Here is a 144,179-nt window from a genome sequence, read left to right as displayed (position 1 = left end):
AGAATGCCCCTCTTCCTAGGCCCTGGCAACACATGGTAGCCAACAGCCTGCTATACCATCCCATAGGGAGTTTTGCCCAACCTGCTCTAGGTTGTCTCCCCAGTGCAACACCCGGGAGCATCTGCCCTGCGAATTACAAGTCTCAGGCTTCTGTGGCACCAGAAAGGAAAGCTTCTCCACAAGTTCATGAGGGCAGCATCTTCCCATGGGCAGCTTCCCCAAACCCCAGAAAAGTGGCTTCTCAGTGATTACTGTGGTATGGTTACCCACTGTGGACAGTTCTTCCCAGTATCCCAGAAGAAGATTTCCAGTGAGCCCCACCAGCATGACAGCTGAAATTTTCTGTCATTGGGTGGACTTTGGCTGCATCCTTTCCAATGAGGTCAAGGTCTAAGCCCCAGTCAGGGAATGGGGTTCTTACAGATTTGTACCTCCCCTGGGTGCTCTGCCTCAGCCTTAGTGCTGCTGTCTGCTTTACATATCTTCCATCGCTGTATTCTTTTTTCTATTTGTTTTTGCCCCCTGTGGCTAATCCCCTATTATGGTTAATAATTATTTACATTAAACTTTGCACTTTCAAGATACTGTGTGGTTTCTGTCTCTTGTTTGGGCCCTAACTGATAAAAATTGCCATTGGTTTAAGGCATATACTTTATTTTGTGGTACAGCACCCCAATCTCACAGGATGCTACCTCAAAACTGTGCTCTGAATCTCAGAACCCCATTCCCTCTTTTCATCAAGCCAGTATTTTTGTTTTGAGGCACATGGAAAAAATAAATTAACTTGTACATTTTAGCTCATTACAAGTTATCCTCTACAGCAAATTGATGTCCTTGGCTAATGTCATTGCAAACTGGGATACCATGGTGAAAGACCAAGGAACTTCTTAAGTCACTTAATGATAGTTCTATTCAAAATATTTTCTCCAGGGTAAACAAATCAGTATCTAGAATATGTATCCATTTCCATGAAAATAAATTGTTGCCCACTCCACTGTAGAAAGAAAAGATATCCTTTACCTACTATTTGGTGACAGGATGATTCCACATGGAAGCAGTGCAATATCTATAGAGTGATCATGATTTATAATCCAAAGTAGGGAATTTTTTGAGAATAAAGGAAGTGTCTAATGGGTCAAAAGGTCAAGAAGTATAAACCACCAATCTTGGGTAAAATTTGAATGCATCGTTACCCTAGAAACTGAGTGCTTAGCATTAGACTCTAAGAAAGGCATTATTAATATTTGTTGGTAGCAGTGTCCTGTTCAGGTTGGTGAAGCATCTCCAAGTTGTAGAGTCCATGCACAATCTCCATTATTGATGCTATAGATCCTATGTGCACAGATGTATGAAGCAAGAGCCAGCCGTGCCAAGGAAATACGCTGACCGAAATCCACATTCTCATCTTGTCCATCTGCTTATTGAGTTTACCCCATATGTTATTCCCTTTCATGATTATTTAGTTTTTTCATAAATGTCTTCATTCACTGTGCCCTTTTGAAGATGCTCATCCACATGACTTTTTTAAATATGCCACCTAACTTCCAGGACTTTTTTTCCCCCATAGTCTCCAAGAGGCCAATTTGTAATCACTATAGGCTATGTCTTTTCCATTGCAAAATGGACATATGAAAATAGTATCCCAATTCTTCCCACTTCAGATCACTCCACCTTATGAAGTAGTCCTACAGGGCCTCCCCTGCATGGGACTGTCTTGCAGTAGCCCTTCTCTTCTTGTGACAGCAACACGCTTCTAGGAGAAAGAATTTAATGGGGGTAGAGGTGCTGCAGATTCAAAATGTTTTTTTTTTTTTTTTTTTTTGAGACGGAGTCTTGCTCTGTGCCCCAGGCTGGAGTGCAGTGGCACGATCTTGGCTCACTGCAAGCTCCGCCCCCACGGGTTCACGCCATTCTCCTGCCTCAGCCTCCCGAGTAGCTGGGACTACAGGCGCCCGCTACCTCGCCCGGCTAATTTTCTTGTATTTTTAGTAGAGACGGGGTTTCACTGTGTTAGCCAGGATGGTCTCGATCTCCTGACCTCGTGATCCGCCCGTCTCGGCCTCCCAAAGTGCTGGGATTACAGTCTTGAGCCACCGAGCCCGGCCTCAAAATGTTATAGGAGTGCAGAGGAGAGAAAGACCAAATAAGGCCAAGATAACCTGCTAAGGTCCCAAGACTTCATCTAGATGTTATAAACAGGAAGGATTTCTTTTTTTCACACCCATCTTTGAAGCAGACCCTTGATTCTTTTTCAGTTATGTTCACTGACATCACGGAGCTGCACATGAGGCTACAGGTGTGAGTTGTTGGGAAAGCGGTGAAGTACAGGGGAGGGAACGTGAACCACCTTCTCATGCAGGTTAACCATCCCTCATGGACTGGCTTTGGCCTGATCTCACAGATCATTGTTGTTTAACCAAAAGGCTGTTTTTCAGGTAACACTCAGCTGGTGATAGTAGATTGAGGTTGCAGAGTCACTTGTCCTAGATTGGACATTCAACATGGATCAGGACCCCGTCAACCAGAAGGTGCTAGTCAAAAGGAGAATCACTGTCCAAAAGAAGTCATGGCTTTACTCAAAAACCCTGAAAGTCTCTCCTGAGATTCACCAATGGGGGCTTCCTAGACACATTGCTGTGCCCTAGACGCTTCCAGTACTGTTAGATTTACTGGCACGAAGGGCTGAAGCAGCAGCAAAGTTTGCACCATGTACGGATCTGCTGAGAGCCCTTTCTGGCTACGGGCCCTGGACAAAACTTAAAATCTTATGAGTTACCTATATTTACGTATGAGTAAGTGTATTACAACATCAAATGTGGTATATGTTACCGTCAAAATCCAGAGATTTATCAAGCATTGTGTCTCTTTCTTGGTTGCATGGTACAAACTGCAGCAAGCTGTATCTCTCTGTAAAGGAATATCCTTACATGCTCCCAGAACATCAGGCCATTAGAACTTTGCCCATGTGGCAGACAATTGGATTTCTGTGGGTTTTATCAGCAATCCTTTAACACAAACATGTCTCACTAAATCCTCTAGGGTGCTGGCTACAAACTGCTCAGCAGGGATGTTTAGAATAACATCACCCCCTGGAAGGACCAGTGAGATCTTCTTCAGAATATCAAAATGAAAGTCTTAAAAGAAAGTCATCTGAAACAAATCTAAGATAGAAAATCACAGGCAGGATGTTTATTAGGAATTACGCACAGTATGTACAACCGTAAGAAATGTGATGATAAGATATGGAGAGAAAGCTCACTGGCAGTGTAGTTGCAGCTGAGGTTTCAGTCAATTATGGAGAGCTCTGGCTCTGGGATGGCCCCTCAGTGGAGGCATTTGTATCCATGTATAGTCAGACATTAGCCTCAGTCACCTCCTGGATGGGTGTGACCCCTTAGGGTGGGGCAGTTCTCTGCTGTTAAGCAGCAGCCCCAGTGAGGGGCATGTCAACGAGTCTTCAGCAACCAATATTGCTAGCTGCTGTGGGATGGGTGCATTAGCCTTGAGGAAAGAATCTGGATGAAGTATCATTTTATCCACTACAAGGAGAATACTGGAGAATTGTATTGTTAGATAATATCATTCAAATATACTGACATTGGAATAATGACTGCTGTATAGATATCAGGGTGCTGATTTTAAAAACAAAAGCATCACCAATCATAAAGCCAAATTTTAGGTATTTGGCTTGTCAATTTCTGCATCTATACCCAGGCATATTATCCCATTGAAATATTGCACCAGTACCACATTACAGTGAAGCCCCTGTAAGTGAGATCAACAAATATAATTACAAAAAAAATAAGATAGCTTTATTCGAGAGTTAGTGAAATGACAAGGATGAGACTGCTATGGAAGATAGAGGCCTATTGCCGATTTCATTATATCCTGATTTGTGTATCATGGGGTTCCACCATATCAATGAAAGCGTTCATTCATTATGCACTCACTGTGGGGCAGGTCTTGGGTCAGTGCTTTTCATGAATTATCTTACTTAATTATCTTATCAAATTTATCGGCCCCATTTCACACCAAAGGAGCCTGATTCAGAGAAAGATTAATTAACATGCCCAAGGTTATACAACTTGTCAACAGAGATGTAGATTTTGTACCAGGAACTCCTATACTGAGACCAGGATTGAAATCTCTAATTTGTCCAGTAAAGATACGGAGAAGACAGATGGCCCTACAATAAAGAAAAATAAGTGAAATGTTTATTACAGATGGGATTATTGATGGAGAAATTATCTGAAACCTATTAAGTGTTTGGCAACAGCATCATCAGCATGCAAAGCCAGCTCTTGCTGCCAGTGGCAAAAACGACGTGCCCGTGCCAACGTCTCTTCAGCAGGAATCCAGCCAACTGCAGCCCTCCGGGTGCATCTGCAGCCGGCTAATTTGCTGGATGAATTCTGCCCCAAAAGTCAGAAAATCATCTTCAGAAATGACCTAGAAGACCTTTTACGAAGTTCTGTGGAACTGACCAGGTGGCAGAGTTTTTCCGGTGTCCATCTGCTCCTGTGTTTCAAGGATAGTCAGGATTCCAAAAATGTCTCTTGTTTAATGCATGCTGTATTCTTCCCATGGAGTGCTTCAGTAATTAGTTTTTAACCCACTTATTACTACAAAATGCAGAAGTGTATTGTGCCCTGTAAAGCGTCCATCTAGGCTTGGGTTCTGAAAAATGTTTGAAATAAAATCTTTTAGGATTGTAATGCAATAAATTAAGCAAATGGTGCAAGCAGTGGAACCCCTTTCAACAGCTTGGGGTAAAAAAATTCACTCCTTTTCTAGCCTAGGTATACCCAGATCCCAGAGAAATTCCATATGTCATGCTTAACCGTGAACCTCAAAGGCATTGCGAATCTAAATGTATAGCGCCTCCTTCTAAATACAACATGAAGAGAACTAGGAGTAATCCAGGCACCCCACAGGGAAATTTCATCTTCCGGTTCATCATTTTTGTTGCTGACCAGCGGGGTGACCTGTGACAATGTGTTCTTATCGTCACATTTTGGATGCCGTTTTGGGTTGCATGTGTCCTTCAGGAAGGTATGTTGAAGTCTTCACCCCCACATCTGTGAGTGTGACCTTATTTGAGAAAGAGGTCTTAGTAGACATGATCAAGTTGAGATGAGGTCATATTGAATTAGGGTGAGCCTTCATCCAATATGATGGGTGTCCTTGGGAGAAGAAGAAAGAAGACACAGAGACGCAGTAAGGAAAGCATCATGTGATGACAGAGGCAGAAACTGGAACTACATCTTCATGTACAAGCCAGGGAGCTCCAGCGATTGAGCTAAGACAAAACATGGAACAGAGTCTCCCTTACAGCCTTCAGAGGAAGCATGCCCTGCAAATGCCTTGATTTCAGATCCTGGTTTCCAGACCTGTGGGTCAATAAGTTTCTGTGATTTTAAGCCACCCAGTTTGTGGAACTTAGTTAAGGGAGCCTCAGATGCCTTACGGCTCTGATCCAGCACAGAAGGAGGAGGAGGGGTGAAGATAATCCCACTCTCTCCAGTGTTAGACAGGGCACAGCACTGCATCGTGGAGCTACTGGACTACTTCATTTATACTCATATTCTCCATACACCTTCCCCCCAACCCCACAAAACAGCCCTTCCTGTGCTAGGAGCTGGGTTAGTGTGGGGGAAAGGTGGAGAAAGGGATTTCCTACCATGGCAAGGGAGCCTGTTATATGCCGGGTCAGAACAGCCTCCCCATACAATCTGTGACAGAGTGGTTGGTCTCATACGTCATGTGTGTATTGTAACTGAGTGCTTGACAGGCATGCTGATTCCCGGGCCTTGTCTCAGACCTCCTGATACCAGCCTTTGGGGATAGACCTCCTACTGCCGCTGAACTCTACGGGGTGATTGTACTAGTCTGTCCTCATGCTGCTATAAGGACATACCTGAGACTATGTAATTTATAAAGGAAAGAAGTTTAATGGACTCACCATTCCACATGGCTGGGGAGGTCTCACAATCATGGCTGAAGGCAAATGAGGAGCAAAGTCACATCTTACATGGCAGCAGGCAAGAGAGCTTATGCAGAAGAACTCCCATTTATAAAACCATCAGATCTCACGTCACTTACTCACTACCATAAGAACAGAATGCAGGAAACCACCCCTGTGATTCAGTTACCTCCACCTGGTCTCACCCTTGACATGTAGGGATTATTACAATTCAAGGTGAAATTTGGGCGAAATTATATCAGTGATTCTCATGCATAGTGTCCATGGAACGCACTCGGAATAGCAATCCTCTTGGCTTTGTTAATGAGCTACGTTTGTACACCCAGAAAGCCTCTTGCCACCAGTCTGTCTACTGCTGGCAGAGCTCCACCAGCCCTCTGCACCACTGCCTGCTGACCAATGGGGTGTTTGCCTTAGTCCCCCTGGTGAGTCAGAACAGAAAGCACATGACAGCATGGGCACAGGTATTTGGCCATATTTAGGGAGAATGCACACCCTTCTCTAATCCATGGACACGGCAGCAAAGAGGTGAAGGCAGTGTCTTTAGTTTTAAAATCTGTATAATTTGAACTTACGGTGCAATGGTGCATACTCCATGTATTCACTAGTTTGCCTGTATTTTTTACCATTTAAAACTGGGAATGCTGATTTCTAGCCAGCACCACATGTCCAGTGTGCAGCAAGATATGCCACTTTACAAAGGGCTGAGATCATGGCCCCAGGAACCCTCCAGCTTTGTTAACTACTGGATGCAGAACACTCACATAAATGTCTATTTTCGTTACATTTCTTCATTCATTATGTTCTCCAATGTGGGCTAATCATTATAACCAGCTGATTTTCTTCATGACTGGAAATGATTGTCTAAACATGTTCGTGCTCACTGTCCAATCTTTGACTGGGCATTGGTGACAGTTCTGGGCTTCAGTTCTTGATGGGAATAGCTGAAAAATATCATGGCTGTTTCTTCAATATATTTCACAGAACAAAATGTTATAAAAAGCAGGCTAAAACACTTATGAATGGAAATAACTATACTATGATGCAAAAACAAAATGCATCATTAAGAAGTACTAAAAGGTATGAGAGCAGGGCATTTGGAGTCTTACAGAATGGGGGTCTTTTCAAGCTGGCTCCTTTCACTTACCCATAAGTATTTAAGGTTGCTTCATGTTGTCTTGAGGCCTGATAGCTCGTTCCTATTATTTCCATATAATACTCCATTTTAGGGATGTACCACAGTTTGCCTATCTATTTGCCTATGAAAAGATATCTTAATTGTCTCCAGTATTTGGCAATTTATGAATAAATCTGCCATAAACCTCTGTGTGTAAGTTTTTGTGTGGATGTAAGTGTTGAACTCATGTGGGAAAATAACTAGGAGCACAACTGCTGGATTATATGGTAACATTATATTTACCACAATGGCTTCCAAAATGGCTGCACCATTTTGCATTTCTAGCAACCAAGAATAAGAGGTCTTTCTGTTCTGATTCCTTGTCAACATTTGATATTGTAATTTTTTTGGATTTTAGCCATTAAAATATGTATGTAGTGACATCTCATTATTGTTTCACTTTGCAATTCTCTGACTACAAATAATATTTGACATCTTTTTCATATGCTTATTTGTCACCTGTATTTTATCTTTGGAAAAGTGTCTGTTCAGGTCTTTTGCCAGTTTTTTAAAACTGGGTGTCTGTTTGCCTATTTTTTTTAGTTTTAAGAGTTCTCTGCGGCCGGGCGCGGTGGCTCAAGCCTGTAATCCCAGCACTTTGGGAGGCCGAGACGGGCGGATCACGAGGTCAGGAGATCGAGACCATCCTGGCTAACACCGTGAAACCCCGTCTCTACTAAAAATACAAAAAACTAGCCGGGCGAGGTGGCGGGCGCCTGTAGTCCCAGCTACTCCGGAGGCTGAGGCAGGAGAATGGCCTAAACCCGGGAGGCGGAGCTTGCAGTGAGCTGAGATCTGGCCACTGCACTCCAGCCCGGGCTACAGAGCAAGACTCCATCTCAAAAAAAAAAAAAAAAAAGAGTTCTCTGCATATTTTAGATAAAAGTCTTTATCAAGTACAAGTTTTGCAAATACTTTATTTCAACCTGTGACTTGTTTTTTAATTTTCTTAATGACTCTTCCTTTTTTAAGTTTGACAATTTTCATATATAAAATTAAAATATGTTTCTAAAGGAAGTAAGCAGAAGTACTGTGCTCACTCTGAAATCTGATTTCTCTTCCTTATTCCCTCATTCCCCACAGGGCTATTGCCATGAATCTCTTCCTCCTCCTGCTGTAAGGTTCATTCAGCTCAGTGTCTTTTCCTCCCTGAAGCCACCACAGCTCCTCTTATTTCTCCCCAGCAGTAAGATGGCAATAGATTTCCTTTCCTGTGTTCTTCTAACACCCTGTGTCTCCCCTCCTCCTCTATCTGTCTGAAATCACAATTATATTATGATTTTCTGTTAGTGAACTGATTTTCCCTCCTTTTTGAGTGCTGATGTGATGCTCAAAGGAAAGGCTCGTTAGTCTAGACATTTTGGATTTTGGGTTTCCAGATTTGGAATTCTCAACTGTTAAGTATATTGCACATATTTCAAAATCTGAAAACCTCCAAAATCCAAAACTTTGTCTTACCCCAAGCATTTATAATAAGGGTTACTCACCCTGCACTGAGTGAGCAATTGCTGGGTAGGTTACCTACAAATGAACTGTAAGTGCATGAGTTACTAAGGTGCAGGCACACGTATCCACATAAGGTTTCATTCGGGGGAACAAAGTTATATTTTTAAAAAGTAAGTTGGAAAACGACTATAGTTAACTATCGAAATATCACTCTCAATTATCAGTCTGCAATGCATGACTATATCCCAGGGTTGTGTGAGATGACATATTTAAAGCTGTATCTAAGGGCTAAAACCCAGCAGGCACTAGAAAATAGTGGTGTGTTCTAACTTGGTTTCTAGGTTCCCATTGGCTCAACTGGAGCTTTACCTATGCCCCGTGCCATTATTTATGGGGTTTTGGCAAGATCCTCTCCACAAAAAATGTTGCAACCAATAGGACAAAGGGTATAACTGAGGCAGCAAGAGTAAGAAGTGCAGAGCACAGGTTGACCCAGGTGCAAGAAGTATCAAAAGATTAAGTATCAAGAAGTACCAAAGTATCAAGGAGTATCAAAGGAGTAACAAAGGGGTATCACAGCAAGAATTGGGGGAAGGGTGGAGTTAGGATGGACCTGACAGTCACGTTTGGGATTCTAGCCCAGGCAAGGCTGTAAATCATGTTCATGCCTCGAGCAAGTTATTCATCTGTGTTTCTAACTTTCTCCTTTCAAAAATAAACATAGAATTTTATGAAGCATATTGCCTACAACCCCAGCAGCCAAGGCTATTGTTCATCTGGGTAATCCCTCTTTCCTCCAAACTACTCATTTTCCAAATAATAAGCAAGAAATATTCATCATCACTTTCTATTTTTTAAATTTGTTTTTAGAAAGGAGCCTAATCATGTGTGGTTATGCAATTTCAAGTACTCATGGACTCCCACAGCTGGGATTAGAAAACCTTAGAAATCATACAGCCCAGATACTCCTATTACACATAAGGAATCTGAGGATCAGAGTTTACACAATTTATCAAAAATGCAATGCTGCTGACTTGGGGAGCCAAGGGGAGAATCTGCGACCCCTGATTCTCGGGCCACAAACTTTCTAGCTTATTGTACATTGCTTTGGATTCACGTGGCAACCAGAGGAGGCTGCAACATTTTAGCTTCTACGTGGGCATTCCAAGTCACTTCTGAACACAGGAGTCACCATAGGGTCATCCTGAGATTCCAGCCTGGATGCTGGAAGCATGGGAAGGCTGTCAAAAGAAGTAAAGGCTCTAAATATGTGTGTCAGTAGATTTAGAAAGAAGGAATATCCCACTCAGAATAAGCAGTCTCGATCAAATACTCACAAGGAAAAGACTTTTGTGAAAATTTAGCACTTTGATGTGAAGAAAGTGTTGAGCAAAAGAGAAGGGTGGTAGGATGGATACATTCCTAAATGACCAGTTTTAGTCAAAATGTACAACATTACATTCAAGCTAAATTGTCCCTAAGGCTTCATTACTCAATCATTTTTGCCAAGTGTAGAGTGACCTTTAAAAATTCTGAATGAGTCATTTTCAAGTTCTGGGGACACCAAACAGGTAAACTTAATCAAAAGTTTGTACTATGAAGACCTGCAAAGTTCTATTGTATTTATCACCCTCCACAGACAGGTAGTCACAAAACTCAAAGTGATCCTTGACAAGTAATATTAATAAGAATATATTTCTGAGTTGGAACAAATATAAAACACCCAAAAGGACCAGGAGAATGCAAGATGCCAAGTAACAAAGAAACCATCAAAAACTCTGCAAGTAATCATGGAAAACTGCATTGCACTTCTCACTCATGCTCCCTCAAAATTCTGGGAGGAGAAAGAAACAAAGACAGATGGAAAGGAAGGGAAGGGAAGGGAAGGGAATGGAAGGGGAGGGGAGGGGAGGGGAGGGGAGGGGAGGGGAGGGGAGGGGAGGGATTTGCAGGGGTTGGGGAGTGCACTGGGGGCATTCCCTGAATTACTCCTCACCTGTCACCTGAATGAACTGATGTGCTTTGCAGTTTTACTTCACCCCTTCCTAAAGCTGCCTGAAAGTAGCAATAGATTCATCTCCATGGCCGCATCCTGTTTTTTTATGGTTACAGTATTTTAATAAAAAAGTTTTTGTATTGATACATATTTGTACTTTTTTATTGATACATAATATTTGTACTTACATAGGTGTGTACACGTGACATTTTGTTACATGTCTGGAATGTGTAATGACCAAGTCAGAGCATTTAGGGTATTCATCACCTCCAGTATTTATCATTTCTATGTGTGTATAACATTTTAAGTCCTCACTTCTGCCTATTTTGAAATGTACAAGACATTTGTTGTTAACTATACTTACTCTACTCTGCTATTGGACAAAAGAACTTAGTCTTTCTATCTAATGGTAACATTTTACCCATTGGCCAAACTCTCCTTATCCCCACAGCTAACACACACACCCTTCTCAGCTTCTGCTATCTATCATTCTACTGTCTACCTCCATAAAATCAACTTTTTAGCTCTCACATCTGAGTGAGAACATAGGATATTTGTCTTTCTGTGCCTATCTTATTTCATTTAACATAATGACCTCCAGTTCCATCCATAGTGCTGAAAATGACATGATTTTATTATTTCTATAATAAATATATTATAAAATTATCATAGTCAAATAGTATTCCATTGAATACATATACCAGATTTTTCTTTTATCCATTCAGCCATTGATGGACACTTAGGCTGATTCCATATCTTTGCTATTGTGAATAGTGCTGCCATAAACATGAGGGTTCAGGTATCCCTTTAATATACTGATTTCTTTTCCTTTTGGATAAATACCCAGTAGTAGGATTACTAGATTGCATGGTATTTCTATTTTTAATTTTTTGAGACATCTCTATACTGTTTTCTATATAGGCTGTACTAATTTGCATTCCCATCAGTAGTGTATAAGAGCTCCCTTTTCCACGTCTCACCAGCATCTGTTGTTTTGTTTCATTTTGTTTTGAGACTCTCACTCTGTCACCCATGCTGGAGTGCAGTGGTGCAATCTCAGTTCACCACAACCTCCGCCTCCCAGGTTCAAGTGATTCTCCTGCCTCAGCCTCCTGAGTAGCTGAGATTACAGGCGTGCCCCACCATGCTCAGCTAATTTTTTGTATTTTTAGTAGAGATGGATTTTTGCCATGTTGGCCAAGCTGGTCAAGAAGTCTTGACTTCAAATGATCCACCTGCCTTGGCCTCCCAAAGTGCTGGGATTACAGGCATGAGCCACTGTGCTGGCCATGGTGTTTTTTGTTGTTGTTGTTTTGGTCTATTTTTTCTCTGGACACTGGGTCTCACTGTGTTGGTCAGGTTGGCCTTGAACTTCTGGGCAAAAGCAATAACTCTCCAGTCTTGTCTTCCCAAATAGCTGAGACTACAGGTATATACCACTGTACTCTGCCTTTAATATTAGCCATTCTAACTGGAGTAAGATGATATCTCATTGTTGCTTTGAGTTGCATTTTCCTGATTATTAATGATGCTGAACATTTTTTCATAGAACTGTGGCCCTATATATGTATTTTGAGAAATGTCTATTCATGTCCTTTGCCCACTTTTTAGTAGGATTATTCGTGTTTTTTTGCTGTTGAGTTCCTTGTATATTCTGGATATTGGTTCTTTGTTAGATGAATAGTTTAAAAATATTTTCTCCTATTCAAAAGATTGTCTTTTCACCCTGTTGATTTTTTATTTTGCTGTGCAGGAGCTTTTTAGTCTCATATAATCCCATTGATCTATTTTTGTTTTGGTTTTCTGTGTTTTTGAGGTGTTAGCCATAAATTCTTTTCCCTGACCAATGCCCTGAAGTGTTTCCCCTATGTTTCTTCTAGTAGTTTTATAGGTTTGGGTCTTGAGGGTCAGTCTTTAATCCATTCTAAGTTGATTTTTATATATAGTGAGAGATAGGGGTCCAGTTTCATTCTTCTACATATGAACATCTGATTTCCCCAGTACCATTTGTTGAATAGAGTGTCCTTTCCCCAATGTATGTTCTTGGCACCTTTGTCAAAAATTAATCGGCTCTAAATACATGGATTTATTTCTGGGTTCTCTATTCTGTTCTATGGGTCTTTGTTTTTACACCAATAACATGCTGTTTAACTTACCCTAGCCTTGTAATATATTTTGAAGTCAGGTAGTATGATGCCTCTGGCTTCGTTTTGTTTTGTTTGTTGTTGTTGTTTGCTGATAATTGGCTATTTAGGCTCTTTTTTGTTTCATATAAATTTTGCTATTTTTTTCTATTTCTTTGAAAACCGACATCAGTATTTTGATAGGGATTGTATTGAATCTACAGGTTGCTTTGGGTAGGATAGTCATTTTAATGATATGAGTTTGTGTGATCCACACCATGGATGTCTTTTCATTTGTTTGTGTCTTTTTCAATTTTGTTCATCAGTGTTTTGTCGTATTATGTCCAGAATTCAGGATGCATATTTAGGAAATGTCCTTACAATTTTGAGTCCTTTACTGTGGATGTAAGAGCAGGAAGCAACATTTCTTGGAGATTTATTATAATCCTCTTCCCTGCATTCTACATTCTTAAACATATATTGGACATGCCCTAGTAATGCCAGTGCCTTTGCCATTCTCAGTCTTAGAATACTGTAGATCTGGTGTCCTAAGTTTAATGATGGGCTAATAAGGACTAGTAACCATCAATCTACAACAACTGAGCTGACCCCAATAGACTTGCAGGTGCCTGCCTGCCAGCCATCACTGGTGGGCAGCACAGGGAAGGGGATGCAAATGGCTCTCCCAGCAAGTATATAATGTGAGTCCTTAGCCATGTCTTGCAAATCTCCCAATGACTGACAATACCATGCTTGTTGCCTAGAAAGGTACTATCAGAACCCGTCCTGTGAGATGTGATATTCAGGTAAGGAAAGATGGAAGTAATCTAGAGGCCAGAAATGAGCAAAATTGGTGAGATAATTTATCTCCCTTCTACATAACAATCATATGAATCCCTTCAAGTTCTAGGTTGTCAGTGGGAGCCCCTCCTTAGGGTCTCAGATAGAGGAACAAATTCCAAGGTAATTAGATTTATGTTTATGCGGAGCTCAGTGATCATAGCGATTTTCCAGATGGCCTATTCCCTGGTTAATTAACTCCTATGGATTAGCAAAAGCATATGGCTATACAAAACTATTTGGAATGCACATTTGTCACCTGGTTGATATTACATGATGGTTATATCTATTAGAAATGAAAAAGTAGATTAATTTTAACACCTCAGTGAGAATTTAAAAATAAAATCCATGTTAAACTGTTGAATAAGATTTGCCACTAATATATCCTGCTGTCTACTCAAGAGAATTTATAAAATAAAAATTTCATGGGTACATTGCCTTGACAGCTTGAATTGAAAGGTGTGGGAATTGTCAACAATTTTGAAGAGGCATTGCATATTTAAAGGTAATTTTCAAATAGCAATATATATCTTAGCAAAGTTTCTGAGAACTTAATGGAGTGCGGCCATATAACACCATCAAATGCAGTCATCTTAGTCCAAGTTCATGTACCAATCCCACATATGAAAGGTTTTCCCTTGAAATAAAGTGATGTTGTTTGTTCTGTCAACCCCCATCCAACATGAAAAGAATGAACCACTTTTTAAATCTGTTCTATAAGGGAACACATTTCCCTAATGAATGATTTGGTCATTGAAAAAAGCTGCTAAGCTGTTAACTGGTTCCCTTTCCTCTCCACGTGAACCAAAGTCAATATCCTTCTGATGACCCAGAAGGCACCAGCTGCCCCACCAGAGGGAGATTAAGACTACATTCTAGGCCAGGTGGGCACTGTTCCTGTTAAGTGTGGGGGAGGAGCAAGCAGGTCGATAAAAAGCCTGAGGCAGCCCCTCTCATCTGGGTGAGTCACGCCTTACGAGGAAGCCTGCGTGGGTGACACCCCCCCCCCCACTTTTCCTGCCAGGGTTTGGGAGCTCTGGAGCGTGCCTGGCTCTGCAGGAGTTGGGTGGCCTTCCAGGGAGATTGGGAATGGTGGGTTTTCATGATTCTCTATTAAGGCAAAGTTGCTTCCTTCTTCCTAATGCTCGCTCTCTGCCCATCCTCTCCTCAGGGCCTTCTCTCTGTGGCTATTCTCGCCTGCTCCCATGTCTGTGACCCTCAAGGGACAACATGGAAGCCTCTTGCCAGCCTCTTTTGGAAGTGCACTGGCTCCATATGATCTACTGCTGGAATCTTCAAAGACACCCTTCTTTCCTCAGAAGTCCCCTTTTTCCCTTTAGGAAAAGGACCTTGAGAACTGCCTATGGGAAGTTTGGGTCACCTTCTTAAAAAGGCAATGAAGATCTAGTCTCTAATCACCCTTTAGGGAGAGGTGGACCAAGGTCTCAGGAAGCCTCAATTCCTAAAAAGGATTGGGTTGGGGCCCCCATGGTTGCTGGAGAAGGAACAGGATTTGGGAAGCAGAATGGAAGGCAGTTTTTTCAGAGCTGTAAGTTCCTAATAGGGAAGATCTTCTCTGAAGTTCTGTGTTTAGTGTAGAAGCATGCAGGGTTGGGTTGTCTCTGAAAGAACTACTGAGTTAAATGAAAATGAGTCAATAATGACTGTCTTCATCTGGAACACTGGGCAATACTGAACTTCATGCTGTCTTCTGCAAGGTAGGATGGTAACTGCCATCCCTATGCCCAACAGGCAGCAGGTGTTATCTTCTGAGCCTTATTTTGTATGACACCTGTTGTCATTAAGGACTAAATGATTAGGTATTGGAGCCTTCTGAAACTAAACCTTTACATAAACTTGTGCTAAGGAAGTCAAGTGACCTTTAAGTGCAGCCACCAAAGTAGCAGCAATCAGCCACAGAAGCTAAATGCCTTCTCCTGTGGCAGATGCCCCTGGAACTGAGAAGAGCAGGCCCCTTGGAGTATTTCAGTCCTTAAGACATGCGTTACTCTGTGGCCTCATCTGTAAGGAGGCATTTAACTATAGATTTATATTAAGCTTACCAGGGACACCTGTGGATGTGCAGGGTGCTGCTTAAGGACTCTGCTGGTCCCTTAAACTCTCGCAACTAAAACCTTCAGATTCCTTAACGGAAGGCATTTGCTACTCCATTCAATATCAGCCTGGGAGCCAAGGTGCTTTGGTCGTGTTGCCTGGTTCTACACTAATGCCAGATCTGGCAAACATTACTTCACATGACTCCAGTAATGTTCACCGGCCCTGTGGGACAGTATGCCATGAGCGACATTTTGGAATCCAGAATCGTGATGCAGCAATAGCGGGTAGTGGGAGACAAGTCTCCATTTCTAGTTACTTCCAATATACTATAGCATAATCTCCACTAGGCAGGTGCTGTGACCCCCATAACTGAGGACTTTGTTAACAAAATACTATTATGCTTTGTTGCTCCTTTAAGCACAGTAGGCTGTTTAAGAAAGGTGGAATCTGGGTTTTGCCAGTTTGGATTTACTCAAAGCAACACAAGTAATTTTGGGGGGTAGAGGGATTCTTCCCTGGTCTTTCTGACTGAATCCAATTCCTTTAATGACCTGCCTGTAAACAGAGCAATTCTTCACTCCAGCATCACCGTCAATCTTATTCATAGAATCAGGTTTCTAACTGCTCTCCTGCTAATCCAGGCAGGCTGAGTGTGGAGGCTTGAGACAACTCAAGTTGAGCCTGTGTTAGGACTTTCCAGGTAACTGCTGCTTCCTCTCCTTTTGGGATAGGTAGTATGAAACCAGGTGAAATGCTACCCCAAGAACAGCCAGCAGTTTCCACAGATCATATCTAACCAGTGGTCATAGTGGGAAACCACAAGGCAGAGAAGCTGAATGTGGCCCTCTGTGTTTTAGGGAACTGTTGTGGAAGGTTTTTCTAGGCTCTCCCAAGCCTGCATCTTATGTAGAGAAGATCCTATCATAACTACACCTATCACCTGATGTCATGTCATGCTCAGGGGACCTAATCCACTCTACTTCCTTTCCCTTGTGCTAAATTGGAAGCCTCTCCAAGTCTGACTTCAACATTCTTGTCTACATGAACTTGTGTGCTCCTCATCGTCCTGTCTGGGACACCAGCACTTCTAGATAATTTTTATGGACTTGGAGGGCATATCCACAGATCTGTCATGTGGATACATCATGCAGTAGTGAGATCTAGGCTTCTGGCATGCCCATCACCCAAATAGTGAACAGTGTACCCCATTGGTAACTTCTCAGTCCTCACCCCCTCTCAAAATCCCCATTGTCTGTTTCCCTGTTTATGTGTACCTGTTTAGCTCCCACTATAATGAGGCATTTTATTGGAAAATCAAACAAATTTCACTTAGGATAAGTCTTCAGTTCCACATTACTGGGAAAGACATGATTTCATTCTTCATTAAAGCTGCACAGTATTCCATGGTCTTTGGAACACTTCCTAATCCAAACGGGGATTCCCAAACCAGTGAGGGACTTAAGCTGGTACATCATAAATACTTAGTGCACAGTGAAACTTAAAACTATGAGCTGCCCATTTAGTTCCTTGCTAATGTTCTCTTATGAAATGTTTCTAATTAAAACGTGTATACGTCTGCTCATCAAAGTCAAATCCAAAATTGTTCTTCCTGCGCACAGTTTTATGAATCCCTAAAGCCCTGAGAGGCTCTCCTTTATTGGATTTGGGCTGCAGAAAGTTAAGCACAGATGTTCTCTACCTGAGAAGGTATAATCAGAGGAGGGGGGAGGTCTGGGGAGGCAGAGGCATTTCCCGTGCACTCATTGGGCATCAGGGGCAAGGCCTCACCTGAAAGCAAAGGTGGTGCACTCTCCCTCTGCCGGCTGTCAGACCTTGCCGCTTCCACTTGCCAGCCCTGGTTCCTCTTCCTTCCTCTACACCTCAAAGGTGTCAGAACTCATGAAGGATATGCTGCCAGCTACTGAAGCCAAACTGCAGTGCGTCCTCTTCCTTGAGTGCATAGATACCTTGGCTCACCTAGAGCCTCTCGGGGCTTTAGGGATTCAGTTTTAAAACTTAAGGCCTGTTCTTGGAGACTTGGGTGGGTAATGTAGGAACTCAAGTTGCAGCTTCAGCACAGGTGTAGCTCGGGTGATGGAACCGCAACACCCTGCGCTATTTGGAACAACGGGGGTGGTCTAGGCAAACATCCGCTATGCCCTGGTGGCACCCCAGGAGGTGTATGCTCTGTCCATGGAGGACCAGAAGTGCCACCTCCTAAAGGGGAGTGTAGAGGTGCCAGTGTGTCTTCAGGATCTGCCCCTGAGGGCTTGTTGGGAGGTCAGGACTCTATACCCAGGAAGGAGCTGCTCTGCTTATTGCAATAAGATGTGAGCTGTTGACCTGTCCCCTCATCTTTCCTCTCCACATGGAGAGGTGGTTGTCAATATCTTTGTGAGGACCCAAAAGGCACCAGCTGCTCCAGCAGAGGGGAGGTCAAGAACATACTCGGGCCAGGTGGGCACTGTTCCTGTTAAGTATGGGGGAGGAGCAAGCGGGTCGATAAGCCTGAGGCAGCCCTTCTCATCTGGGTGAGTCATGGTTTACAAGGGACCCTGGGTGGGTGGCCCCTTTTCTCACCAGGGTCTGGGAGCTCTGGAGCATGCCTGGCTCTGCAGTGGCTGAGTGGACTTTCATGATTCTCTATTAAGGCAAAATTGCCTCTTCCTAATGGTCTCCCTTGAACCATTTCCTCCTCAGGCCTTCTCGAGCTGTTCCCACCTGCTCCCTGTGTCACCATGACGGTGAAGTGGCAGATATGAAAACCTCTGGCCTCAGAAGTGTGCTTGGCACCACAGGATATATCTCTGGAATCATCAGAGGGACCTCCTTTCCTTGGAAGCCCCTTTTTCCCTTTAGGAAAAGTACCCTGAGAACTATATATGGGAGGTTCAGGCTACCTCTTAAGAGGCAGTGAAGACCTGGTGTCTTCTAGCAGTTTAGAGATAAACCAAAATCTTGAAGCTTCAACTCGCCATGAAAATGCTGGGGAGTGGGTCCCCGAGGCTGCTGTGGGGAGCTTGGGAAACATGATTTGGGGAAGCAAGGAAGGACAGTTTGTGCAAAACTGAAGGTTCCCCACAGGAAAGATCTTTCTAGCTTTCTTTACCTTTGTTTAGTGAAGTAAGCAAGAATGGACTGCTCCAAGTGTTCGGTTAAAAGGAACAGTAATGACTCCATTGGGGGAAGGGGAAATCGGGGAAATTGAATTTTATCTCTTCTCCTGCATATTGGATGGCAGCTGACATCCCTGTGCCCAATCAGTACCAGGTACCTTGACACCTGTTATAGTTGAAATGACTGGGGCCTGGGGCCTGTTCAAACTAAAACCTCTGCGTGGATTATACAAGAGCTAAAATGAGCTTGTTAAACTGGAAAAGTGGTAGCCAAATCAGCTGTGGAAGCCAAATGACCTTTAATGTAGCAAGTGCCCCTAGAACTTGAGAGGTTCAGGCCCCTTAGAGAACTTTGGTCTTTAAAGCAAGGTTGTTTCTTGCAAGCATCTCCTTACAAGTTAGACCACACTAACTGGATGGGACATGAAGATTACAAGGGACGCCTGTGGGCATGAAGGGTAGTCGTGAACTTTGCTATCCATTCAAACTCTTGCAGCTAAAATCCTCTAATTCATTAAATAGTATGGCACATACCTTCTGTCACTGGACCCCAAAGTGTTCAGGTCCTGTTGCCTAAACCTATACTGACGTTGGATTTGACAAGCCTTCCTGTATGTGCAGTATTGTAAGGCTTCCTGCGTCCTTCAGTAATGCTCATTACCTATAAAACTATGACAGAAACTACATTCTGGACAGCTAGAATCTTGACCTAGCAAAAAAGGTAATCTTACTTCCAATATTCTGTAATGAGTCTCCATCAGGCAGGTGGCCATAATCCCAGTACTTCCGAGGAGTCTACTAATGAAATGCTACCATACACTTCCACCTTCTGTATTCAGCACAGTGTATTTCTGTCTTAGAAAAAAGGTGACTGGATTTTGTTGGATTTTACTCACACAACCAAAGTAGTTTTGGTGTAGAGGATTCAACCCTGTATTTCTGATCCAGTCTAGTGCCTCTGGTGATTGGCTACCTGTAAAGTCTTATTTCCTGCTTCGGTTTAACCTTTATCCTTAGCTCAGGCTCCTAATTGTCCTGTAAATCCAGCAAGGCAGCTGAATTGGAGGCTCCTCTGAGACGGCGTGAGTGAATGCACTAAGACATGTTCTCACGTTAAATTGCTTTTGGGAAAAGCAGCCTAAGTGGCCTTGTATCCCTTCAGTCTGCTCCACAGAGAAAAGCTTACCAGCTCATGTAGACGTTAAGGTCCTAGAAACAGTTCTGAGGCTCTTCTGGACTTCCATGGCCAGCATCCAGGTTCCTGCAGCTACACTGCAGTGGAGACCTGCCTGTCCTCAAACTGAGCCCTCCCCATTCTCCTCAATGTTATAGCTGCAAACACCCGTGGCCCCTCCTGGGAAGTGTGTTGCCACAGGGCCTGCTTTTTCTCCCCTTCCTCTAATCCAAAAGGCAGGTGTCTTATGTGGGGGTGAACTGATGGCTAGAATGTAGAGTTTAAGGCTTGTAAGCCCTGTTCTCGCATCCTGAAACAAGTCAGACCCACGTGGGAAATGCGTAGCTTGGCCTATAACACTCGGCCTCTCGGTCCAGCCACCTGTTTCTTGGACAGCACATTGTGGGCTCTTCCCTCTAACTCTAGTGCCTAGGAGAGACAGGCACTGTTCAAGGCCTGGGGCACAGAGCCATCAAGACAGTCTTACGATAAATCAAGATAAGACACATGCAGGAAGAATGAGTGTCTTACCGCTCCTTTTCTTGGCCCTTTTGGGTGCTTCTCCTAAATTTGGAGCCTTTTTATCTCCTTGGTGCACATTGTAGTCTCATTTGTTTCATCAGCCCCATCCTCCCAAATTGGCTCCCTCATGCCGGTGGCTACCATAACACCTCCCATTCGAGTGGTGTCCTACTCCAAAGCACTGCCTTGGGATTTCTGTGTATGTGCACGTTGTTATCCTACAGCACCTGTTCTCAGAAAAATAGCACAAAGGAGCAGCAACCAGTGTGGAAGTGACTTGCATTTCTGTGGTATGGGTAGCACTTTCCCACTCCTAATAGAATGTTGATTATTCTTCCTGCCACCATCCTTGATGCAGAGTAGGAGACAACGAGATGCAAAAGATAAAAGGAGAATGAGGAACAGGTGGATGAGGTTAGTAAGGCCATCTACCAGGATGATGCAATTGGGAAGTCCTGAAGAAGTCTAGATCCCAAGCTCTGAGTTGGGAGCTTATGTGCTCCTAACTCTATAGAGCTTGCCACCTAGGGAAGGAAGGAATGCAGAGAAGAACTCAACTCACATTTTAATCCAGGTTTCCCTACTGTACAAAAATCCTTAGCTAATTGGCTGAGCTGCTTTAAGATAGTCAAAGATCATACACATTATAAAAAAAAATTCCAAAGTTATCCCTAAAACTATGTCTATTTCTCCTACCCTGTTTTTCTATTTTTCCACTACCACCTAGGTGGTGGCAAGACGTGCCTCCTTGAGGGACATGCAAGCCTCTCTCCTGTCTCAGAATCCCAAATCCTAAGAATTATTCCTGAAATTCATAGTCTTTTAGTGGTACCTTGAGGTTCCTCTGAGGAGACTGAGCACCATGTACCTGGAAATGAACCTCACAATTGATCTTCAGTTTTGAGTGGCTTAGTCTTCAGATCCTAAAGTAGATTTGGGGTGACCAATGTTTGTGCAATTCTTAAAAACCATTTCCCCTACTAAAAAGGTGGGAAGGATTCAAATCCCTGGAAACATTGCTGAAATTGAATGCCAGGATGCTCAGCTAACCTGGAGCTTGTTCCTATTTCGAGCAGGTGCTCATGGCACAAATATGAATTGGTGTTCTCCAGCTGTGTAGCTTATGTCATTCTAGTGCCAGAATCAGAGCGAAGTAGAGCCCTGAAACTCCCCTGGCTGCATCCCAGTTGAATTGTGGGAGGAGCTAAACTCTTCTAATCTGAAGACAAGTCCTAGCTTCTGATATGTCCAGGTATACTTTTTAGGATCTAACTGATTTGGGTTGAATAGATTGGGTATGATGAACCTGCTCGAGTAAGGCTTGTGTTCTAATCTTTGGTTACACTGAAATGGAAATACTCTTGTTTGAAGGTAGCAGTTAGCATCCTATCTTTTAGAGGAAGTGCTACTGTTATCTTGACTATGCTTCACCCCTAACTTCCTTCTGAAACCACATATCGGGCCTCTTTGCATGCCATACCATGCTGTTTCTGTATCTTTTCACTTTTTACTTCTACGTCACCAATTTCATCTCCTAAGATACCTCTTCTGCTTTGATCTCATTCATTGAGTTAATCTTCATAGAGGGTAGGATGATCTTTGGATACTGGCTAACATTTTAGCCTGTCTGAGGACGGTGTTGCCAGGCTAGAAGATAACTTCTGGAGCCCAAGCAATTGGACTGAATCTACATACAAATCCTCAACCACGTACAGTTGCTAGTGGAGCAGATGCAAGTCTAAGTGCTGCTAAATACGTGAAGCTAGAGAGACAAGCCTGACAGCCCGAAGGCACAGCATGCTTGCAGAGTGTAGAATAAGGGGTGAGGCTCAGGAGTCCTCCTGTGAGTTCAGGGTAGGGTAAGAAAGTTTTTTATACCCAAAGAAATTCTGCAGGTCTGACAGTCTTAAAGATTCCCCATAAGCAGGGTAAGGGGCAAGGAACTGGACTTGTGCCAGTAACAAAGACATAACAAAAGCTCAGAAGCAAAGGACTCAGGGGCGCCCTGACCTGAGTCTCCACTTGTAGAACTAGGAGTGTTTGTCTCGGGACAAATACATCCGAAACACCTAGTAGGTGGCCAGTTCTTGGGATGGGGGCAGTAGAGATATTGAATCTAGGGGTTTGACTTTGGAAATACCGTATAGTCAAGATTTAAATGTCACTTTTACCCTTACACGAGAACAGGCTGAACGTGGCATCTAGTGGCACATAGGGAGCCTGATTTGCAGGATTCCCAGAATTAAGAGGAACCTCCAGGATCTGTCATTTCTGCTTCCAGGTCTTGAAAAGGGTACCCATGAAACTGCTTCAGGAGAAACTAGATAGCTTTTGATACAAAATGTAGATTAGTCTCCTTGTAGAATGATCTTGAATATGTGTAACTCCGGCAATTCGTATGAGTAAGTAAAAGACAAAACTAATTGCTGGCCTTAATTCCAGCATTCCTGATCTCCATGCATGTGTCCCACTGAGACATCAGCATTACAGAGTAATTGCTATCATCCAATAGACCGTACCCTATTGGGTAGGAGAAATAGACAAATAGCTTTAGGGATAACTTTGGAGTAACTTTTATTTGAATGTGTATAATCTTTGACTCCAGCTTAAAGCAGCTCAGCCAATTAGCTAAGGATTTGTGTATAGTAGGGAAACCTGGATTATAATCCCAGAGTCCTCTGGGGATCTTACAGAAGTTCTTGTAGACCGTCCTGTGAGCTGAGAAGCTTTACACAAAACAGAACCCATATACCATCACTGTCCTGGACTGTTGCATATTCTAAAGTCTGAGAACATTGATAACTCAAGCCTGTTGGAGTACATTTCTGAAGATAATCTCGTTAATATTCATATTTTTATTGCTAGCCCCACCCCCTTGTCACCATGACTTAAAAGGGATGATGCTCTCCTGAGCCTCAGATCTCTTAAATCCATAGTTGGTGGGAACTATTGTTGGCGTTGCTAATATTGACTGTTCTAGCTGTGGGAACACAACTGCTAGAACTCAGAGGTGTGAGAGAGCTAACCCTAATCTCAAAGCGCAGGGGTGCATCACCCAAAGCAGACATGCTCAGCTTGCATATTCTCAGGAACTTCTGGCAGGACCAGAGATCTAAATGCCTCTAGACACAGAACAAGTAAGACCTTGCCATAAGGAAGATCTTGTATATTCACGGCAACACGGGAAGAGACCATGAAGCACTTGCTTTTTACTTGCTTTTTACTTCTACATCACCAATTTCATCTCCTAAGATACCTCTTCTACTTTGATCTCATTGATTGAGTTAATCTTCAAGAGGGGTAGGATGATCTTTGGATACTGGGTAACAACATTTTAGCCTGTCTGTGAGGACGGTGGTGTTGCCAGGCCAAAAGATAACTTCTGGAGCCCAAGCAATTGGATCTGGATATACATACAAATCCTCAACCACGTACTATTTCCACACGGTACAAAGTGGAAAATAGTAGTATGAACTTCATAAAATGAGTTGGTATAATTACGTGGGCACAGTTATATGACTTATTTGGAAGATGAGAGGAATCTAGGGTAATGAGTTAAACTAAGTCCAAATCTGGAGTACACAAATAGCAGGCCAACATCTGGAGTACAAAAATTTGGAGCACAAAAGTACCAGCCAACATTTAGACAAGAGACCTAAAAGCAGAAATCACAGGGGAAGCTGTGCTGAGTGGGGCTCAGGTGGAGCTCAGACCTCTAGAACAGTCAGCAGGTCAACTTCAGATGTCTCTTGACCCACCTTGAATACAGGCCCATTGAATTTCATGCCCAGAGTGAGACAGGCAATAGTTATGACTCCCACAAAGCCAAGACTTCCTAGGTTAATCTGGATAACTTTTCCTATTGATATAACTTAAGGCCACTCTGAATGAGAAGGTATAAATGGATGGTGAAAGAAGGAACAATGTAGCCTTAGGAAGAGGCAGGACTAGTGAAGTTGGTATGAGAGAGACTTGCCATGGTAACCATTACCCTCTTGTCCGAAGGTGTGAATCTGAAGGAACTGGAAGTTCTCCAACTGTCTTCTCCAGGTAAATCTGCAGAGATCTGTAGTACCATTGAAAGGCTATTAAATCACTTGAAAATATGTGGCAGTTGCATTTTGAATGTCCAAAAATCTCTTCAAACATCTGTAATTAATACACATGTGAAGTAGTAAAGCTAGAGTGAAGTGAATGCCTGATTCATTCCTTGATAATGAATCTTAAAAGCTAGATAACTCTCAGAAGGTTAAGCATTTACTTTACCATAAATTATAATAGACCCTGTATTAGTCTATTTTCATGCTGCAGATAAAGACATAACCTGAGACTGGGCAATTTACAAAAGAAAGGTTTAATCGGACTTAGTTCCACATGGCTGGGGATGCCTCACAATCATGGCAGAAGGCAAGAAGATGGAGCAAGTTACATCTTATATGGATGGCAGGAGGCAAAGAGCCTGTGCAGGGAGACTCCTGTTCTTAAAACCATCAGATCCTGAGACCTGTTCACTATCATAACAGCATGAGAAAGACCTGCCCCTATGATTCAATCATCTCCCATGGGGTCCCTCCCATGACATGTGGGAATTATGGGACCTACAAGATGAGATCTGGGTGGGGACACCGAGCCAAACCATCTCAGACCCCAAAGGTTGAGACTGAGGGACTTTGAGATGTCTACCTGCCACCAAGCTGGTGACTGCCTTAATGAGTCAGGGGGAGGAGAAAAATGGGAGAGCTTCTTTACCAAAAAAAGCAATAACTGTTCTAATTCTTATCTGGATCTCTGGAAGTAAACTCAAAGGTTGTTGTAAGACTTCTCAGGCCACCCTGGAATGAAGGTAATGCCCTGGCTCCAGGAGCTCGCTTGTTTTTGTGTAAATCTTAAAACCCTTTTGAGTGGACTAGGGTCTTTCTACGCAATCGGCCTTTATCACTCTCCAAGTATCTTACCTTTTTTAAAAAAAAAGACCAGCTAATCCGGATGTCTGTTACAAAGTTGTTATGCTGGTCCAGTGTCTTTGAGGTGTTTACAGAATTAACTGGCACTAGATCATTAGGGAATTGTGGGTTTACTATGACCTGCCTAGATACTAGTATCTCAAATGTGCAGATCCAAGTTCAAGAGAATGTTCTCTAGGTCCCAGAATTAAATGCATTATCAAACCATGGAGATGGATAGCTGAAGAATAGTGGTAAGGGTGGCTGAAACAATCAAGATTGTGACCAGAGGAGGAAGAAAACAGGGTGACTGGGAAAAATGGTTAAACAGAAGCTAGAACTTTACATGGCCTCCAAACAGAAGCTTTGGGCAGGTCAAATTGGACACAGGATGAGAGGCTTTATTAGGATTCTCTACAAGGAGATAACTAATAGAATATATGTATATGAGAGAGTTCATTAAAGGGAACTAATTCACATGATCACAAGGTAAAGTTCACAATAGGCTCTCTGCAAGTTGAACAAGGAAGCCAATGACGGATCAGTCCGAGTCCCAAAACCTCAAAAGTAGGGAAACCAATAGTGCAACATTCAGTGTGTGGCTGAAGGCTCTAAGGAGCCCCTGACAAAACCACGGGTGTTAGGTCCAAGGGTCCAAAGCTGAAGAACTTTGGAGTCTGATGTTGGGGGTAGGAAGCCATCCAGCAAGGGAGAAAGATGAAGGCCAGAAAACTCAGCAAGTCTGTTCTTCCATCTTCTGCCAACTTTAGCTGTGAGAGCAGCTGATCAAACGGTACCCAGGTTGAGGGTGGGTCTGCTTCTCCCAGTCCACTGACTGAAATGTTAATCTCCTTTGGCAACACCCTCAGACACACCCAGAAACACTACTTTGCATCCCTCAATCCAATCACGTTGACACTCAATATTAACCATCACACAGCCCGAGAATCTACATCAAATGGTGGGGATCATGGCCCATGGTATGAGAGGTAGGAGATAAGCCTTTCCAGTGGTTGGACCAACCCTATCTCTCAGGTTTCTGAGATGCTGAGGCAGGGAGGTCCGTGAGCCTTTCCCAAGGTATCACTGGATAAAGTTCACTTCTGAAGCCATTGGGAGGGAAAACAACCTAGATCTTATCAGACCCTTTGAACAGACTAGCAATGTTCTGCCATCTCGTGGTGCACACAGAAAACTAAGGATTCCATTTTTAAAGCCTTATGACACAAGGCTGACACATGGTGAGTTTCACTGTTAACTATTCTCAGCATATAGGGACACTGGCAGAGGCAATGCCCATGCCAAGTTTGAGGAGTTGATAGGTTGATCAGGGATAAAGTCAGTGAATGGGAGGAGAAAGCAGGATTGGTTACGGGATGTTGAACTGTGGTGCAAGTTCAGCTAAAGCATCCATCAACATATCACAGAGTTCCAGAATAAGTACGGTGCATCTGAAACACCCTGCAACACCTCCCTCTGTCTTGCTGCTGGAAATACCATGCAACACACACGGTGTCTGAACCCTTATATAAACCAGCATATTGCCTGGCCTGTACTATGTCCCCGTCCCCCTCCCCCTCCCTAGAGGGTCTTGGGAATTGTGATGTCAGAGCAAAAGGGGTGGCAGGGGTATTGCTACTGCACTCACCAACCAGCAATTAGGACCTTGTAGCCAATTCTTGAATCCCATCTTGCTCTTGAGTTCCAGGTCAAGTTATGTTGTCATCTGTCAAGCTGACGAATAAAAGCGGAACCTGAGGTGAGGATAGGTGGTATGTAAGTTGATACGGGAGATGATCCTACGAGCATCTGCAGGGCAGTGAGAAAGTGAGACTTGGAGGTAAACGAGTTACCATTCAACGCACCCAGAGGTCCATCTCACTTAAAGTTAGGCCTTGTGAATTCACCATAACTTTGGCCTGCACTTCATATTGCTGAAGCCCTAGGATCTTTAAAAAGCCACTGATCACAGTATCGGATGTTGGCATGTACAGGGACTTCATGTGCTGAGTGAACAGGAGCCAGATGCTACCAGATTCTACTTTCCTAGGGCCAAGTACATCAGTGTCTGGCAGGGGAGGAGAGAAGATCTGTCAAGATCACATCCAGCCATGAGTGCAGGATCCACGAGTGACCAGCTAGAGATGAGATGTCTTGTCTTACCCAAAACAGTTCCACATTCTCAGTTATGGTGAGACTGCTACCAGAAACTGCTAATGGGGCAAGGGGAGGATAAAAGTGTGCCCTACTCCCTGCACTTTGTCCTCCAACACAAGTGCTAATTTACTTGTAGCTCCTGGTCATCATGTGACCTGAATTTGCCATGTGATATCAAATCTGAACTGAGCAAGATCCACCACTCAGAACAAGGACTCGGGGTAAACAAAAGGTAGACCACCCTCCCTTTTCCCAGACAGTCTACATCTCATAATCTGCTACCAGACAATGGAGTTTTCTCAAAGTATTTGAGATAATCTTAGGTTGAGTCTTGTTGCTGAGTTGGTCCTAGCCTAGGCAGTGACTACTGTCACTGGGGAGCTGTGAAAGAGGCTGTTAGTCAAGGTCTCAGAGCTCCATCCACAGTGGCCATTAGAGGGGGACAGCTAAGGGCTCTCCCTTGAAGTCAATGTCATGCCAACATTTCTGAGCTGTGCAGTTCTGTATCCTGAACTTTTGCCATGACTCCCCATCCCAGCAGCAGTGAGTGGCCTCTCTCCATTCTATTCCTGCTGTGGAACATATGTGGTGTGCTGGAGAAAGTCTGATTCAGTCACCTTTAGAGACCTGTGACTAGCCAGGAGTCAATCATACGTCTGACTTGCTATGGTAAATAGTCTTCTTCCTATTTCTCCATTCAGGTTAAATTCTGCCTTTTCTTGAGCCTGTGGGAAATTGTCTTCATATAAACATGACCATCTTTCCTCTCCTGTTTTTAAGATGTGTGATCTTAAAGTTGCCAGCTTGCTAACTCTGTAGAAATTACAGGGTTTTTGTGGGTATCCAAGTCTTCTAAGACAGATTGTCTTGGAATCGGGTTTTCTTTTGTTCTCTATGCAGGATCCAGATGTTTAGACAATAACTTTTGATATACTGAAATAGTTTGGAAAGAGAATAGTCTCCTGAGACATCCACCCACAACTGTGTCTTCACTACTGAAGGGAAGAAAAAGTCCTATGAGTGCCTTGAATGATCACTTGAACTGAAAGTGAGCAGATATAGTCACAAAATGCTCACTATTTTAACTTATTTATACCTTGCCTTCTAACAGTGTTTGCATATCTCCCAAAACCATCAAATGTCCCTTATGTAACATATGGTCAGAAGCTCATGGGACTCCTGTTCTGGTCAAGCCTTGATGATCCTAGGTTTTTGAGGATTGTGCTGCTTTTTTTTTTTTTTTTTTTTTTTGAGACGGAGTCTCGCTCTGCCGCCCAGGCTGGAGTGCAGTGGCCGGATCTCAGCTCACTGCAAGCTCCGCCTCCCGGGTTCACGCCATTCTCCTGCCTCAGTCTCCTGAGTAGCTGGGACTACAGGCGCCTGCCACCTCGCCCGGCTAGTTTTTTGTATTTTTTAGTAGAGATGGGGTTTCACCGTGTTAGCCAGGATGGTCTCGATCTCCTGACCTCGTGATCCGCCCGTCTCGGCCTCCCAAAGTGCTGGGATTACAGGCTTGAGCCACCGCGCCCGGCCGAGGATTGTGCTGCTTAAGGCAGGATATCTTCAAGAATATTTTGTGCCTTAATGGCAGGATAGGTAGTCCTTGAATCAGGAACCTGGGAAGCATGATGTCTCTCTGCTCCTGAACTATCCTTACTCCTTGTGGCGAAGACTTGTTTCCCTGAGGCAGCTGTGTGGATAGTGGGCTGAAGTTTCCAGCCAAGCAAGTGACTGTATAAAACAACCCCATATTGTAACTCATTTCAACCGAGAGGCGCTAGTAAGATCTCCAGCCAACAGATTCTATTATCAAGGTGATCATGAAACTGAACATCATGGTGTGAAGGTTAGAGTAGAAAGAAGTTATTCTCCCCTGGAAAAACTTGCCTTCCGTGGGAAGCTCATAAACCGGCGGTGCTCATAGGTGGTTGTGGTTATCCTTGCTCCTCACCTAAGAAATAGGATCCTCTTACTGGTTTTTAATCACTTAAAATATCACCTGCCATAAGAATCAATTACACTGAAGGGCATTTTCTGACAGTAGCTATCAAAGACTCTAAAATGAGCCTGCTAAATCTTATGATTCACTTCATTGATTCAGTTAACTTGAGCTTGTATCTTGTACACCTTGGATTTGATTCCATGTCTCAGAGTTGTCCCAAAATATAAAAATATTGCCCATTATTTCCTCAGAATTATGTCTTAATTCAGGTCACCACTTACACATCTACTAGGCCACTGAGTTTGCCCATAACTCACCTATGTATAGTATACCTAATTTTTCTCATCTGGATATTTTCTATTCTATCCTTAATTTCAATAAATTCCTCTGCAATATCCAACTGACTGCTATTCCCAACCACTGTGATTGTCATCCTAGATGCTGAAACTTCCTAAGTTTGACTTAGACATCTTCTACATTGTATGTTTTATTGAGCATAAGATAGTGATAATGAAACATTCCTGTAAACATATGCCCATAAGTCATTTCACAGGGCTTGTGGGGCTGTGAAACCAAGCGTTCTTAATGCTATGACCAAATATTTGAAGTCCTCCATAAGATAGCCACCAGGAAACACAAGACTTAGCCACTTACACTCATGACATGTCTCATATCCTGTAGAAAAGTTGCCTCAAAGTTTTAAACAGTGTAAAGTTATAACTAAGGTAATCGATTAAATGTTCCTTGTACCTGTATCTGTTAATCAACTTTTATTCCTTCTCCTGGTGCATGTGGAGTACCAGTTCCCATTGCATTCTCCTGGTTGAGTGTTGGGTTTGCCTCTTCCTCATCTCGTGTAGAGTCAAACTAAAACAGTCCAAAGAAATAAGGATGCTTTCTCCTCACAAGCCTCATTTGGAACTACATTTTTATGGGTAAATGTCTACTTAAATGGCGTTGCAGTAGAACTTTGGAGTCTGAGCAGCTTGCCTCTGTTTATTGATGATGCAGCTGTCTTGTCTGACTTCAATTCCTTTCCTTTTATGCCAATCATGGGGCGCACTTACCTTTCAGCATATTGTTTCCCAGGTACAGTACCAGCTTGCTTTCATCTGGGCCTAGCCAGTGGGAGAAGCTTGCAGGAGATGGAGGGAGGGAAGTAATCTGCCTCAGACCTCATTCTGAGTCTGCTCCATGGGCCCAGCTTTATCAGACCGGGCAACCGCAGTGTCACTCTCCAATGGGAGACTATCCAGGTGTTTCAAAGACACCAGCTAACGTAATTTTCCGGTCAGCATGGGAATGGCCACAAGTGTCTTCCCTCTTGGAAACCAAGGATGCTACTTTACATTTCCATGGACTCTGCTGTCAGGTTGTTACATCTTTCCTCAGGGATGGGTGAGGGCGTGTTCAGCTTCCCATTACTTGTTTACATGAAATTCTTCTTGACACTTAGAATTCACATAGCTTTTCCATCTTCATAGCCAACTCATATCCCCTGAGTATAATTACAGGACAATGGTTTTTAGTTTACAAGCACAACTCATTGTCAATACTCAATATCCTTAAGTTCACAGAACAGGCAGTGTTCTATCAGTTTCAGAGAGACTGCTTTTACCTATGGAACTATAAAAATATAGGGTTCTAGGTCTGAACTTCTCCCCAGAAACATTAGGCAACTTCCTAACCCTGGAAGACTCTAGTTGACATTTGGTGCCATTAACACTGAACCATATAAAATATCCTATTCAAATGAACTTGGGCTGCACTGGGTTTCTCAAAAGCCTGTTCTAGATTGCTGCTGTTCACTCAGAAGATTCTGCAGACCAGGTAGTGTCCCCCTCCCAAAGTAAACTCCAGGTTTAGTTTCAATCATTAATAGAAAAAGATTATTTATCCTTGTTCTTGAGCCTGAATTTGTTGGTTAGGACAAACTACAATGGGTGGCAATGAGAATGGGGTAGGAAGAAACCTTCAAACAGAATGGGGACAGTGCTTAGTCTTGTGTCCATGTCTCTAGAGTAGACAAGCTGGCTCAAAAGGTGCTTAATAAAACCGTAGCACATAACCTGTCTGACCATGTGGGACACCGTGTTTAATTAAGTGATGTCTTCTGCTGTCCTGGTCTTGCAGCGTTGTTACCTGGGCTCATAGGAAATAACCCAATAGATAAATTGGTGTGGAGGTCTAGACTCAGAAATCTAAGGTCTTGCAATAACTTTGCCTTCAACAGTTATGGGCAAACTTCAGTGTAGAAAGTAGCACTTCTTACACTCATGGGTACAGGCTGGCATATGGTAGGAATAGTTGCAAAAATGTATGTAGATTTAAAACTCGCTTCCTAACTGACAAAAATTAAATTTCTAATACATTCTGTACTAGGGTTCTCCAGAGGGACAGAAATAATAGGGTATGTCTATAATGAAGCTTATTAAGGAGAATTGACTCACGATCACAAGGCAAAATCCTATGATGGACTGTCTGCCAGCTGAAGGACTGAGCCCACTACTGGTTTCCAAGTCCAAAAGCCTCAAAAGTAGGGAAGCCAACAGTGCAGCATTCACTGTTACTGAAGGTCTGAGAGCCCCCGGCAAACCACTGGTGTAAGTCCAAGAGTGTAAAAGCTTAAGAACCTGGAGTCTGATGTCCAAGAGCAGGAAACATCCAGCACGGGAAGACAACAAAAGCTGGAAGACTCAGCAAGACAGCTTATCCCACCTTCTTCCACCTGCTTTGTTTTAGCCATGCTGGCAGCTGATTGGATGGTGCCCACCCACATTGAGGGTGGATCTTCCTCTCCCAGTCCACTGACTCAAACGATAATTTCCTCTGGAAACATCCTGAGGCACACCCAGAAAAAATACTTTACCAGGATAAGGGCAATGTGTAGTCACCTGTCAAATGAGAAGACGGTAACACTGCCTGAGAATGAGGGTTCTTTCTGCTACTGAGCTCTTCGTGACTCTAGGCAATGATGGGCACCCCCAAGATGAAATTGACATACTTGGCTCTGAAAGCACTAGATCTGCTAAATTGCCCACTAAGGGCATACTCAGAATGAAAATTTCGGCTGATTTGAATTCTTGCTAAGAACAAGGATCATCACACAGATGGGACCCTGGAAGTTAAAGCTGGCCTTAACTACAGGGTGAAACTGAGGACTTAACTCAAAGCCACATTCATGCTCTTTTACTATCTTCAAAATTGAGAAACTCTTGTCCATACCCATGGCTCGGTGTGCTCTGCACCTACTGATTTCCTCTGTGCCTGAATATTGTCAATCTCTTCACTGATTTGGGGGTTGCTGGACATACTTTCTCCAGCCACCTAGATATGAAGATGTTCTGCTCAAATCAATGGACTAAAGCTGAAATCCAAGCCTGGTCCTCAGAATTGACTATTTTGGAGCTATTTTGTACAACGGAGAGCAAGAATTGATGTCATTATCTAGGATGAGTCCACTATTCCAATATCCACTGACATCTATAAATGGAAAGGCCTATAGATAATTAGTACTGAAGGGGCTTTCATTTGAGATACTTCATATCCTGAAACTGCTTCGGATCCCCTAAACTTTGGGGGCATCCTCAGTGAAGTTAAAATATCACTGGTTCACATTTTACCTGTTCCTTATAATTAAACATGGAATGACTCCAGCAAAAAGACCTAATGGTGTCTTGTTTATAATGAACTGTTTAAGCCAGATTGTGATAGGCTTGAATAGTACCTCTTCTGGTTCAAGTTGGTGTTGAATATGGGGAATATGGGATAAGCTGTTATAGATGCCCTGTACTAACTGCAAGGCCAAGAGATTTCCAATGGCTCTACAGGGACAGGGTATCTCTGATCATATACACACACACGTGTACAAGTAGAAGATCTTAGGATGAACACATACCTGTAATGGTAGTCCCTGATCTAGAAGAGTTTGTTCCTTCCTAGAAATGAAACCATTTCTGTATCAAATTCCTGTCATTCTAGAAACAGCAGGTGATGCACTTGTTTCATCAAGCTGTATAAAGGTTATTTTTCTGGTTCTTGGTCTCATGTGAATTGAACTCTGCAGAGTTCAGACTTCAGAAACTGTCAACTTCTATTTGTGACCTCTTCTCCACTGGCATGCCTGATTCCTTTGAACTTGCTCCCAATTAGGGGGGGATGTCTAAACATATGAAACAAGATGACACAGAAGTGGTTATAGGAAAGCCTCACTTATATACCGTCTGATCCTTCTGACTCCAATGTCACAGGAGCCTGGGTGCTATGGAAGGCAAAACTCATGCCCTCAATGAATTCTTGTGCTCAGAATCTGAATGTTGGCTCTTTTGTTCTCAGGGTGATTGTACAAATAACTTTCTCGAAGTTCACAACTGGAGTTTTATGGTTCAGAACACCCCACCCCCAAAAAAATCCAGCTTCTGTTATGACATTCTTCTGTGTGCATTTGTATAACTGAGTTGTATCACCATATTAAGTCTCTGATGGAATATTCAAGGAGCCTGCAGGCTGGAAGGCAAAAGAAAGTTCTTAAACCTTTATCTCCTGAAATCTGAGTTTTAAGGAAATGGGCATGTTAAAGAGGATTTGTGATATCCATGAGACAAGTGTGTGTGTGTTTAATTAGATGGAGTCTTGCTCTGTTGTCCAGGCTGGAGTTCAGTGGTGCAATCTCAGCTTACAGCAACTTCCACCTCCTGGGTTCAAATGATTCTCCTCGAGTAGCTGGGATTACAGGTGTGCACCAACACACCTGGCTAACTTTTCTGTTTTGAGTAGAGATGGGGTTTCACCATGTTGGCCAGGCTGGTCTTCAACTCCTGACCTCAGGTGATCCACCCGCCTCAGCCTCCCAAAGTACTGGGATTATAGGCGTGGGCCACCATGCCTGGCCCCATGAGTCAAACTGGAAGACAAGCCAGACACTACTGAGGTTTTCCTGAATGTCGAACACTTACAGATATACAAAATTATTCCAGCCATTGAAACTATGAAGGTTTATTGAGTTTCACTGTTGGGTGCTAAGTTCGTTCTATGGGCTCGGTAGGCAGCAGGTGGTATGCATGAGCAACGTCACATATTACCTAAAGCCTTCCATTCGTGTGCATCTACTTGTTCCCTACTAAGTATCAACGGATACTCTCTGGCTAAGTACAGGTGGCCAGCATTAATGGTGAGGTCTAAACTACTGCTTTTCTCTTCTCAGCTTAGATCTGAGTGCTGTGACCTCTGTGGAGAAGCCTGAGGTTTTGCTCCATGTTTTCAAAAGCTATTGCATATGGTAGAACATCCTATTTACCTGAGCTCTCCTGTCATTGCGAATTGAGAAAAATGATTTGTTCTCACCTAGGTCTTAACTACGAAGGAGTGCTAGGAAATTCAGGATCTGACTTTAAACAGAAGTGGAAGGTTTTAGGTGTCACCCATGTAATATCTGCTCTGGAGATGAATTTTAAGTTTAAGCAGGGACACTCAAGATGGATATAAATGTCATAAGCATCCATCACATATATGAAAGTCTTGGCCAGTAGTAGTCTCCCATCCGGGAGTTGTCAGAGCCAGTTGTAGGTCCCCATGTGGTTCAGAAAGGGCAACCAGGTCTGATCTTGAGGCTGCCTCATATTACTTGGATTTTTCAACACTAAACTCACAGGACAAGATCTGTGGTAGAGAAGGAGCAGGACTGAAGTTCTGGAGAAGGCTTCATAGATATAGAAAGGGCCTTAACTAGTTGTATGTTGAGTTTATGTAAAGACAGACTACCAATACCAGTTTATAGAACCTGCTTTCTCTCTCGAACTAACTCAGAGGAGCAGAGATCCTGAAGAGGGACTGTCAAAGACTAAGTTGTGGTTTCAGAAGGAGCTTCAATTTTCTCTCTCCCAATTCTTACATGACAAAATTCTGACAAACTGCGAGAGAATCTGGTACACTTAAACTATTTTAAAAGTAACTTATCCACATAATCGTCTTCTGTGGCAACACTCACAGTGCTGGGTGGAATCTTCTGTGGGTTGACTTTTCACTGATCTGTGCAGAAGCTTTAGGATGCTATAATCCTGTTTGCTTTTATTGCCTGTGCCTCTGAGGTTTTACCCAAAGAGTCTGCCCAAACCAATGTTCAGAAGCATTTCCTCAATATTTCATAGTCGCAGGTCTTAGATTTAAGTTTTCATATTTTGCCTTGGTGTTTGCATAAGGTGATCAATAGAGATCTAGCATTATATGGATATCGAGTTTTCCCAGCACTACTCAGACGTTTGTTCCAATGTTCCTGGCAACTTGCCAAAAATAAGACTTATAAACATGTGAATTTATCTCTGGATTATCCTGTTCCATTGGTCTTTGTGTATCTTTATGCCAGTATCTTTGTTTTGGCTACAATAGCTTTGAATTGTACATCTTGAAGTCAGGTGATATGCCTCCAGGTTTGCTTTTTGTTCAGGATTTTACCTATACCATTATAGAACATAGGGTTCCAGGCTTGAACTTTGCATTAGGGCTCTCTAGAAGGACAGAATCAATAGTGATAGATACATAAATAAAGGAGTTTATTATATGATCACAAGGTCCCACAATAGGCTGTATGCAAGCTTGATGAGCAAGGAGAACCAGTCTTAATCTCAAAACTGAAGAACTTGGAGTTTGATGTTCAGGGGCAGGCAGTGTCCAGCATGAGAGAAAGATGTAGGCTGGGAGGCTGGGCCAGTATCGCCTTCTCACATTTTTCTGACTGCTTTATATTTGCTGGCAGCCGATTAGATTGTGCCCACAAGATTAAGGGTGGATCTGCCTTCCCAGGCCCACTGACTCAAATGTTAATCTCTTTTGGCAACACCCTCACAGACACACCCAGCATCAATACTTTGTATCCTTCAATCAAGTTGACACTCGGTGTTAACCATCACAAACGTGTCTCCAAAATATCAGCCAATTATCCACAAGTGGGATATTCTGGGTTACATTTGGGGCCATATATCTTGTCCCCTATTAAATGGATTTTCTATAAAACATATTCTGGCTACACTGTGCCTCTTTCAGCTGCATATGCTAAATTTGATACAGGAAGTTCTGAATACCATGTAGTGTCACTTTTCAAAGTAGATTCCAGGTCTAGTTTTCATCATTAATAGGAATTAGACTGAGTTCTGTACTTATCCTTGAGCCTGACTTTGCCCGTTAGGATGGTCCAAAATGGACAGCAATGAGAACAGGGGATGGGGAAGGCTTTAAACTGAATGGGGCAATCAATGCTTAGTTTTGTGCTCATGTCTGACTAGATGAATCTGATTTGGACTACTCAAATCACAGCACACACTCTGTCCAACAACTTGGTATGTTATATATTCTATATGTAGTCTATCATTCTGGGGTGTCTCAGCTTTGTTACCTGGGCTGATAGTAAATGGCCAACCAAAGAACTATTTAATGAATGTGGGGTCTAAATTCAGGAATCCCATCTTTTGTAATGATTTACCCCCTAGCAAGGCTACTGGCTAACCCCAGTGTAGGAAGTATTTCCAGTTTCTGCAAGAACGGTTCTGATAAATTCTGAAGTTACAAATACATACAAACTTAACTTTTTTTCATGTTAAACGTAAACTTCTTATAAACAGTAAACATCAAAAACCATTTTAATGCCTCATGGCATTGTGGGTGATAAGGCTCTCTGAAACAGTCCCTGGTGCTTGATTCTGAAAGGCCACATCCCAGTTTCCTTATTTCTCCCTTAGAATTGAGCCTTTGGCCTTTCCAACCTGTCTGGCAGGACATGGGTTTTCTGGAGGGAGCCCTTCTGAAGAGCTGACTCCACAGGGGGAAAAGGCATAAGGCTCTGTGGGAAGGGACTCCATGCTGAGGGGCGCCAGGGAATGTCAACGAAGTACTGCTTTCCTAGACTACTTCCTTTACCTTTCTTCCTTCAGGAAGGGATGGAGTTCAGACATAAGGTGGCTAAAGGTGACCTAATAGGACAGTATAGGTATAAGGAAAGCCTGGTGTGACAAACCCAGAGCAGTGTGGCTTTTCATGACTGGACCCAATAGTCCTTTCTAACACTGACCAATTACTCAATGAGGATATGGAACAAAAACATGTAGAATGACCTTTCCACAAGAAAGTTGGGTTGGATTCATAGTGACCTGTCAAATTAGACCACACTGCCTGAAAATGAAGGACCTATTGCTACTGGGTCTTTGACTCTAGTCAAAGATGACTGCCCCCAAGATGAAGTCAACATGCTTAGCCAGCACTAGATCTGCCAATCCACCAACTAGGGACATAGCCAAAGTTGGTAAGTCTGAGCTCATAAGCTTCAGTGAGGAACAGGTAATTCGCATGGAGATGTCACTAGTGTTTTAAGGGAAGCATGAAACTGAGGACTTGGTGGAAGAGCCTGGATGTGGCTTGGAGAACCACATCTGAGCTGGGTGTTGCTCTGACAAATTCTTCTGTGCCCTATGGCTTGGTATTCTTGCATCTACTCAGTGTTTCCTCTGCCCAAGTATCTCTATTTCTCCAGTTTGAGGACTGCTGGGCCTATGGACTGTCCCCAGCTGCCCAGATGTGAAGCTGTTCAGATTGAGCCTGATGCCCACACATGCCTCACAGTCAATAGCTATTTGGATCTGTGTTCTCCAGAGAATAAGGATGCTTATAAAATGCCACTACCTAGGACCAAGTGGCCCTTATGACAATGCCCACTGATGTCTACAGATAGAAAGACCACTGTAAAAGATGCAGATATCCACACTGGATGAGCTGTCTATGGATATGCTTCATGACCTAGGACTACTTTTTGTTTCCTTTGAGTGCCCTAAAAGACTTGGTGTGTCCTCAGTGAAGATCAGAAAATGGCTATTTGACATTTTACGTACAACATTAAAGTATGGGAGAGGCCTGATGGCACTTTCTTAGATAAAATAAACTGTTAAAGCCGAAGCCAGACAGACAGAGGGTAGCAACTCCTGATTCAATGTGGGAGTTGGATTATGGGGTGATCTGTTGTAGACTGCCAATTGGAAGGACAGCACTCTATTGACTGCATGGACAGGGCATAACTCAGGTTTTGTGTGCACATATGCAGTTAAATTGACCTGAAGGCAGGAAATTACAAATGGGAATAAATAGTCTCTGATCCTAGAAAAAAGGCTTCGCTGTTTGCATAACAAGCACATTTCCATAAAGTCCCTCGTAGTTCTAGAAATAGGTGATGTTTTCATTTTAGTCAAGCTGTGTGGAGGTCCAATTCCCCCTGGTTCATCATGCGAGTCTCCTGTGTGAATTGAACTCGGGAGCCTTCATGGATTTCAGGAAACGTCTACCCTCTACTGTGGCCTCTTCTGCATTGGCATGGGCATCCTTCTCCTGGATGTCAAATGTTGGCATTTTAGGTATGAAACAACTAACGCCAGAGAGTTGTAGGGAAGGCATCATGAACATAGGTACATATTCTGGTGATTGAGTTAAGACACAGAAGCCTAAGTGCTGTGGAGGAAAACTCATGCCTAGAATGAACTTTTAAGCTTAGAGTCTTGGTATTGACTCTAATTTCCCCCAGGGTGCTGTAATCAAACCACTTTTAAAAACTGAATAATAGAAATATGGAAGTGGCTGTCTAAATTTGTGATCCAGAATACCTCTTCCATATTTATTTCTTATTGGGTCATAAAAAGCAGGCTTTCCTGAAAGTCTGACTTGTGTCAGCAGGTATGAGTCTTAGAGAAAAGTATTCGAGGGTCTGTGGCCCAGGCTACCAGCATGTGTATATATTCATGATGCCTCCTTGTAACTCTTCTGCTCTCATAATTGTTTCCTATTCAGAAATCAAACATTTGACATCCAGGTGAAGAGCACCAATGCTAGTGCAGAGAAGGTTACCCTAGAAGAAAGCAAGATAACTGTCTCATCTTGGTTTATTTTCTGAGACTGAAATGTGTAGGGAAATGGGAAGGTTGGAGAAGGGCCCTGCCAATCCCGTGAAACCACCCAAGAGTCAGCTGAGATATGACGGAGGTTTTCCTATGCTGGACTTTCATGGGAACCTGGGGAATCTTTCCAATGAGGTACAGTCAACAGTTGCTTAAACTACAAAGGTGCGAAGCTTGGTCTATAGGCTCAATGGGCACAAAGTAACATGTGAGCCATGCCACATGCAATCTAAAGACTTTCACTCCTGCGTGCCACTACTTCTGTGCTTAGACTCGGAGCATCAGGTACTCTGACACAGCTCTAGTTACTTTAATAGAAGTGTTTTTACCGTGTTCTTTATTGTGTAAAGATTAGGAAAGTACCTTCCTTCAGAGAAGCTGACACCCATGGAATAATACTCTGATGCTCTGAAAACAAAGCAAAAAACCCCCCAAAAAACAAAAAAACTTTAAGTCATTTATCACATTAGATGTCTGTCTTTTGTGGCAAAACCAACAGTGGAGGGTTGAATCTTGCACTTTCCTTCCTGAACTTATCTAGGATTACTTGGCTAGGTGTGCAGGCTCGGGTTTGAGGGTCAGCTTCCTCAGCTCAGATGTACTTCATATAGTAGGAAGAATGAAGTCAGACTTAAGAGGTTCCTTCATGATTACAGCGGAGCCAGCATGAGGGAACTGCAGACAACCTGGAGAAGCAATTTCGGAAGAGATAGGTTTACATGACCCTTTCGTTCTAAGTCCACATGTGCACCAAATGCTCTGTGATTGGGAACTGGCCAGAAGCAGCAGTGCTTAGCAGTTTCTGCTAGAAATACATCAGGTCTGTAAGTCTTGATGTCAGAGGACACAAGCAAAGTGTGACATCCCATTGTCCAGGACAGACTATACAGATTTGAGCCTTTTAACTGTTCCCTCTATGTGAGCTGTTAAGATATTCTTCGTCAGGTCTGGGCTGATCTGGGCCTGCCTAGGAAAATAACTTAGAGTCCGCCTTCACACATCTTTTGTGGCTGTTACCAGGCTACAGAGTTAAGATAAATGTGGGATAGTGTCCAGCTCCTATAAAAACAGCCCCTGATGTGCAGGACTCTTAACTGGGGGGGGGGGGGGGGGGGGGGGGGCAGTGACAGTTGCCGACAGTTCTGGTGCCTATGTGGCTAGAAAGTAGTAAGACATCAGTGAGACATGGAGCCCAGAACTCATTTCAAGATGACCTATGTGCACTTGGCTCTTGTCCGGGGCCACTGTGTGTGCCTCATGTAGGAGACAGGACAGAGGGAGCTGTGTGTTTGAGTAGTTCCTGGCTTTCCCTGTGAGATGAAGATATTAAAGATCTTCTGTCCTAGATCCATTTATAAAACATATATTCAACTAAAGCTGAGTGTCACCTCACTTAGCACCTGACTTGTTGCTACAGCTGCACATATGTACAAAGCTCACACGAGGATAGGGGTGGTTGGTGGGAGTTATCCCCAGTGCCTGTGTCTGAGATGCTGGCTTCTTAGTGATTCTTTCCCTTGGCTACATGTGGAGGCTGGCACTGGGTCAGCTTCCTCTTCTTCCAGATACATAAAAGTAAGATTTTGTTTTCCTGTTTTCCATCTGGGCTCATATTCCTGAAGCCGATGGGGCCCCTTTCTTTATTGTACAATCTGTCTTCAAACTATCTCATGACCCTACTCCAGGATATGGTCAGAAACTCATGAAAATCCTCTATGTCCTGGTCAAGAATTGATCTTATTTTTGGACCCTTTTCAAAACTCAAGTGTGCCTCTGAGAGGGTGGCAGCACAGGCAGAAAAACTCCTTGAATCATTGTGAATACAAAAGCATTTCAGCTGGTACCTTGTCAGTTCTGAAGTTGGTTCACATGAAGCTGCTTCAACTCTTAAGTACCTAGATGATGGGACAATGTCAAGACTCAGTAGTTAGGCAACCAGTAAAGGCTAAAAGATAATTCATATAGGGAAAGACTAAGTTTCTGGAGACTTTTTGGGAAGAGCCTTCTTGCCATGGTGCGAAGAACGTCTGTCCAGATGCTACTTGGCAATTTCCAAACAAGGCTTAATAAGGAATGGAGGGATGGAGGGATGGAGGGATCCAGAGGTCATCTGTTTCCCATAACATTGTGTTTTTAGTTTAATGGTGGTCTCGGTAGTAAGAGTCCTTGGATCAGGAGCCTGGGAAGTGTGAAGGCTTTCTGTCTACTCCTAAGCTGTGTTCTTTCCTCGTAGCAGAGGAAGCACTTGTTTCCATGAGGGATTTGCATGGATGGGGCCTGCAGTTTACTGGCCAGGCAAATGACACTATAAAGTAGCCCCATATTGTGATTCTTTTCAACAAAAGGGGTTAACAAGATAGTTCCCAGCCCACAGATTCCATTATCAAAGCTGGTGATTATGAAACTGAAGGCTGTGGAGTGATATGAGGGTTGGAAGGAGATAGAAGCTGTTGATCCCTGGAAGGACAACTTACCTTCTGTGGGAATCTTATAAACCAGGAGGTGCTGATGTTGCTTGCTGGTGGTCATCCCTACTCCTCACCTAGGCTCTAGCAGGATTGCCTGGTCTTGGTTATTAATCAGTCAAAATCATCACCTCCTATAGGACACCTAATTGACACTTGCAACTGGCACTTTCTGACTAACAGATATTGAGGACTCTAAAGGGTCTTTGCTATTGCCATGATTCACTTCACTGATTCGGTTAATTTGTCCCGTGTGTGTTAAGATACACATTTTTGTGCTTTGGGGGTTTGACTTAATATATATTGACTTACAGTTGTCTTCTAATATCAAATCTTAGCCACTGTCTTTTAAGACGTCTCCCCCTCTCCTTCAGCTAATCCATTTATAAATGGATTAGGCCACTTTTGCCTACAACTTACTGTTCTGTTCATGTATATTTACATTTATCTGCCCGCCATTTTGGATATTTTCTATTTGTCCTTAAGTTCAGCAATCTTCCTCTACAATCTCATCTTTACATCCACTGTGATTTCTACATGCACATAAAATATGTGAAGACTTCATCTTTAAAAGTTCTAGATCATTCTTGCCACGCATGTCCTAGATATAACTTTTCAATACCTGGAACACAGTTATAACAAGTTACATAACTTAATGTTATCTATCTGTTTATAATTGAGTTTTGTTCATTCACCTTATGTACAAGGAAGACTGGTTCCCAATATATTCTCAAGGTTGCGTACTGGGTTGGCCCATTTCTTATACCCATCTGAAATCTAGATTCAAACTAAGATAGTCCAAGGAAGCAAATGCTGCTTCTCTTCCCTCATTAGGCTCATTTGGAACTGCATCTTTATGAGGAAACGTCTATTGAAATGGTATGCAGTAGAGCTTCAGAATCTGAGCAGCTTACCTGTATCTACTCATGCGGATATTGGTCCTGTCTCACAGAAGAGAAGTAATGGACTAGTCAATCATGAGGCACATTACCTTTGAGCATACATTTCTCAGGTACAGTACTAACTTGCTGTCTTCTGTGTCCAGTCAATGGGAGAACTTGGTAGAAGATTGAGTATGGGAGGAAAGGAAGTGTCAAGGTGCTTCACAGCCTCATTGTTTCAGGCCCCACTTTAGAATCTGTCTCCAGCTTCATGAAACAGGACAATAATGGTGTCATGTTCCAGGGTGAAGCTCTACCTTTGGGCTTCAAATCCTCAAGTGTTCAATCAGCCTGGGAGTGGCTGCAAATGAGTTGTCTTTCCTGGAGGCCAGGCACATTATTTTGCATAGAATTTTGATTCATAGTATTATAAGTACATATCTCCTCAGGAATAAGTGAGGGAACATTCAGCTTTCCTCTAATTGTTTAATATCAAACTATTCTAGATGTCTGGAATTGCACATACCTTATCATATTCAGGGCTAGCTCTTATGTTTCCTCCATATAGGTAAAATAAGGAAAAATGTCTTATAGTTTAAAAACACATACCTTGCCTCTGTGTGAACCTCTGAACTACACCTATGAGTCTTAACAAGGATGTTTTGTAGTTTCATCATGGGACTGTACTTCAAAGAGGATTTGGTTTGTACCTCTCCCCAGAAATACTAAGCAATTTCCTAATACTAAAAGACTAGTGGACATTTGGGGCCATGCACATGTTGTAGCCTATGAGATAGCTTGCCTGTCAAATAAGCTCAGCCTTCCCTGGGCTTTTCAGGAGCATATTCTAGATTGCTGATTCAGGAGGTTCTGAAGGCCAGGTAGTGTCACTTCCTGCAGTGAATTCCAGGTTTAGTTCTTATTAATATGAAATAGACTAAACTTGCCACTTGTCCTTGTCCTTGTCCTTGTCCTTGACATTGACTTTGTTCATTAGGACAGTCTCAGATGGGCAGCAGTGGGAAAAGGAGATAGAGAAGGCTTTAAACTGAAGAGGGGCAATGTTAAGTCTTCTGTCTATTTCTCTCAGGCAAGCCTGGTTCAGAAGACGGTTGAACAAAAACAACCTGTGTGACCACTTGATGTTGTGCTCAATGAAACTGTGGTCTACTGTCCTGGTCTTTCCCTCCACTTTGTTACTAGATTCACAGGTCTTTGGTTGGTTATTTACAATTGGGTATAGGATCCAGATTTCAGGAATTTATGTTCTTGTAATTTCCTTCAGCAAAGTTACTGGCAAACCAGTGTGGAAACTCTTAATTCCTGCAGAGATCAAGGGTTGGAGCATGCTATGAAAAACGTTAAAAATACAAGTCATTTTAATCTGCCCATAAACATGTCTACTGTATGAGAAATGTACACTTAAATACATAGTAAAAACTAGATCACTTCAACTTTCTAGATTCAAGGATACATATATAGTTTGTCACATAGGCATATTGCATGATGCTGGAGTCTAGAGTGTAAATGACCCTATCACCCAATTACTGAACCTAGTACCCAACAGGTAGCTTTTCAGCCCTTGCCCCCTCTCCTAGTAGTCCCCAGTGTTTATCATTCCTGTCTTTATGTCCATGTGTACTCAGTGGTTAGCTCCTGTTTACAAGTGAACATGTGGTATTTGGTTTCCTGTTCCTGTATAATTTGCTTAGGATGACAGCCTCCAGCTGCATCCGTGTTGCTGCAAAGGATGATGTCTTCAACTACCGCTTTGTCCCTTCTAGCTTCATATACTTCTGCCAGTTGCAGACACCATCCCTTCTATGACTTACCCTGTGGGATTTTTTTGTTGTCTTTTTTTTCTTTTTAAAGCCTGATTTTGCTCCTGGCTTTATTTTTCCAAGGCTGTACTAGAAGTGTTTTGCATGAGCCCTGATCTTGTTGCACTGTTGAAGAAATACACTGTCACCTATGACCTACTTAGCTATATAACTGATGGAAAGGGAGAATGGGAATTAAGCAGGGTCGTCTAACAGGGTCTGACTCTTCAGGACTCTAAATGATATCGGAGAGTCTCCAATTAGATGTCTTCTCTGGAGATACCTTTTTCTCCATTATGTAGGACAGGGATGATCAAGCTGACTATGAATGAACCTCCAGTATCAGGATGAATAAGAATGTTCTAGCCAGTTGCAGACACCATCCCTTCTATGACAGTCATTGTGACTAGTTGTCATGCCCAAGCAGACCCCAAAGGCAGCCAGGCTTGTCTTTGATGCCACCTCTATGATTTTTTTCCTGGGATTCCAGTGCTGGGCAGACATCAGGGATGACATGGGCAAATGTGGAACTATGGCTCACAAGGAATCCTCTATCGATGGGAAGAGTGCTTTTAGTTTCACATGTTGAGGTTCACACAAATACAGACTGACATGGGACTACATAATCGGGTTTCTCTACAGATTTAAGACAAGTAGGTAGGAACAAGCCGCCCTGAAAGCGACTAGCAGACTAAAATTCTGGTACAGAGGAAAGGATTCCAACAGATACGGCCTTTCCCAATTCTCTTGACACGAGCAAGTGCTACAAAACAGCGGTGCTTTGCATTTTTTTAAATGAGTATTTCTTAAATCTCCTATTCAGAAAAGTTGGATGTTTTTCCCCTATGGCAACATTAGCAGTGCACGGTTGAATCTGGTACTTCTGGACATGCCCAGGTTTACACGGTTCATGTGACTAGAGTCTGAAGTTCTATGACAGGATTTCTGCAAGCTGGAGACCTGGGATGCTGATAGCATGGCTCAGTCCACATCTGAAGGCCTGAGAACCAGGGGATCTGCTGGACTAAGTGCTAGAGTCCAAAGGCTAAAGAGACTGAAATTATTTCACAATAGTGTATCCCAGTTCTGGGGAGAGAGTGAATTTGCCTTCTCTCAATTCTATCCAGACCCCAGCTGGTTGGATGGTACCCACTTACATTGAGGGACAGACCTTGCACAGTCAGACTCACATGTCAATCTTCTCTGGAAACACCTACAGAGATACCTAAAAAGAATGCTTTACCAGTTATCGAAGTATCCCTTAACCCAGTTAGATTGACACCTAAAACTAACCATCAAAAGTCTACCCTTATCAAATTAGCACCTGTAAACCTCTCTTTAAGATATCTAACTTCTGAATAAAGACAATAAGGTAATTGTTTCACTTAATATGATACAAGTGTCATGCATAAAACTAAAAATGCACTAATGCCTTAGAGAAGGTAGAGTTCTTGGATGATTTTTATGATACCCCATAACTTAAATACTATGATGAACAATTAATATGCAAACACAACATAGTCAAATCTTCCAAGATAAAGGAATAAGAGGAATGAAAACAAAGGTATTTGCTTTATGCATCTATATACACAGAATAAGGAAGAAGATACGCATGACAACTAGTCTTCCTGTAATTGGTCAGGTGTTCATAGCTGACATTTATAACCAGGTTATTTTACTTCCCATTCTGTATTTTCTTTACCTCCCAGATGTATCTCAATTGGTCATGGTTCTTTACCTGATGGGGCAACCCAAATTTTTATTCTCAGAGTCTGGACCATTCCTAGTCTTTCCTGGATAGGGTTGCTGTAATTTTCCAATGACATTAATCACAGGGCATGGTAACACTAAGAAGGGCTTTCCGGTATTCCAGACATACTCTTCCTTAATTCCATTGTGGAATAGCATTTTGATGTCCCCTTGGCAGTTTGGATTAGTTCCCCCAGCCAATGCTAACTCCTGTCTTAGCCTGTTGACTGAGGTATGAGAAGCCCAGATGGCGGGGTGGCAGTCTTGTCTTATAGTTCAGTGGAATCATTGTCTCCTGGTGGAAGCATTCCTCCCTCTGAAACTAAGACCTCTAGGCTAGCAGAGCATAAATTTGTAGGAACAGGAAGCAAAAGCTTTGCTAGTGAGTGGTCACCATGGGTAATGGTGAAGCAGTACCGTTCCCCATGTCCACTCCTTGATTCCTGAATCCTGTGAATCCTGGCTATCAGAGTTCCATTTCAATATGCTATATTATATCGGATGCTGGTTCAGAGCATATACAGCCTTCTGAAGAACCTTGCCCTACCCCTATGAAGTACTGTCACCTAGCTGGAACTGGAAATGTTTTGAAAAGATTTTTCTGCTATTAAGCCAGCTGTTTTCGGATGGTGGGGAACATGGTAACACCAGTGACTTCCATAAACACGGGCCCGTTGCTGCACTGCTTTGGCTGTGAACTGATTCCTTGGTCAGAAGCACTGCCATGTGAAAGGCCATGATGGCAGACAAGGCATTCTGTGATTCCATGGATAGTATTTTTTGGAAGAAGCATTGTATGCAGGGAAAGCAAGTCCACATCCAGAGTAACTGTCTATGCTAGCAAGAACAAGATGCGGCCCCTTCTATGACAGAAGTGGTTCAATGAAATCAACCTGCTGTCAGGGTGATCACCCTGTGGAATGGCTCCATACTGGGGGCTCAATGTTGGTCTCTGCTGCTGTCAGATTGGGCTCTCAGTGGAAGAAGTCAGTTGAGCCCACGTACAACCTCGATCTTTGCCACCATGGCCACTCCGAGTTCAATGAGCAATTAGTGGTGGCTGGGAGAAGAGGCTAACTAGTATCCACAGAATGGGTCCTTTCTATCCACCAGTTTTTCTCTGCCAAGATCACTCCTCGGTGAGCATCCACATGGGACACAAGTATCTTTATATCCTTTGCTTATGCAGATCTCTCCATGTACCATTTCCCTAAGTTTGTCAATTTTCCAATTGATCATCTAGCCAAACCACGGGCTGCAGTACATCTGTCCATTTCTCCTTCCAAAGTGCACAACCAAGTGATTCTGCCCATCAGGAAAACTTCCTTCACCATTGTCCTTCAAGGATGTCCCAGAAAGGGGCTATAGTTATCCACGTATGGATGGTACCTTCATATTGTGCAGAACTATTTGTAAACCAAGCCCTTGTCTCCTGTCAACTGATCGTAGGATATTCATGAGGACATAGGTGCAGACAGTGAGAAGGCAATATAACTAGGCATGTTAACTAGAAACAAGGTACTTCATGTGAAAATGGTTCATGAGGCTTTAAAGATGTCATCAACTGAAGCATGACTCTGAACACTCAGTACAAGAGTATGTATATGGCTCAACCACTTCAAAGAAGGGATGTTGCTTGGGACATTCTCCATATTTATGGCTGGTATTCGTGGAGAGAAGCCATGGGTAAAAATTGGGCCAATTTCTCATGTAACTTGTGCCTTCAGGACCTGCTTGGGCCCAGTCACACATACCCCTTTCATTTGCTGGAGTGCTGCTGTGCACACCCAAACTTTATAGCTTGGTGGGTCAGATACTGATCAGTTTTATAGGTTGCTCAGGTCTCATGGTAACTTGGTGGCCCATGGTCAAGTGTTCAGTTTCTAGAAAGGCATAGTAGCAGGCTAAGAGCTGTCTCAGAAGTTACCTGCAGATGATGGCAGACCCTTGTTCCAAAATCCTAAAGGCCTCCACTGCAGTTTACCTACGAAGCCTTGCCAAGGGGTTCAAACAGCATCCTATCTACCCTGGATGCCTCAATTGCCACTGGATCTGTTGGATCATATATTCCAAGTGGCGGAGCAGCTTGTATAAAAGCCGGGATGTGTTGCAGAATTCTCTTCTGTCCTGGGCCCCACTTAAAACTAGCAGCTTTTGGGGTCACTCAGGGCCAGAGTAACACTCAAATGAGGAATGTGTTACCTCCAAAATCCAAATAGGCCCACTAGACATTGTGCTTCTTTCTTGGTTATGAGAAGGGACAGATGTAACAACTTGCCCATCACCTGAGATTGGATATCTAAACAGGCTGCATGCCACTTGAACCCCTAGAAATTTCACTGAGGTTGAAGGCCCTCGAATCTTAGATTCGTTTCCTGCCCCTGACACACAAATATCTTACCAATAAGTGCACATTAGTATTTCATGCTCACCAGGTCCAATTAGTATAAGTTCAATGTAATGGACTAGTGTGATATCTTCTGGGAAGAAAAGGTGATCATCAAAGTCCCTTGAACTAAATTACAACATAGGGTTAGAGTTGATACACCCATAAGATAAGACCAAGAAGATGAAAAATATTACTTCTGGTGGGCCTTATGGACAGAAACAGAAAAAGACATTTGCCAGATAAATAGCTGCATACCAGGTACTAGGAGATGTGTTAATTTGCTCAAGCATATCTGGTACAGAAGCTATAATTTCCATTCCCAAATTCTCTTGGTTAAGCTTAGTCATTCACTGTCACTTTTTAGGATCCATGTGTGTTCTACACAGGCCAAATAAAGCTAAACAGGGATGTAGTAGGAATCACTACCCCTGCATCCCAAGTCCCTGATGGTGTCACTAAGCCCTACAATCCTTCCAGGGGTTTGATACTATTGACCATTTTCCTAGGTAGACACAGGTCCAGTGGTGTTCATCTTACCTTTCCTGCCACAATACGCTTGACCCCACAGGTTAGGGGATGAATGTGGGGATTCTGCCAGCTAAATGTTTGCTTGTTATGAATTCTAGAACTGGGAAAATGACTACAGAATGGGCTCAGATCTGAGCTAAAATTCCATTTATTGCCTGACCTCCATAAGCTCCTGTTCTGACTGGAGAGCCACAGTGATGTTTTGGATCTCCTGCAATTAATGTCAGTTCAGATCAAGGGTCCAGCAGCCCCCGAAAGTTCTGATTCTTTGCTTTTCCCTGATACAGTTACCCTGGATAAAGGCTATAGGTCCCTTTGGGGGAAGAATGGGAGACAAGTTAATATATAAATTTCTGGTGCTGGACTGGGGTCCTTCCTGGAGGGAATCTGGCTTCCCCTTTATTCAAGAGGTTCTAGGTTCATAAACTGGCTCAAGTCTGGGAATCTAATGAGGGGCTATGATTCCATTTTGATTCTGTTTCTGTCAGACTGCTTGTTTGGCCTGGAAGTCTCCTGGTTATATAGATCAACTAAAAATTGTGAGTAGGCTTTGTTTTTCTTCTAGAAACATGTAGCCAAGACCATGGATCTACATAAGTCAGATTGTTGGTCTCTGACAATTGTGATGACTGTCTAGTTTGCCTTTGCATACCACCACTTGGCCCCTACTGCCCCGAGACCTAATTATTTCCATCACATTTAAGTTGTCCGGTTCAGTGGCAGTGGTTCTCACTATAAGATCTGGTCCACAAAGAACAAATATGAAGCTCTTCAGGGGATGCTAGGACTTCCCTCAAATCTATTAGAGTATTAGCAAAAGGTATGTCTTCCAGACCCTCAGTATGAGTCAGTAGGTTTTAAGTGACAAACACTTCCTAGTATTCCAACCTCCCTAAGCCTTTTAATTCATTCCTCACCTTAACCCAAGGAAGACCAGGCATCTCCAGCTAGCTCAGTGGGTCATCCATTCATGTTTTGGCCAACCAGTGCCTTTTCTAACTCTCCAAGCTGCAATGTTAAATGCAAAATCTCTGTTTATATGAGTACATCTAGCCTGATCCAACTTTTTCTTTTCAGGACTATCCCACAACCTCAATATCCATTCCCTCATATGTTCCCCAGATATGTTTGTATAATAAGAAAACTCAGTTCTTTTGGGTAGCATACCACTCCATGAGTCACTTTGTGTCTCATCTTTTGGGAGCCTGCTGGGGCATGAGTCTATTACAGGCCTAGAAGCAAAGAGGAGTAGAGGGTTGGATCCTGAGGAGAACTGGCATTCTTTCCTGGCAACCTCCTCAGGAAGGCCATTACTCTTTTCTCAGGCAATGTAGAATTAGCCTCAGGTAAAAAGCTGGCTACCACTGGGTGAGGGAAAGATGTCATTGTCCCTGACAAACAAGGCTTATCAGGATTTTTAGGCGCTCTATATTCCCAGCTTCATCAGGATGGTCCCAGCTGTCCCCATCCCAACTTACGGGATTCCATTATTTCCCAACCAATGCCCTCACTTTAATAGACACCCTGCGAGGCTGAGAGTTTAACTTCTATTACAATTCAGCCACTCACCTGAGGGTTTTTGTTTCACTTCTTAGGAATTTCAGCCCCGGCTACTGGAGAGATCAACTTGGGTCACACTTAGATGCTCAACCACTTAGGCTATTTATTTGGAGCTGGAGCTGGGAAATTGAATTCCTGAGCTCATCACTTTGTCCAGCGATGTTAGGATCAACCAACATTCATCATCATTGGTTTTCTACAAATGTTTGAAAATATATGCAGTCACCAATATGCAGAGTCACCAAGTTCCTTGCCTCTTAAGTGGTGATTTACTTACAAATACTTTGTTCCTCTCTCTAGTTCACGCCATGGGCTATCAATGTTCTCTATACTACTAGAATCCTTAGAATTTGGGGATCTTATAAGAGAGCCAACTCCAGATACTTAAGAAAATCCATATGTAAATGTTCCTCTCTACTCCTGGTATCAATATAAAGGCTCTCTAGATGTAGAACCAGTAAGTTATGTAGATACATGAAAGGAAACTTAATAGGGGAATTGGATCCTACAGCTGTGAAGGTTGAAAAGTCCCATGCCAGGCTGTCTATAAGCTGGAGGCCTTGGGAAGTTGGTAGTTGAGGCTCAGTCCACATTGGAAGGCCTAAACACTCAGGGGGTCGTCGCTAGTGTAAGTTCTGGAGTCCAAAGGTGGAAGAGTCTGGAATTCTGACGTTCAAGGGCAGGAAAAACAGTAATTCCAGCTCAGATCAGTTTGTTTTCTTGTTCAGGGTCCCAGCTGATTGAATGGTGCATGCCCACATTGAGGGCAGATCATTCCTGCTCAGTCCACTAACTCGCACTTCAATATTCTCTGAAAACACCCTCATAGACACGCCCCCAAATAGTGCCTTACCCATTCCCTAGGTATTCCTTAATCCAGTCAACAACCATTAACCAGCACAGGCCTGTACAGAGGGTAGTCCAGAATATCCCTCTATTAACACTCAGCTTCTGCTAGGTAACAGGTCTCGATGGAGAGCTGCATAATTAGAGTTGTGCTAGCAGGAGTGAGTCTTGGATGGAGTATTGAAGGGCCTGGTGGCTGGAGGATGAAAGAATTTTCTCTAATCTCTGCCTCTTCTCTGAAAACTAAGCTGAAATGTTGGAAATAGGCATGTTGGAGAAGAGCCTTGTGAATCTCGGCTGACTCATCTTCCAACTGGTCTCATGAGAGATGGACTTCCTCTGTGGGATTATCAGTGAATGTAGAATCTTTCCAGCCAATATATCTACAGAGTTGCTGAATTCCCTAAAATGCTGGGTGCGAATTTTATTCTACAGGCTCTGGGGCACAAAGTAGTGTAAATTGAGTGGTGTTTCCACACTAGCTAAACCTTCCACGTGCCTTTACTTGTTCTTACTGCAGAAGGGCCTTGTATCTAAGCACAGGTGACTGACAGTCCTGGTGATGTCAAACCATTGCGCTCAGCTTTTTACACTTCTGAAATCTAGAACTTGCTTGATGGAGGATCCCATGAGCCTTTTGCTCCTGGCTTCATTTTCAAAAGCTACTATATACACTAGAAGTGTTTTCCACATGAGCCCTGATTTTGCTGTAGGATTAAAGAATTGATTTGTCCTCCCCTCAGTTCTATTTGAGCCACAACATAAAAGGGACAGGACAAGACAGGAATCATAGGAGTTCTTGACGTGGAAAGCTTTGAATGAGTCACAGTTGGATGCTGATTTGATAGGGATGAATTTTTAGTTTAAGGTCAACCAAGGTAGCTGTGAATGGAGCTCAGGTGTCTATGATAACTCTAAAATCCTGGCTGGGTAGCAGTCGCTCCTCCTTCTATGATAGTTGTAATGACCAGTTGTTTTCCCCAAGTGGCCTGGAGTCAGCCCAGCCTGTCCTTCACGCTGCCTTGCTTGTTTCCTAGGATCTTAGTGGTAGAGAGAGGCATGACATAGATGGAAACCAATTCTGCTGTTTTTGAAACACCGCCCTACACGCAGGAGGGAAGCGTTTTTATATATAGACATACATAGAAAGAGGTCTTCAATCAGTCCTATGGGGCAAGATTCACGTAAGTAGACCAGAAGACTCTTGGAAAACCTGGTTTATTTCCAAAACCCTCGGGATGGGGGAGCAGATACTTCTGAAAGACTATATTATAGGCTAAATTTCTTGTTGCAGGGGATTCTTGAAACTTTATTATTCCCTGACTGTTTACAAAACAAAGTACTTGCAAAAATGCTGACATCCCAATGGATACTTGGGAGTATTTACATCAAAATAAAACTAAGTCTTCATCCAGGCAAATTGAATGTTTGTCTCTTGTGGTAACATTAGCAGTGGAGGGTTAAAACTTGAACTTTCTCGTCTCAGCCAGGTTTTGCATGGTCAGGTCTGCAGGTTAAGGATTCCTTAGGGCCAGGCTTATCAGCTGAGAGATGCTTCTTTTGTAATGGGAAGAACAAGGTCATGACCACATAGGCATAAGGATTAAAGAACTGCAGACGACTTAGGAAGTAGTCCCATTTAGGAAGGAATAGGGTGGTGGCGTCACATCTACTTAGGTCAAAATTGACACCAACTGCTCTGCTATTGAGCTTGGAGGTAGGAGAGGCAGCACTCGGCAACCTTTGCTGAAATAAAATAAATAGGTCAATAAAATTTGACACGAGGATGGACAAAGTATGACACCCCATTGTCTAGGATGGGTCAGTGCATGTTTGAGCCTCTAACATTGGAGTTTCCTCCATGCGAGACTTAGGTATCCTTGTCAGGTCTGGGCTAACACAGGCCTGCCTAAGAACTTGGAGTCTATCTTCCCAGGCTCCTGTGGCTCTTTGCAGAGTTAAGATACATGTGAAACTCAATTATAGCCTCATTGTGGAACAGCCCCAGAGTGGTATTTTGACAGACATTAAGTCTCCAAATTGCTTTGGGTAGTATAAACATTTCAACGCTGATTCTAAAACTTCAGAAGATAGTCGTGTTTAGGCCTAGGGGTTCCTGAATTCATGATCCAAGTCATGTTTCATCTTCAGATAATGAAACTGAAGCTCAAAAGGGAGGTGCCTTGCCAGGCTCTCCCACTGCAGGCACTTACCTGTGCTGAATCCAATACGAGGGTCAAGATGGCTGGGGTAAGAGAAGAACTCGGTGTCAGATACCCCTCTGTAATTCACTGACTGGGTTGTCTGAAATAAAGTTCATAAACCTTCCGAATCCATTATACCTCACTGGTAAAATGGGCTACTAATCCCCTCATAAAACCGAGAACTAAAAGATGTAATTCACGTGGAATGTTTAGATGAATGTCCAGCACAGAATAAGTTTCAATAACTGATAGCTGTCTACTATTCAGTACAACTCCCTTCACCATGCACCATCATACCATTAATCCTTTGCGAAAGATTTGTGTGACTGATCGTAAGTTATTCTTCAAAAAATACACCCTCGTATCTATCACAGCCGCTAATCATACTAGTTAAATCTCATCCTGTCTCGGGATTTCTATAAGTTAATGTGAATGTTTATGGAAGACCATCTGTCACAGGCTGTCAGTTACCCTATATATTTAACTTCGTATGCTCTAATACTCATTAGCTCATCCGGGTCAATACTAAAATCACTTATTTAGGTGAGGATTATAAGATTCACAGGAATAATATGCCTCTTAGTAACCTGAGTCAAAATCTGAAAGTCTGACACCTTGGAGTTTTTCCCCACCCTCACACTAGGTATACAAAACAATGCTGCTAACACATCAGATTGAGTGGCTCAGGGTAAGAATCATGCCCAGGGTGAATGAGATCTTGTCAGGATGTGAGTGTTGGGCTCCAATGTTCTCAGGGTATCTTGATCAAACCATCTTCCAAAAGCTGAAACTGAAAATATGGAAATCACCCTATTTAAAGGAATAATGTGGAACACTTCATTAATAACTACTTTCTTTTAGGTCATAAAAAATGATTTCCTTGAACTTTCATATAACCAGTTGAATTGGGTTCAGTGGGAGTGAATCTTGGAGAATGAAAACCTAGGGGCTGAAAGGCAAGAGAGCTCGCTCATCTTGATCTATTATCTGGAAAAATTAAACTGGATTGTGTTACAAAGTGGGCGCGTTGGAGAAGAGCTGGAAGAGTCAGCTGAGGGGTGGTACAGGTTTTCTTGTGTTTGGATTCTCATGAAAATCTGTCACCTCCATTGAAGTACAGAGTCACCAGTTCCTAAAACTACTGGGTACAAAATTTTTCCACAGGCTTAATGGGCACAAAGTAGTGTACATGATCTACGTCGCACATCATCTAATGCCTTCGACCCCTGTGTGCTGCTGCTTCTGTGCTTCTATTCAGAGCAGCAGGCACTCTGGCCAATTACAAGTGACTGGCTCTAAGGGTGAGATCTTAAACTGTGGCTCATGCTTTTCTCAGCTTCATAAACTGATATCTAGGAGTTGTCACTTGTAGAAGCCCATGAGCTTTTGCTCCCAGTTTCCTTTTCTTTCTTTTTAATTTATTGTACTTTAAGTTCTGGGATACATGTGCATACAGAATGTACAGGTTTGTTACATAGGCATACATGTGCCGTGGTGGTTTGCTGTACCCACCAACCTGTCATCTACATTAGGTATTTCTCCTAACGCTATCCCTCCCCTAGTCCCCCATACCCCGACAGGCCCCAGTGTGTGATGTTCCCTTCCCTGTGTCCATGTGTTCTCATTGTTCAGCTCCCCCTTATGAGAACATGTGGTGTTTGGTTTTCTGTTCTTGTTAGTTTGCTGAGAATGCAGAGACATGGATGAAGCCGGCTTCCTTTTCAAAAGCGATTGTATATACTGGCCAAATCCAGACATTTATTCTTTGGTAGAGAGCTTGTGGCTAATTGTAGCACCCAAGTGGGCCAGGGAGAACATCCAGGCCTGTCCATACCAAACCACCTCAGGTTTGTTTCTTGGCATTTTGGTGCTAGGTGCACAGATCAGGGAAAGACAAGGCAGAAACAGGTCTGTGGGTTTGAAAGGAGCCATCTCTATAGACATGAAAGTGCTTCAACCATGTTTGTGTTCAGGTTCACATAACTGCAGGCTGCCAACGTGTGTCCATAGAATCTGGTTTCTAACTACAACTATGACACTCAAAGGAGGAACAAGTGCTCCGGAAGGAGACTGTGTCATTGTCTCGGCTGCAGAGGAGGAAGGTTTTTTGACAAATCTTCTGTGTAAACAAAACAGAAAGTACTTGTGAAAATGTCAAGCCAAAGGTCTTGCTAGTACATTTAAGACAACGTATAATTTATCCAGAAAAATTGGATGTTTGTCTACAATATATCCACAGTGGCAAAACTAGCTGTGAAGGGTTGCTGAGTCTTGCACTTCCCATTCAGGGCTCACCCAGGTTTGCAGGCTTGGGGCTCCCGGGGGTTGGTGCTCTCCTCTACTCAGATGTGCTTCTTTGTAACAGGAAGAATGAAGTCAGAAGGCAGATGATCCCTCATGGGTGCAGTTGGGACCAAGATGAGGGGACTGAAGACAACTTGGAAGTATTCAGAAAATTGACGAGGGCAAAATGCACCAAAAGCTCTATTGGGCATATGAGGTGGGAAGGACAGCGGTTGGTATACTTTGAAATGAAATATACCAGGTCAATGAGACTTTGAGAGAAGAGACAAGGAAAGTGACACCGTTTCATCCAGGACAGGTCAGTGCAGGTGTGGCCATCGAAGTTTCTTTCATATAAGAGCTTTGATAAGTTCTACTTCTCAGGCTGTGTTGATCCAGTTCTGCCTATAAAAATGACTTGAAGTCTCTGTCTTCTCATAGCTTCTATGGTTGGTTTTTGCCAAGCTAGAGTTAAGATAAATGGGGAGATTGTTGTCAAAGCCCCTAATGTGTGGCACTCTCCCTTAACTGCAGTGGGGAGTGATGCATTGACAGGCTACCATATAACAGATTAGTGAGCCCTAACAGGTACAAAACTGTTTCTGGGTACATAGAGCTGTACGTTGAGCTCTAAGTGACCCACATGCATTTAACTCTCGTGAGTGGACACTGTATCTGCCCTGTGGGGGTGAGAGGCCAAAGGAAGCTATGTACAAAGTTTGCGTCCCCCAAAGAGATGAATACAATGTAGATAACAGTTTCTTAGATCCTTTTATACAACCTAGTAAACAATAGTACTTGGTTAATGCCAAGTGTGTATTCCAAGTTGCCGCCTGACCCTATCCCCACAGTTACACGTGTGCACAATGCTCATCCCAGGATTAGGGGGGTGGTAGGAATTATTCCCAGTGCCTGTGTCTGAATTGCTGGCCTCTCAGAGTGACTGTCCTTTCCCCTGACTAGACACGGAGGCTGGGACTAGGTCAGCAACATCTCTTCCAGAAACCTAAAGAGAGGCTGGCTTGTAGCTGTGCTCTATCTAGGTTGGTATTCCTGAAGCAGGAGCAGTACCAGTTTGTACAGTAGCTCCAGAAACCATCTTATGGGGCTCACACAGGATGTGCTTAGGTGGTTATGGGAGTCTTCCACGTTGTTGTCAACTCTTATGGATCTTAGTAATTCTTTTCAGGTTTTTGAATGACTTTAGCTGTCTTCAACGTGCTACTTGCAGGAGGTGGCAGAGTGGAGCACTTCCTTGAATCACTGTATGTTAAATTCACTTCATAGGCCCTCTTCCTTGCTCTTGACACCCAGTTGTCTTGAAGTTGACCTGTATGAAGATTACCCGCACCTGAAAGTATGCAGATGAAGACAAGGCCCAGTAATTAGAACCAGTAGGACAAAAATACTAGATCAGAGTTAGTATGGGGGAAGAAGTTGGGGATCATTTAAGACTCTTCTGAAAAGAGGATTCTCGTTGTGATGCAGAGGACCTCTGCTCAGCGAGACACCATTTGACAGTTCTCAGATAGGGCTTATTAAGGAGGGTGAGGATCTGGATATTCTGATGTTGCCAGGGACACTGTTTTGTGGCTTAATATGGTAGGCTAGGTATTAGGTGGGTGCAAAAGTAATTGTGGTTCTTGCCATTGCTCTTCATGGCAAAACCCACAATTACTCTTGTACCAACCTAATACAGTTCTTGAATCAGACTGGGAAGCATGTCTATCTGCCCTTGAGCCATGGTCTCTCCCCATATTGGAGACTTGTTTCCATCAGGCAGCTGCATGGATAGGGGGCTGCAGTTTCCAGCCAGGCAAGTGACACGAAGTAGCCCCATATTGTGATTCATTTTAATCCAGGAGCTAATAAGATAGTCCTCCAGCCTGTAGATTCATAATCACCTCCTCTGAGAATGAAAGTGAAGGCTCTGGAGAGATGTGAGGGTTAGAGGAATAAATCATTCTTCCCTCAGTCAACTTGCCTTCCATAAGAAGCTTATAAACCAGTGTTGTACAGAATTGTTCTTTCCCTGTTCTGTACTTAGTTAATAACAGGATTGTCTGGTTATTAATCAGCAAAAATATCACCTACAATGGGACACTCAATTGGCACAGTAAACTGGCATCTTCTAACTAGCAAGTCTGTTAATTTTGATTCACTTAACTTGTTCTGTGTGTGCTTAAAATGTACATTCTGCACTCTGGGTGACATTTTTTTGCATGTTGATTTATAGTTGTCTTCAAATGTGGAAAACCTGATCAATATTTCTTTTCTCCCTTTTCAGGTAATCTGTTCACACACCTACCTGGCTACTTAGTTTGTATACAATTCATTTTTTTCATGTATTCAAATTTTGTCAGTTTGGACATACTCTAAGTACTTGTATAACATCTAATTTGCTGTTAATTCCATCCACTGTTTTCATACTGTGCATTATGATGGTCTCTCCAAAGTTCAACTTTTTGTCACATGTTTCCTACTGGACATCTGAGACAACTGTCTGAACATACAAGAATTGTATAGCCACATAACTTTGTCAGCATAGAGCATAGTTACAGCAACTAATACATAACTGTCTGCCTCTTGGTGTAGGTTATGATTGATTTTTGTTCCTTCAGCTTGTATGTAGAGGACTGGTCCCAATGCATTTGGGAGAGATTCTCCTGATTAAATGGCAGATCCAGGGCTGGATGAGCCAAGTATGTATTTTTTAATCTTGGAGGCATCCATCTTGGTCAAGAGCCTGAGTCCCCAATAAGCAATTCCCTAATACTGGCCCCTTATAATGATCTGATCCAGATTCAAACTAAGATAATCCAAAGAAGCAAAGATGCTTTTTTTCCTCCCCTCACCAACCTTGTGTTGAAACAGCACCCTAATATGTAAATGGTCCACCTAAATGGCATGCAGCGGAGCTCTGGAGTCTGAGCAGCTCATCTGTACTTAGTAGCTATGTGGCTATTGGCCTTGGTCCTGTCTGACTTCAATTCGTTTTATTCCCTGCCTCAACCACAGGGAACATTACCTTTTGAGTCTGTTTCCCAAATACAGTACCAGCTTTCTTCCACCTAGGCCTCACCAATGAGAGAAGCAGGAGACTGTGGATGGTAGCAAGGGAAGGGTCCAAAGTGTGTTTTCATGTCCTCATTGCCTCAGGCCTCATTTTGAGTCTGCTCCACGTGTCCAACTTCAAACAGGAGAACTATGGTGTCCATTTCCAATGGAAGACTCTACCCTTGAGCTCCAAAAACACCAGCTAAGCCAATTATCCATTTAGCCTGGGAGTGGTCACATGTGAGCCCTGTTTTGGAGGGTGGGTGCCATGTTTTGCATCCCTATGACCTCTTGGCCTTTAGTGCCATAGTTACTCCATCTCTTTAATCAGGACTGGGGAAGGAGTGTTCAGCTTCCCTTTACTTGGTCATGTGAAATTATTTTGGAATTCCACAGATTATCCATGTGGCAGGGCCACCATCTGTGTAAGATAGAGAATCAAGAAAATGGTTTCCAGTTTAACAACGTTTTTTTCTGTGAGACTATGAAATATATTGAATATTTACAAAATATTTTGCTCCAGTTTCATAGAGACTCCAATGTTAGCACTACAGTCTCTCATTAGAAAACTTAGGATTCTAAGCTTGTTTCTCTCCAGACCACTCTAGAGAACTTCCTAATACTTGGAAGGCTGTAGGTGATACTAGGTGCCATACACACATTGCAGCCTGTGAGATGGCTTGCCTATCAAATGAAAGGCTCAATGAAGGCTTGAACTTGGATCATGTTCTAAATTCTTACTGATTCAAGAGGTCCTGAAGGCCAGGTAGTGTCACTTCCCAATGTGAATTCCAGACCTAGTGTTTCTCACTAATGGGAAATAGACTGAATTCTCCACTCACCCTTGTCCTTGAGCCTGACTTTGTTCATTAGGACAGTCTAAGATGGGCAGCAATGGGAACAGCAGATGGAAAAGGCTTTTAGCTTAGTGGGGTCCATTTCTGACTAGAAGAGCCTGACTCAGAATACTGTTAAATCACAGTGCACTCCCTGTCTGACCACAGTGTTCAATGAAATGGTCCAGGCCACCATCTGTTTTCTTACCACTTTGTTACTGGGCTGATAGTCAGTTGTCAATAGTTCCCTCAGCCAGGGAACTATTGAGTGTGGGGTCTACATTCAGGAATCCAAGTTACTGTAATGACTCCCCTGTTCCCACCCACAAGGCTACAGGCAAACCTCAGCATAAAAAGCAGTGTATGCATTTCTTGTAGGTACAGGACTAACAAGTGTTATGAAGACTTCAAAGAACAGGTATGTAGATGAAGCTGATCTTCCAGTTTGTTTTAATAAGAAATTAAGTTACTCATAGAAACTAAAAGTTGGAAACATTCTAGTGGCTCATGTGGCAGCTTGGGTGAGAAGCTATTTTGTACCATGGGAACTAGACTTCCTGAATCAAGGACCAGAGACAGTTTCCTTTCCATAGTTCATCATTATGCAGGGTCTTGGGACCTTAAGTAGTCTTGGATTTGGGTAGGGAAGGGGGTTTTGAGGATGGAGCCTCTCTGCAAGGCTGGTTGTGAAAAAGAATGGGCCGGGGACCCTCTGGGGACACCTTCCTGCTGAGGAGCACCGGGCAAGATCAATGAATCATTGACTTGGTACTGTCTGAGACTTCCTGCTTTACCCTTGTTCACTTGAAGGTAGAGTTCACAGATACAAGGTGGCTATTAGTGACCAGGAAACAGGAAACCATAGATATAAACAGCCTAGTATGCCAAACCCAGAGCAGTGTGGCTTTGTGGCTGGGCAATCAATAGTTCCTTCCAGCACCATTATTAACCTTAGAGAGAATGTAAGAAGCGATGACTCTTGACAGGAAGGGTAAAAGTGTGAGTATGTCAGATCAAGACAGTTCTGCTGGGAATGAAGCACCTGTCTATTGAAATATGGAACATGTGCCCAGAGGGCCCCTAACCCCTTTCCTTTGGCAACATAGCTAAAATTTACCAACTAATCAGATTTAACAACTCTAGGTATGCCCCTAGTTGATACTTGGCTCAGCAAGCACTGAATCTGCCATTATCTTTTTTTTTTTTTTTCTCTCCCCACCCCCTATCTTCAGGGTATCCATCACTGGCTAAAGTCAGAGAACCTAGCAGGCAATTCCCTAATCCTGGAAGACTCTAGGTAACATTACCATATGGCTTTTCTGCAAAAATATTTTCATAATTCAACAGCAGACATGTACTTCACATGACAGGTGTATTTTACATGGAGATGTGTCGTTAGGATTTAGCATGGGCCTTAAGCATGGAACCGAGGACTTAAACAAAACAAAACAAAACCCTGGATGTTCCTTGGAACCACTTCAGAGCTGCTGAACGTTGCCCTGGGAGATTCTCCATAACCATTGCTTGATTGTCTTTGCACTTATTTCCCTCTGTGCCTGAATTTTGATCGCTACTCTGTTACCTTATTAGTGGGTTGCTGGGCCTGCAATCTTCAGCTGCTCAGGTATGAAGCTGTTCTGCTTCATTCAGCAAGCTGGAGTGGGTGCCCGAGCATGACTTTTAAATCCATGCCTGCTTGGAGCTATGTTGTCTGTAGAGAACAAGTTTCCCCCAGAATGCCACTACCTAGGCCAAATGGCCATTATGTACCTTCCCACTGACTGAGTAAAATGGCCACTGTAGGAGACAGATTCTCACACTGGATGGGGCTTGCTGTGGAGACATAACCTAAAATTGATTCTTTTGCTTCCTTGGACACCCTAATCTTTGGCATCCTCAGTGGAGACTGAAATATCACTGTCATTTATCTACTCCATTTTGAAATGTAGAATGATTTTTTGCAAGGAAGCCTTATGGTATGTTCTCAACATTAAACTGTTGAAAACAAGAGCCAACAGATCTGGGGATAGCACCTGGTTCTTGGTCTACCTGGGGTTAAATACAGGGTGACCTGTGGCTGTAGACATTGAGTGCTAATACCAAAGTTCAATTCCTGGATATCCTTGTTAACTTTCTGTCTCGTTGATCTGTCTAATGTTGACAGTGGAGTGTTGAAGTCTCCCATTATTATTGTATGGGAGTCTAAGTCTCTTTGTAAGTCTCTAAGGACTTGCTTTATGAATCTGGGTGCTCCTGTATTGGGTGCATATATATTTAGGATAGTTAGCTCTTCCTGTTGAATTGATCCCTTTACCATTACGTAATGGCCTTCTTTGTCTCTTTTGATCTTTGATGGTTTAAAGTCTGTTTTATCAGAGACTAGTATTGCAACCCCTGCTTTCTTTTGTTCTCCATTTGCTTGGTAAATCTTCCTCCATCCCTTTATTTTGAGCCTATGTATGTCTCTGCGTGTGAGATGGGTCTCCTGAATACAGCAGACTGATGGGTCTTGACTCTTTATCCAGTTTGCCAGTCTGTGTCTTTTAATTGGAGCATTTAGTCCATTTACATTTAAGGTTAAGATTGTTATGTGTGAACTTGATCCTGCCATTATGATATTAACTGGTTATTTTGCTCGTGAGTTGATGCAGTTTCTTCCTAGCCTCGATGGTCTTTACATTTTGGCATGTTTTTGCAATGGCTGGTACCGGTTGTTCCTTTCCATGTTTAGTGCTTCCTTCAGGGTCTCTTGTAAGGCAGGCCTAGTGGTGACAAAATCTCTAAGCATTTGCTTATCTGTAAAGGATTTTATTTCTCCTTCACTTACGAAACTTAGTTTGGCTGAATATGAAATTCTGGGTTGAAAATTCTTTTAAGAATGTTGAATATTGGCCCCCACTCTCTTCTGGCTTGTAGAGTCTCTGCTGAGAGATCTGCTATTGTGATGGGTTTCCCTTTGTGGGTAACTCGACCTTTCTCTCTGGCTGCCCTTAACATTTTTTCCTTCATTTCAACTTTGGTAAATCTGACAATTATGTGTGTTGGAGTTGCTCTTCTCGAGGAGTATCTTTGTGGCATTCTCTGTATTTCCTGAATTTGAATGTTGGCCTGCCTTACTAGGTTGGGGAAGTTCTCCTGGATGATATCCTGCAGAGTGTTTTCCAACTTGGTTCCATTTTCCCCGTCACTTTCAGGCACACCAATCAGAGGTAGATTTGGTCTTTTCACATAATGCCATATTTCTTGGAGGCTTTGTTCATTTCTTTTTACTCTTTTTTCTCTACATTTCTCTTCTAGCTTCATTTCATTCATTTGATCTTCAATCACTGATAATCTATCTTCCAGTTGATCAAGTTGGTTACTGAAGCTTGTGCATTTGTCACATAGTTCTCGTGTTATGGTTTTCATCTCTATCAGTTCTTTTAAGGTCTTCTCTGCATTGATTATTCTAGTTACCCATTCATCCATTCTTTTTTCAAGGTTTTTAGTTTCTTTGTGCTGGTTACATAGTTCCTCCTTTAGCTCTGAGAAGTTTGATAGACCGAAGCCGCCTTCTCTCAACTCGTTGAAGTCATTCTCTATCCAGTTTTGTTCTGTTGCTGGCAATGAGCTGTGTTCCTTTGGAGGGGGCGATGTGCTCTGATTTTTTTAATTTCCAGCTTTTCTGCACTGCTTTTCCCCTGTCTTTGTGGTTTTTATCTGCCTTTGGTCTTTGATGGTGACATACTGATGGAGTCTTGGTGTGGGTGACCTTTCTGTTAGTTTTCCTTCTAACAGTCAGGATCCTCAGCTGCAGGTCTGTTGGAGTTTGCTTGAGGTCCCCTCCAGACCCTGTTTGCCTGGGTATCAGCAGCAGAGGCTGCACAAGATAGAATATTGCTGAACAGCGAGTGTTGCTGTCTGATCCTTGCTCTGGAAGCTTTGTCTCGGTGTACCCCGCCGTGTGAGGTGTGATGTGTCGGTCTGCACCTAGTGGGGGATGTCTTCCAGTTAGACTACTCAGGGGTCAGGGACCACTTGAGCAGGCAGTCTGTTCATTCTCAGATCTCAACCTCCATGCTGGGAGAACAACTGCTCTCTTCAAAGCTGTCAGACAGGGACTTTATAACTGCAGAGGTTTCTGTTGCTTTTTGTTTAGCTATGCCCTGTCCCCAGAGGTGGAGTCTACAGAGGCAGGCATGCCTCCTTGAGCTGCAGTGGGCTCCACCCAATTCGAGCTTCCCAGCAGCTTTGTTTATCTACTTAAGCCTCAGTAATGGCAGGTGCCCCTCCCCCAGCCTCACTGCCACCTTGCAGTTAGATCTCCGACTGCTGTGCTAACAATGAGGGAGGCTCCGTGGGCCTGGGACCCTCTGGGCCAGGTGTGGGATATAATCTCCTGGTGTGCCATTTGCTAAGACCCTTGGTAAAGTGCAGTATTAGGGTGGGAGTTACCTGATTTTCCAAGTGTTTTGTGTCTCACTTTCCTTTGTCTAGGAAAAGGAATTCCCTTCCCCCTTGCACTTCCCAGATGAGGCAATACCTCGCCCTGCTTCAGCTCTCGCTGGTTGGGCTGCACCCGTGGACCAGCATCAACTGTCCGACACGCCTCAGTGAGATGAACCTGGTACCTCAGTTGAAAATGCAGAAATCACCCATCTTCTGAGTCACTCACGCTAGGAGCTGAAGGCTGAAGCTGTTCCTATTCGGCCATCTTGGGCGCCACCCAAAAAACTTAATCCATCAGAATCTGCCATTTCATTTGCCAAAAAGTCTTTATGATACTGTGAATACCGAAAGATGATTCATGTGGCATGTTTAATCAGGAATAGGGTAAACATTCAATAAATAGAAGTGTTTAATAGCAAAATAGCAATTCTTTTCAGCTGTCTCTTGCCAAAGATTTGCATTCCTAATCATGAGAATTTGTTCTTTTCATGAAATTAAAACATTGTCATATCTGTATAGAGATTTATAATCTTACTAAATTCTGCCTTACCTTTGCATTTGATTTGTGAGCTGTTAAGGTTTATGGAACATAGCCTATGTCATGAGTTATGTGACAGGTACTCTACATATTCAACTTTATATACTCTAATATTCAGTTCATCCAGGTGGGCATCAGAATGGTTTTGTTTTTGTTTTTTTTTTTTTTTCAGATGAGGGTCATGAGATTCAGGAAAACAAACATGGCTTTAGACATTTGGTGAGTCACAGCCTGAACCAAAGTCTCTGATACCTTGTTTTTTTTTCCACTCACACTAGTTGTGAAAATGATGCTGCTGACCCAGCAAATTAAGTTGGTTAGGATGCAAACCTTTGGGGGAAGTAGGCTGGGCTAAGTCTAACTTTAAGAGCTCTCCAAATCACTTTCTCAGGGTCATTCACTTTATTAACGGCATTTGAAGTCCTGTAAACCAAGGACTTAATCCTTAAAGGAAAATCACATAAGAGTTTTTATACTTCATAGGGCCAACAAGCAGGATACTGAACAATCATAATTGCATATCTTTCCAATGAAGGCTTTATTAAGGTGCATTGACACTTAGGAAAGCCTTATCAGGTAAGGTGATGCTTGACTTAAAATCTAAAAGATGAGAAGCTTACCAGTTGAACACTTCAAGTTAAAGGATTTATATGAAGTGAGAAGAACATGTGCAGATGTTCAGAGGACTAGAAGAAAAAGACATCTAATTGGAGGGTTGCATGGCCAGGAGACTATTCACAGCTGCTCAGGTGGGAGCTGTCCTCCTCCAGTCAGCAAGCTAAAGCTGATGCCAGGCCAGGCACAGTGGCTCACACCTAATAATCCTGGCACTTTGGGAGGCCGAGGCAGGCAGATTGCCTGAGCTCAGGAGTTTGAGACCAGCCTCGGCAACATGGTGAAGCCCCGTCTCTACTTAAAAAAAGCTGGGCATGGCGGCATGTACCTGTTGTCCCAGCTACTCAGGAGGCTGAGGCAGGAGAATTGCTTGAACTGGGGAGGCAGAGGTTGAAGTGAGCTGAGATTGTGCCACTGGACTCCAGACCGAGCAACAGAGCAAGACTGTGTCCAAAAAAAAAAAAAAAAAAACTGGCTCCCAGATATGACTGAGTTAATTCTGGTTGGAGCTGTATTGTCCACAGAGAACAGGGGTCTCCATAAAATTACCTAGAACCAAACAGCATTGTAATGCCCACTGAAGTCTATAAATGGAGAGGTCACTGTTAGAGACTCTGATCTCCATACTGAATGAGCTTTCTGTGGAAGTACTTCATGATCCCAAATTGACTAATTTTGCCTCCTTGGACCTCCTAAAAACCTTTTGTGGCATCTTTAGTAGAGACTGAAATGCCACGTTTTAGCATTTCAATATCTCATTTCAAAACACATAATAGCATGTAAGGATTACTACAGACACTTAATGGCATTCTCTTGGTGAAAATGAACTATGTTGAAGCCAAGAACCAGACTGAGTGGGGGTGATGGGACCTCTTTTGATTCCACTTCTTGGTTGGATACCAGATGACCTGTCGTAGGCAGCAGGTCCCAATTGCAAGATCACGAGATAAGATCCTCTGACTCTATGCAGCCAAAGCGTATCTGAGTTTCTATGTGCGCAATAGCATGCATAAGGTCTGAAGGCAAAAAACAGCTGAAGAATAAATCGTCTCATAAGAACATCTGGCTCCTTTATAGGAAAAAATTACTGTCAACTCTTTCCTGGTCACACTAGAAAGAGGAGATGATGCTTTAATCTCAGTTAAGCTGTGCGAAGATCCCACTTCCCTGATTCTCCTGGGCATCTCCTGTGTGAATTGGACTCCAGAACCTTCATAGAATGGAAACTCTCATCCTTTAGCCTAGCTCTGGATTTCAGTGTGGTGGGCAGAAAGATCCGAGACAACACAGGCAGAAACAGAACTGTGGCTAGGAAGAAGCAATTTCTTTATAGGACTAAGGGTGCTATCAATCTCACATGTCAAGGTTGACGTTGCAGACAAACAACGTAGGTCCACAAAACTTTCCCAAAACTGACAGGAGGGAGGAGCCATACCTCTGCAAGACAATGTATTACAGATGGATACCACAGTTGCAGAGGAATAAGGATTTCCAAAAATACCTTCTTTATGTAAATAGAAGTGAGAAAGTGCTTGCAAAAATTCTGACAACCCAGGAATTGCTGGTGCATTTATAACTTTTAAAACCTCCTTTGGTCTGGCAAACTTGATAACATTTGTCCACTGTGGTAACATTGGCCGTGGAGGGGTACAAGAGCAGCGCAGGGCCAAATCTTGCTCTTCCCCTTCTGGACTTGCCCAGGTTTGCACAGTCAAGTCTGCAGTCTCGGGCTTCTCTGGGCCAGTTCAGCCCTTGGCTTAGATGTGCATCTTATTAATGGAAGAATGAGGGCAGAGGTCCTGTCACAACTACATGGGTACCAAATGAGGGAATACAGACAACTTAGAGATAATACTTAAAGGATGGGATTAATGAGTCACTACTGCCTAAGCCAAAATGGGCACCAACAGCCTTGCCATTGGAGGTAGGGTGGGAACAGCAGGACTTGGCAACCATTACTGAGAAAAACACGAATTCTATATGAGAAATGATGCAAGGAAAGTTGTTATATCCTTTGTCCAAGACTGGTCAGTGCATGTTCGAACTTGCAGCATTGGAGTCTCTTCATTATATAAAATATTTTAAGATCATTAGGTCTGGGCTGGCCCAGGCCTGCCTAGGAAAATTCACTTGCAGGTTGTCTTCACAGTTCCTGTGGCTGCTTTTGCAAAGCTGTAGAGTTAAGATAATGTTGAATATGGTGTCATTCTACAACAGATGATGCTGTGTGTGACTCTCCCTTGACTGGGGAGTGATAAGTTGACAGCCAGGTCTTGAGCCTACATGGCTGGATTTGTGTGTGTGTGTGTGTGTGTTTAAGTAGTGGCATATGGAGTTCAAAACTTTTGTTTCAAAGAGACTCACATGCACACGGCTATTGTCTGTGGCCACTTTGTGTGCCTGGTGTAGCGGAAAGCCAAAGGAAGCTATGCACTTGAGAAGTTTCTAGGTTCCCAAGTGAGATAAAAACATGGTAGATATACTTCCTTAGATTTTTCAAACCTAGTATATAAACCATTGGATTAATGTCTGTTCTGCTTCCGAGTTGGTGTATCTGACACTGTTGCCAGTTGTGTGTGTATACAATGCCCATCTCAAGATGGTAAGTAGTGGTGGAAGCTACTCCTATTGCCTGGGTCTGAGATACCAACCTCTCCAAGTTTTGCTTTTGCTCCATTAGATGCACAAACTAAGACTAGGTCAGCATTATCTCTCCCTCCAGATAACTAAGGGTAGGAGAGGCTGGCTTAGCTCTTCTCCTTCTAGGCGCGTTCCTGAAGCTGGTTGGGCATTTGTTATACAACATTGTTCAAAACCGTCTTGCAGATCTCATGTGAAACTCTGTGTGCTGCTTGGCATTGCTGATCTTGGTTTTTCTAGCCATATTTTCAACTTTGTTTGTCCTAAATGAGCTACTTGAGAGGAGGCAGTGTAGCCAAGTGCCTCCTTGAATTATTGTGACTAGAACAATCATGCAAGAGCACTTTGCTCCTGACAAAGCGATGGGTATGGGGTCTAGGTTTGGAAACCTAACTTCTTGTAGTGACTTCTCCCAGCAAGGCTGCAGATGAACTAGTGTAGAAAGTGGTATATCTTTTGCAGGTTATAAGGTTGGCCAGTGCTATGAGGAATTAGAAAAATAGACATGTATATATTGATCCAATTCACTTTTTTTTCTATCTGGTTTAATGAGAAATCAAATCTCTGACACAAACTGTAAGTCAGAAACCTAACGCTTCCTGGGGCCAGTGTGGGCAAAGAAGCTCTTGAGCTCAATGTTTCTGGTGGGTCAGGAAGGCCACATCCCATTTTTGTTCTTACACTAAGTCTTGGGGCTTTCAATAGCCTCTAGTATGGCAGGAAATTGGTTTTATAAATACCTTCTGCAAGGCCAGTTTCCAGGAAGAATAGTGCGGAGGGCCCTGCGGGGAAAGACTGCAGCTGGGAAGCACCAGGAAGGTCACCGAAGTCATGCTGTCCTCAACTACCTCTTTACCCCTTTCACGGGGAAAGTTTGTGGACAAACAGTGGCTACTGGTGACCTACTAAGAAAGAATAGGTTTAAGGAAAGTCAGGAATGACAAACCCAGAGCAGTTTCTCTTTTTAACTGGAGAGGCAAGCGTCCTATCCAACATGGACCTATTGAGTATATGAAAGAAAATGTGCTATGAGAGACTTCCACAGAAGATACAGTCGCCTGTCAAATTTGAAGACAGTACTGGCTGAGAATGAAGCAGCTGTCTGCCACTGGGGTCTGAGTCGAGCATGTTTTTTACATTAGGGATATTCATCTTTGGCTAGAGTCAGAGGGAGCACACTGGCTCTGCCAAATCACCGAAAAGGAGTTACGAGGTGCCCTATAAGGATGTTTCCCTAGTCTTTAGGGTTTTAACTGGCACAGAACTGACTCAGTGAAAGAACCTAGATGTGGCTTGAAGTCACTTCCATGCAGGATGTTGCTCTGGGAAATTCTCCATATTCCTAGCTTGGTGTTCTTTGCATCTACCCTATCTCTGCCTAAACATTGATCTTCCTCCTCTTCCCTGGTTAGAGGGTTGCAGGGCCTGCGACTGTCCCCAGACACTCAGATGTTGAAGTGGTTCTGATCCAGTCAGCAAGCTGAAGTCAGTGCCCAAGGATGAGTCTCAGAACCAATGCCTACTTGGGACTGTGTCATCCATAGAGAACGAGAGTTCCTGTTAGATGCTGTTACATGGGACGACATCATCCACAGAGGACAAGAGTTCCTGTTGGATGCTGTTACATGGGACTATGTCATCCATGGAGGACGAGAGTTCCTGTTGGATGTTGTTACTTGGGACTATGTCATCCATGGAGGACGAGAGTTCCTGTTAGATGCTGTTACATGGGACCAAGCGGCCATCATTCCAGCATCCACTCTTCTCTCTAAACAAATGGCTGTAGGAGATACAGATCTCAGTACTAGGTGGGACTTTCTGTGGAGACATCTTATGACCTAAAGCTGACTTTGCCTTTTTGGACACCTTAATCTTTAGGGCATCCTCAGAAAATAAAATACCACTGTTTAGCAATTTACCCATTCCTTTTTAAACTATGGAATGATTGTTGCAGAGAAGTCTGGCATCTTAATATAAACTATGAAGCCAAGAGCCAGATTGTGAGATGGAGAGAGCATTTCTTCTGGTTTCACTTGGGTTGGGTACAGGGTGACCCTGTGCTAACTAGTAAAGCCAGGAAAGTTTCATTTGCTGTATGAGGATAGGGCATAACTCTGAGGTTTGGTGCACATAAGTGCATGTAAGTTGGCCTGAAGCAAAACATAGAAGTACAGGGATGAGGAGTCTGATCCTAGAAAGACTTGGTTCCTTCCTAGGAAACAATTTTCTGTGAAATCCTCACTTTAGAAATAGTAGGTGATCCCATTCATCTTAGTCCAGCTGAGTGGTAGTCCTATTTCCCTGGTTTTTCATGGGAGTCTTCTGTATGAATTAAAATCTGGACTGTTGATAACCTTTAGGTAGTGTCATCTTTTAATGTAGCCACCTCTGCAATGGTGTGTGTAATCTTAGCTTCAGTGTCAAATGTCTGGGGATTTTTTAGTATGAGCTAAGAACTACGGGAGAACGGAGTTATGAAAAGAATGCATGAATGTGCTTACATATACCCATTATGGTGACTCTGAATTCGAAGATGCAGGACCTGGGTGCCGTGGAGGGTAAGAATCATGCCCAGGATGAATGAGATCTTGTCAGGATATAAATGTTGGGCTCCAGTGTTCACAGCGTGTTTTGATCAAACCATCTTCAAAAGCTGAAACTGAAAATATGGAAATCACCCTGCTTGAAGGAGTAATCCAAAACTCTTCCCTGTTAATAACTAACTTCTCAAGGATCATAAAAAACCCCATGATTTCCTTGAAGTTTTGTATAACTAGATGAGAGTTGGGTTCAGCAGGAGTGAGTCTTGGATAGGAGAATGTTTCAGAATCTGGGGGCTGAAAGGCAAGAAAAGAACTGTCCCATCTTGATCTATTTGGGAAAATCAAACTGGATTATGTTAATAAAAAAATTGGAGGGGGCATGTTGGAGAAGGGGTGAAAGAGTCAGCTGAGGTGTGATAGAGGTTTTCCTGTGTTTGAACTTTGATGGAAATCTAAGGAATCTTCACACTCCATTGAAGGTCAGAGTCACTAGTTCCTTAAACTGTTGGATGCCAATGATGATCTTCAGGGCTCAGTGGGCAGGAAGTAGTGTATGTGAGCCATGCATACCACTCCCACCCCTCTGCTGCTGCTGCTGCTGCTGCTGCTGCTGCTGCTTCTGCTTCTGCTGCTTCTGTGCTTAGATTCAAAGCAGCAGGTACTCTGTGGCTTAGCACTGGTGACTGGCTTCATAAAACTTAAATCTTTATAATCAGACATGAGAGCTTCAAAGCATTTATTTTAGATCCTACCCCCGACTCCCTCCCATTAGTCTTCTCCTAGCAGCAGCAGGAAAATCAGCTCAATTCAGCTTCCATCCCTATGGAGGTGTCTCCTTCATAAACTTCCGCTATATCTAGGAGTGGTCACTTGTAGAAGCCCATGAGTTTTGTTCCTTATTTCCTTTTATTACATCTACTGGCTAGTATCCGCATTCCTATCTTGAATGGTCATCATGGCCAGTTGTATCCCCAACGTGGACCAGAGAAGGTAGCCGTGCCTGACCTTGATGGTGCCTCATATTTTTTCTAGGGACCTCAGAGCTAGGCAGACAAACAAGGGATTGCAGAGCCAGAAATAGAACTGAAGTTCCAAAAAGTCCATCTCTTGATAAGCATGAGAAGGTAATGTTAATCAGTTTTATATCAAGGTTCACATAACTACAGACAACCAGCACAGCTCTGCAGAACCTGGTTTTATTCCAGAACTGAAACACTTTGCAGGAAAGAGTAGGTACCCCTGGAGGAGACTGCCATTGACTGAACTTCTGGTTGCAAAGGAAGGAGGACTCTCATAAATCTTGCCATGTGATCAGAATTTGGAAAGAGCTTACAAAAATGGTGACATGAGAAGGCATTTTAGATTTAATACAAACCAAAATTTTAAAGTTACTAAAACAAATTGGATATTTGTCTTCTATGGCAACATTCAGCAGTGCAGGGCTGAATCTTATACTTCTCTTTATGGTTACACCCAGGCTGGCACAGTCAGGTCTTCGGGCTCAGGGGCCAACTCGACCCTCAGCTGAGATGTGCTTTTGTGTAATAAGAAGGCTGAGATTGGGGAGCCAGAGGCTCTTTATGACTACAGAGGCAGCAGGATGTGAGAACTGCAGACACTTAGGGAGAAGGTAATGTTTTTCAAGGGATGGGACGAATGGGTCACAGCCTAAACCAAAATGTGCCAAGTGCTCTGCCGCTGGACATGGGTTGAGAGGTGTGGCAGCACATGGCAACCTTTGACATTTTATTAGACCTGTAAGGTTTGATATTTGAGAAAACACAAAGTATAACACCCCATTGTCCAAGACAGGTCAGTGTAGATGTGAGCCTTTAATGTTGGAGTTTCTTCCATATGAGATTTTGATAACATCCTCATCAGGTCAGGAATGACACAGGCCTGCCTAGGAAAATGACTTGGAGACTGTCTCCTTATACTTTTTGTAGCTTACTTGGCCAAGCTACAGGGTTAAGAATGGTGTTAGCCTTCTTATAGAAGAGCCCTGGATAATTTTTTACTTCAATTACAATTTCGATTGCATTAAAACTGTTTTGAGTAGTGACAACATTTTGACAATATTCTAAATTCAAAGAGACTTTTGTGTTTCAGCCAAGCAGGTTCTAAAGCCAGGATCCTAAGCCAAGTGTCTCATTCAGATAATAAACCTGAAGACAAACCTGTAACTGTCTTGCTGAGGTAGCATGTCTCATGGGATTACTAACCCTGAATCAATGCTGAGGGTAAAGCAGAGTGCTGTGAAAAGAGCATAATTCAGCATCAGACATCTCTGTAATTCACTGGCTGTGTTGCCTGGTATAAAATTCTTATTCTGAATCTGACATCTCACCTGTAAAAATGGACTAATGGTCTCTTTATGATTCTGTGAGTGCTAAAAAATGATTCATGTGGCCTCTTAGGTCAATACCCAGCAGAGAATAAGCATTCAATAAATAGAAGCTATTTTTCCATTCGATACAATTGTATTCAACATTCCAAACCATTATGTTGTCAATTCTTTGCCAGATATTTGCATTACTGACCATTAGAATTCTTTTCACAGGATAATAGAAAACGTACCCTCTTACCTACATAAAAGCTTACAACTTTACCAATTAAACCCTACCCTGTCTTTAAATTTAAGTTTATATGAGCTGAAGGAAAGCATTTATGGAATGCCTTCTATTTCACAGGCTATGTGCCAGCTACCCTAGCCACTCAACTTCATGTACTCAAATCAGTTCATCCAGTGGGCAGTAGCATGCTTTTTAGATGAGGATCATGAGATTCAAAGAATGATAAACATGGCTTAGTATCCTATGGGTGAGTCACAGTCTGAACCAAGGTCTGATAACTTGACATTTTTCCCCACTCTCACGCTGTATATAATAAATGATGCTGACCCATCTGGTTGACTTAGGGTGCAAACCTTTGGGAAAGTAGGCCAGGTTGGGTCTCTGACTCAAGATCAGAGCAATGCTGATTTCTCTTGGTCATTCATTTCATTAAACAGTGTTGGAGCCCCTACTGTGAACAAGGACTATGGACACAAATTTGATCTTGAAGTTCATAGCCTATAGGCACAGACATTCAAGTGACTGCATGATCACAGTAGTCAATTATTTCACGGAAGGCCATGTAACAAATGAGACTTATGGATTCTCGAATATTTTGCTTGATTTAAAATCTTATAAATGAGGTTCCCAGTTGGACAGTCGAAGTGAAGGGTTTACACATGGTGAGAATATGTGCAAATGCTCAGGAATAGATCAAAGCACCTGATTGGAGGGTTTCACGATCAGCAGACTATTCACAGCTGTGTAAATAGGAAGCTGTTCTGCTCCTGTCAACCGCAAGGTAAAGCTGACACCCAAGCATGACTGAGTCAACTATGGGGAGCTATGTCATAGAAAAGGTCCCTATAAAATGCCGTTACCTAAGACCAAACGGCCACTATTCCAATGTCCATTGGTGTCTTATTTTTCTCATTACTGAAGGACTGATTAGTCCTTTCTAATGAGTAATTTCTCATTGATTGATGTGCAAGACCTGCTTCTCTTCTTGGATCCCATAGTTGCCTGAATCATCTCGTGTGTTATTCCACATGACTTGAATTTCCCACTAGTCAGTAAATGTGGGTTGGCCAGAGCACTTTAGCTTCCTTCTGTAAGCCTTTCAGCTTTCATGTTTCTTGAATGCCTTCTGGTATGGGTTTTCCTTGTAATTTGCATAGTTGAACTAGTTTCTGCTACATGATACAATGTTGCAGAGGCCAGGCATGGAAATGCTATTGCTGTTATCTTGGCATTGGGGTGACAAGATGCTTTTACATAAGGGAAGCTCTCAGGCCTAATTGCATTTGACAGGCTTCCATGCATCCCTAAATTCTGGTGTCTCATCAGTCACTCCAGAGATGAGAATCAATGCAAAATCAAAATCTTGAAGAAAATTGAAAGCAATCAACATGGTCATCTGTGATTCTCTCTCAAGATGAACTTGAACCATGAACAGTTGACCAATTCCTCCATCTTTGGTATGCAGGATTCTGATGAAGGTTGAATGACCCCAACTATATCCTGACATTTTGGATACATAAGTAGCCACATCTAGCTGCAGGTAGTTAATATAGTCATCACTCACTGATTCGTGCCTTGTGATACCTGGGAGTCTGACAGGAAAACAAGTGAGCTGGGATGGGATTGAGACTTACCTATGTTAGACTTAGCAAATATGTGTAGACACCATGGTTACAATTTGCAAAGGTTCCAAAGATTCACCAGTGTCCTCACTGCAGAGTACAAAACATGTTCTACAGGCTTTAAGGGCAACCAGTAGTGTGCATAAGTGATGTCACATATTACCTAAACCTTTCATTCCTGTGTAATTTGACTCGTATACTTATAGCAGCGGGCACTGTCCATGAGTAAGCAAAAGTGACTGGCACTAATGGTGATGTCTTAAACTATCACTCTTCTCAGCTTCTGAGTCTAGAACTTACCCCCATTGAAGGTGGAGCTTTCATTCTTGATTTCACTCTTCAAAAGCGGTTTGTATACACAAGAATGTGTTTTTACTCGCCTGAGTCCTGATTTTGTTGAATTGAACTGGCTTGTCCTGACCTAGGTTCTATTGAGCCACAACAAGAAAGTGATGGGACAGGAGTCAAGGAGGGGGTTTGACTTCTCCAGATGTTGAAGTCACCACTGGATATTGCTGTGATGGGGCATGGGTTTTTCTCAATGAAGGCAGGGACAACTAAGATGGCTCTGGGTGGAGTTTAAACATCCATTATGAAAACAAAATCCCAGCCAGTAACAAGAGCTCCCCCTTCTGTGATTGTCCCCATGAAGGTGTCACAGAGAAGACGCCAGGCCTGTCTTCCATGCTGCTTTATTTCCTGAGATCTCAGTACTGGACAGACAGGATGGCACCTTCTTGGTGAAAATAAACCAATCTTGCTCTTTCAAAATTGCAGTTCTATATCTGGGAGGATAGTCTTCTTATGTAGATAAGAAGGTACAGTCAGTTTTATATCAAGGTTCACATAAATGCAGACTACCAGCACAGGTCAATAGACTTCATCCTTCTAAAACCAGACATTCAGGAGAGATAAAGCAGGCACCCTGAAAGACATTGTATCTACTGAATTTTTGGTTGCAAAGGAAGGATTCTCATAAGTAAGTACTTGCCTAATTATGTTCCCATGACAGTGCTTGCAAAAATGCTGATATCCCATTTAACACCTTGGTACACTAAACCACAATTTCTTAAAAAATATCCTTTAGACAAATTGGATATGTTTGTCTCCTATGGCAACATTAGCAGGTCAGGATTGAATCCTGCAGTTCGCTTTCTGGGTGTACCCAGGTTTGCATGGTCAGGCCTGCAGGTTCAGGGCTCCTCAGGAGCAGCTCAACCCTGAGCTCGGATGTACTGTTGTGTAATGAGATGAATGAAGTCAGAGCAGGGACTTAACGACTACATTGGGGCCAGGATGAAGAAGGGAAAACAAATTGGAAGAGGTAAAACTTAAGAAGGAATGGAAGGGTGGCAGGGCCATAGCTACCTATTCCAAAATGTGCACTAACTGCTCTGCCATTGGACATAGATAGGGAGGGGTAGAACTTGGCAAATTTTGTTGACATAAGATACACCAGGTCATTAAGACTTGATATGTGACAAAAGACAGTGTCATTCCATTGTCCAGGACAGGTCAGTACAGATGTGATTGTTTGTTTTGTTTTGTTTGGTTTTAACCTTAGAGTTTCCTCATTACAAAAGACCCTCACTGGGTATGGGCTGACCCAAGCCTGTCTAGGAAGACAACCTGCACTGTCTCCTCACTTTCTGTGTCTTTGCCAAGCTACAAAGTCAAGATAAAGGTGAAATATTGTTATAGAATAGCATTTATGTGTGGGACTCTCCATTGACTTGAGGGAGTTAGTTAAAATGTAATAGGCAGGTATTGTGATATTGTGACTAAATGGATAGAAAACAATAAAAGATCAGTGAGACCTGGAGCCCAGAGCTTTTGTTTCAAGGTGACCCATGTGCATTTAATTCATATGTGAATGTTCTACCTGGCCTGTGTGAGAGGTCAAAGGAAGCTGTGAATTGGAAAAGCTTTTGGGTCTTCTAATAAGATGAAGATAATGGAGATAATGTCCTTCCTGTCCTAGATTTATATTTGGCTAAAGCCAAGAGTGTCTTTTGAGTTGCCACATCTAACCTCACCACTACAGTTGAGCATGTATGTGATGCTCATCCCAGAATGCAGAGTGGCTAGTAGAAGTTATCTCAACTGTGTCTGAGTGCTGGGCTCTTGAAGTAACTGTTTTCTTTGCCTCAACTAGCTCTGCAGAAGCTAAGACTGTGTTGGCAACATCTCTTCACTTCGAATACCTACGGGTAGGAGAGGTTCGCCTGTCTCTGCTCCTTCTGGGCTCTTATTCCTGAAGCCAGAGGGGCATGTTTCTTTATAGTACAATATCTTCTGAAGCTGAGAATAAGGTGTTTAATGGGCAAAGAGTTTCCATCAGGGTGATAAAACTTTTGGAAATGGATAGTGGTGATGGTTGTACAACATTAAGTATGCCACTGAGTTGTACACTTGAATGGTTGAGGTGGTGAATTTTATGTCATACATAGTTTACCATAACAAAAATGTTAATGTAATTTTTAAAACCCTTCTTAAACCATCTCTTAGATCTCACACAAGATATGACCAGAAGCTAATGGGAGTCCTCCATGATCTGGTCAATCCTTGCTTTCTGGACACATTCTCAAAATAGCTTTAGTAGTTGTCTTCAAATGTGCCACTTTTGAGAGCAAGATGGCATAACCAAGTGCCTCCTAATGGGTTGTAAAGAAAAGAACCATATATTTCACTTGGTCCCCTTTTTCCTTGTGCTTGACAACCAGTTATTCTGAAGTTAGTTTGTCTGAAGCTTACTCAGCACTTAACAAGTACCTGGATGATGAATGGAAAAGACAAGACACAGCAGTTAGAGGAACCAGCAGAGATTAAGGAAGTGTTAGGCTGGAGTTCATCTGGGGAAAAAATGGACCCCCAGGCTTGAGATTCCTCTGAGAAAAGACTTCTTGCCATACTGGAAAGAATATTTACCTGACAGAATATTTACCCAACTGTTAAACTGCGTGTTCAACAGTTTCCAGGCAGGGCATAATTATCCTTAAAAAAAAAAAATGTAGGGATCTGTGTCATCTGATGTTGCCAAGAAGGTTGTTTTATAGCTTAATGGCAGGCTTGTGGTAAGTGTCCTTGGGTCAGCCTGGGAAGCGTGAAAGTTGCTTTATGCTGATAATCCCTGTTCTCAGCTAAAGGCAGAGATTTGAGGCAGAGAAGGGTAGCTGTGTGGACAGTGGTCTAAGACTTCTAGCCAGACAACAAGCAGTTTAAAACCCCATATTGTGACTCACTTCAACCAAAGGGTTAATAAGATAGTTCTGCAACCTACAGATTCCGTTAAAGGAAGGGATTTATAAAACTGAAGGCTGTGGAGTGATGTTAAAGGTTGAAGGAAGACATACGCTCTTAGTCCCTGGAAAGACAACTTACCTTCCACAGAAAGCTTATAAACCTGTGTTACTCATAAGTGGTGGGTTTATCTTTGCTACTTGCCAGGGAAATAGCAGGATTGTCTGCTTGGTCTTGTTGGTTAATAGAACCAAAATATCATCTGCCATGGGATGTTCAATTGATACACTAAACTAGTTATTTGACTATTGTGTAAGAAGGACTTTAAGTCTCTAAATACGATTCATTTTATTGATTCAGTTAACTTATTCCTGTGTGCTTAAGATGCATATTTGGTGCTTCTGAGGTTAATTCTTTGTATGTTGACTTTCAGTTATCTTCAAATATGGAAAAACTGGCCAATATTTCAGTGTTTCCTGCCTCTTCTCTCTTCAGATACTCCAACAGTGCATCTTTTAGGCTAGAGTATGCCCACAATTTTTTTTACATTTTCAAAAATATCTTTATGCTTTTACATATGTGTGCATATTTACTTATGGATAAAGGGAGAAAGAAAAAGCATGCTCTCTATATCTATATATAGATATACAGATATATATAAAGTTCTGTGGTACAGGTGTAGACTGTACAGATTTGTTACATAGGTATACACATGCCATGGTGGTTTGCTGTACCCATCAACCCGTCATCTACATTAGGTATTTCTTCTAATGCTATCCCTTCTCTAATCCCCTGCCCCCCTGACAGGCCCCAGTGTGTGATGTTCCCCTCCCTGTTTCCATGTGTTCGCATTGTTCAATTCCCACTTATGAGTGAGAACATGCAGTGTTTGCTTTTCTGTTTTTGTGTTGGTTTGCTGAGAATGATGGTTTTCAGCTTCATCCATGTCCCTGAAAAGGACATGAATGCATCCTTTTTTATGGCTGCATAGTATTCTGTGGTATATATGTGCCACATTTTCTTTATCCAATATATCATTGATGGGCATTTGGGTTGGTTGCAAGTCTGCTATTGTGAATAGTGCCACAATAAACATACATGTGCATGTGTCTTTATAGTAGAATGATTTATAATCCTTTGGGTATATACCCAGTAATGGGATTGCTGGGTCAAATGGCATTTCTAATTCTAGATCCTTGAGGAATTGCCACACTGGTTCACAATGACTGAATTAATTTACACTTCCACCAACAGTGTTAAAATCATTCCTATTTCTCCACATCCTTTCCAGCATCTGTTGTTTCCTGACTTTCTAATGATCACCATTCTAACTGGTGTGAGATGATATCTCATTGTGGTTTTGATTTGCATTTCTCTGATGACCAGTGATGATCTTTTTTTCATGTTTGTTGGCTGCACAAATGTCATCTTTTGAGAAGTGTCTGTTTATATCCTTCACCCAGTTTTTGATGGGGTTGTTTGCTTTTTTCTTGTAAATTTAAGTTCTTTGTAGATTCTGGATATTAGCCCTTTGTCAAATGGATAGATTGCAAAGGTTTTCTCCCACTCTGTAGGTTGCCTGTTCACTCTGATGATAGTTTCTTTTGCTGTGCAGAAACTCTTTAGTTTAATTAGATCCCATTTGTCAATTTTGGCTTTTGTTGCCATTGCTTTTGGTGTGTTAGTCATGAAATCTTTGCCCATGCCTATATCCTGAATGGTATTGCCTAGGTTTTCTTGTAGGATTTTTAGGTTTTAGGTCTTATGTTTAAGCCTTTAATCTATCTTGAGTTAATTTTTGTATAAGGTGTGAGGAAGGGGTACAGTTTGTTTTGTGCATATGGCCAGCCAGTTTTCCCAACACCATTTATTAAATAGGGAATCCTTTTCCCATTGCTTGTTTTTTTCAGGTTTGTCAAAGATCAGATGGTTGTAGATATGTGGTATTTCCAAGGCCTCTGTTCTGTTCCATTGGTCTATATCTGTTTTGGTACTAGTACCATGCTGTTTTGGTTACTGTAGCCTTGTGGTATAGTTTGAAGTCAGGTAGGGTGATACCTCCAGCTTTGTTCTTTTAACTTAGGATTGTCTTGGCTATGCGGGCTCTTTTTGGTTCCATATGAAATTTAAAGTAGTTTTTTTCTAATTCTGTGAAGAAAGTCAATGGTAGCTTGATGGGGATAGCATTGAATCTATAAATTACTTTGGGCAGTATGGCCATTTTCATGATACTGATTCTTCCTATCCATGAGCATGGGAAGTTCTTCCATTTGTGTTCTTATTTCCTTGAGAAGTGGTTTGTTGCTCTCCTTGAAGAGGTCCTTCACATACCTTGTAAGTTGTATTCGTAGGTATTTTATTCTCTTTGTAGCAGTTGTGAATGGGAATTCACTCATGATTTGGCTCTATTTGTCTGTTAATGGTGTATAGGAATGTTTGTGATTTTTGTACATTGATTTTGTATCCTGAGACTTTGTTGAAGTTGCTTATCAGCTTAAGGAGATTTTGGGCCAAGATGATGGGGTTTTCTAAAGATACAATCATGTCATCTACAGACAGACAATTTGACTTCCTCTTTTCCTATTTTAATACCCTTTATTTCTTTCTTCTGCCTGATTGCCCTGGCCAGAACTTCCAGTACTATGTTGAATAGGAGTGGTGAGAGAGGGCATCCTTGTCTTGTGCTGGTTTTCAAAGGGAATGCTTCCAGTTTTTGCCCATTCAGTATGATACTGGCTGTGGGTTTATCATAAATAGGTCTTATTTTGAGATACATTCCATCAATACCTAGTTTGAGAGTTTTTAGCATGCAGGGCTGTTGAATTTTGTCAAAGGCCTTTTCTGCATCTATTGAGCTAATCATGCGGTTTTTGTCATTGGTTCTTTTTATGTGATAGATTATGTCTATTGATTTGTGTATGTAGAAACAGCCTTGCATCCCAGGGACAAAGCCGACTTGATCGTGGTAGATTAGCTTTTTGATGTACTGCTGGATTTGGTTTGCCAGTATTTTATTGAGGATTTTTGCATCGATGTTTATCAGGGATATTAGCCTGAAATTTTCTTTTTTTGTTGTGCCTCTGCCAGGTTTTGGTATCAGGATGATGCTGGCCTCATAAAATGAGTTAGGGAGGATTCCCTCTTTTTCTATCGATTGGAATAGTTTCAGAAGGAATGGTACCAGCTCCTCCTTGAACCTCTGCTAGAATTCAGCTGTGAATCTGTTTGGTCCTGGACTTTTTCTGGTTGGCAGGCTATTATTGCCTCAGTTTCGGAGCTTGTTATTGATCTATTCAGGGATTCGACTTCTTCCTGGTTTAGAATTGGGAGGGTGCATGTGTCCAGGAATTTATCCATTTCTTCTAGATTTTCTAGTTTATTTGCATAGAGGTGTTTATAGTATTTTCTGATGATAACTTGTATGTCTATGGGATCAGTGGTGATATCTCCTTTATCATTTTTTATTGCATCTATTCTTCTTTTTTTATTAGTCTGGCTAGCAGTCTATTTTGTTGATCTTTTCAAAAAACTCGCTCCTGGATTTATTTTTTTTAAAAGGGATTTTCGTGTCTCTATCTCCTTCAGTTCTTCTCTGATCTTGTTTATTTCTTGTCTTCTGCTGGCTTTTGAATTTGTTTGCTCTTGCTTCTTTAGCTCTTTCAATTTTGATGTTAGTGTCAATTTTAGATCTTTCCTGCTTTCTCTTGTGGGCATTTAGTGCTATAAATTTCCCTCTATTCACTGCTTTAAATGTGTCCCAGAGATTCTGGTATGTTGTGTCTTTGTTCTCATCGGTTTCAAAGAACTTATTTATTTCTGCCTAAATTTTGTTATGTACCCAGTAGTCATTCAGGAACAGGTTGTTCAGTTTCCATGCAGTTGTGCCGTTTTGAGTGAATTTCTTAATCCTGAGTTCTAATTTGATTGCACTGTGGTTTGTCATGATTTGTGTTCTTTTGCATTTGCTGAAGTGTCTTACTTCCAATTATGTGGTCAATTTTAGAATAAGTACGATGTGGTGCTGTGAGAAGAATGTATATTCTGTTGATTTGGGGTGGAGAGTTCTGTAGATGTCTATTAGGTCTGCTTGGTCCAGAGCTGAGTTCAAGTCCTGAGTAGGTTTGCTAATTTTCTGTCTCCATTGATCTAATATTGACAGTGGGCTATTAAAGTCTCACACTATTATTGTATGGGAGTCTAAGTATCTTTGTAGGTGTTTAAGAACTTGCTTTATGAATCTGGGTGCTCCTGTGTTAGATGCATATATATTTAGGATAGTTAGCTCTTGTTTGTGTTTATATATTTTTTAAATTTTATTTTTTTTGAGATGGAGTCTTGTTCTGTTACTCAGGCTGGAGTGCAATGGTGAGATCTCAGCTCACTTCAAGCTCTGCCTCCTGGCTTCACGCCATTCTCCTGCCTAAGCCTCCCAAGTAACTGGGACTACAGGCACCTGCCGCCATGCCCAGCATGGTATTTTTAGTAGAGATGGGGTTTCACTGTGTTAGCCAGGATGGTATCTATCTCCTGGCCTCGTGATCCCCCTGCCTTGGCCTCCCAAAGTGAGTTGTTCTTGTTGCATTGATCCCTATACCATTATGTAATGCCTTTGTCTCTTGATTTTTGTTGGTTTCAAGTCTGTTTTATCAGAGACTAGGACTGCAACCCCTGCTTTTTTTTTTCCATTTACTTGGTAAATATTCCTCCATCCCTTTATTTTGAGCCTATGTGTGTCTTTGCACATGATGTGAGTCTCCTCAACACAGCACACTGATGGGTCTTGTCTCCATCCAATTTGCCAGTCTGTGTGTTTTAATTGGGGCATTTAGCCAGTTTACATTTAAGGTTAATATTGTTATGTGTGAATTTGATCCTGTCATTATGATGTTAGCTGGCTTTTTTGCCTGTTAGTCGATGCAGTTTAACCTTCATAATGTCAATGGCCTTTACAATTTGGTATGTTTTTGCAGTGGCTGGTACCACTTGTTCCTTTCCATGTTTAGTGCTTCCTTTAGGAGCTCTTGCAAGGCAGGCCTGGTAGTGACAAAATCTCTCAGCATTTGTTTGTCTAAAGGATTTTATTTCTCCTTCACTTATGAAGCTTAGTTTGGTTGGATATGAAATTCTGGGTTGAAATTCTTTAAGAATGTTGAATATTGGCCCCCACTCTTTTCCAGCTTGTAGGGTTTCTGCAGAGATCCACTGTTATTCTGATGGGCTTCCCTTTGTGGGTAACCAGACTTTCTCTCTGGCTGCCCTTAACATTTTTTTCTTCATATCAGCCTTGGTGAATCTGATTGTGTCTTGGGGTTGCTCTTCTCAAGGAGTATCTTTGTGGTGGTCTCTGTATTTCCTGAATTTGAATGTTGGCCTGTCTTGCTAGGTTGGGGAAGTTCTCCTTAATATCCTGAAGAGTGTTTTCCAACTTGGTTCCATTCTCCCTGTCACTTTCAGGTACACCAATCAAATGTAGGTTTGGTCTTTTCATATAGTCCCATATTTCTTGGACTTTTGTTCCTTTTCATTCTTTTTTCTCTAATCTTGTCTTCATGCTTTATTTCATTAAGTTGATTTTCAGTCCTGATATCCTTTCTTCTGCTTGATCGATTTGGCTGTTGATACTTGTGTATGCTTCACAAGTTCCCATGCTGTGTTTTTCAGCTCCATCAGGTTATGTTCTTTTCCAAACTGGTTATTCTAGTTAGCAATTCATCTAACCTTTTTTCAAGGTTCTTAGCTTCCTTGCATTAGGTTAGGACATGTTCCTTTAGCTCAGTAGTTACCCACTTTCTGAAGCCTACTTCTGTCATTTCATCAAATTCATTCTCCATCCAGTTTTGTTCCCTTGCTAGCAAGCAGTTGTGATCCTTTGGAGGAGAAGTGGCATTCTGGTTTTTGGAATTTTCAGACTTTTTGCCCTGGTTTCTCCCCATCTTCGTGGATTTATCTACCTTTGGTGTTTGATGTTGGTGATGTTCTGATGGGGCCTCTGAGTGGACATCCTTTTTATTGATGTTGATACTATTCCTTTCTCTTTTAGTTTTCCTTCTAACAGTCAGGACCCTCTGCTGCAGGTCTGCTGGAGTTTGCTGGAGGTTCACACCAGACCCTGTTTGCCTAGGTATGACCAGCAGAGGCTGCAGAACAGCAAAGATTGCTGCCTGTTCCTTCCTCTGGAAGCTTCATCCCAGAGTGGCACCCACTAGATGCCAGCCAGAGCTCTCCTGTATGAGGTGTCTGTCAGCCCCTACTGGGAGGTATCTCCCAGTCAGGAGACATGGGTGTCAGGGACCCACTTGAAGAGACAGTATGACCCTTAGCAGAGCTGAATGCTGTGCTGGGAGATCTGCTTCTCTCTTCAGAGCCATCAGACAGGGATGTTGAAGTCTGCTGAAGCTGCACCCACAGCCGTACCTTCACCCAGGTGCTCTGTCCCAGGGAGATATGGGGGGTTTTATCTATAAGCCCCTGACTGGGGCTGCTGCCTTGTGTTTCAGAGATGCCCAGCCCAGAGAGGAGGAATCTAGAGAGGCAGTCTGGCCATGGCGGCCTTGCTGAGCTGTGGTGAGCTCCACCCAGTTCGAACTTCCTGGTGACTTTGTTTACACTGAGGGTGAAACCACATACTCAAGCCTCAGCAATGGTGGATGCCCCTCCCTCCACCAAGCTCGAGCATCCCAGGTTGACCTCAGACTGCTGTGCTGGCAGAGAGAATTTAAAGCCAGTGGATCTTAACTTGCTGGGCTCCGTGAGGGTGGGACCCACTGAGCAGGACCACTTGGCCCCCTGGCTTCAGCCCCCTTTCCAGGGGAGTAAACGATTCTGTCTCACTGGTGTTGCAGGTACCACTGGGGTATGGGGTGGGCGGGGGGGTGGGGAACAAAAAAACTCCTGCAGCTAGCTCGGTGTCTGCCCAAATGGCTGCCCAGTTTTGTGCTTGAAACCCCAGGACCCTGGTGGTATAGGCACTGGAGGGAATCTCCTGGTGTGCGGGTTGTGAAGACCATGGGGAAAGCACAGTATCTGGGCTGGAGTGTACCATTCACAGTCCCTCCTGACTTCCCTTGGCTAGGGCAGGGAATTCCCCAACCCCTTGCACTTCCCGGGTAAGATGACGCCCCACCCTGCTTAGGCTCACCCTCCATGAGCTGCACCCACAGTCCAATCAGTCCCAGTGAGATGAACCAGGTACCTCAGTTGGAAATGTAGAAATCACCTGCTTTCTGAATCAGTCTCGCTGGGAGCTATAGACAAGCTATTCCTTCCTATTTGGCCATCTTGCCAGCAATCAATTTCTGTTCTTTTCATATCTATTTTCCTTCCTACATTACCTGGCCTCAGGTAGTCCTTTATAGCAACATTAAATGAACTAAGACATAAATATGGGATGATTCCTACAGAGACCTGATGGCAACCTCTTGGTTAAAATAAAGTGAAGCCAAGAGCCAGCTTGAGCTGATACCACCTTTTCTAGTTCTGGTTAGAGGTTGTATATGGGGTGACCTGTTGAAAAATCCCACTACTTTCAAGACAACAAGGAAAGTTCCATTGGCTGTATGAAATCACTACATAATTGAGGTTTTGTGCACACTAACATGCAGGTAGGTTGACCTGAAGGCAAAAAGTAGAAATACAGGAATGAGTAGTCTCTGGCCTAGAAAAAAAAAATTACTGATTCCCAGAAACATTTTTTCTGTGAAATCCTTCATCATTCTAGAAGTAGCAGATGGTACATTCATCTTAGATAAACTGTGAAGTTCCCATTTCTCTTTAATGTATAAATCTATAACTTTCATGAACTTTAGACAATATCATCTGCTTCCTCTAGTGTGGCCTTCTATTCCCTGGAATGGATATCCTTGACTCTGAACATCATATATTGAGGGATTTCTAAGTATGAGCTAATAACAAGGGGAGTAGAAGAGTTACAGGAATGCCTGTGTGTATATATTCACACATTCTAGTCATTCTGAATTCAAAGACGCAGGAGCTCAGGTGCATGGCAGGTAAAATGCATGCCCAGAATGAATGAAGTCTTCTGTTAGAATCTGAATGTTGGCACTAATGTTCTCAGGGTGCTTTGATCAAACCAGTTTCTTTAAAAACTAGAAGTACAGAAATGACTTTGTTTATAGAAGTGGTCCAGAATTCCCTCCCCCATTAACATTTAGAACATTAAGACTTTGAGTCATGGAAAGCAGGTGTTTAGGGAGTACTGTAAAAATAAGTTGAACTGTATTAACAAGAGTGAGCCTTGGATAGGAAGAGTATTCCAGGGCTTGAGGTGGGAAAGTAAGAATTTTCCTCATCTTGGGTCTATTTTCTGAAACTTAAACAGAACTGTTAGGAAAGGGGATGTTAGAGAGAGAGGCCTTGTGTATCCCATGAGACCAATGGGAAGATGAATCAACTGAGATACCACTAAGGATTTTCTGACTTTCAACTGGTATGTGTAGATACCGTATCTAGAAAAATTCCATAGTTTCTCTAAAGGCTTAATAGCCACAAAGCAGTGTGCACAAGGCATGTCACATGTTGCCTAGTCTTTACACTCCTATGTGCTGCTTTTTATTTATAGTCAGTGCAGCAGGCACTCCAAGCACAGGTGTAACTGGTATTAAGTGGTATCTTAAGGAATTCTCTTTATACTTCTGAGCTCTAGAATGTGCCCTGTGGAGAAGCCCATGAGATTTGCTCCAGGTTTCACTCTCAAAGCTGTTACACACACTAAAAATGTCTCCTTCAATCCTACAACAAAACCAGAGCTCCTATGAAGAAATGGTTTGTTCTAACCTAGGACCTATTTAGCCAAGTAATAAAGGTGATGGGAAAAGAGGACAGGATTCAAGGACTATCTAACAAGCTTGGATTTTTTTGACCCAATTGAAGAATTGGTTTGTTCTCACCTAAGTTCTATCAAGCCAAATAAGTGATGTGACAGGATGAAAAATGATCTTTCCCGACGTGAAAGGATTTGGGTAGTCACCCGTTGAATGTTCTCGTGGAGATCAAGTCTGGGACAATCAAGATGGCTGTGGATCTAGCTCAAGTACCCATTATGAATGTTAAAATCTTGACAGGAGGTAACGGAGTGGCCAACGGCCTGCAGAGCAACATGCCCAAGTTTTATTGTGACTACTGTGATACATACCTCACCCATGACTCTCCATCTGTGAGAAAGACACACTGCAGTGGAAGGAAACACAAAGAGAATGTGAAAGACTATTATCAGAAATGGATGGAAGAGCAGGCTCAGAGCCTGATTGACAAAACAACGGCTGCATTTCAACAAGGAAAGATACCTCCTACTCCATTCTCTGCTCCTCCTCCTGCAGGGGCGATGATACCACCTCCCCCCAGCCTTCCGGGTCCTCCTTGCCCTGGTATGATGCCAGCACCCCACATGGGGGGCCCTCCCATGATGCCAATGATGGGCCCTCCTCCTCCTGGGATGATGCCAGTGGGACCTGCTCCTGGAATGAGTCCGCCCATGGGAGGCCACATGCCAATGATGCCTGGGCCCCCAATGATGAGACCTCCTGCCCGTCCCATGATGGTGCCCACTCGGCCCGGAATGACTCGACCAGACAGATAAGGATAGAGGGGAGGCTTCATTGTATCAGTTTTATATTACCTGTTCTGCTTCACCAGGAGATCATGCTGCTGTGATACTGAGTTTTCTAAACAGCATAGGGAAGACTTGCTCCCCTGTCCTATCAAAGAGAGAATAGTTTTGGAGGGGAGAAGTGGGACAAAAAAGATGCAGTTTTCATTTATATTGGGAAATGTGAAAATAAAATTGTCAACTCTTTCAAAAAAAAAAAAAAAATCTTGACAGGCAGCAGGCATTCATCCCTCTGTGGATACTCACCATGGCTGTTTCTAGCCCCACAAGTGGCCCAGAGATGGCACCCAGGGCTGTCCTCCATGTTGCTTCATGTTTGCTTCCTGATATCTCAGTGTTAAAGTGAAAGATTAGGGATGAAACAGGCATAAACCACCCTGCTCCTTCTGAACCAGTTTTGTGTCCAAGGGGAAATGTTTAGAGATGTGAGGAAAAATGCTTTCAGTTTTATGTCAAGGTTCTTATATATTACCAGCACAGGTTGGTAGAACCTGGTTTATTTCCAAAATTGAGACTCGGGAGAAAGAAGCAGGTGTACTCCATGATATGAACATGGCTCTTCTTTCTGTACTGACTGCATCATAGACAAACTCTGGTTGCAGAGGAAGGATTTGCACAGCTATTTCCTAACTATGTTTACACAAAGTGCTTGTAAAAATGCTGACATCCAGTGGATTTTGAAAATTTTGTTTTGATGTAAATTTTCCAAAGTATCCTTTATCCAGACAAATTGGATATATTGGTTTCCTGTGGCAAAATTAGCAGTGGAGAGTTGAATCTTACACTTCCCTTCTTGGAATCACCCAGGTCGACATGGTCAGGTCTTTAGGCTCAGGGATCCTTGGGGCCAGCTTTAAAGTCAACTGGATGTACTTCTTTGTGATGGGAAAAATGAATATAGAGCCTCTTTCGTGACTACATAGGGACCAGGATGAGGGAACTGCAGACAACTTGAAGAAAAGGAATGTTTAGAAAGGAGTGGGACAGATGGGGTCACATCTGCCTGAAGTGAAACATGCACCAATTGCTCCGACATTAGGCTTGGGTTGGGAGGGACAGCACTTGGCACTTCCTTTGCTGAAATGGCATATGATAGGCCAACAAAACTTTGAGAGGACATAAGAGTGACATCCCATTGCCTAGAACAGGTCAGTGGTCAGTGTGGATGTGAGCCTTTATCCTTAGTTTTCTCAGTATAAGACTTACCTAAGATCCTAAGGTCTAGGATGATCCTGTCCTGCCTAGGAAAATAATTTGGGCTGTTTACTCATAGCTTCTGTAGTTCTTTTTCAAGCTACAGAGTTAAGATAAAAGGTATCTTTCAAAGCTCTTGTGACCCACGGACTTGTGCTGAATCGATGAGGAGAAAAAGTGCTCTGGGAAAAACATGATTAGCATCAGCCTCACCTCTCATGTACTGGCTGTATTGCCTGGAACAAAACCCTTAATCTTTCTGAATCTGACACCTGACCTGTAAAAATGGGTTAATTGCTTTATGATACTGTGACAATTTAGAGATTATTCATGTGGCATATTTGGGTTAATCCCCAACATAAGCATCTAACAGAAGCTATTTTGCAATCTAGTAAGTTCTTAGCACTGCACACATCATGCCATTAAATTTTTGCCAAAGATGTCTTAATTATGAAAATTAATTCCTTTCACAATAAAATAGAAACACACCCTCATGTCTATATAAAAAGCTTATAACATTACTAATGGGATCCTAGCCTGTCTTTGAATTCAAATTTGAGCTGTTTATGCAGTGCCTTCTATGTCACAGGCTATGTGCCAGCCACCCTAAATATTCTTCATACTCAACTCTGACACTCACATCAGTTTTTCCAATGCACAGTAGCATGTTCCTCAGATGAGGATGAAATTCAGGAATGATAAAACCATGGCTCTTAGTAGCCTGTTGGTGAATCACAAGCCGAACCAAAGTCTTCCGACACCTTGACGTTTTTTTCCACTCTCCCACACTAGGCATAAAAATGATGCTGGTGACGCCTCAGGATTGAGTGACTCAGGCTGCAAACCTTTGGGGAAGTAGGCTGGGATAAGTTTGACTCTAGATCAAAGCGCTTCAAACCAGTTTCTCAGGATCATTCATCTTTCATTAAGCAGCAATTGAGCCCCTGCTGTGAATAAGGACTTGAGGACATGAATATGACCTTCCTTTAAGGTGTTCAGTCTATACAAGAGGAGCAGACACACAAGTAACTGAACAGTCACAGTATAGTCTGAAATCCTTCAAATACCCACCCACCTGCAAGGTGCATTGGGGCATAGGGAAGGTTTATCAGGGAAGGTGATTCTTCAGTTGAAACCTGAAAGTTAAGGGGCCGCTTAATTGGACACTGTGGGTAAAGGATTTGTACAAAGCCAAAACATGTGCAGATATTCAGAGGACTAGAAGAACAAGGCATCTGACTGGAGAGTTGCTGGGCCTGTGGACTCATCCTAAGACTGTTATAAAACCATTTTTGCTGGAGTCAGCAAGCTTAAACTGGTACCCAAGAGTAACTGTGAATCAACAATTGTTTTGGAGCTATATTCTGCATAGTTAACAAGGGTGTCCATTAAACATTATCTTGAACCTAATGGCCACTAATTCAATGCCTCAGCAGGATACTAAATGGAATTCTGGCAAAAGAACAGACTTCCATATCTGTTCTTAACTTTAAGATGGCCTTAGGAGGTAGAATAGATCCTGAGAACTAAAGAATAAAGCTCACCGGAAGTTAAGAATAGGTAGGAGACCAGTTGTGCCAGTTTATCTTGAGTATCTGAGTATCTGAGCCATGATCAAATGCCTGTCCTAACCTTTTTGGTTTACATAAGCCCACAGTAACACTTCTAAGGAATTCTACATCTCTTGGCATTGAGTTGCCACAGTTACCTACATGCCTGTCAGCTAGGCTAAACTGTGGTTTTCTTATGAGAATAGTAGGGTCCTTAATACATGTCTGCTGAACTTAAACCCTCTTCCTGCTTCCTGCTTCCAACATTCCTTTCAGACTCATGAGGCTACAACCATCTCCTATGAGCTTCTGAAATGGGGACTAGTTAGGGCTGGTTGGAGCATCAGGAAGGAAAGACAGTACACACACTTAGAGAGCTACACTCTCCAAACCAGGAGGTCTATGCCTGCCTTCTGGCTCCCGCAGACACTGGGAAGGTGAGAAAGGTAAAAAGGATTTCAGTTATCAACCATGTATTTTACCCTTAATCTAACAAGTCAATATACTAACAATGAATCCATAAAAGGAGGGGAGGGGAAGGAAAGGAAGAGCATCTCCTTTCTTTTCATCTTTGAAACACTTATGTTAAAACACATCTGCTAGGTCTAATTAGATCCTTTCAAATCCAAGATGGATATTGTTCTCATTTTACACATAGGGTCATTGAGAAGTAGGCTGCTTACACACATATCTCGCATAAAGCTTACATAAATATCAGCTTGATTTTTGGATGTCTCTAACTCTCAGCCTGATGCCCTTTCTCTATAGCTTACTGGCTGAGAAATGGCTTAAATTTACATGTCTGATGGTTTGTTCAAATGCAATAAATTGAAGATCAATTTCAGCTAAAGCAATCTTCGCCCCAAGAGGAAAACAAGTGCAGTTGCAGGTGTATGGACTGAGCATCAGACCTAATTAAAATTACTCTGGCCATGTAAAAGCTATGCAAATTTGTGCAATTTGCCTTATCTCTTAAGCCTCAGCTCTCTAATCTGTAAAGGGGGAGGGGGATAACATACTTCTAATGGTTTTAAGGATAGTATAAAAAATCCTTGAAATACAGCCTGAACCTACTTACAGCAGCCTGATCTAATATTCCAAATTATAATCACTTGAACACACGAGAACGTAAGTAGATTAACAAAATCCACAGCTCTAACTATGGACTTTATCCTTAAGTTTTTGAAAGATTTTAATGGTTATATTACAGATAAAGAAATTCAAGTTTTGGTGCCGGTTTGACTTCTTACTATGTGACAACCATTGTACAAAGTGCTGCTCACACAATACCTCTAATGCTTCCGGTAAACATGAATAGACAAGTAGGCCTTTACAAGTAAAATACGCTTCCAAAGTTCACATAGCTAGAAAGTGGCAGAATTGAAATTAAAATCGGATGGGACTTTTTCTCCATAACATCAAGAACAACTGAATAAATGTTATACAGTCATGAATGAAGCTTAGTTTCCTCCTCCCCATGAAATGAGTTCTGTTGAGCTCAAGACACAATGTGGGAAGAGTCTGCATGAGCAAGCTTCCTTTTGAGCATCAGGAGACACCTCACGCTGGATCACACAGCTGGCCCTCCTTTATTATGTTCCAGCTGATGAAACCACCGCGGCTCCCTTGCCTATAATGGAGTGTTTCAATCTGGGTACAGAATGAAAGATACAGGCTTCCTCTTCTCCTCCAGAATCTTAATGCAGACTGCTGCACAAAGCTTCCATTAAGAGGATGGTTTGAATTTTTCTTCCTGGGTTTGCCAAATACAAGATCAGAATGTTTCATTCTCGGAGGTAACTGATACCAGCACTTGACAATTCAAACCAATAGATACTTGGGGAGCTCCTACTTTGTGAAAGAACCTGAACTAGGTATTGCAGGGCACTCAAAAGTAGATAATATGTGGCTGTATAATTGTAATTATTCAATTGTCACGATGCTGAGTAGTAATTAGTAATAGTTGAATGGGTAGTAATTAGTAATGGTTGCAGTGTTGAAGTTAAAAATGAGGGTAACAAAATACAGTTGTCCTTCAGTATATGTGGCAGATTGGTTCCAGGGCATCTGGGTATCTCAGTCTTTATATGCTCAAGTGTGGAAGTAACCCTGTAGAACCCACGTATGTATAAAAGCCAGCCCTCTGAATATATGGACTTGGCATCCTGCAAATACTGTCTTGTGTTTTTAAGAGACAGGGCCTCCTCTGTCACCCAGGCTGGAGTGCAGTGGTGTAACCATGGCTCACTGCAGCCTTGGACTTGTGGGCTCCAGCAATCCTCCTGCCTCAGCCTCCTGAGTAGCTAGGACTACAGGCATGTACCACCATATCTGGCTATTTATTTTTATTTCTGGATATGGTCTCACCATTTTGACCAGGCTGTTCTAAAACTCCTGGCCTCAAGCAACAGCTTCCCAAGTCACTGGGGTTATAGGCATGAGCCACTGTGCCTAGCTCCTAATATCTTTCCAATTCATATTTGATTGATGGTAACCTGCATATAATCAAGACCAGCATAGTTCAAAAAGGGTCAACTGTATTGTGTTCAAAGACATTTTCTGGTGGGTGTGACTGGATCTCGAACACAGAACCTCTAGTTCTCAACCTTAAGTACATTCCATCATTCATGCTTCTTAAGAGCTCAACACTACAGTTATGTCTCACTGTAATGATTTCTGGGACTTTTTCACATAATGGAGCCATGAACCCATAAGCCTGTGCTGAATTTCCAGCATGTGTGAGGTACCAAGGGTTTGAAGATAAACACACATTGCTCCTGTCCTAAAGAACATTAGTTCTGTGCCTTCTGATAGATGGTCCACATTTATATCAAGATTTCATGGATAGTTTGGTGATGTTTGAAAATGGATTCCCATTAGAAAACAAAATTCCTTCAAATATCCATATATAAAATGTATTCATATCCTAGATTTTATTCTGCAGTGAAGTTCTAGCCTATAGGCCCCCTTCAGAACAACAGACAGTTCTCATGAAAAGCCAGATCCAGATGTCCTTGTGGGTTCAGGACCCCTCCTCATAACTTACACAATGGGCTGTACCAATGACATTAAAAGGTATGTCTCAATTCCCATCAGTTTATTGATATTATGGGCATTTTCGTTTTATTGCACAAACTCCCCAATTGAGCATATTGTACTCAGTCACACACATACTAATCGCTCTGTCTCAGCCCCTTTAACATGCCTGACATTTCTAACTAGTGTTTGATCTATTAATGACTGAGTGGATTTCAGAGAACAAGACCAATGTCGCATTGCAAAAGCAAGTTCTAAGCAACATAATCATAGTTCATATTTCGTGTTGGAATGACTCAAACCCATGTCTGAAAGCCAGATTCTGGCTTTAGAGGGTAGAATTTTTGGAACCCTACTTAATGAGACCATGATGTATCTTTGTGAGAATTAAAGATATCTCCCCTATGGATGGGTATTTAAATGACTATGTGGATGAATTAGGAAAATTTCTGTCTTGGGGAAAGGAGGAATCAGGGAAGCTCAATTCTAGTTAGGATTTTCTGAGATATATGTGACCAGATTAAACAAACATATGCCACAGCTTGGCTTTGGGGACTACCAGGAGAGAATATTTTACACAGCTCTGAGAAGCATTGCTTTAGCCTATGGAGTCTATGGCGAGAATGGCACAGGCCTAAACCCTGGCTTTGTTCTCTTACTGCTTGTGTTGCTTTGAGCAAGTCACTCAGCTGCTCTGAAATCATAGCCTCATTCGTTGGAGGTAGATAACACATTCTCTTGCATACTCAATAGTATGAGAGAGCATATGTGATAGATGCTTACAACAGAGCAAGTATCAATAGTTGTCATTTTCAGACCCAAGACAAATATAGAAATAGAAACATATTTATGCTTATGGAAGGATGACTAGATCAATTAATCTCTGGATGTGAAAAACTATGTATAGAGATTTTTCTTTTCCAGCATTGTTTATCACAGTAGATGTATGCAGCACCTATTGCCTATGGCAGTGGCATCGATGCTGTAAACTTGCAGTGTCTCTGCTGTCTCACTCACTATCCCTGCTCCCTGAGATCATCTTCCACATCAGCCATGTGTACTAGAAGACTTGTCCTTGGCTCTGATTTCATGGGGATCTGAATTACAAAGGACATCTGTGATTTCTGCTTTCAGCTCCAAAATGTAAAGATCTTGAATTTCATGCTTTTATCTTTATGAGAAAAAGCTAAAAACCAATGAAAGTGTTTTGATACCTTTTTAAGAGCTACGCTTGCAGTGCAACTGCCACCCTGAAATCTGAAGAGACAGACAAATCCAGAGTCTCAACTAAAGCCTTTCTACTTGAAGTAGAAGCTGCTGGAGCCAAAAACTGGTAGGAGTTCTTAAGTGGTAATTTTAATAAACTGCTGGGAACTGAGTATGGACTAGCATAATGGACAAACTCCTGGGGGGCTACAGTTTTAAGGGGCCCCCTTACTTTGGGGGGCTTCACCTCCAGGAACTCCACCAAGTTCTCAGGATGCAAGAAAGATTCCCTCCTTGGCTCTGGCAATGGGGTGGAAGAGTAATCCATGTGAAATAAATCCAGAGCCTTCCCCATAACAAAGGTCTTCAGAGCCTTGGGGAAGGGTATGCCTCTCCTCCAGGCCCCTCCATCTGTCCTGTCTCACCCAAGGTTTGAGGGTTATACAAGAAGAATAACTTGTGGAGGTCACAGGCTAAAGAAACCCACCAAGCAACTTGAAATTTAATTGGAAGATGGTACAGAAGTCTCCCTCTTCCTTAGCCCCACATCAACAGAGCCCCAGTAAAGTAACAATGGATTAGAGCTGAAAGAGCTTCAAGACAGGCTGTCATGAGCAAGAATAAGTAAGAAAACCCAAAGTCAAGGAACAAAAACAAGGACATTAGGGGAATTTGAAGCCTCTGGCACCTGTAGCAACATGAAATACTAAAGGTCAAATGCTAGCCAGATTAACATAAGTCCTCATACTAGAGATCCATGTACCTTAGTTCTTATGACCTGAAATACCATAGCTTTAAACAATAACAAAGACACAAGGCAGGCCCAATGGTCAAGTCTGAAAAGAAAAAACAAGCATCAGATCCAGATTCGAATCCTATGACACAAATGTTAGAATTATCAAAGAAATCTTAAAATAGCTGAATATGTCAAGAGCTTTACTAATTGAAAGTTTATTTCCTTGAAAGTCACATACTGAAGGTAGAATAACCCTCAGATTGGCTACCTGTGGAGATAGGGTCTAGACTTATGGTGAAATGCGGTCATGAGGGTGCACCCTGAGTCAATGGGATTAGTGTCTCATGAGAAAAGACACTAAAGAGTTTACATTTTCCTTTTCTCCCCAAGAAGGCTCAGAAGAAAGGCCATATGAGGACAAAGCAGCTCTCTACAAGCTATAGGAAGAAGAGCCTCCACCAGAAGTTGTCTGGAACTTCTGTCTGGGACTTTCCAGCCTCTAGAACTGAGAGAGTAAATTTCTATTGTTCAAGCCATCCTATCTACGGAATTTTGTTCTGGAAGCTCAAGCAGACTAATAGGGACTAACATGGGCTCTAATAAAAAGACAAATGTAAGAACAGATGGGTAATGTAAGCAGAGAAATGGAAATTCTAAGAAGCAGAAGGAAGTGTTCAAAATCAAAATAACAAACGGAGAATGCCTTTGTGCTCATCAGTTGACTTGATGCAGCCAGGAAAATCAATAAGCTTGAATATAGGTCATTAGAAACTTCACAAACTAAAATGCAAAGAGAAAAAATAGAACATTTATATCCAAGAGCAGTAGGACAACTTCCATAAGATGTGTGTGTGTGTGTGTGTGTGTGTGTGTGTGTGTGTGTGTAACTAGAATATTTAGAACAGAAGGAATACTTAAATGGCTTTAAAGAGTTCCAAAAAAATACCAAAACCAGAAAGCTCAACACCAAATGTAATAAACACACACCTAAAAGCTACATATAGGCATATCATGTTACAACTGCGAGAAACCAGCGACATAGAAAAAATATTGACAGAAGCCAGGGTGGAAGGGGCCAGAGGAGAGCAGGTTAGGATAACCTAATGATACTGAAACAAAAACTGGGAAGAATGACTTAGAGAAACAACAGTTCTCATGAGAAGCCATAAAATCAACAATGTTGCTATGGTTTTCATCCCTCAAAGTTCACCTGTTAATCCCTAATGTAGCAGTGTTGAGAGGTAGGATCTTCAAGAGATGATAGGATCACAATAGGGTGCTAGGATGGCTCTGCCATCGTGAATGGATTAATGTCATTATCTTGAGAATGGGTTAGTTATTGCAAGAGTGAGTTTGTCCCTCTCTTGCTCTGTCTTGCAGTCTCTTGCCCTTTTGCCTTAAGTTGATGCAACAAGGCTCTTACCAGGTGGTGGCATGTTGATATTGAATTTTCCAGTCTCAAAACTGACATTTTTCTTTCTAAACTACCCAGTCTGTAGTATTTTGTTACAGAAACGCAAAACAGACAAACACAAGACAAGTACCAAGAAGGAGTGGGGCTTGTTGCTTTAACAAATACTTGAAAACATGAAAGTATAACTAAGGTACAGGCCACACATCTCTTGAAAGCCAAAATTGAGGAGACAAGCTTTTGAAAAGGAAAGTTAGCTGTATTCAAGATGCCAGCCAGCCAGAGGAGGCAGTGAACTTGTGTTTGAAGACTACCTCTCCAAGCTGTAAAATCTGGATCTGGGGTTCTTAAGGGAGGACAAACAATGAACAAAGCATTTCTGAGAAATGATTTCAGTTAATCATTGCTTTCTTGGTCAGTGTCTTGTGGCCTTCTGCAGGTGCCATCAGGCTGCTGTTTTCAGGCTGATCAGCCCATTCCCCAAGTTCTTGGTCAGTGTATTCTTTTATCTCTGAAGGTCCTATTTTCCTGAGGCTGCTTTTTAATCTACAAACTCAAGCAAAGCAATAATATACAAGCAAACAAGCTAGTCTGTTACAGGGCACCTGGATCTGGAAGCAGGGAACCTCAGGCCAATTAACCCAAACTTCCTAAAGTCAAACCCCAAAAGGAGAAACCCCATCTCCCCAGGGCGGAGGAACAAGGGATCAAAGGGTAGTCTCTCTCTGTAGCCCTCTCGCTTCCACCATGTCTCAGGTGGAAAGGGAGAGTGCCTTGGAGTGGCCTTGGGCCAAGCAGGGACCAGCCCTTCCTCTGCATAGAGTGCCAATTCACCTCAGCCTTGAATTAAATTCACCTTAGCCTTCAGCCACAGACCAAGTCCTTCATAAAAGGGGGTAATTGATAGGAATCTCAAAAAGAATACTTAAAACCCAGAAAACTTTGTAACCAGGCCCTTGAGCCATTTCCTCAGGCCCTCTCCCACCCTGTGGAGTGCTTTCTCCCTTTAATAAATTCCTACTTTGTTCCTGTGTCTCACTCCTTTGTTATTTTGTGCGTTTTGTCCAATTCTTTGTTCAAAATACCAAGGGACCTGGACAACTCATACTCACAGCCTTCCAGTAACAGTTTGAATGTGTTTCCCAAGATTCATGGGTTGGAAACAAACTTCAGTGTGAGAGGTAGGACCTTTAAGAGGATATTAGTTTATGAGGGCTCTGCCCTCATGAATGAATGAATGTCATAATTGTGGGAGTAGGTTTGTCACTGAGAGTAAGTTTGTTATGAAAATGAGTTTAGTCTTATTCTCATGTTGTCACCCTTCTGACTTTTGCCACAGGATGACATATCCTTAATATTTTCAGCCTCCCAAACTAGAAACTTAATTTTTAATTCGTGTGTATATACAATAGTTGTATATGTTAATAAGGTACATGTGATTTTGATACAACATACAATGAATAGTGATCAAATAAGGCATCACCTCAAATATTTCTTGTGTTAGAAACATTCCAATTCCACTATTCCATTTTTAAAAATAGAATAAACTGACTATAGCTGCCCTATTGTGCTGCTAGATGGTTAACCTCACCAATGTACTACAATGTAGCAGTCTTCTGTAACCCCCAGGTATCACCTGAAGTTCTTTGACTCAGGTCCAAGAAAGTTAAGGAATGTGGACACCAAGGGTGAAGTTGGAGTGAACGTTTTAATAAGCAAAAGAAGAAAGCTCTCTGCTGCAGAGATGGGACACGGAAGAGCATCGCTGTTTTACAGTTGAATGCAAAGGCTTTTATGAAAAAACAATAAGGGCTGTACATCTTATCTGCATGAGGCATGAATTTCTGGTAGCTTCACCCCATCCTCCTAATGTGCATGCAGGCCCTTTGCTTGAGTTACTCTGCTTTGTTCCCCTTACTGAGCATGTGTCAGGGGATGGAATTTTCCATTGTGGACATGTCTGTACAAGTCACCTGTATAGCCTTTCTTATCCGTGTGGCTGTGGGCATGTCTCAGGCAAGCAAGCCTGTGCAAATTCCCTTGTCTCTGCCTGCAGGCTGTTCTTTTGTTTGGAAGAATTCAACCAAGCACCCACATTAACTGCCTGCCTAACTGATTTATTCCTTTCTCCTCTCAAGATCCTATTTGAATTGCATTTTGTACCCGTTTAATCAGGCCGTCTTCAGGCCCACCTCCCCACTACTCCTTCCAATCCCTAGTCGCTTTCATTTTACTCTCTATCTCCATAAGACCAACTTTTTTTAGCTCTAACATAAGTGATGACATAAACTATTTATCTTTAAAAATTCTGGATACCTTGTGTTTATATATACTTGTGGAGTACATGTGAAATTGTATTACATGCAAAGGCTGTAATCAAGTCAGAACATTTAGGGTATTCATCACCTCATGTATTTTCTGTTCTGGGGAGATTTCAAGTCCTGCCTGGCTTATTTCACTTTAACAAAATATCCAGTTCCATCCATGTTGCCTTGAATTACAGGATTTAAGTATTTAATGGCTGTGTAGTATTCCACTGTGTATATATCCCATACTTATTCATCCACTGTTGGATACTTAGGTTGATCCTATATGTTGGCTATTGTGAATAGTGCTGCAATAAACATAAGAGGGCAGCTATCTCTTCACAATACAGATTTCCTTTCTTTTGAATATATACCCAGCAATGGGATTGCTGAAGCATTTGGTAGTGCTACTTGTAGCTTTTGAAAGAACCTGCATCTTGTTTCTATAGTGGCTCTACCAATTTATATTCCCACTAACAGTATACAAGTATTCTCCCTTTTTCCACATTCTTACCAGCACCTCTTTTTTTAATAAGACGTTTTAAACTACAGTGAGATATGCTACAGTTTTGATTTGCATTTCTGACTAGTGTTGTCAAGTATTCTTGATATTCCTTTGGGTCATTTGTATGTTTCTTGAGAAATGTCTTCAGATCTTCTGCTTTAGTTCCTAATACATCCTGGTGGTTAATCTGTTGAGTTGATTAGTCTGAACATGTTCTATAGGTTGTCTCTTCACTCTATTGTAATCTTTGTGCAGAAGTTTTCACAGAAATACAAAAATTCTAAAATTTACATGGAACAACAAGATCCAGATAGCCAAAGCAAGCTGGGCAAAAATAACGAAGGGAGAAACAACACATTACTGAATAATCTGGTTTGTGTCCCCACCCAAATCTCATTTTGAATTGTAGCTCCCATAATCTCTGTATGTTGTAGGAGGTAATTGAATCATGGGTGTGTGTTTTTCCCACGCTGTTCTCATGAGAGTGAATATTCTCATGAGATCTGATGGTCTTATAAAGGGCAGTTCCTCTTACCTGCCGCTATGTAAGACATGACTTTGCTGCTCATTCACCTTCTTCCATGATTGTGATGTAGCAGGACGAACTGCAGAGAAAACCTCAGACACGGAGTTGTAGAAGGAAGGGCTTTATTCAGCTGGGAGCAGAAGCAAGCTACTGCCTTAAAATCCGAGCTCCCCAAGTGCACAATTTCTGTCCCTTTTAAGGGCTCACAACCCTAAAGATTTCATATGAAAGGGTCGTGATTGATTGAGCAATCTAGGGGATACGTGATGGGGTTTCATGCACTGGTAGTCAGAGAGAAACAGAACAGGGCAGGGAGTTTCACAATGTTCTCCATACAGTGTCTGGAGTCTATGAATAACATCAGTTTCTAAGTTATCAGTTGATTTTTAATTACTGGGTTTAGGCCAGGCCTGCTTTCGGGTCTGGCGCTGGGCTGCCTGTCTTTGATTTTACTTCCTTGTTTTTTTCTTAAAGCAGGTACTGAGCATAAAACAATGTGAGAGGGTCTTTTTCTTTCCTCAGTGAGGCTTCCCCAGCAATGTGGAACTGTGAGTAAATTAAACCTTTTCCTTTATAAATTACCCAGTCTTGAGTGTGTCTTTATTAGCAGGATGAGAACAGATTAATATAGTAAATTGGTACTAGGAGTAGGGCCGGGTGGGGAGTGCTGCCGTAAAGATACCTGAAAATGTAGAAGTGACTTTGGAACTGGGTAACAGGAAGAGGTTGGAACAGTCTGGAGGGTGCAGAAGAAGGCAGGAAAATGTGGCAAAGTTTGGAACTTCCTAGAGATTTAGAGGGCTCAGAAGACATGAGGTTGTGGGAAAGTTTGGAACTTCCTAGAGGCTCGTTGAATGGCTTTGACCAAATGCTGCTCCTCTCAGATGGAGATAAGGAACTTGTTGGGAACTGGAATAAAGGTGAATCTTGCTGTGTTTTAGCAAAGACGCTGGTGGCATTTTGTTCCTGCCCTAGAGATCTGTGGAGCTTTGAGAGAGATGAGTTAGGGTATCTGGAAGAAATTTCTAAGCAGCAAAGCATTCAAGAGGCAGCAGAGCATAAGTTTGGAAAATTTGCAGCCTGATGATGCTGTAGAAAAGAGAACTCCATTTTCTAGGGAGAAATTCAAGCAGGCTGTAGAAATCTGCATAAGTAATGAGGAGCCAAATGTTAATTACCAAGACAGTGGGGAATATGTCTCTGGGGCATATCAGAGAACTTCACAGCAGTCCCTCCCATCACAGGCCTGGAGGCCTAAGAGGGAAATATGGTTTCCTGGGCTGGCCCCAGGGCCTGACTTGCTCTATGCAGGCTCGGGACATGGTGCCCTGTGTCCCAGCTGCTTCAGCTCTGGCCTTGGCTAAAAGGTGCCAACATACAGCTCAGGCCACTGCTTCACAGGATATAAGCCCCAAGCCTTGGTGGCTTACATGTGGTGTTGGGCTTATGGGTGCACAGAAGTCAAGAATTGAGGTTTGAGAACCTCCACCTAGATTTCAGAGGATGTCTGGAAACACATGGATATCCAGGTAGAAGTTTGCTGCAGAGGCAGAACCCTCATGGAGAACTTCTGTTAAGGCAGTATAGAAGAGAAATGTGGGGTCAGAGACCCCATAGAGTCCCCACTGAGGCACTGCCTAGTGGAGCTGTGAGAAGAAGGCCACCATCCCCAAGACCCCAGAATAGTAGATTCACCAACAGCTTGTACCATGCACCTTCAAAAGCTGCAGACATTCAATCCCTGTCCATGAAAGCAGCCAGAAGTGGGGCTGTACCCTGAAAAACCACAGGAGCAGAGCTACCTAAGACCATGGGAGCCCATCTCTTGCATCAGCATGACCTTGGATGTGAGACAGTCAGATCACTTAGGAGCTTTAAGATTTGACTGCCCCATTGGATTTTGGCCTGTAGCCCCTTTGTTTTGATCAATCTCTCCCATTTGGAATGGATGCATTTACCCAATGCCTTTACCCACATTGTATCTAGAAAGTAACTAACTTGCTTTTGATATTATAGGCTCATGGTGGGAGGGACTTTCCTTGTCACAGATGAGAATTTGGGCTGTGGACTTCCGAGTTAATGCTGAAATGAGTTAAGACTTTGAGGAACTATTGGGAAGGCATGATTGATTTAGAAATGTGAGGACATGAGATTTGGGAGGGACCAGGGAGGAATTACATGGTTTGGCTATTTCCCCCACCCAAATCTCATCTTAAGTTGTAGCTCCTGTTATCCCCACATGTCAAGGAAGGGGGAGGGATTAGGTGGGAGGCAATTTAATCATGGAGGTGGGTTTTCCCCATGCTTTTCTCATTGATAGTGAATAAGTCTCATGACATCTGATGGTTTTTATAAAGGGCAGTTCCCCTATACAGGCTCTCTTGCCTGCTACCATGTAAGACATGACTTTGCTCCTCATTCACCTTCTGCCATGATTGTGAGGCCTCCCCAGTCATATGGAACTGTGTCCATTAAAACTTTTTCCTTTATAAATTACCTCATCTTGAGTATATCTTTTATAGCAGCATAAGAACAGACTAATACACCTGACTTTAAATTATACCACAAAGTTATAACAAAACAGCATGAACTGGCATTAACAGACTTATATACCAATGAATTAGAGAACTCAGAAATTCACTTATTTACAGCCAACTGATTTTGACAAAAGTACAAAGAACACTCACGGGGAAGAGGATAGTCTCTTCAATAAATAGTACTGGGACAAATGGATACATTTGCAGAAGAAAGAAATGAGACCCTTTATCTCACTACAAAAATTAACACAAAATGTATCAAAAACCTAAATATAAGACCCAAACTATAAAGCTACTAGAAAACATAGGGAAAACACTTCAGGACACTTGTCTGAAAAACATAAGACCTATAATGTACAGGCATCAAAAATACACAAATGGAATTATATAGAACTAAAGTGTTTCTGCACAGCAAAAGAAAGTGACAAGGTAACCTACAGAATGGAATAAAGTATTTGCAAACTATTCATCCAACAGGGAATTAATAAAATATACAAGAAACTCAACAGCACAAATCTAAAGACAATCTGAACAGGTATCTTCTCAAGAAGATATAAATGGCCAACAATATATTTCAACATCACTAATCTTGAGGTAAATACAAACCACAATGAAGCATCTTCTTACCATAGTTCAGATGGTTATCAAAAACACAAAAATGCTGGTAAGAATGTGAAGAAAAGGGAATTGTACACATTGGTGGGAATGTAAACGAGTACAGTCACCACAGGGAACAGTATGGAGGTTCCTCAAAGTTTAAAAATATAACTACCCTGTGATCAGTAATTCTACTGGGTAGTTACCCAAAGGAATTGAAATCATTACATCATAAGAGACATCTTCACCCCTATATGTATGGCAGCACTATTCCCAGTAGCCAAGATAGTCAAACTAGGTGTCCAACAGACGATAAGGCAAATGTGGATAAGAACAATGGAATATTACTCAGAAATTAAAATCCTATCATTCATGGCAACATGGATGGAACTAGAGGATATTAAGTGAAATAAGCCATGACCAGAAAGCAAAACACATGTTCTGACTGATACATGGAAGCTTAAAGTTGACCTCTTAAGTCAAAAGTAGAAACTCAATGGTATTTTGAGGCTGAGAAGAATAGGAAAGGGAAAAATAGGGAAAGATCTATTAAAGTATACACAATCACAGCTTGAAAGGAGGAATACATTCTAGTATTCTATACCACTAAAGATACTAAAAGGGTATTGAATGTTCCCAACACAAATGATGTTTCAGATGATTACCCTGATCTGGTCACTGTACATTATATGTACTGAAACATCACTGAACCCCATAAATATGTACAACATTGTCAATTAAAATGTATTTAAAAAACAATACTAATGGAAAAAATCAAAGGAAGACAGCAAGAGGAAGAAAGGAGCAAAAGATCTATGAAACAACCAGAAAATGTCAGTACTTACCTATTAATAACTACCTTGAACATAAGAGGACTAAATTCTCCATTTAAAAGGCAGAGTGGCTGAATAGATCTTTTAAAAACACTCCATGCTGCCTTTAATAACTCACTTGACCTGTAAGAACACCCATAGCATAAAAGTGAAGAAATGGAAAAAGATACTCCATGTGATTTGGATCTGTGTCCCCCCACAAATCTCATGTCGGATTGTAATGTTGGAGGTGGGGCCTGGTGGGAGGTGATTGGATCATGGGGGCAGTTTCTCATGGTTTAACACTATCCCTCTTGGTGCCATTGTTGTAATAGTAAAATCTCGTGAGATCTGGTTGTTTAAAAGTGTGTGGCACCACCCCACATGCCCCTTCCTCCTCCTCCTCTAGCCAGGGAAGATGTGCTTGCTTTCTCATCACCATCTGCCATAATTGTAAGTTTCCTGAGGCTTCCCCAGAAGCTGATGCCGCTATGCCTCCTGTACAACCTGTAGAATTGTGAGACAATAACACCTCTTTATAAACTACCTAGTCTCAGGTATTCCTTTACAGCAATGTGAGAACAGACTAATATACCATGCAACTGGAAACCAAAAGACAGCAGGAGTAGCTATACTTACCAGGCAAGCTAAAAGTCAGAAACTTTAAAATTAGACAAGTCATTCATTAATAAAGGGGTCAATTCATCAAGATATAACAAGTATAAATATGTATGAATCCAACTAGGAGCACATAAACATATAAAGCAGATATTAATAGAATTGAAGGGAGAGATAGACTATAAAATAGTAGGGAACTTTACCCTACTTTTAGCAACAGACTGATCATCCAGAGAGAAAAATCAGAAAACATCAGACTTCAACTATACTTTAGATGAACTAAGCCTAGCAAGACATACACAGAACACTTAATCCAAAAATGCATTTTTTTAAAAGCGCAAACAGAATTTTCTCAAAGACAGATTATATGGTAGGTTACAAAGCAAGTTCTAGAAACTTTAAGATGGGAGTATATGCTCAAGGCAACTTGAAGTTCCCAGGTTGCAGAAATTATAAAAGAAAAACCTTAAGATTGAAAATCATGGTAGGTATCTTTTCTGAGTACAATATTAAATTAGAAAATCAGAAAATTTACAAATATATACAAATTATACATGTTGCTGAGCAATCAATGGGTCAATGAAGCAATTAAAATTTAAATGCCTTGAGACAAAGTGGTACATAACATTCCTAAAGTTATCAGATGCAGAAAAAGCCATTCTGAGCGTTTATAGCAATAAATGCCTCTATCAAAGATGTCAAAAAACCTAACATTACACAAGGGACTAGAGCAAACTAAGCCCAAAGTTAGCAACAACATGAAATAAAGGTCATAGCAGAAGTAAACAAAATAGACTAGAAAAAGAATATCAATAAGAGTTTTTTCAAAAATAAGCCATTAGCTAAGACTCAGATTGAAAAATCAGTTCTTCTGAATTTCTGATAAATTCAGAGAATCATAAGAGCCTACTATGAACAATTATGTACCAAGTGGATCACCTAGAAAGTAGATAAACCCCTAGACACATACTGCCTACCCAGATTAAGTCATACAGAAATAAAGAATCTGAACATACCAATAATGAGTAAGACTGAATCAGTAGTAAGGTCTCCCACCAAAGAAAAGCCCAGGACCTGATGGATTTGCTGAATTCCACCAAATACTAAAAGAATGGTTACCAGTCCTTCCCCAACATTTCTAAAAATTCAAGTGAAGGTAATACTTCCAAACGCACTTTATGAAACCAGCATTACCCTGATGCCAAAGCTGACAAGGACACATTAGACTAACATCCCTGAAGAACATAATGCAAAAATCCTCAAAATACTAGCAATCAAATTCAAGAGCACATTAAAAGCATTCACAATCGAGTGGGGCTTATCACAGGGATGCAAGAGTGGTTCAGTATGTGTAAACTCATAAATGTGAAACCACATTAACAGAAGACAAAAACCACAAGACCATATCGGTAGACGCAGAAAAAGCATTTGACAAAACTGCCTTGTAATGAGGCATCTCAAACTAGGTACAGAAGAAATGAACCACAACACGATAAAGGTCATGCGACAAAGCCACAGCTGACATACTTTATGGTGAAAAGCTGAAAGCCTTTCCTCTAAGATCCTGGAGAAAGACAAGGGTGGCCTTTTGGATACCTCTATTTAACATAGTACTAGAAACCCTAGCCAGAACAACTAGGTAAAAAGAAAGTAAAACATTTCAATTAGAACAGAAGTTAAATTATCCCTGTATGCAGATGATCTGATATCATAGGTAGAAAATGCTGAACACATCACTAAAAACATATTAGAATCAATAAATGACTTCAGGAAAGTGGCAGGATACAAAATGAACTTACAAAAATTAGACATGTTTCTAACACTACTCAAAAAATCAGGAAGACCATCCCACTTACAACAGCTAAGAACAGCTAAGTACTCAAAATTAAGCAAGTAAGAACCTGTATGCTGAAAACTACAAGATATTGAAAGAAGTTAGATACAAACAAAAGAGACCTGAGTTCATATTGGAAGAATTCATACTATTAAAATGTCCATACCACTCAAAGCAATCCAGGGATTCAACATAATCCCCTTCAAAATTCCAATGTTATTCACAGAAATAAGACAATCCTAAAACAGGTATGGAACCATAGAAGTGTCTCCCACCACCACCATAGCCAAAGCAATTCTGAGCAAAGAGAACAAAGCTGGAGGCCTCTCACTACCTGTCCTGATTATTATAGTTTTGTAGTATGTTAAAGACAGCATGGTGCTGGCCTAAAAACAGACACATAGACCAATAGAACAGAGCCAGAGAACCTGGAAAAAACTTTCAAATTAGATTTATATTCAAATTAGATTTTGAATTAGATTTCTAATTCAAATTAGAACTTTCAAATTAGATTTATATTTATATTCAACTGATTTCTGACAAAGTTATCAAATATAAAATGGGTACAGGACAATCTCTTTAAGAAATGGTGTTTGACAACTGGATGCAGAAGGATGAAATAATACCCTTATGCCATGTACAAAAATTAACATGGATTACAGACTTAAATGTAAGACCTGAAACTACAAAACTATGAGAAGAAAACATAAGGAAAAATCTCCATGACATTGGTCTGGGAAATGATTTCTTGGATAGAATTCCAAAAATGCAACAAAAGCAAGAACAGACAAATTACATCAAATGAACTTACAGCAGAGGAAATGAGACAACCTATGGATTGAGAATATTTGCAAACACACTTCTGATAAGTGGCTAATATTCAAAACAAATGTACCCACTACATTATTATAAAAGAATGAATTCCCTCAAATTCAGATGTTGAAACTTAATGGCCAATGTGATAGCATTAAGAAGGTGCAGCCTTTAAGAGGTGATCAGTGCATAAGGGCTCCTCCTTCATAGATGGGATTAGGGACCTTATAAAAGAGGACTTATGCAGTGTTGGGTTATCTTGCCCTTCTGCCATGTGAAGACACAGGGTTGTTCCCTGTGTTAGTCCATTCTTGCACTGCTGCAAAAAAATACCTTAGAACTAAGTAACTTATAAAGAAGAGGTTTAACTGTCTCACAGTTCCACAGGCTGTACAGGAAGCATAATTGTGACATCTGCTTGGCTTCTGGGGAGCCCTCAGGAAACTTACAATCGCAGCAGAAGGCAAAGGGGAAGCAGGCTGTATTAGAGTTCTCTAGAGGGAGAGGGACAGGACTAACAAGATAGATATATGAGCGGGAGTTTATTAAGGAGTATTGACTCACACGATCACAAGGTGAAGTCCCACAATAGGCCATCTGCAAGCTAAAGAGCAAGGAAGCCAGTCTGAGTCCCAAAACCTCAAAAGTAGGAAAGCTGACAGCGCAGTCTTCAGTCTGTGGCTGAAGGCACGAGAGCCCCTAACAAACACTGGTGTAGGTCCAAGAGTCCCAAAGCTGAAGAACCTGGAGTCCAATGTTCTAAGGCAGGAAGCATCCAGCACGGGAGAAAGATGAGAGCCGGAAGACTCAGCCAGTCTAGCCCTTCCACGTTCCTCTGCCTGCTTTTATCCTAGCTGCACTGGCAGCTGATTAAGATGGTGCCCACTCAGGTTGAGGATGGGTCTGCCTCCCCCAGTTCACTGACTCAAATGTTAGTCTCCTGTGCCAGCACCCTCACAGATATACCCAGGAACAATATTTTGCATCCTTCAATCCAATCAAGTTGACTCTCAACATTAACATCACACAGGCACATCTTACATGGCTGGAGCAGGTGAAAGAGAGGGAGGGGGAAGGTGCTACACACTTTTAAACAACCAGATCTCATGATAAGTCATGTTACAGTACTAAGGGAGGATGGTGCTAAACTATTCATGAGAACTCAAACCCCATGATCCAATCCGCTCGCACCAAGGCCAAAGCTAGGACAATTGAGGAAAAGTACCTCAACATTGGCGATTACAATTTGACCTGAAATTTGGGTGGGAACACAAATCCAAACCATACCATCTCTACCACAGGATGTAGAAATGAGGTGCTATCATGAAGACAGACTGGGGTTCCTCACTAGACAGAGACTGCTGGTAACTTGATCGTGAACTTCATCTAGATCTAGTACTTGCAGCCTGCATAGCTGAGAAAACGTTGTTTATAAATTACCCAGTCTGTAGTGTTTTACAGGGCTGTGTTTCAGCAGTACAAATAAACTATGACAGTACCCTACTGATATAAGATGTTAATGGGGGAAACTATATGTAGATTTTGTGGGAACACCCTGTACCATCTTTGTAATAATTCTCTTAAGTAAAAAACTGTTCTAAAAAGGATAGCTGACCTGAGCCCATCCTTCTGTTTCTGAAAGGACTGTAAAATCCGTAACTTCATATAGCATACCCTGTTGGGAGTCAGATAGGTTTTGCTTTGTGTGTCTCATCTCCAGCTTTGGATTTTTTTTCAACATGCAGTTATATCTCTTCTTAAACTTCCCTTAGGCTTTCTGGGCCAATCTGTCTCAAACTGCAAATACCCATGAGTTTATATCCCCCCAGGCTGCCCGTAGCCAATGACTGATGGGTCCAGGAATATGGGTTCCCAGGTCTTTTGTCTCAGGTAAGAGTCTGAGTTTAACTACATTCCAGAGCTTCTCGGTGTAATCAGCAGAAGCCAGCCTCCACAGGACCTTATCTGAAATCTTACTTTTACTTGGATTCTTCCCCTTTCCCATCCTGTTTTCTACACTTCATTACCAATTTGCACACTTAAATGAGACATTTGCACACAAACCTTCATCACAGGGAACGTGATGGAAGAGAGAAAGGTAAACATGGTTCTAGGAAACAAATTCTAGGAAGGGAATTCAGGACCCAGATCACTCATTGAGCAGGTGGCAAAATGGACCCCATTAATAACGGTAAACAGTGTTGAATGCTCCTATTAAATGGTAACATTATAACTAAAGCTTTCATCCGTGGAAAACTGGGATGAGATAGACATAGATTTGCACGGACTTGTTTATTTTTGGCACTTAGAAGATGTAGGGGCAATGAAAAGGACCATAGTGGAAAAACGGAGAAACTGAACACAGAAAATGACAGACTCGAATCATCCAATGACAAATTTAAGATGTTGTGCAAATTTCAGAAAGCCATCATGACCACATCTTAAACATACTCCTTGTGGCAGGTGTAGACTATTGAAGACCAGGTCACACAATATTATGGATAATAGATCTTGAGAGAGAACTGAATTTGCTATCTGGGAAAGCTTCCTAGGCCAAAGTCAAGGTCTTTATGGGGAAAGAATGGTACCTTGAAACTTATGGTGAGAGCTTGTGGGTGGATGTGCATAATACTTCTTTAAAAATCCAGATACCCTCAGGCCTCCAGGCATGAAAAACTGGCCACTCACCCTACTAGAAGAAATTGGCCCTCATCCAGTTACTGGTGTCCAAATAGAAGTTCAACTGAGGCAGATACCTTGTCAACATAATACTTGCCTTCCACAATATATGCCCTACTTCTCCTGAACTCTAAACCAATATACTCTCTGCGCTTATGATAACCCAATGGGGGCAATGGTAAAAGAATAACAGAATTACTTACCAAAGAAAGCTGCAAGATCTGACCAAAACATTTTATCCAGAACTAGTATGCCTGGGAGTCAATCTTCAAGGCGCCATCCCAGATCCGGGTAAACTATGAAGCTGAGCAAGAATGAGGAGTAACATATAGAGCACCCTCCCAAGGCTTGGGATTTAATGTGTTGACCAAGCATTCTGGAGGACAGTCTAGTTCACTGCTGGGAGGGATTATATAAGCTTTGAGGGGGAGAAAAAGATATCTCGCATGGAATGAGGCAGAGACGCGAGAACTGTCTCAAAATTTTAAGGTAGTGATCAAAAGGCTTAGCCAAGAAGGCACAAAAGAATGGGTCTGCTATATTCAACTGGAAAACCCATTAACTGATTACAGTTCTCTAGTGAAAATAAAGAATACTGTTCTCAATTAAATGAAATGTCCCAGTGGGGAAACAACTGACATTGTTGAGAAACTCAGCATCACCAGGTGGAGGCTGATGCTGGGAGATGATATGACAGACCTGGGTCCCCTAGTGTCAGTAGGCTGGTGGTGGGATGACAGAACAGCAGAGGCTGGGAGAGACAGCAATCAACCACAGTAACAAGGCTTATATAATCACCATATTAGATAGCAAGGCCACAGTGACAAGCTAGGACCCAATTTACCCACAGGGGTCTTTGTTGATGGACAACAGACCATAGCATTCATAAGGGCAAGATATGTAGGTAGCCAACAAAGGAATTGTTTATTAGTGCGTATATATGTAAAATACACATGCATTAAGATAAAAAGGGAGCTTGGGCGGAGGCAAATAGAAAGTTGTGATCTCTCTCAATTCTTCAGAACTAAGCCAGCTCAGTCTGAGGACACCTCAGTGGAAGGAGGGACAAGTTCACCTTGAGGATGGATCTAGCAACGCCATGATACCCATAGTTAATGATCTAACTAAATCTGAATAAATCACTTGTTACGGTGATTTTCTCAGTCCTTTCCCCCAAAGGATTCTATGGTCATTTTATGAATAATTGCGCAATGGGAAGGAACATTTATTTATAAAGGTTTTGGATATAGATCTGAGCTGGCACAGTTCTTAGGGGTCTTAAAGTCCTTGCAGAGAAAACAAGGCATTACGAAGGTAAGATGACAAATAGAGTTCTGACCCAGCTCTGATAATAGATCCAAATGCGTCCAACAGTCTTCTTAGTCATTTCCCCAGTTTCCAAATGCGTAATCAAAATGGACGTAGTTAGCAGCTGACACAATGCTCACACTAGTTCTGACTAATAGAGAAGTAATTAAACTAGAAAATGCCCCATAGAGTATACAAAACTGACATTCCCTTTAGCCTGCATGGTCATAATCAAGTCGTCTTGTGGAATGGAAGAAATTAGTATGCATGTAGGGAGTTGGTGGGCCCATAATACCTCTGGTTAATTCCCCAGACTGGTCTGTAAAAAGACAGGTGAATCACCACTTTGAGGATGGACATTCTCAAAGTAAATGCTCTTGGACTACGGGGGTCTAAATCAGCTGGAAGTGCCTGGGAGTTTACATCTCCCCAGGGGGACCATTGCCAATGACAGACATGTGCTGGAAGTTGAGAACCCATATCACATTCTCCTGGACTGTTTTACTTCGGCCGTTGAGGATATTCAGCTCTGCAAATGGGATCTGAAAACAGCATTGCCCTAACTGCATGGCACATTTCAAGTTTTCACACTGGGGCCTCTCTCTTCTCAGAGTGGGAAAGAGAAGACTCACTCCCTTGTGAGTAAGACAGCGTTATCAGTTACATTTCAGAGGTGAGGAAACTGGGTGCAGGAAAACTAAACTAAGTAACTCAAAGTCACTGTGCTGGTGAATGTTGAGGTCAGAGTTGTTTCCTGAAATTATTTTCTTCCTCTTCTCTAGGGGGGGCGTATTTTCATAGTGATCGGTTAGCTATGGAGGAAGTATCTTGACACAATACAAAACTGTGCAGCCCAATAGTCTAATTTCCACTTCATTCGTATGGAGACAACTTGAACCTATCCCCTTATCTGTTAAACCACCCCTGGGTAGCTCTGCGTAAGTCATGTCAAACTTCTGTGTCTGTCTGTTCCCCTTTAAAATGAGGAAGACCTGAATAGCTTAGCTGTAAAGTATGTTGTTTTTCTATATTTTGTAACCTCTAGGATATCTTTTCATTTTCAAAAGGAATTAACAGGAACATTTCTAACCTCAAGACTCTTCCAGGAAAATAAGTTTCATCTATTTCACATCTTCATCTGTCCATTATTTATGATGTATTCATTTGTTTTCTAAATAGCAGGGCAAGATAAAAGTCAAATGAGAGAAAGTGGTTAAGGAGTGTATTTAAACACACATGCACATATACACAAACATACACATAACAGTAACAAGAAATTTGAAATTGCCATATGACTTCAAGTGAAACCTATTTTTGGATTTACTACCACATCCCCCTGTTCATTAATGGGTAGGAAATATGAAGATCCTGACACAAGTTCGCAGGCATATCATGCATGAGTCTTCAGGTTTAAGAGCTATTTTGAAAATAGTACCATAAAATGCAGCATTTAAAATACCTATAAGGAAAAAGAATAATTATTCCTCCGGTGGTAAAATGGGAGGGAATTTGGAAGGATGTTTAACATCCCCCAGTCCTCATTCCTAAGCTGAGATTTTTCAGCACATAAGACTACTTATTTATAATGTACACCCTGTCTGCTTCCAGAAAGAGTCAGAACAGTCTTTTCCTTGTCCTGCATTTTGAGCATATGCTGGTAACTAGTTTGGGCTTGACACTTACTTTCAACTGAACTCTGCAGTGAGCCACTCTGAGCAGATGTGGCGTTGCCCTGGCTTCACTCATCTTGGTTGAGCACCATTCCTCTGGCTCACTTGCATCTTCTAAACTACCTTCCAGGCCCAGGGCACTGAATCTTTCCTAAAGTGCCTGCCTATGAATCTGGATGAAAGGAAAGCACTTGTACTCAAACGCAGGTCTGCCTCATTACCCACTTATTATATTGGACACATTGTTGTGCCTTCTTATCCCTCACTCCATGTTACCCTGAAGATCGAGTCTGCTTGGGAATTCCAGAATACTTAGAAATGTCCCTTTATTATCAGTTTTTTATTGCAAATGCTTGTGAATAGTGCTTTCAAATGTGCAAATTTTACATGCAATGATGTTGAGGTTCAGAACCTTTTAAATAACTAGTTCATCCCTTAGTAAAATAATTAAAAATATATGAACAATGTGATGAGATATTTTCTTTATTTCACTAAGAATCTGGTAGGGTTTTAGAATTAACATTCTGATCAATCATTTTGCAAAAACTGTAGGCTGTCAGGAGGTAGAAGAGGAACTGGAGGAGGAGCAGGACAGGAAAATGAGCTGCAATTTCCTCATTTTCGTAGGATTGAAGGACAAAATCTTGCTTGCCTCATTGCAGTTTTATAAAGACCAAAGGAAGTAACTCATGAGTCAGATTTATGATTGGTAAAATTTTACAGTTAAATTGATTATTAGCTAACAGCCATTCACACATGTGCAATTTTCAGATGCTGGTTTTCAATTGCACCTCTCATTAGCTAAACAATTTACTTCAGCTTTGAGTTCAGTTTCCTCATAGATCAAAGGGGGGATTATGTGCCTATCTCACAAGTAACTTATAAATACATAACTATAACATTAGTTCCTAAAGTGTAACCATAGGTTATAAATACATAACTATAATAAACCATTGAGTTTCTAAAGTGTAACCATAGGTTATAATGATGGGCATATGATTCTACATGATATGCACTCTAAGGACATTGGACAAACCTCTTTCAGATTGGGTTATCCATGAAGCAGACTCTTGGGTGGAGTTTCATATATGAAATCCTTATTAGAAACCATTCTGAGGGTTTGGCACCTCTAGAAAAGAAGGAAGCAAGAGAACAGGTAGAGAAAGAAATCACGAAATTACTGAGTAATGTGAAAGCCTCTTAGTGCATTTACTGACACCTAGGCAACTTAGAGTTCAGGGGCTGAGGTGGAACAAGGGAAGGGGAAAACTATTTTTCATGCAAATTCAGCGAACAGCTGTTTGACAATTCTGATGGGCCCATCTTCATAGAAGAAATTTAGAAAACGAAGGTCAGTAGGTATACTGGTCAATTTTTACACTGCTATAAAGATATTACCTGAGACTGGGCAATTTATAAACAAAACAGGTTTAATTGACTCATAGTTCTGCATGGCTGGGGAGGCCTCAGGAAACTTACACTCACAGTGGAAGAAGAAGCAGACACCTTCACAAGGTGGCAGGAGAAACTGCCACTTTTAAACCATCAGATCTCATGAGAACTCCCTATCACAAAAACAGCATGAGGAGAACAGCCCCCCTGATCAAGTTACCTCCCACCAGGTCCCTCCCTCAACACATGGGGATTATGACTCAAGATATGGTTTGGCTCTCTGTCCCCAACCAAATCTTAGTAGGATAAAATACAGCCTCCACCATGGGAACTAATGTTGGGCCCACAACTAATAATCATTGTTTCCTTCCTCCACTATTCATTCTAGACCTTCTTTGTTTTCACCTGGTACCTCTGCTCATCTTGGTGGCTCACCTGGTAGTGACCCAAACTCTCATCCCTGGGGGATTTGAATTGGCTTGCTGCACTTGTCCATTGTATTAGTACATTTTCTCATGCTGCTGATAAAGACATAACCAAGACTGGATAATTTATACAAGAAAAAGGGTTTAATAGACTTACAGATCCACATGTCTGGGGAAGCCTCAATCATGGTGGATGGCAAGGAAGAGCAAGTCACATCTTACATGGATGGCAGCAGGCAAAAAGAGGAAACCTCGCCTTATAGAACTATCAAATCTCATGAGACTTATTCACTATCCTGAGAACAGCATGGGAAAGACCTGCCCCCATGATTCAATTACCTCCCACAGGGTCCCTCCCACAACATGTGGAAATTCAAGATGAGATTTGAGGGGGACACAGCCAAACCATATCATCCATTTACCATCACAATTCAGCAAAGGGAGCTCCAAGAGGTAGCCAAATGGATTACTCAGGTGCTAACCATATTTCTGCCTGCTACTTTTGCATGGCAGCAACCCTACGTCCTCCTGATAATGATCAAGACTACTCCTACTACAATAGTCACTTTCCTTGCTTGCCAGTCCCTGGACATAAGCAGCCTGCAGTTCCCAGAGGGAAGCTATAGCTTATAGTTAAACAGAACACTTACTATACCTGTTAGTGAAATTACTTTCCACTGGGGATCAGAACATCTAATCCTGCAAAGCCCAGAGTTACAGGGTCAGGAGGCAAATTTTCCAAGTGGGTCACTTGGAGTTGTGTGAGGCCCTGCTGGCTTCTGCCTCTTTATTTCAGGACCTACATACTTTTTCCTAATGAGAAGATAGCACCGTAATGTCCGTGATTACCTCCTGCATTCTGGAGGATGGTGCTGAATTTTCTTAAAATACTGCCTCTCAGCTAAGGTTTTAGCTGTGCCTGCAGTTTGCTGGTGATCATAAGATATATATGTCATGTAACATACTGTTGTAACAGTATATAACTTAACAGTCTGTTGTATGACTTGGTGATCATAAGATAACAGTATGTTATGACTTCTATGTCTTATGATCACAAGTTCTCATGTTACATGAAATGGGTACCCTGATCTAATGAGATGTATTATGTAGGACCACAGGCCAGGGGATAAAATATTCAATAAGACCTTGGGTAGGAATTCTGGCTAAAACACATAGAAAAAGCAAACCCATACTCAGAATATGTCTTCCATCAGAATAGATAACTGTCTTTTTTATAATGGAAGGAGCCCAATATACTCAATTTAGCTCCAAGTCCGATCTCCTTGAGTAAATAATCCACTTCAGGGGCTATATTTTAGTCTCTGTAGGGCAGTTGAGGTTCAGAATAGTTAATCTTGGTAAATGACAGACCAGGCTCTTTGCTCCTGTCACCATGGTCATTTGAATCATGTTTTGAAGAGTGTCAACAATTTAGGTAACCAATGACAGCATGGTTATATCAACTGGGCAAGTTGTTTTGTCTAATTGGTTAGCACCTTATCTGTAATGTATAATCTCTGGTTGAGGTAGCAAATGATACCAAGTACTTGAGGCCACTCTTGCATAGCTATAAAGGAATATCTGAGACTAATTTATAAATAAGAGGCTTAATTGGTTCTGCAGACTGTACAGAGAACATGGCACAGCATCTCCTTTGTTTCATTGGAGGCCTCAGGGAGCTTTTACTCATGGCAGAAGGTAAAGTGGAAGCTTGCATGTCACATGGTGAATGCAGGAGCAAAAGAACAAGTATTGCGGGGAGGGTGCCACACATTTCTAAACAACCAGATCTCTCAAATGCATGAGGACAGCACCAGGCCATGAGGCGTTCGGCCCCATGACTCAATACCTCCCCCCAGACCCCACTTCCAATGCTGGGGATTACAATTCAACAGGGGATTTGGTGGAGATATATATTCAAACTGTCACCAAGATATCTTTCCTACTACTAGCTACTCACATATGTAAAATCCTCATACCTCTTTCAGTATTTTTTATCTATAATCTTCCAGTGTTTGTCCTTCCATGTCTCTGAGCAGCTGGCCATGTCAGCTGTGAGTGCACATGAATCATAGTTATCACCTTGGACTTTACACAAGAGGATAACTAGGTGCAGCCTATGAAGCTCTGCCCATTTGGAGGACTGACTTCTTCCTGGGTGAGGGAGGAGGATTAGATGAAGGTAAGGAAAAGAGTGAGACGGCTGAGGACAAAAATAATGCCTCAGCAGTGAAGCTATTCTGTATGATACTATAATGCTGGGTGCATATCATTATGATGGGTACAGGCAAATTCACAGGATGCACAACACCAAGACTGGATCCTTATGTAAACTGCAGACTTTGGATCCATCAGTTGTAACAAATGTACCCTTTTGCTAGGGGTGCTGGTAGAGAAAAGGTGGTGCGTGTGTAGGAGCAGAGTGTGTGTGAAGTCTCTGTACCTTTCACTCCATTTTGCTGTGGATCTAAAACTTCTCTAAAAAGTAAAGTCTATTTTTAAATCTCCATAAAACCTTTTTAAATGAAAAACGAAAAGCCTCGTATTTGTACTTCCAACCACCAGAAACTTTCAGTTTCTCAAACCTACCTCTTCTACCCTCAGACTCTCTGCATGCCTGTTCTGATTGCTGTGATTACTTTTTTCCTCTGTTCTTTGTTCCACTTGATCATTTTGTTCCTTCGGAACTGAGCTTAAATGTTATTTTCCTGGGAAAGCCCTTCCCTTGTCCCTGCCCTGTTATTTTTCAGAAAACTACCACCATCTGTTCTTTTTACAGAATGTTACAATTTATTTCCTGTTCCTGTTTGTCAACCTGAAGATGTAGACCACGCCTTTGTTATTCACTATTGTGTCCCCAGTGCGTAGCACAGGGCTCTCAGAGTAGATATGCACTTCTATAGGGTTCTCCAGAGAAACAACCAATAGGATGAAATATATATGTAATGGTATTGGCTTATGTTTGTGGAGTTGAGAAGTCCCATAATCTGCCACGTGCAACTCCAAGACCCAAGAAAGCCAGTGATGTAGTTTGAAGGCCTGAGGGCTGGAGAGCCAATAGGGTATATATTCTGGTCTGAGTCTGAAGGTATGAGAGCCAGGAGCACCGAGGGCCTGACATCTATGTCTTGGCTAAAGAGATCAGGCAGCAAGGGTAAATCCAAACATCCTCCACATTTTTGTTGTATTCAAGCCCTCAGCAGATTGAGGAAGGTGCATTGGGGACGATGATCTGCTTTACTCTGTCCACCAAATCAAATGCTAATCTCTTCCAGAAAAATACTCGCTGAAAAAACCAGAAATAATGTTTGATCAAATATGTGGGCATCCCAAGGCCCGGTCAAGTTGATACACAAAATTAACCATCACAACACTGATTTCTAATTTGTTAGATAAAAGAACAATAATTATACTACTTGATCTCATTTTTATTTTATGAAAACTTTATACCTTTAAACATCCAAGATTCAACAATGATTATCAATATTTTGTCACATTTGCTTCATGCCCCCCATTTATTCCTTTCGTTTCTTGTTTCATTTAAGTATTTTCAAGCAAATTCAAAACATCATGTCACTTATCTCTACAAGCATCAGCATTGAACTCTAAAAAAAATTAGGATTTTCTGCATGTGCAATATGTGATATAATCACTTATAAAATTATAATGACTACATGTTTTTGTCAAGTGTTGGTGAGGATGTGCAAAAGAACTCTTGCACATTAACGGTAATTATTACAAGCATCATGGAAAACAGTAGCTCCTCAAAAAACTAAAAATATAACTGTAACACGATCCAGCAATCTCACTTCTGGGTATATATCCAAAGAAATTAAAATCAGTATCTCAAAAGAATATCTGTACTCCTATACTAATCGCAGCACTGCTCACAATAGCTGCTGTGTGAAGTCAACCTCTAAGTGTCCATCAATGAATGAAGAAAATATGGTGTGTGTGTATACACACACACACACACACACACACACCATATTGGAATATTCAGCTATATAAACAATTCTGTTATTTGCAATAACGTGGATGGAACTGGAAGTCACTATGTTAAGTGAAATAAGCCAGACACAAATCCTGTATAATCTCACTTATATGTGAAATCTAAAAGTTAAACTTGTCAGTAGAAAGTAAAATGGTTACCAGAGGCTGGGAGCATGGGGCAAGGAGGGAAGGAGGAACTGCTGATCAAAGAGCACAAAGTTTCAGATAGAGGGGTGATAAGTTTTGATTTATTGCAGAGCAGGGTGTTATAGCCAATAATGTGTATTTCCAAATAGCTAAGAATACATTTCCAACAAATGCGAATGAGGGGATGTATATGATAATTAGCTGGATTTAACCATTCTCCGTTACATAGGTCCAAATACATTGTACCCTGTGCATTTTTACAATGACTTATCAATTTAAAATATTAATTTTAAAGCTACATTTTATATTTCTTTAAATCAGGAACCAAACATCCACGTAACATTCAGTCTAGAGCAATCCAGCAACCCATCCCAATGTTTATGCTACAGACTTGTAGAAGCAAGGCTAACTGTTCTGTGATAGGTCTCACATTCTGTTAGTCTATTTGATCCTGCATGCTGTCATTGATCATCTTGTCATAATCTCTCCACGTATTTCTTGTAAAAGTCAGGGGGTTAGCAAACTTTCTCTAAATGGCCAGATAGTAAATGTATCAAGCTTTGGAGGCCACATATGGTCTCTGAAACATACTCTAATTTTACTCACAATCCTATAAAATGTAAAAACAATTCTTACCGTACAGGCCATAGAAACACAGACCATAGTCAGAATTTGGCCAACAGGCTATAGTTTGCTGAACTCTGCCTCTCTAGGGTTTCATTGCATTGCGGTTTAACTTTCTTGCATATAGACTTGATAAGTGGTCCTAGGTGCTTCACTTGCTAACATACCATGAAGCACGTACTGTCTAATAATTACACTGAGGAGTTCAGCTGGGGCTGCCTGATTCTTCAATGTAAAATTTCTTAATGTACCATCTACAATGTAACAATGTAACAATGTTCAAAAGGTGACTTATTGCTTGATTCAATTGTTTGATTCTACCTTTCCTTTAGAACGTATTTGAAATCTTCATAAAATATGTTTGCTCATCAACTAGGGCTATTTGGTTACTCTGAAACACCATTTATTCAGGAATAGTAGAAAGTATGCTTCATTTTTTTTTTTAACTTTTAATGCCTGAGAATCTAATGATTCCTAATGGGTTGGTATTTGTTTTTGATTGGTTTTATGTCTTTGCATTTTTGTGTGTATATCATTATGAATTAATAATTATTGGGGGTTTTGTAGTTGATAATCACAAACTTTAAAAATTACATCTTTGTACAAAGGGAAGCTCCTTCGTGTTGACAGTATACCCTTTGACATGGCCAATTGTTCTGTGATAGCTTCCTTGAATTCTGGTACCAACTCCTTCAGGCTCAACTGGAATATTTCCTACTCCAGGCCAGCAATCATGTTTACTTCCAAGAATTTCTGATTCTCCTTATGGGGAATGATTTGAGGAGACTACCATTTGGAGGGGAATGATAGAAAGGAGAAAAGACAGTAGTCATTAAGTGAAATAAAAAGGGACCTGAATCAGTGATGAAGTCTGAGGCCAACATTATATACAACGTGCCACACTTAAAAGTCCTAAAACTCCAGTTTGTATGAAATTTAACCACATCACAGTACAAACAGAACTTTGCCTGCATAAAAACTCAGGTTCTTATCAGTCGTAAGATGTTAGAAGCAATGATTCCATAGCAATCTTGTAACCCAACTTGCTTCCTTTAGAAAAGAGAAAGCTGAGGCTCAGAGATGGGGGCAGGGACTACTCTGCTGGGGTTGACTGTTGGCCAAATGGACTCTAATACTCAGGTCTCCTGACCCAGATTTTGCTGTCATTTCTATTCTACACCGTACACTCTGCTATATTTATTTCCTTTGCCTTTAGCCTCACATGACATCACTCTCATTTTTCTGTTTTAATCTGTATCCATCCTCCTCTTCCTCTCCTGCCCTTCTGTACACTTATTTGACTTCTTGATCTGGCTATTTAACATTCCATAATGAGCTGTTGTGTGCCAGGCACTGTGATGGGCACTGGAGATGCAATTCATGAGACAGTTGAGGCTTTTGCAAAGTTTCCTGTGCCAGGGAAGCCTGCATGAGGATGGGGCATGAGAGCAGCTCTTTCCTGGGGGAAAGATATATGCTAACAACACATCTTGCTCTTTCCTTTGCACAGAAAAGCATGTCTTGTCCCTTACTCTGCTTTCCCAGGTCTCATCCCATCCTGCATAAATGATTGCTGCACCCATCAATCTCCCTGCTGTGGTGACTGTATCATGGTCAGGTTCCAGCCATACTTCCACAGAAATTAGCAGCTCCACTTTGCCTACAGGATCAAGTTTAAACCCTCCAGCCTGGCCTTGAGGGTCCTCTCGAGGCCAGCATGCACCCCTCCATGCATAGAGTGAATGACTATGTCTCTTATACATGCCCTGGTTAGTGGATGAGCCTGCAGCTTCAGAGGGTGGCCTCTATCTAAATGTTCATTCCAGGCTTTGTCACTGCAGATGTGAATTGCAATTAAGTGCAACACACTCTGTGGACCCTGTGTCTCAGCCCTTCTCTTGCCCCTCGGTAGCTGGTCAGTTCCCCAAAATCTGCTCGCTCCAGAGCGTGAGTCTCAAACACCTTCCCTATGCCACATGTCCCACATCTGTGCAATCAACTCAGACTTCTTTGTGCCTGAATCTTCAGTTATGCCAAACAATACTTAAAGGACCCTCTTGTAAACCCTCTGTAAAGGATGTACAGAAACTATATATAATAGTTATGTGTAAATACTTCCTAGTTATAACTAGTACAAGTGGCAAATCTCACTGAAAAGAAACTCAAATCCAATAAAATAAGTGTTTGGCTTCTTAACCATAGTAAAAAGAAAAAAACAAACACTATCACTGGTGGGGATGGGGTAAAATTCTCTCTGACTCTTAATTGTAATGAACACTTTGGAAAGTGATTTGGCAATGTGCTTTCAGAGCCACAGAAATACTCATATATTTGAGCCAATAACTCACTTCTGGGAACTGAGCCCAAGGATGTAATTCTATATCTGAGAAACAAAAGCAACCTCTATGCATAAATATATTCCCTGAAGCATTATTGTTAATAGGAAAAAAAGCTAGAAAGAGCCTTAAAAGGGAAGTGGATATATAAATTATCATGGATGCAATCAATGGACTCTGGCTACTGTTTCTAAACAAGTTAGGAAAACTCTAGAGCAACAAGGAAAAATATAATACCCATGGACGAAGCAGAAAAAAAAAAAAAACAGGATAGAAAATTAAACATATAGCACTTTGGGAGGCCAAGGCAGGTGGATCGCCTGAGCTCAGGAGTTCGAGACCAGCCTGGGCAACATGACGAGACCCCATCTCTACTAAAAATAGAGAGACCCAGGCAGATGTCAACAGGCCAGGCTCTTGGTGCGCTCAATCTGCGGCAGGGCTGTGGAGGAATCTGCTATGGTGCACTCCCTCCCCCACAGTGTCCTAGCTCTTCTGCTTCCTTTATGGGAAGAGGAGGGGGATATTAAAGGACAAAGGGACTGTTCAGGCCTGCCTATTGGCTTCAAGAGATGGTGCCTGCATCTCTGGGACCTTCAAGTTCTCGTATCACTGAGTACAGTTCTGCTCCAGCTTAAACACCTTTGTCAATAGCCAAATGCAGCACAAGGATCAGAGACAAAGAGGAATTAACACTCAGTGGGCAGCTTCCCTGCCTGATATGGTTTGGCTGGGTCCCCACCCAAATCTCACCTTGAGTTGTATTTTCTAGAATTCCCACGTATTGTGGGAGGAACCCAGGGGGATGGGGGAAGTAAATGAATCATGAGGGCTGGTCTTTCCCATGCTATTATCATGATAGTGAATAAGTTTCATGAGAGTCGATGGGTTTATCGGAGCTTTCTGCTTTTGCTTCTTCCTCGTTTTCTCTTGCCGCTGCCATGTAAGAAGTGCCTTTTGCCTCCCGCCTTGATTATGAGGCCTCCCCAGCCATGTGGAACTATAAGTCCAATTAAACCTTTTTCTTCCCAGTCTCAGATATGTCTTTATCAGTGGCATGAAAGCAGTTTAACACACTGCCCTCGATATGCTGCACCACAGGCCACATTTTCTGCTCACAGCCTCAGTGTCGGCAACACTCTCCCCAGGCTTTCACAGCAGGTGAAGGGAGCTTGGAGAGTTGAGTTGGAGGGTTATCCAAGTATGTGTTCATTCATTTATTCAGCCATTCAATAATACCTATTAAGTATTGTATTGGTCATTTGGGGCAGCTTAGCTCAAAAGCCCTGGGCTTTGTCATCAAATCCTTCTTCATCCAAATTCAGGCCCAGCCCCTCTTACTAGCTATAATGCCTGTGTGGAAGTTCCTTAATCTTCCTAAGCCCTGGGTAATTGAGGTTGATAATGTCTTACCCAGACAATCCTTATGATATTCAAGTGAGACAAGAGTGACAAATTATCTCACACTGGGCACATATTAATGGCACAGTAAATGAGGCTGGATGGTTTGTTTTGTTTTTTTGTTTTTGGTTTTTTTTTTTTGAGACGGAGTCTCACTCTGTCGCCCAGGCTGGAGTGCGGTGGCCGGATCTCAGCTCACTGCAAGCTCCGCCTCCCGGGTTCACGCCATTCTCCTGCCTCAGCCTCCCGAGTAGCTGGGACTACAGGTGCCGCCACTGCGCCCAGCTAATGTTTTGTATTTTTAGTAGAGACGGGGTTTCACCGTGTTGGCCAGGATGGTCTCGATCTCCTGACCTCGTGATCCGCCCGTCTCGGCCTCCCAAAGTGCTGGGATTACAGGCTTGAGCCACCGCGCCCGGCCAGAGGCTGGATGTTCTAACTTGATCACATGTAAGTTTGCACAGGTTCTTGGTGTAAATACCCCTCAAAACCTGTGTTTGGGAAACATTGCAGGAGGTGGGAACTGTGCTGAAGCTCAGAATTTTTACTACCAATTATCCCTGGAAGAACGTCCTGCATTAGAAAATCTTTCATAGATCTGAAAGTAGGGCATGATACCAAGTCCACAGTAGACGAAAAGGACCTGGGGTTAGAGTCCAGCCACAAAACAAAACAAAAAAACTGAGTGGAGACTCAGGGGGAGGCGAGTGATGGGCTGTTAGAGAATCTCAAAGACCAGAATCTGATGGGGTTGGGGGCATAGAAGTTTATCAGTTTATGCATAACAAACTGCCCCAAAAGTTAGAGGCTTAAAATAATAGCTCATTCTCATCCCACTTTCCGTGGGTTGCCTTGTCAGTTCCTCCAACCTTGCCTAGACTTGCGCATTCAGCTGGAAGGTCAGAGGTGAGCTGGATTCAACTGGACAAGGGTGGCTGGGCCTCTGTCACCCTGTGATCCATCACCCTTAAGAAGTCAGACCAGGCTTCTCTGTGGAGTAATGGCAACATTCTAAGAAGGCCAAGTAGAACATGAAAGACCTTCTGAGGCCTGTGTTGCTTCTAACACTATCAGAAGAACAAATGAAAAGGCCAGCCCAGATTCAAGGAGTGGGAGACTAGACTCTACCGCTCCATGGAAAGAATTTATGGTGTGTTTCATCTCCTATGGAGACCAGGAGTATGGATGACATAGAGGAGAAATGAGTCAGGAGCACAACCTTGGTTGGGGCTGCTGGAGGAAGCATTTGTGTTGATGTGCAAGTGTGTGCAGTTGCTAATCTGACCTTGAACATCTTCCCCAACTTGTTTCCCCTTGCTCTGGTCACCCACATTTTCCAGCCACCAATGATTAGTTGTAGTTCCTCCAAATTGCTCTGTGGTCTGTGCCCCGATTTGCCTGGAATATGACCTGTCCCCTTTCTACCCCTACGTGAATTGGCCGGTGTATTAATTTTCCATGGCTTCTTTAATACATTGCCACAAACGTAGTGGCTTAAGACAACAAAGCTCTAAGGGTCAGAAGTCCTAACTCAGTTTTATGTGAGTAAAATTGAGCCATCAACAGAGCCATACTCTTTCCAGAGGTTCCAGAGGAGAGCTCACTGTTCCAGTTTCTGGTAGCTCCAGACATTGCTTTGCTGGTAGCCGCATCACTGAGTCACTCCAATCTCTGTTCCATTTTTACATCACCTTCTCTTCTGTCCGTATCAAATCTTCTGCCTCTCTCTTATAAGGACACTTGTAATTAGATTTAGGACCCTAGCTAATCAAGGACAATCTCCTCAACTCTAGATTAACTTAATCCCATCTGCAGCGCCCCTTCTTCCATATTGAGCAACCTTTACAAGTCCCGGGAATTACGGCCTGGTATTTTGGGAGACCTACTACCCCTGGGGTGTCTCAGATATTTATAATGTCTGATTTCATCCTGTCTTCTCTGAAATGTCCGCTGGCCACAGCCTGTTCCTTGCCAGCAGAGCTTCTCAACCACATACCCCTGATCCCTGCATTTATCAGGTTGGATTAAGATTGCTTTTAGACATGTCTTTGTTCAAATTGAGCTCCTGAGAGCAAGGATTATGCCGCTCTACCTCCACCTCCCCAGTGTCTACCATGGCCCTTGAAGATAGGAAAGGACTTTCAGATGAGTGCGACATTGTTGGAGTGGGGTTTGGAGGTGAGGGGTAAGGGAAGCCTCCATTTCTTGCACAAAGCACATCACATTTATCCCCCAGCACAGGCCACCAGGGTTTAAGTCAATTCTTATGAATCTGATGTGAGCTCTACAAATGCACATTTCTACTGTGTCTGAGATCCATCCTGCTTAAAATACTTAACTAGGGCTCCAGAAAGCAACTTCCTAGGTTAAGACCCAGGCAAAGAGTTATCCAGTGTGATTTGGTGTTTGAGTAGCATGTCTGCAGGGTAATTGAGGCCCAGTGTGGAGAGCTGGACCCTGGGGTATTAAAGATTTCAAACTGAGGAATCTGTATATGAATGTGCTTCTGCCTTCCTTATACACATTTGGCAAACACACAGATGAGAGGCCTGACCACAGAATAGCATGGCTGGTTGCTTTGCTTTAACTTAGCCATGCGTGTTAGTCCACTTGCATTGCTAAAGAGGAATACCTGAGGTTGGGTAACTTACAAAGAGAGGTTTAATGGGCTCACAGTTGTGCAGGCTGTGCAAGAAGCATAGTGCTGGCTTCTGCTTCTAGTGAGGCCTCGGGAAGCTTCCACTTATGGTGGAAGGCAAAGGGGGAGCAGGCATGTCACCTGGCAAAAGAGAGGGAGCAAGAAAAAAGGAGGGAGGTTCCAGGCTCTTTAAACCACCAACTCTTGTGAAGTAACAGAACAAAAACTCACGACTTCAAGGAGAGCGCCAAGCCATTCATGAGGGATCTGCTCCCCTGAACAAAATACCTCCCACCAGGCCCCATCTCCAACACTGGGGATTCCATTTCAGCATGAGATTTGGAAGGGACACACATCCAGACTATATCACCACCACCTAAATTCCTGTTTTGGGGATACCACTGTGTATGTGGAAGCCCATGCCAGGCAGGTGCTCTGCTTGATTCTCCTACCACATACACACCACAAGGGGCAGGGGAATACCATTCCTGCTTCCTAGAGAGCTGACCAGTTACATCAGATTTTCTATGTGTTCCTTGAGCTTCCCACAACAGACTCACCTGGAGTGCTGGCTAACATGCAGACTCCCAAACCACGCAGCTAACACCACTTTGGGCTCTCTGAAGGGCGGGCCCCAGGAAGGTGCATTCGAACACATTCTTGGTATGCTCATGCTCCCTGCAGTCTGGGTCTAGCACAGCAATGCAATGTGTTTGCCAAAGAGAGGATCCCTGGAGGGTAGTTCCGTAAAAGGGCTTCTAAAAGGATGCAGTTTTCTGTCTGCTATGAATGCTATGTCTCTCCCAGGACTCCTCCTTAGACTGTCTTCCCCAGAGAAGCCCCTTTACTTCAGAACTGCCGACAGGTCTGGTGGCTCTTAGAAGCCCAGATGGTCATTCAGGACTCAGTAACCAAGGTCAATTTGAGAAAAAGATTAACAATGGGTATGGGGGCGGGCAGAGATGAGGGATACCAGTGAAAGAATGCTATTGGTGAGCAAATATGCAGCTAGCCTTCCCACCACGTCCTACCCTGGTCTCTCCATCCCTGCCCCAACGCCCCTCAACCCCTACATGTCAGAGCCCATGTCATCTCTTGCCTGGGAATTCACACCAGGTTTGCCTGTCTCAAGTAGCCAAAGACTTGTCTCTGAGCCACAGTGGGATACATGTACTGTTTGCTATTTCTTCTTGTCCCCTGCCCACCTCAGCCTTCCTGTTGTGCTGGGTACCTGCTGGACTTGGTCTCTGCATCCTCTAATCCTGTTACTCACCTTTTCCTGGGGCAGAGTTGACCATAGAGGAAATTGTGACCAAGGATCCAAGTAGAATACAGCAGGCCTTGGGATCCCATCGGCTGCTCAGAAGCTTCTCTGGGGCCACTGATTACTGTAACCTTTCACGAAAGCTACCTGGCTTACCTATTAAAAGTGCTGAACAGGTTCTCTGCTTTTGGAAAAGTAAGATTACATAAAGATGCATGCATGGGTGTGCACACAAGTCTGTTTTAGGGTTTGCTTGTTTGCCCTGTATTGAGACCTCTGTTAGATCCAACCCATTCTCTTTATCTGTACTAACTTGAAAGGATGGCAGTGATCTGCTAAATGCAAAAAACAATTTGCAGAGTAACTTGTAGATAGGCAGCTCTTGTTTCCAAAGACATAGAAAAACTCACATGCAGGCAATGAGACGTGCCCACAGTTTTCTGAGGTAGGATAGGACTCATGGTCCTCACTCACTGCCCACTTGAAGTAGGTTCTCCGTGGGATTCATCTGATGGCCAAAGCTGCCCAGATGACTGTCAAAGGCAGGCCATTCTCAGAAATGCTGACCTCCAGGCTGAACTAGCTGAGCAGCCTCAGTTCTCCGGCTCTCCTGGCAACCTCTGCACAAAATGAGCTGAGACCACAGCCGCACGGGGCCCAGGTAACCTATGCGGGACACACCTGCTCTGTTGCAGAGTCCCATGGCCATCAGTGGTCTGAAAGTCTCAAGAAACCCTCAGCCCTGAAAGAATGTGAGGAACGGTGATCAGCGCCCGGACCTGCCCTACCAGGGTTTTCTGCAAGCCCTGGATCTGAGCTTCTCAGCAGGTGTTTTCTCTGCTGACACTCGCCCTTGTTGTCAGAGGTTGCCAAGCCCAAAAGGAGAGGCCAGGGGAGCACAGGTTCACAGTCACACATTTCATTCAAACTCCACTCTCTCCAGGTATTCACTGTGTAACTTTGGGGAAATTATATAATCTCTCTGAGCCCACAGGGAGAGGGAGCTCAGAGGGCATTAGCCCCTGTCTTGGCTCTGGAAATGACCATTCCTACATAAACAAAGGACTCTGGCTAATGGTCTCCCACCCCTGAGCTTCCTCTGAGGAACGAGGATAGAAATAGAGCATATTGTTTCTCCCAGGAGGACGTTAAATGCCAAAATGAGAGAAAGGAATCCATCAATAAGAACAAAGCTATGGGAATGTCAGTGCAGTGAAAAACGTAGTGGGCAAATGGGGCCTCAACGTTATACCCATGATTGTGCTGGAATTCTATGTCTGCCTTGGGGAGGGCTGTGCTCTCTGGCTGTTTCCCAGGTGTAAAAAGGTGTTTGGGTTAAGAGGTGCTTTGCTTTCTGTTTTCTTTTCTTTTTTTTTTTTTTTTAAGTCAATACTTTGGTTCAAACAAGGTCACAGGGAGAAGCACATAAACAAAGCTGGGAGTGAGAAGGAGGGCACCTAGACCTCAGCTCTCAGTCTTCCTTGCTAAGTCACGTCACCCCAGAAGGGGCTCGGGGTACACAGTTCAAAGTCAGTCACGATTCCTTCCAGCTTCTGGCACAACACTACATAATCAAAGACTCCACAGATTAAGCTTATACCCCTTTCCAGCAATTTCTATAAGCCTGAGCAAGTCACTTTGTTCATCTCATCTTTGAAATATGTAATGTATCCATTCACTAATGCCATAGAATGCTTACTGTGTATCAGGCCCTGCCTTTCTAATGGTCAGAGCAGTTGGTGAAATGGGCCCTATTACTGCATTCACTTGACAGATGGAGAAACTAGGATTAAATGAAGTCTCTTTAAGAAATGTAATACATGGATACCCTCAACTTCTGCACTCTGCCTAAAATTGAGAAGAGACTGAGCTGAAACCAACGGAACTAGTTTGTTATAGTCCCACACCTATGCCACAAATGGAGATATACACATGGATATTTGATATGCTGTGTTTTCATTTTCATTCAGTTTCTATTTTTAAATATCCCTTTTCAGTTATTTTTAGACTCATGGGTTGTTCAGGTATTTTTTTTTAGCTTCCAAACATATAAAAATATTCTAGACCTGTTATTGATTTGTAGCTTAATTCCACTGTTCTCAGAATGTGACATCTCATTCTGAATCTTTTACATGACTAGCCAGTCCTGCTCTTCAGGTAAACATGAGACTGCTAAAATTCAGTGTTCAAGTCATCATGAGATATTGATACTTAGATGAATTTCTTCCTACCCTCATCCAAACTGTGTTCTCAAGAATAGTCCACCTGACCAAGATGTCCTTCAGGTGATATTAATACATAAACAACTAATCTCAACATTGCTCTATGGATTGCCCCAATGATCTGCTATCCATGTTCTCTACTTGAACTCAACATCAGGATATGAAATGAGTACAAACAATGAACAATGACATAACCCAAAGTCTTCTAACCTGGCATAGTGTTGACCTGGCAAAATCACCTGGAAGTTGATTCATGGGAATCTGAAAATGCAGATTCCCAGGCCCATCCTACTCCATCCCATGAGGCCCAGTGTCCATCCAGCAGATTGTGGATGGAGCAAATTCATGAGGTCATGGGACAAAGTCCATCAGCTCTAATGGGCAGCTACACATGGAACCAGTGACTATATAGCTTCTGAAGCTGAGAGGACTGCATTCAGTCCCAGCTCAGACCTGTAATCTGGGAGAAGTCACACTTCTCTTCTGAGTCTGTTTATTCACCTGAAAATGAACAGAATTTATTCCCAATTCTTCTGAAATTGTTTATTATCAACAAAAAGGAGCATGTGCCATATCGGCAGGCGCTGTTTTTGGCTCTGCTGTGCTTGTCTTCAAGGAGCTCACAGTCTAGTGAGAAACCCATATCTGTAACACGTAGATGTAGATGTAATCCTGTGTGCAGTGACGGCAATAGACACATGGGCAGCGCATGCTGAGAGTACAGAGGACAGGGCTCCCAGAGGAGGTGGTGCACATGCAAATAAGCTGGACAGGAAGCCAAAGTGGAGAGAGGTGTCCAAGGCACTATGAGCAAAGATAAGGAACAGCAGAGCACCTTTAGGGCCACGAGGGCTCTGTACAGCTGGTGTCAAAGGACAGGATGGGAAGGAGATGGAGAGGCAAGCGACATTCAGACATCAGGCAAGGGAGTTGGGTTTCAGCCATTCGGGGGTGAGAAATCTTTAAAGGATTGTAAACCAGAGAGCGAAGGGATCAGAGCAATGTCTTAGAAAGGCAGAGAGATGCTCATAGTCTCTTCACCAGTGTCTCACAGTCGGCTATGGTCCATGTTTAGAATTTTGCTGCTTTCCTGTCCATATGGCTGACCTTTCCAGACACCCTCTCATTCTGAGATCCCATCTAAATACTCTCCCTGCCCCATGGAGGGCTCAGATCAAGAACTTCACTCACCCCACTTCTCAGTACCTGGGGTTCCAAGGACTACACCCACAGATAGAACACAGGGAAGAGAAAAGAGCTAGGTGAAGACTTGGTCTCGGTATTATTCCATTTTCATGCTACTAATAAAGACATACCCAAGACTGGGCAATTTATACAAGAAAGTGGTTTAGTGGACTTGGACTTACAGTTCTAAGTGGCTGGGGAGGCCTCACAAGCTTGGCGGAAGGCAAGGAGGAGCAAGTCACATCTTACGTGGATGGCAGCAGGCAAAGAAAGTGAACTTGTGCAGGGAAACTCTGCCTTATAAAGCCATCATATCTTGTGAGACTTATTCACTATCACATAAACAGCACGGGAAAGACCTGCCCCCCTGATTCAATTACCTCCCACAGAGTCCCTCCCACAACATGTGGGAATTCAAGAGGAGATTTGGGCGGGGACATGGCCAAACCATATCAGTCTCCTTCAGTTAAACATCAGTTCTCATAACTGAATGTTCAGAGATTGTTAGTATGTGATTATTATGCTAGAATTTGTTTTATGTTTGGAAGAAGACACAAAGTAGGCCATCTGGGTGGTTATCTGTACAGAGGTTAATGCTCTTTTGTGTATGTGCTGTGTAACAAAGCATGAATGCACATCATTGGCAGCAGGCAAGGTCCGGGGTCAAATCCTGGCCCTGCCATTTGACAACCAATGTTGCTTGCACAAAGTCACATAGTTACTAATCGTCAATTTACTCCTCTATAGAATGCAACATCTACCTCATAGAGTTGCTACAAGGATTAAATACGTGTCTTAGCACTTACTCCTGATGGTAAGGGCAAAGAACTAGAACTTTCTATTAGAAAGTTAAAAGATCATAGAGGAAAGAAGATAGGACAAAGCATGAACCGAAGAATGACTAAACACCCCAACAGCAGCATAGTATCTGACAGTATTCTCTGGGCCAGTGCTTCACAGTCTTTAATGTGCATACAAATCACCTGTTGAGGGATTCTAATTTGATATGGTCTGGGTTGTAATCTAAGATTCTGTATTTTTAACACTCAGGTGATGCCAGTGCTCCTGGTCCGGGGACCGTACTTTAACAAAGGGACTTTAAAGAGATACACTTGTGATTTGAGTACATATTATAGTTTGAGAACTCTATACTGTATCAAGAAGTTGTGGTCACTAAAGAGAAATCATTCGGGATGACTCTAAGAGCTTTGACACTGTTGGCTGTGGGACAACCTTTGGGAATAAGGCATTGACTCAGAAGGTGCAGAGGATGCCACTTTGTGCATGAAAATTTTAGTAGTTCATTGGGGGTAACAGGAAATACAGCTATGGTTTCCTGAGTATTTTCACGCGTTACAGTCCTTTGTATTGTTTAATCCTCACTTTAACTCTCAGAGGCAGGGACTGTTATAATTGCCAAGAAAGCCAAGGATTATGAGGTTGGGTCATGGTTTCATGGATAACCCAGTTAGGTTTGAACAGACCTATTGTGCTCAGAGTCCACAGGATTGAGTATCCTTCCTTCCCAGTTCAGCAACCTGAGAACAATGACAGAAGCAGAGGAACCTCCGTAGTAGGGAGCAATGGCCAGTGACCATGTTCTGGCCTCAGTCCTGGGAGCTCTGGGCCATCTCTGTCCTGCACTTTTTTGTTTCATTGCCTACATTGGCTTTGAAGCTGAAAAACTGAGCCTGCTGCATCCTGGGGTATATGCTGAATCTCTTTCCTCTTTTTTTTCCTTGGTCCATTAGATGTGGCAAGTACCTGCATGTCGGAGCTGGAGGAAAGTACAGACTCCTATCCCGGCTCTGTCTGGGGCTGTGCAATCCTATGAACTTGGAACCCTCTCCAGTGTGTCCTTCAGCACCATGGACAAGGCCGATAGCACCTTTATTTGTTCTCTCATCATTTCGGCCCTAACCTACAAGGCTGTTTGAGGGCACATAAACAGCTAAACTCATTTTCTCCCAAACCCTTTAATTATTGTAAAAATAGAAGTCACTCAGTTATCCAACTCTATAACCATAAATAATGCACATTAATGCACAGGCTAAGAATAGGAGATGGGGGTGCTGATTAAGCCAGCCGTGAGCAACCAAGATTGGGGTAAACGGTATGTATGAAACTTCTAAGAAGTATTTGTCTACACACCATATTATCTATACTTTCAGAGGCACAATGCCGCATGATACACAAACAGGCTGCTTAAAATACCCAGACCAGCAGCGTCAACATCACCTGGCATGAAATTCTGGGGCTGGAGCCCAGCAATCTGTGTGTTAAACAAGTGCTCTAGGTGATTTTGATGCATTAAGAACCATGGTTTTATTTCAAAAATGACTTCACAGGTGAATAACTTCATCAGAACTAGAAAATGTCTCAGAGGAAGGAGAAAAAGCCTGTGTTACCCAGTGCAGTGATTAAGAGTGGAAGGTGGGTTGGGCACAGTGGCTCACGCCTCTAATCCCAGCACTTTGGGAGGCCGAGGTAGGTGGATCACCTGAGGTCAAGAGTTCAAGACCAGCCTGGACAACATGGTGAAACCCTGTCTATACTAAAAAATACAAAAATTACCCAGGCATGGTGGCAGGCACTTGTAATCCCAGCTACTCGGGAGGCTGAGACAGGAGAATTGCTTGAACCCAGGAGGCAGAGGTTGCAGTGAGCTGAGATCGTGCCATTGCACTCCAGCCTGGGCAACAAGAGCGAAACTGTCTCCAAAAAAAAAAAAAAAAAAAAGGTGGAAGGTGGACTGTGTTGGCCAATCAATTCCTTGTGGCCCACATGTCTTTGTCCTGTTATTGATACTGCCTCCATTGTCTGCATTCAGAAAGAATGAGTGGAATAAAATGTGCCTGTTGTCCCCTCCATACTGTCTGTTTCACCTGTACCATCACCCAGGAAAGGATAAATCCTCTAACAGAATATGGAGCCCACACATTCACTGTGGAAGTACCAGAGTATCTTGGAAGAAAATATTTACTTATCAGACTCGCCCACTAATCACGGACCAGACCACCTCCCCTATCCACTTCAGACTCCAAAACATCTTTGAATCTCAATTTCAAACAGCCTCACACTGAAAACCATCAGAAAGATCCAGGTTCTGATTCAAATTCCCTTAGCTCATGGGCTGTTCTCCCTGTAGGAGGAGATGTTATCGTACATCACACCTCTCCTGGTAGGGCCTGTAGGAAGACCAGAGACATTGCAGTGGCTGTTTTGTAAGTAGGCTGCCCTGGGGCAGGATCAGACCAGTGGCTGGCCCAAGGTCTCCTGTCTAATTAGAAGGCAAGTGGCATGGAGACAATGCCACTAGCTACTGCCTCTGCCCTGTCTGTCACATAGCAATGGGATGACCTTTCTAAAGCACAGTTCTTCTGGAAAAGGCCTCATGGAGCGCCTTACTACCTGCAACCAAAGCCAAGGTTCTCAAGTTCTCCAGACATTCCCACCAGCCTTCACTGAGCTAAATCAGTGGTTCTCGAGTGAGGGGCTGGGACTTTTGCCCTGCCTCCAGGGATGTTTGGCAATGTCTGGAGATACTTTTGATTTTCACAATTTGGTAGAAGCCAAGGAAGCACAGGATAGCCCCCACAACAAAGAATTATCCAGCCCAAAATGCCAATACCACTGAGATTGAGAAACCCTGAATTAAATTCTTAGCTCAAATGTTGCCTCTTTCAGGAAGCATTCTGTACCTGCATCCTCTTTAAGAGGACTTAGGTGCCTTTGGGCTTCCATAGAGGTAGCCTAGATAATGCAGAGGGCACTTACACTGTTACATTCATCTAATTGCAGTTCTCTGGCACCGTATATGCCTTCTACTGGACCAGGACGGGGTCTTTTCAGGCAAGATGAAGACCAGTTCCTTTTTACTGTTTGTAGCCTCAGGGGCAGAGCATGGAGACTTTTTATACGAAATAATTAATAGAACTTATCTTCCCATGCAGCGTGTAACAACAGTTTGACACACAGTGGATATTCAATAAATATCTCTCCAATCAATGATATGTCTGGAGATTATAAATCGCTTTTGCCTTCCTGCTACAACCACTTAGCATGGAAAATAAAAGTAACAAAGGCACTGGACACCACGGGAAATGCAGGTCCCTGGCTCACTGTGAGGAAGGGGATTTTCTGGCAGGGCTAAGCCAGATGGGAACCCGAGCCTTCTCAATATTTATGCCAGTGGCTTTACTGGGGTCACACAATCTCTGAAAGGGCACCTGCAGCAGGGTCCAGGGAAGAGTGGGAAGGCTCTGCTTGCCTCTGACTTGAAGACATTGAACAACTCTTGGGAATCAGACAAGGAAGATTTAGGGGCCTCAATGGACCTGCATTTAGAACAAATACTTAGAACAGTACTTGTCCGAGGCCCTGTCGGGAGGCACCACATACCCTCAGTTGATTGATAGAAACCAGTGTGTTGCAATACTTTCCTTTATGTGGGTCTTGGGCTTGCTTTCTCTAGCATCTCATTGGCTCCTGACTTGCTCACCTGCCTAATGAGCCACTGCACAGAGCATCTGGTTCTCTGCTGAACACGCAGGTACCATCTGTGCTGCAGAGGGTAGCTGACGTTCTGTTTGGGAGCGTCCAGAAAAGCCATACGGAAGCAGCACCCTGTGGGACACAGAACAGCCTTGGCTACTTTTTCAGCTCAGACTTACCTCACCATGCTCATCCCCTATCAGGTTTATGGCTCCGGTGAAAATGGAAGAAAACCATACAAGACAATGAATTCCTAGTTGTGCAATCTGAAATTCTGTCTGCTGCCGAGTTGACTATAACTCAAGAGAACTCAGCTGAATTTTCTTTTATTTGCCTGCTGAACTTCTCCAGTGTCACAAGCATGAAATTGGAGCATAAAATCTATATGAACTCTTATTTATTGCCATATGCATTCTGAAATACTGAAGAAATAATTTCTTGGTAATGGCAGCCCCCAAACCTAAGAGTTTTTGACAACAGACATAAGCATGTTTTTGTGGGACAAGATGCTTGTCCCCACATCTTCCCTTATAAGTCTCCAAAGTCCCTCTAGGATAAAATCCAAACTCCATGGGTACCCAGGCCCTTCCTCAGCTTTACCCCATAACGTTATCTGCTTTCTACTCCAAGGAAATTGGAACTGCTCTGGAATCTAACATTGTATCTCCAGGCCCTTCCTAGTCTCCACTAGAAGGCTCTCCCCCTATCTCTTACAGCACTAACTACAACAAGGATGGTGATGAGACTATAAGGAGAAGACATCAAAAATACTAGCTCCACATACTATTCAAACTCTTCTCAAATACTAACATAAATCTCATAAGGTTCCTGTAAGACAGATCCTATTATTCTAACTTTACCAGTGAGGACACTGAGTCACAAAGGGTTTAGGTAACTTCCCAGGTCAAACAGCAAGATGGGCAAATTTGAATCTAGGACGTAGGTTTTAGAAATTGGGGAATGCATCACTCTTTAGCATTTGACTAACATCTATTAAAAGAACAAAAAGCTCACTTTTCTGGATTTTAGCAATTTTATCTAGAAGAGAAAGGAAAATATTGAAGGCAAGATAATTAATTTTTAATGTGAAACTACTGGGTGTCAGAAAACAAGGTGCTTCCAGGTGTACTGTCTGCCTTCTTTCATCTTATAGCACAGCTATGAGGACCCAGGCTCAAAGAGCCTAGGCAGATAATTGCAGGTCATCTGGCCAGTTAGCAGCACACCTGAGGTCCGTCACAGGCGCCCATCTTGGAACACGACAGGAGGTCTTCCTTCCTCTTCGTTCTCAGGACTCCGGGTTCCAAAGAGAAGCAGCACAACACAGCCCCTAGGAGGGTGGGAAGCCCAGGAGCTCCCCTTCTGCAGCGGCACCTGCAGAGGAAACCTGGAGTGGATGCTCGGGCTCTGAGCCACAAGAGGGCGCTGCAGGCCCAGGAAGAGGCGGCCGCGGGGCCTCTACCTCCCACCTCCTCCATCGTCTTCCTCTGGTCTCTAGACAGAGGCTCTCTCAGGATTCACTGAAACCGAACTCAGTGCAAACAGCACAATTTAGAAAAGGCAACAAAACCAGCCCACGCCTTTTTCTACTCATAGATTTCATGGCCCAGTGGAATCCACTCTCCACATCCCTCTAAGCCAGGATGACTCGGCAGCTCACCTACGGCAGCCCGACGCCAGCATCTGTCCTGGGCTTATTTTATTGCATTTCCTAGAATCGATGGCTAAACGCCTGGAAAGGGTCTACTGGAGCTCCTTGCACCCCTGACCCCAGGCTTTGCCCGTCTGGACTTGGCCCACTCAGCCCAGGACTGTTGGCCAGACTTCATCATTGCCATCATCTTCGTAAGTTAAAAATCAGTTACAGTAGAACAGCATCAGCAAGAGCTAACATTTGCTCAGTACTTACTGTGTCAGGCACTAGGCCCAACATTTTAATCCTCCCAGCAACCACACAGGTAAGAACTTGCCATCCTCTTTTAGAAAAAAGAGAACTGAGTCTCAAATGTCATGAATACACATCAACACCAGCATGTGAAGTCACATCTGTTTGGCATCAGTCGGTGATGCCTTCAGCACCTTCTGCTGAACTGAGTCATTTTGGTTCTCTGATCACTTTGAGTCCACATCCTGGATGTGTGAAAGTCAGACTCTCATTCTTTTGCTCATTTAGTCAACAGGTAATTATTAAGCACCTACTGTATATACTCACACACTCTGACTATACTTGCAATATAATCTGATATGGAGTCTGACACTGAACTACGGCAAATATCACCCCAGGATTGTTCTAAGCACACTATTCAGGAACCAAGAAGACAGTGATTCTGAAAGACAGGTAATGAGATGACCAAAATTACCAGGATAATACAAAATGGCAGACTACTTAGTACTGTTCTCAGCTTCTCTCTCTCACCAAGGCCATCTGAATCTATGCCGTCCTCTCTCCACTCTCCATGACGCTGCAGGTGGCTCTTTGGGGACACTCTTATCTTGTCTGTCTTAAAATGCTGAGTCAGATTTTCTCCAAAAGGACTTGCAACTGTGGATGGATATGCCTGAATCCATGGACATCTCTGAATACTGGAAAGAGGGCTCATTTCCAAAATGAACCTAGCAGAGGCAGCCCAGTGACACAGACATCAAGCAATAGTCTTAGAGCCAATGGTGGATTAAAGGAGAGAGGCAGCATGAAGGCTGTGGAAGAGAGAGGGAGGTCTGAGTCCTTGAAATACCATTCAGCTGTGTGAACTTGGACCTGCTCCCCGTCATCTCTAAGCCTCATTCTCCTCATTCGTAAAAGAGAAAGATTTAATAAGCTTTCCAGCATATTCCTATTTTAATAATCACCAATTTCATTGTACAGCTCACTACTAGCTGTCTGACAGCCAGTCATCTCTAAATCTAATCTCTAATATGCAATATCCTCATCTTGGAAATAGGGATAACATTAATGTCCTTGAAACATTGACATAAGAATTAGATAGAAAACATTGGTCTACCTTGCACTTGCTTATAATAGGAACCCAACACCTCATAGTCATAGCTGTAATTAGCAAAATAAAGGTCGATAACGGAAAACTGAAATCAGAAATGCAATTCCTCGGGGCGTGAGACTCCATCCTAATGACTTTCCTCGTTCCGCAAAGGAGGCGGCTGTCAAATCCCCCCCATGAGTCATCAGCTCCCTCCTCCTTCCTGAGGTCCTCTCTTCAGTGACTTCAAGCCACCACTGTTCTAGGGAAGGGGGTGAGGGTGAGAGTGAGCCAAGGCTGATCAATGAGGCCACAGAGTGCTTGGGCTGGGGGTGGAGTGATTGTTTGTTCACCAGGAAAAAAAAAAAAAAAAAACCAAATGAGAAGGTTCGACATGATGAGGCATAAAGGCCCTTTCAGGTGGGAGATCTGAAATTGGCAGAGGCCCAGAGAGAGGAAGTGACTCACCCCAAAATCATACAGCTAAAAAGACTAGGCAGAGCTTGAATTTAAACATTGATTAAAAAAAAAAAAAAAAAAAAAGCCCAACTGCAAGCGTGTCAGTGAGGCCTGGGCTTAGGTATTCCAGAGCCTGTGTTATTGTCCTTGTCATCCATCAGTACTTGAAGCAAGACCCATGCTATGTGTGCAGGGGGTTCATAGGAGGTGCTGTGTTTATACCTGTCTGTGCTTTGTGGTCATAAATTAATTGAGGTCATCAAAGACACAGAAGAGGATGAGCAGAGATGTCTCCGTTCTTCCTAAGGAGAAAGGATGACCTATGACCATCCTTGCCCTGACTAACGTCATTAACATACAGAAACACAGACACTCCAGAGCAGGGCAGGGCAGTCCATGGAGAACAGAAAGAAAGAAGGTCATCAAGGCCAACTTTGGCCGTGCCCAGCAAGTGCTGCCCTGGGCCCAGCTGCCTTCACCCCAAGGACACTCGCAGCTGCATGCCCTGAAGCCAGGAAAATGTCGAACCATCCAATCAGCAGCCTTTGCTCTGAGTCACAAAATCACATCTGCAAGAGCCCCTGCATGGAAGAAAACTGAGTCATCTTCTCCTTTCACAATAATAAAAATAGTTCCCTCATTTGAGCACTCATGATATGCTAAATGCTTTACATTTTAGCTCACAAAAATCATATAAGGTAGTTCTCATTTATCCCCATTTTAAATAAACAAATGCAAAGAAAGGTAAATTATCTTTTTTAAAACCTAAGCTCTAAAAGCTAGAAATTGGCAGTCTTGATTTCAGACAGATCTGCCTGACTCCAAAAGGTTTCTGCTAGGATACTCTGCTGTCTGAAACTTCTAAATCCATGTCATATGTTATGTGGTGTGTAAGCATACATATAAACATACTTTAAATGTAAACATGGTAAATGTTCGTTAGGAGTAAATGGAAAATTCAGGCAAATACAAGGACAATCACTGTGGGATAAATGTCAAAAATGTAATGTTTTACTCTAGCCTCTCTGCACACATACTCAATGATGACACATACCTTTTCAATCTGCTTTGTTAAATGAATATATTGCCTGCATTTTGCACATTATCAAATATAATTTTAAATCATTGCCTGCTAGTTCATTATTTGGCTCTACCATAATTTATTCAACTGATCCCCTCGCTGCAGGGTGTTTAATTGTTGTGTTTCTATCACAAATTACACGGTAACATTTGCGCATGTAAATATTTGTGTGCATAGCTCTTTTCCTGAATTAGTAATTCTGTTTCTTGGAATTTATTCAAAGGTTCCAGGTATTTCTGATAGGTTTGCTTAACAGGGAGAGAATGGAATTGACACATGAACATACGTCTACCAGTGTGGCAGAACTACTTCTCATTGTAATTTAATAAAGTGGCATTTGGTTCACTTTATCCACTCCCGCGCGATTAGCTAATGTGAGCGCCCTCTGAGCAAAGCCAGCACCCCCAGGGGCTGTTGAAATCATCTTTCTGAGCCTGCAAGCCCCTGGATGCTGGTGCATTAATCAAGGTGAATGCTCCCTCGTGAGGCTTCCTGCCTGCCAGGCGGTGAACTAGCTCTCCTGAGAAAGATGCACACTCACCAGGCGATTGCTTTCCGACCTGAACCTTTGTCCCAGAGGAAAGCAAACACTGATTGATCATTATAATGGTATGAATGAGAAATGTCGTTCTTAGCCTCTGCCTTTTATAAATTTTTACGGATACAAAGCCAGGCAGCTGCTTCCCTCTTAGAAGGATTTACAAATGAGAAAGAAAAACTTTTTATCTGAGGAATGTGAGCTCCTTGAAATTATCAGGTTCAGGGAGGCATTGAAATGTGGCGGTCACATCCCACTCCCTGCTAGAGGTAAGTAATCACTTCTGGAAGCTACTTGCTATGTGGGCTCTAGACTAGCTGACAGCAAGTAGCCAGAAATTAACCTAACAATGCCAAACACTGGACACAATAACTCACATTCTAAACCTGAATAACATGAGCCAGTAACACATCAACGTCATTCCTGTAAAACAGTGAGATTACCTGAAACACGACTTTTGTAATCATCCCCTCTCCTGAGTTGTCCTTTTTTTCTCTAAAATCTCTAACCGCCACCTTTGTTCTCTGGAGTATTTCCCAGAGTGTCCCGAGCTGGGCAGCCATGCTCAACCTTGGCCCAGATAAAACTCTCTATGTTAATTTTGCCTTGTTTTTTAGAATGTAAGTTGAAACATATGTCTGCAGATTCGTGACTCATGAATGGCCAGCTTAATAGGAAAGACAACACAACATTAAGCTCAGGAAGAATTTTCAGGATTCCCCCAGGGTCTCCTCCACACCTCTCTTCCTATCTAGTCCTGCCGCACTCCCCCACACCCCACACATACATCATTACAAATGCTACCCTCTCCTGTTAACCTGCTGTTTCCCCAGCTCCTTTGGTCTCCTCCATCTCAGACCCATAGGGTGCTTCACTGAACTGTCAGAACTGTCTGCTGAAAGGTTTCTCAGAAATTCCAGCCTTGGTGAAATCTCTTAATAGCTTCCTGCTGTGTCAGGGAGGGGGAGCCCAAATTCAAGGTTCTTCAAAGTTGGCCACCAAACCACTTCTCCAGCTTCAGTCCCCATAATAAAATAGCTCCAGCCATTCTGAACTATTCATTTCCTACCCCAGTGTTCACCATTTCTTCCTCCTTACTTTGCTTATGCTTTTTACTCTGCTTACAACCTGCCTCTGCCATAGCTTCATTTCTGAAGCTGCCAAGTGACTTGCCTATATCAGCTCCATTTCTTGGGTTCATCAGAAATGCTGTCACCTAGATTGAATTCTCCCTTGAGGACTTCTGCCTCCAGCCATGATGGAGTGGCAAGCAGCAGAGCAATGCAACCTCAAGAACAAATAGAAAGCCCGCAAAAGACCAGAAGATGTCTTCCAAGGAATCAGATCGCTATGGCAGCATTTGGGATTTGGGGAAACAGGAGTCTTGAAAGGAAATGCAGAAAAATATACTTACATTCTGCACCTGCCTTTTCCTCAGTGTATTTGCGAATTCATGATTGAGGGTATGGGGGCTACAATTCCACATAAAGGAGCTGACAAAGGACCACTGCTGGAAGGCAGATAAATCAGAATGGAAACCTTACAGGGCAGGAGAGACCCCAAAAATGGGAGTTGGGGGTGTCAAGGCAGCCAGGACTTAGGACCCAAGATGCCAGTAAGAAACTAGGCACAGAAAAGTGGGCCTAGCATTCAGCTGGTTTCTCTACAAATCGTTGATATTCTTCAAGTAAGCAGTGCTTAGAGCCTAAGAAGATTGGCCAAAGCCACTGAAAAAAATCGATCAATGTTGAACATCATCCTAAGGTGTTGAGAAGACAAACCTTGTTTCACAACCAACAGAGACCACATGTTCTCACTTAAGTGGGAGCTGAATAATGACAACACATGGGGGAACAACACACACTGGGGCTTGTCAGAGTTCTTCAAAGTTGGCCACCAAACCACTTCTCCAGCTTCATTCCCCCTTCCTTGTAAGGACCATAATAGCTCCAGCCTCCTGTGCAGAGTGAGAGGAGGGAGAGCATCAGGAAGAACAGATGCTGGGCTTAATACCTAGGTAATGGGATGATCTCTGCAGTGAACCACCTATGGCACACATTTACCTGTGTAACAAACCTGCACATCCTGCACATGTACCCTGGAGCTTAAAAGTTGGAAATAAAAATATACAGCCTGAACTAGAAAGGTCCTCTAAGCAGATCCCCTGTGAGAAGGATTTGTAATGAACAAATATAAAAACCTACAGATCTCAGATGCTAGATGCTAAAATAAAATAAGAGAAACTAACAGGTAGAATAAAATATTATTCTGTTTGTTCAAAACATACACACACACACCCCTGGGAGGCCAGCTCACCCACTCAGCAAAACTCAGAGCCATAAACATCCTGCCACTTCCACAGAAACCCTCCCCCAACCCCCCAAGCTGTTGTACAAATATGAGATTAACCAAGTTCAGATGTGAGCCAGAAGCAGCCTTGAGCTTCCCTCCAATACCCTTGAAACAAGCAATATTGGTCATCTTTCATTCTTAGCACATGTACTCTCCCTCCTTCCCTCCCGCTCTTCCTCCCGCTCTTCCTCCCGCTCTTCCTCCCGCTCTTCCTCCCGCTCTTCCTCCCGCTCTTCCTCCCGCTCTTCCTCCCGCTCTTCCTCCCGCTCTTCCTCCCGCTCTTCCTCCCGCTCTTCCTCCCGCTCTTCCTCCCGCTCTTCCTCCCGCTCTTCCTCCCGCTCTTCCTCCCGCTCTTCATTCAAGAACTGTGGGACAATATAAAATGGTAACAACATAACATGCAGACAACTGAAAAGCCAAATGAACAAGAAAGAACAGGATATAAATAGTCGAAGTAATGGCTGGAAATACTTCAAAATGGGTGACAGATACACAACCACAGAACCAAAAAGCTCAGAAAATATCAAGCAGGATGAACACCAAAAATAAAGTTACCTAGGCATATTATACTCCAACTGAAGGAAACCGAAAGAAAAATATTAAAGGTCACCAGAAAATGAAGTCTTAAGAAAACTTAAACATTTTGTGAAGTTAAAATAATGCAATTATTAAAACTTACGAGATGCAGCAAAAGAAGTACTTAGAAGGAATTTAGAACGTTAAATGCCTATAATTAAGAAAGCAGAAAGACATAAAATTAGTACCCTAAGCTTACACTTTAGGAAATTTGAAAAAGGAAAACACAACTAAAACAAGTGGAAGAAAGGAAATAGTAAAATTATAGCTGAAATAATGAAATCAAAAGCAGGAAAACAATAGAGGAAATCAGAATCAAAAGTTGGCTCATTGAAAAGTTCAAATAAAATGGATAACCCTATAGCCAGAAAAATTGAAGAAAAAAACATAAATTAGAAATGAAAAAAGGTCATTGCTACTGATCCCACGGAAGTTAAAAAGATAAGGAAACACCATGAGCAACTCTATGCTCATAAATGTAATAACTTAGATGAAATAGATGAATTTCTTGAAAGAAACAAAGCTTATTCAAGAAGAAATAGATAACCTAAATAGTCTTAAAGTGAGATCCATCCCAGAAAGGCAATGCAGGTTCAACATTCATAAATCATTATAATTCATATTAACAGACTAAATAAGAAATCATACAGATACAGAAAAAGCATTCTACAAAAATATAATACCAATTCATAATAAAAACTCTCAAAAAACTAAGAATATACAGAAGCTTTCTTCATTTAGTGAACATGAAACTCTTCATTTCATGAACAGTATTCATGAAAAATCTATAGCTAACATATTTAATGGTGGAAAACTGAAAGCTTTCCTGAGATCAGAAGCAAAGGATGTTCTTTTACCTAAACTCCTTTTTAATGTCGGACTGGAAGTCCTTGA

General features: G+C 42.5%; 1 protein-coding gene and 1 long non-coding RNA gene across 3 annotated transcripts; both read left to right on the top strand.

Annotated features, from left to right (window-relative positions):
* The first annotated feature begins 27,036 nt into the window (after positions 1-27,036).
* On the top strand, positions 27,037-134,792 carry LOC139355633 (uncharacterized). Of its 2 annotated transcripts, XR_011606437.1 has the most exons (5): positions 27,037-27,137; positions 60,400-60,439; positions 72,263-72,415; positions 132,562-132,923; positions 134,612-134,792. It is a non-coding gene; the product is annotated as an uncharacterized lncRNA (long non-coding RNA). The 2 variants fall into 2 exon arrangements; XR_011606438.1 differs by lacking the exons at positions 60,400-60,439; positions 72,263-72,415 and adding an exon at positions 56,211-56,447.
* On the top strand, positions 87,310-88,037 carry LOC105475013 (U1 small nuclear ribonucleoprotein C-like). Its single transcript, XM_071067498.1, has one exon. The coding sequence runs from the start codon at positions 87,336-87,338 to the stop codon at positions 87,813-87,815; it is 480 nt and encodes a 159-aa protein (XP_070923599.1). The 5' UTR covers positions 87,310-87,335; the 3' UTR covers positions 87,816-88,037.
* Positions 134,793-144,179: the final 9,387 nt, after the last annotated feature.

This window comes from Macaca nemestrina, chromosome 8, assembly GCF_043159975.1.
Source record: "Macaca nemestrina isolate mMacNem1 chromosome 8, mMacNem.hap1, whole genome shotgun sequence".
NCBI lineage: Eukaryota > Metazoa > Chordata > Mammalia > Primates > Cercopithecidae > Macaca > Macaca nemestrina.
This window is presented reverse-complemented; position numbering and strand designations above follow the sequence as displayed.

Bases quoted from the DNA above. Each gene is read 5' to 3' on its own strand.
- LOC105475013 (XM_071067498.1), top strand. From the start codon at position 87,336: ATGCCCAAGTTTTATTGTGACTACTGTGATACATACCTCACCCATGAC.